This window comes from Fringilla coelebs, assembly GCF_963513975.1.
Source record: "Fringilla coelebs genome assembly, chromosome: 29".
NCBI classification, from domain to species: Eukaryota; Metazoa; Chordata; class Aves; order Passeriformes; family Fringillidae; genus Fringilla; species Fringilla coelebs.
The window spans coordinates 300,808-436,558 of NC_140055.1; the positions used below are offsets into that span (position 1 = coordinate 300,808).

Below are 135,751 nucleotides of genomic sequence, written 5' to 3' on the forward strand. Positions count from 1 at the left end.
AAAATCGGGGGGGAACCGTACGTACCCCAAAGGGCCGCGAGGGTGAGGAGCAGCCGGAGCCAGGCCCCCGCGCCCATCCCGGATCACGGAGCCGCCGCCGCCCCGGGGCTCAGAGCAGGTGCTGGCAGGAAGATCTGCGCCCTCAGGGCTCTCATTTCCTGTTTTGGGGCCGATTGACTCGAACCTGTGACTTTTATCTCCTTCAGTCGGAAATTATTCAAAGCGCGGGGCCGCGCTCCGTGCCCCAGAAATGCCAAAAAGCTGAAGAGAGCAGAAAATCCGTTCGGTTTTTCCGCCAGAACTCCATCGTCCTGCCGAGGGGTCCTCAGACTGCTCTGGAAAAAGAGGGAAGATCCAGTTTTGGAGGAATTTCCTGGATTTTTCCAGCTCTGGAGAGGTGGAAGCCTCAAAGCGATCCCGCCGAAGGACGTGGGTGGCTCCTCGGAGCATCCCAAAATCTGCTCCACCCCCCCGGGGTGGGACCGCCCAGACAGGTGAGAAAAGCCCAAATTTCCCGGGAATATCCCAGCCTGGAGCTCCACGGGATCCACAGGAGGAGAAGGAGAACGAAGGGAGGTCCCCAAAACTCACCTGGGAGAAGCCAAATCCTTGTTCTGGGTGGGTTTGGGTGGATTTGGGATCCCCTGGGGATGGGGAGGGTCCTTCCTGGGGGAAGGGGTGGGAAAGGCCGGAAAAAACCCAGTCGTGGATCTGCTGCTGGAAAATCCTGGCTGGTTTTGGTGGAGGAGCTTCGAAATCCGAGGGGTTTTGCCTTTTTCTCCAAATTTCGCCGCTTTTCCCAATTTTCGGGGCGTGGATGGCGCGGGAATTCCAGGATCCCCGAGGCTGGAGAGGAGCTCCGGGATCCAGCAATCCAAGATCCCACCCTGCTGTTCCTTGGACCCCTCCAGGGATGAAAATTCCGGGATTTTCACCCAAACCCAGCCCCGGGGCTGGATCACATCCCGCCGCTCTCCAGGGAAGCCGAGCTCAGTTTTCCACCAGGTTTTGCTGCCGGGAAATGATTTTTGAATGGCCAAAAAAACCCAAAGCCGCCCAAAAAAACCCCACCGGGAACCTCCGGCGAGGCTCCTCCTTCCTTGCTCAGAAAGCACCTGATAGGTAAAAACCCAAAGCCCTCATTTCTCAAAAATCAGACTTTTACCAAAAAACACAGATGGGGAATGGCAGGATGAAATAATCCAGGAAAAGCAGCAGTGGTTCTCCTGGAAACTTCTGGAATGGGAGCTTGGCAGGATTTGGGGGTGGCAAAGTCGTTGGCTTGGGGGTGTTTGGGGCTATTTTGGGATTTTTGGGGTTTTTTGGGGTGTTTTTAGAGGCACAAATCCCACCTGGAATTCCCACGGCCAGGCTGGATTTCTCCATGGATTTCAACCCCCAGGTCCCAAAAGGAAAATTTTCACCCTGGGAATGGTTCAGAAAAGCCAAAAAATCCCCCCAAAAAACCAATTTTCCCCACCTGGGCTTGGCTGGCATCGGGCAGGAAAAAAATTAATGAAGTGAAATCATCCAGAGAGAAATTCCTCTTGGGAAGCATTTTGGGGAACAAAGAACCAAAAATGGCTGGAAAAAAAATCTCTTTTAAATGGAAATAATGATCCTAAATCCTTTCCTCTCCCCATCAACTCACCCTGGAATTTTCTGGCTGGAATCTCCCCCGAGATCCAGCAGCAGGATCAATAATTATCAATTTCCTGAGGGTTTTTGGACACCCTGGATTTTATAAGTGGAATAAAAGCTCGAGATCTCCACAAGGGAATGGACCAAGACCCCAAAAAGTTATTTCCAAGGGGGAGAAATCACTGGGAAAATCAACTTTGGTGTTAAAATCCCCATCCAGGGTGCAGGAATTGCCCCAGGCCGCTCCTCAGGCGGGGCTGGAATTTCTCTGAATTTTCCAAGGACGTTCCCGTTGACCCTTGGATGATTCCAAGGAATCTTTGCCCAAAGTGGAACCTTTTGGGATTTATGGAGGTGAAATCCCCGATTTTCCCCTTTTTTGGGCTGGGTTGGTGGAGCTGGAATTGTCCCAAACTTTTCCAGGGGTTTTTTTTGGAGGCTGAGGGATCATCTCCGTCATTCCCGAGATTTCCTCCCACCCCGCTGGATCCGTGTCCCTCCGGAGCCAGACCCTCCTCTGGGGGACAAAGGAAGGGATTTTGTCCCCAAAAAGGGGCTGGGAGGGGAAACATCTCCAATCCCTGAGCCCTGGGATGTCCCAGCCCAGGGAAAAATCCAGAAAATCCCGAAATGTTGTGTTCAGAGCGGAATTTAATGTGTGTAGAAACATTTGGGAAACCCAAACCCCATCCCAACCAAAGGAGGATCCCCCAAACCCCAGGGAGCCCCGGGAAGGGCTCAGACCGGGTCTCCCCGCAGGTTTTGGGGTGATTTTGGGGGGGATTTCCGGATTAACGCTCCCGGTGACGCCGCTCCCGAATCTGCCGCCGTTTTCCCGCCCGGAGGATTTCGGGATCCCGGTCCGGGCGTTGGTGCCGCGGTGCTGGAAGGTGCCCAGGTGCCCCAGGTGCCCCTCGGGGGGCTCAGGGCGCGGTGAGCAGGAGGAAGAGGAGGACGAAGGCCAGCAGGGCGCCGGGCGCGGCGCAGGCGGCGCTCGAGGAGGATTCGCCTGGAGGCAGAGCCGGGAGCTCCAGGACGGTCCCCAAATCCCCCCAAACCCACGGCAGGAGGGAAAAGGGATCCCCCACCCCCGGGACCCACCTCGGGACTGGGATCTGCTGCCAGGGATCATTTTGGACCCCCCCGACCCCTCCCGGACGGATTTTTGGGGTTCAGGGACCCCCCAATACCCCATGGGGTCATTTTGGGGGTTCAGGGACCTCCGGAGCCCCTCTGGGCTCGGTTTGGGGTTCAGGGATCCTCCGACACCACAGTGGAGTCAATTTTGGGGTGGAATCTGAAATCAGGACAGAGGAACGGCCTCGAGCTGTGCCAAGGGAGGCTCAGGGTGGGAAATTTGGGGAAATTCCTCCTGGAAAAGGGGAAAAGGCCTTGGAAGGGGCTCAGGGAGGTTTGGGGTGTCCATCCCTGGAGGTGTCCGAGGAAATCCCCCTGGATGAGCAGGTGAGCTCAGCCCCAGGGAGGTTTGGGGTGTCCAACCCTGGAGGTGTCCGAGGAACCCCAGGAGATCCCCTGGATGACCTGGAGGGGTCAGCCCCACACTGGACAGGGTCAGCCCCAGGGAGCTTTGGGGTGTCCATCCCTGGGGGGGTCCAAGGAACCCCAGGAGATCCCCCTGGACGACCCCACGGGGTCATTCCCAGGAAGGTTTGGGGTGTCCATGCCTGGATGTGCTCGAGGAACCCCTGGAGACCCCCTGGACGACCCCACGGGCTCAGCCCCACCTTGCACCGATGACCTCGGAGCTCCTTCCCAGCCCCGACCGTTCTGTGGGGTCGCTCTGGCAGCCCCCAGATCCCCCCCAAACCCCCCTGGGGCCATCCCACGGCCCATCCCATCCCATCCCATCCCATCCCATCCCAGCCCATCCCTGCCCATTTCCACACCTGTCCAGCTGCAGGGCCGCCGGAAGGTCAGCGAGGCGTTGCTGGAGGACGCGGCGTTGCTGACCCTGCAGACGTAGGTCTCCGCCGCGGGGGCCATGGACACCTGCAGGACGGGGCCCGGCCTCACCTGCGGCTGCTGGGGCGGGATCCACTCGTAGGTGACCCCCTGGAGCGCCACCCAGCAGCGCAGGGTGGTGTTGCACACCCGGGGGTCGCCGTGGGTGGTGGCCGTCACGCTGGGCTTGGGGACCAGCTCTGCAGGAGAGGGCGGGGGGCACAAAGGGTCCATGGGGTGTGGGACAGTGCCAAGGGGGGCACAAAGTGTCCATGGGGTGTGGGACAGGGCCCAGGGGGGCACAAAGGGTCCATGGGGTGTGGGACAGTGCCCAGGGTGGCACAAAGTGCCCAGGATGGCACAATGTCCCCCTGGAGCTCTGGGACAGTGCCCAGGATGGCACGATGTCCCCACGAGGCTCTTGGACAACCCCAGGGTCTCACAATGTCCCTGTGGAGCTCTGGGACAATCCCCAGGACGTCACAAGGTCCCCAACACCCCCGTGGAGCTCTGGGACAATGTCCCCACGAGGTTCCTGGACAAGCAGGAACTCACAAAGTCCCCGTGGGGCTCTGGGACAACCCCCAGGACCTCACAAGATCCCCAACACCCCCATGGGGCTCTGGGACAATCCCCAGGATGTCACAAGGTCCCCACCCCGCCGTGGGGCTCTGGGACAATCCCCAGGATGTCACAATGTCCCCACCCCGCCGTGGGGCTGTGGGGCAGTTCCCCAGGATGTCCCAATGTCCCCACCCCGCCGTGGGGCTGTGGGGCCATCCCCAGGATGTCCCAATGTCCCCACCCCGCCGTGGGGCAGTTCCCCAGGATGTCCCAATGTCCCCACCCCGCCGTGGGGCAGTTCCCCAGGATGTCCCAATGTCCCCACCCCGCCGTGGGGCAGTTCCCCAGGATGTCCCAATGTCCCCACCCCGCCGTGGGGCTGTGGGGCCATCCCCAGGATGTCCCAATGTCCCCACCCCCCCGTGGGGCAGTTCCCGCCCCACACTCACCGTAGACCCTCAGCAGGACGCTCTGGACGCTCTCCCTGCCCGCCTCATCCTCCAGGTACCGCAGGAACTCGCCGCCGTCCCCCAGGCGCAGGGGGCTCAGCCGCAGGGCGCCGCCGGCCAGCAGCTGCAGGCGGCCCCGGAATTGGGTCTGGGGGTAGCTGGGCTGCTCCCCCCGCCTCTGGCTGGCGATCCTCAGCTGGTTCCCCCAGCGCCAGTGGAGTTGGGAGTACCCTGAGGGGTCCTGGGGGCTTTGGGGGTTCAGAAGCGCCGCCCCACCCACGGCTCCGGTCACCTCCGAGGGCGGGGGGTCTCGTGCCCGGGCTGCCAAGAAATTGGGGGTGGTGGGGGTGGGCTGCTCGTCCTCGCCCAGGCCTCACCCCGCTCGGAAATCCAGGCGCGTTCAGGACGGAAATGAACATTAAAAATAGAATTCAACCCCGCTGCCCTTCTGGAGCCCCTCGCTTGAAGAGGGGCAGGAGCAGCGTTTCGAATTTTCCCGCCCCAAATTCCTCAGGGGTCAAATTTCCCCCTCACTTCCGTTTTTGGGGACTCATGTGGGGACAGCCCGTCACCCCCCGGGCGTGGTGGCACCTTGTGGGGACAGGGTGGGCTCACCCCACGGTCCCCAGCTGTCCCCAAAGCCGTGTGCCCACCCCAGACCCTCATCCAACCCCGTACCTGGCGCGGCGAGGAGGAGGAAGAGGAGGAAGAGGAGGAGGAGGAGGTTCAGCGCCAGCCCTGGCGCCATTTTGTCACCAACGTCGCCTCACCCAGGGTGGGACAGGGCCAAACCCAGGGTGGGACCCCTCAGGGTGGGACCCCTCAGGGTGGGACCCCCTCAGGGGGCGGCTGCTCCCCAAGGACCCCAAAACCGGGGCTGGGGGGTTCTGGAGGCTGGCGGAGAAACCGCCTGATCAGAGGTTCCTCTTCCGGACCCAAAGCCACAACGCGTGGTGACACCCTTGTGACATGTGACAGAAACAGCCCTTGGGACTGACAGGGACACAGCGCCCCATGGATCCCCCAAATCCCCATGGAGTGACCCCAAAGCCCCTCAAATCCCCTCCACAACACACCCAGACTCCCCAAAACCCCTCAAATCACCCTAAAATCTACCCAGACTCCCCAAAATGCCTCAAAATTCCCCAAATCCATCCAGGACCCCCCCCACTGTCCCCATGGCCAGTGGGACACTGACCCCAAGGGTCACATCCCCCTCACTGTGGGGGACCAGAGTGACCCCAAAGCCCGGGGACAGCTAGGGGGGATTTGGGATCTGATCCAGGAGGAATTTGGGATCTGATCCAGGGGGGATTTGGGATCTGATCCAGGGGGGATTTGGGATCTGATCCAGGGGGGATTTGGGATCTGATCCTGGGGGGATTTGGGATCTGATCCAGGGGGGATTTGGGATCTGATCCTGGAGGGATTTGGGATCTGATCCAGGGGGGATTTGGGATCTGATCCAGGGGGGATTTGGGATCTGATCCAGGGGGGATTTGGGATCTGATCCTGGGGGGATTTGGGATCTGATCCTGGGGGGATTTGGGATCTGATCCTGGAGGGATTTGGGATCTGATCCCAGGGAATGGGGCAGGACAGGAGGGAACGGCCTCGAGCTGTACCAGGGTGGAAATTCGGGATGATTTTTCCATGGAAAAAGGGCTGGGACGCGTCGGGAGGGGCTCAGGGGGGGCTGGATCCCCATCCCGGGATGCATCCGAGGAGTCCCTGGACATTCCACCGGCTGACCCCGGCTGACCCCGGCTGACCCCGGATGGCCACGCCGGCTCGGTCCCCGCTCCGTCCCGGGATCCCCCCGCCCCAGCCCCCGCCCCAGCCCCGCGGGATTTCCGGGGGTCGCCGCTCCGGACCCCGCCGAGGAGGGGCTGCGATTCCCGCCCGGGTCCTCCCCGCCCGGCCACACTCGCCGCCTTTGTCGCCGCTCCCCGCGGCCACCGCCACCCCCGCCGTCCCCGGGCTGGGGACAAACGGCCCTCGGCGTCTTCCCACGGGCGGGGGGCGGCCAACAAAGGGACCCCGCGGCCCCCGCTGCGCCCTGACCCACTTGGGGCCGGCCCGGGGCTGTCCCCGTCCCGCTCCGGGGTCACCGCCGAGAGAGGAGAGACGGGAACGGCGATTGGCGGGCGGCAAATTAACCCCGACATGCAAATGAGGGTGATTAGGATAAATGACAGCGCCCCGCCGGAGGCGTCCCCGCCTGTCCTTCGGGATGCGGAGGGGCTGGAGCTGCTCCAGGGGGGATTTCAGGGAAAATTCTCTTCCTAGGGGGAGTTTTGCGATGGATTTTAGCGAAAATTCTGGATTTTGGGGTGGCTTGGACGGTCCTTTCCAAGCGGGATTTTCCCTGATTCCACGAGATGTCACCCCGGCATTCCCAGCGCCTTTTCCAAAGGGTTTCCCGCCCTTTTCACCAATCCGGAGCTTTTCCCACCCAATCCCGCTCCCACCTGTCCGTCACCACCGACTGCCACGAGCAGAGGAAGCGTTTGGATCACCCCACAAGGCCGGGAAAAACCGGGAATGCCGCAATTCCCGAAATCCCCTCCTGGTGGATGATCCCTATTAACGCCCGGTTAATGATCCCAATTAACGCCCCAGAAGCGACCGCGAGGATTTTTGGGATGAGGGAGAGGAGGCGCCGGCCCTTTCAATCCCAATCCCGAGGAAAATCCCGATCCCGGGGTCACCTCCCCCACTCCATCCCCAACAAAATTCCAGCTCAGAATTCCAATTCCCCCCCAAAATTCCCGCTCCCTCCCTGTGCCCGAGGCTCTAATTAGCCGGTGAATTAAACAACCTCATTATGCAGCTCAGCTGTATTTGTAACACGAAAAATGTTAATAAAAAAGGATTCCCAAATTTCCAAACCCTAAAAAACCCCCACAGAATTCCCACCCCGCCCATCCCGCCTGCCCAACCCCAAATCCATCCCTTCCGGAGCTTTCCATCCCTTCTGGAGCTTTCCATCCCTTCTGGAGCTTTCCATCCCTTCTGGAGCTTTCCATCCCTTCTGGAGTTTTCCATCCCTTCTAGAGCTTTCCATCCCTTCCGGAGTTTTCCATCCCTTCCGGAGTTTTCCATCCCTTCTGGAGCGTTCCATCCCTTCTGGAGTTTTCCATCCCTTCCGGAGTTTTCCATCCCTTCTGGAGTTTTCCATCCCTTCCGGAGTTTTCCATCCCCAAATCTCCGCCCCGAGGCGCAGCCGGGGGTTGAATCTTGGGGGGAAAACCCCGAATTTCCGGATATTTCTGTCCCACGGCTCCCAGCGGCCGCTGCAGCTCCCGGAGCAGAATTCCAGCGGGACGGGAATCAGCGGCCGGCAGGATTTGGGAAGCGTCTGTAACCCCGTTATCCTGCAAGGAAACGGGCGGGATTTGGGGCATTTTGGGGGTTTTTTACTCCAAAACTCCCAGATTTGGGGGTTCCAGCGGTCGGTTTGGGGTCAGACCCCCCCAGATTTGGGATCCTGCCCCCAGCATTCCGGACAAACCTTCCCGGGAATTCTTCCTCATCTCCATCCGCCAGCAGCAGCAGCTCACGAGGAGCAGGGCCAGCCCCTCGGCCAGGGCCACGGCCAGCGGCCTCCAGTGGCTGAAACTCTCAGAAATTTCTGGAAAAGAATCCCAGAGTCCTGGAACCAGGCTGGGATTTGGGGTCCCTTCCCACCCAAACCATCCCAGGATTCCTGGAATCTCTAAAATTGTATTTTTGCCTTATATTGAATAAAAATAATAAGTAATTATAGATTGGAGGCATCAAAATACCTCTATGTTTTATATGTAAACAATTACGGCTTTAAAAATAATAATAAATAGGTATAAATAATAATAAGACTTATTATATCTACAGATAAGTACATATTTTATATAAAATACATGTACATTTTCTACAGATGAATGTCCATTTTTTACAGATAAATAAGTGGGCTATATGAGAAAATAACTATGAGTCTTATGCATAAAAAAGTGTTTTATATGTATAAAAATATCTGCTTTATGTATACATTATATGTGTAAGTATATCTTTTATATACAAATGGATTTAAATATATAAGTATAGATTTTACATAGAATACATACAAAACTTACATATATTGCATACAAAAATTAAACTAGAAATTATATATTTTATGTCTATATACACGTTTTTTACCCGATATTTCCCAAAGTTCCCACGATTTCCCCCATTTCTGTCCCCTAACACCCGCCCTGCTCAGCCCCGGGATCCCCGGACCCGCGGGAAGCTCACCTGGGCAGGTGAGGCGGGCGCGGGCCGCGCTCCAGCCCGCGGGGGTGCTGACGTTGCAGAGGCAGATTTGGGGTTCGGCGCCCTCGGGGACCCTCCGGATCAGCTGGGAGGGGACCCAGGGGATCTGCACCGGGATCTCCTCCAGGATCCCCCCCGGGCTCTCCCCCGTGCTCTCCCCCGGGCTCTGCCCCGGGATCCGCTCCCGGCTCTCCCCCGGGGGATCCCCGGTGCAGCCCCAGCTGTAGGAGACGTTCCCGGGGCTGGAGCAGAGCAGCGCCAGGCGGCACCAGCCCCGACCCCGCTGCAGGAGTTGGGATTTCAGCTGCGGCTGCGGGACGGGCTCTGCGGGGACAGCGGGGTGAGAGGGGACAGGGGGACAGGGACAGGGGGACAGGGGGACAGGGGACAGGGACAGGGGACACAGGGACAGGGGACACAGGGGGACACAGGGACAGGGGGACAGGGACAGGGGGACAGGGACAGGGGGACACAAGGACAGGGGGACAGGGACAGGGGACACAGGGGGACACAGGGACAGGGGGACAGGGGGGCACAGGACAGGGGACACAGGGGGACACAGGGACAGGGGGACAGGGGGGCACAGGACAGGGGGACAGGGACAGGGGGGCACAGGACAGGGGGACAGGGACAGGGGGCACAGGGACAGGAGGACAGGGACAGGGGGACAGGGACAGGGACAGGGGGGCACAGGGACAGGGGGACAGGGGGACACAGGGACAGAGGGACAGGGGACACAGGGACCCAGCTGCTCACCCCACACGGACACTCGGAAGCACCGGGATGAAATCGCTCCCAAGGTCCCGAACTCGGCCCAATAGACCCCGTTATCCTCTCTGTGAACCGGGGAGATGCACAGGGAGAGGTTTTCCCGCTGGAATTTCGCTCTCCCGTGGAATCGACCTCTGACATAGGAGACACTTCCATCCCTGGGGGCTGTCAGGATCAGCAGCCGCGTTCCTGAATCAAATTCCACTTTCCAGTAGATCTCTGCCCAGATCTCTGGGGGTTCCTCCGGCGCCAGGCACAGCGATCCTCCCGCGGTCACAGCGCGGGGCGCTGCCGCATTTTGGCATTCCGAGAATCCTAAACCAGAGTCGGGGAAGTCGCGACTTTCAGCCAAACTCCGCGCCCCAAACTCTACCCGGGAAAGGGAACCGGCCCCTTGTCACGGCCCGGCCCGGCTCGGCTCTGCCTGGGCAGGGGGGGCTGAGAGAAGCGAGGAGAATCCCCCCAAACCCGCAGCCCGCCCCTCTCCATCCCCCCGAGCCCCTCTCGCCGCTCCGGCTGTTCCCCAATTCCCGCATTCCCCGCAATTCCCCAATTCCCCGCAATTCCCGAACTGCCGCAGCCCCCCGGCCCCCCCCGCGCCCCCTCCTCACCTCGGCTCCCGGCCAGGCCCAGCAGCAGCGCCAGCAGCGCGGGGGGACAGCGGCGACCCCCGGGCGGGGACATCTGGGAGCGGAGCGGGGACCCCTCGGGGCTGCGAGAGCCCGGCGGGGACTTCCTCTGCTCCGGCCCCTGCGGCTCCTTCCTCCTCCTCCTCCTCCTCCTCCTCCTCTCCTCCTCCTCCTCCTCCTCTCCTCCTCCTCCTCCTCCTCTCCTCCTCCTCCTCCTCCTCCTCCTCTCCTCCTCCTCCTCCTCCTCCTCCTCCTCCTCCTCCTCCTCTCCTCCTCCTCCTCCTCCTCCTCCTCCTCCTGCTGCCGCGGGGGGGTCGGGTCGCGCTGTCACCCCCGGCCACCCCTGTGGCCCAGGGACGGGGACGGGGACGCGCCGGGGCTGCGGCGCTCTCAGCCCCGCGGCTCGGGGGGATTAATTTGAGCTGTCCCGGCGGGGCGCGGGGCTCGGGGGGGTTTTGCTTTCCCTTTGCAGCGAGCGCCGGCGACACTTGGGGACATCGCGATGGCTCCGCTGTCCCCAGCTCGGGCACGGCAGCAGCAGCACCGGGGGCTTTGGGGAGGAATAGCCGACCCCAAAATGCACTTTCCAACCCCAGAATGCACTTTCCAACCCCAAAATCCTCCCTGTTCCAACCCCAAAATCCTCCCTGTTCCAACCCCAAAATCCTTCCAATTCCAACCCCAAAATCCTCCCTGTTCCAACCCCAAAATCCTTCCAATTCCAACCCCAAAATCCTCCCCGTTCCAACCCCAAATCCTCCCCGTTCCAACCCCAAAATCCTCCTCATTCTCACCCCAAATCCTCCTCGTTCCCACCCCAACTCCCCTTTCCAGCCCCAAAACGTTGTCCTCAAGGTCCCTTCCACCCCAAACCAGTCTGGGTCAGCAGCTCCCAGTTCCTTACTGGGGTAGAGGAACCAGGGTGTTTTTTTAGGATTTTTAATCCATTTTTTAGAACATTTTTGAACACTTTTAGAACCTTTTTCAATCTGCTCCGGCTCACTTCCCCCTCACCCCAGAATTTCACCACGACCATCTGCGTGTGGCCGTCCCAGAATAATCAGGACCGGAGAAGCGCTGTTTCTGTTTCCCAAATTTTCATTTCCCACTTTTGGGGGTGGTTTTGGGGGGGACAGGGGGAGCTGGAGCTGCCCCATTACGGCCAAGCCCCACGCAGCACCTGAGCCACTTGTTCCAGGTGACGCTCGGGGTCCACCGACACCTTTCCACGGGAAACAGAGGGGTTTATGAGCCCCCCAAATTTCCATCTGGGGTGTGAATTGTCCCCCCTTGCTGCTGGGGGTTTGTTCCTTTCATGGAAACCACATGAAAAATGACCCCGCCCTCCACGCAGGCGCTGGAAACCCACAGGGCCCCTTCCTCTTCCTCTTCCTTTTTGTGCAGCTGCATTTTAGGGTGCTGATGCCCCCAAATCCTCTCTGCTTCTGGACATCCATGGACGCGTTTTGGATCCCTCTCCTCCTCACCCTCCTGCTCCTCCACCAAACCGGTGAGTGCCGGGTGCTCCTCGTCCCCTGGGGAGGAGATTTTGGGGTGGTTTGGGGGTTTTTGGGGTCGAGGGGTGGGTGGGAGCACCAGAGCAGCTCCACGGGGTGGATTTGGGTCCAATGTTGGGATCCAGGGCTGGCGTGGAGCTCCTGCTGCCATGGAAACCTGCTGCTGGAGGGCTGGGGTCCATCTCTGTGTCCATCTCTGTGTCCATCTCTGTGTCCATCTGTCTGTCCATCTCTGTGTCCATCTCTGTGTCCATTTCTGTGTCCACCTCTGTGTCCATCTCTGGTGTCCATTTCTGTGTCCATCTCTGTGTCCATCTCTCTGTCCACCTCTGTGTCCATCTCTGTGTCCATCTCTCTGTCCATCTCTCTGTCCATCTCTGTGTCCATCTCTGTGTCCATCTCTGTGTCCACCTCTGGTGTCCATCTTTGTGTCCACCTCTGTGTCCATCTCTCTGTCCACCTCTGGTGTCCATCTCTGCTCCAGATGTTCTCCAGACATCCTGCTCTGCCTCCAGCTCCTGCTCCTCCCCACGTTGCCTCCTGGTTTTTGGAGGTCTCATCCTGCGTTGTTTTCTGGCTGAAAAAAGAGGGAAATTGGGCAAGGTTCAGCCCTTCCCCACTCTGGGGGTGTTTATCATGTGAAACATCCCATGACTCCGTTATTTCTGTCACTTTATCTTCCCCTGCAGCTTTTTCCGTGTCCTCTGTCCATGTCCCAGGGGTGGCTGAGGCTGAGGGAGGCAGAAATTCCGAGCCCGAGCTCGGGGCTGGGCCAGGATCAGTTCCCTGTTAGGAAAACTGGGAAGAAGAACTGCATTCCCAGTATAAATGGGGTGAGGTGGTGAACTGGGAATGGGAAGTTGTGAAAATAACAAAACCAACTCCTTCCTCCTTGAACTGGGGAGCCGAGTCCTGGAGGGTCACTGGAGGGCAGGGCTGGGACCAGAGGGGTCCTGGAGCTTGGCCTGGGCTGCATCCAAAGGGGTGTGGGAGGGTTCTCATCTCTGGAGGGTGAGATCCCACCTGGAATGGGGAGATCCCACCTGGAGTGGGGAGATCCCACCTGGAGTGGGGAGACCCCACCTGGAATGGGGAGACCCCACCAGGTCTGGTGTCCCCAGCACAGGAAGGTCACGGAGCTGTCACAGCCAGCCCACAGTTCCAAGTTCCCTGCCCTGTGTGCTCAGCCTGGAGCAGCCGTGCTGGAGCTGCCCCTGGCAGTGCCCAGGGCCAGGCTGTCCCCAAATCCTCGTTCCCCTTTCCCTCTCAGGTCCCCTCTGGGCTCTGTCCTTGGCACGAGGCTCAGGGGGCTCAGCCTGGGGGTGGCCTCGTGCTCTTCCTTGGCCCAGGGACCCTTCCATGAGCCCCCCATGAGCCCTCAAACACCCCCAGCCATGATGGGCTTCTTCCTCTGGGTTCAGCAATTTCATCCCACCTTGATCCCACCCTGATCCCAGCTTTTCATCCCAACTTCCTTTCCCCTTTTCATCCCACCTCCATCCCACCCCCATCTCACTTTCTCTCCCCATTTTCTCTCCCCAGCGAGCGCCAGTGACCCCAAGGAGGTGTTCGGGGTCCTGGGCGGGTCCGTGACCTTCCACACCCGCAACATGGACAAAAATCCAGCATTCTGGAGTTTTGGGAATGAAGTCATAGTGTCTGTGGCATTTGAGGATCCTCCTCGACCCTTATTTTCAGAAAACAAATTCAAAGCCCGTTTTGCCGTCTCTGAGGGCGGCCGCACGCTCAGAATCTCTGAGCTGAGGATGGAGGATGCCGGGACCTACTCCGTAAAAATTGACGGAAAAACATCCACCTTCACCCTGCGGGTGCTCAGTAGGTGCTGTCAGTGCTGTTTGGGGGGTTTCACACTAAAACAGAGGTTTGTGACACCCCGCTGTCCCCAGGGGAGCTGGCAGAGCCCACGGTGACCTGCGAGGCCCAGAACTGCTCGGACGGGAGCTGCAGCTCCTCCCTGCGCTGCTCCGTGCCCGGTGACGGATTTGGGGACGTCTCCTACACCTGGAGGGGGCAGGATCGGACGTGGGACGGCAGCTCCGTGGTGCTGCTGGTGAACGAAACATCCCCGGATGAGCCGGGGCCGCTGACGTGCACGGCACGGAACCGCGTCAGCAGCAGGAGTGTCACTGTCACCAGCCCCGGGGCGCTCTGCGCAGGTGAGAGCCGGGGACAGGCGGGGAAAGGTGGGGGGGATGATCCCGATCCCCTGGGAGCAGGAAAAGCTGGGATTTGGGGCTGGGATGGGCTGATCCTGATCCCCTGGGAGCAGGAAAAGCTGGGATTTGGGGCTGGGATGGACTGATCCCCTGAGAGCAGGACAAGCTGGGATTTGGGGTTGGGATGGGCTGATCCCCATCCCCTGAGAAACACCACGGGAGGGTTGGGGTTGGGATGGGAATGTTGGGGTTGGGATGGGCTGATCCCACTCCTCTGAGAGCCATGGGAAGGTTGGATTTGGGGTTGCGATGGGCTGATCCTGCTTTCTGTGAGGGCCATGGAAAGGTGGAGGGAAAGGCGGGATGGACTGATCCCGATCCCCTGAGAAAAGCGGGAAGTTTGGGGTTGGGATGGGGTGATCCCGATCCCCTGAGAGCCATGGGAACATTGGGATTTGAGGATGGGATGGGATTTGGGGATGGGTTGGGATGGGATTTGGGGATGGGTTGGGATGGGATGGGATCTTCTGCATCGTCTCCCTTTTCCAGGTACCCACTCCAGCAGCCAGGTTGAGCTTGGGGGCGGGTTCTGGATCATAATTGGGATTTTTATCCTGCTTCCATTGGCTGTCCTCGTGCTCCTCTTGATATACAAAGGTGAGCGTGGAAAAACATCCCTGGAGTCCTGGGGAGCAGGAGGTGGGACCTGGGAGGGGGATGGAGCCACAATGGGGCAGATTTGGGGCAGATTTGGGGTCGATTGGAATGGATTTGGGGTGGATTTGGGGCAGATTTGAAATAGATTTGGGACAGATTTGAAGTGGATTTGGGACAGATTTGAAGTGGATTTGGGGCAGATTTGAAATGGATTTGGGACAGATTTGAAGTGGATTTGGGGCAGATTTGGGGCTGATTTGGGATGGATTGTGGTGGATTTAGGGCAGATTTGGGGCAGATTTGAGGTGGATTTGGGGTGGATTGGGGTGGATTGGGGTGGATTTGAAGTGGATTTGGGGCAGATTTGGGGTTCTGATTCTGTTGCAGCTTCCCCAGGCCGGAGGAAATTCTGGTTCTCCCAGTCCAAGCCTGCGGACACAGGTGGGATTTTGGGGCAGTTCCCTGCCCCTTTTCCTGCTGGGAATGGCCAGGGAATTGCATTTAGGATCAGGGAACCATCCCCGGTGCCGTGGTTTGGGGTCAGAGCTGAAGGACCCCGACCCCTCTGTCCTGGTGGGGAGAGGGAGGGGCTGATCCCGGGGGATGATCCCAGATTCCTGAAATCCCATTTCCCCCCATTTCTGCTGGAAAACTTCATCCCAGACCCCCAGGGGGGAGCTGGGAGCGCAGCCGTGGGATCAGGAGAAAAAAGAGGGAATTCGGGGAAAGAGAAAAGCTGGCAAGAGACATTTGGGGGGGAAAGCCAGGAATTCCACTCGGGGACTCAGGGTCAGCCCAGCCAAGAATTCCAGAATCCCCGAGGCTGGAAAATCCCTCCAGGACCAGATCCAAGCTGTGCCCCATCCCCACGTGCTCACCCAGACCAACACCCAGGAATTGCAGAGGGAAATTTATCCCAAAATGGGATTTTAAAGGATTTAAATCCCCCTTTCCCCCTCTGCTTCATGAGTGACGAGGGGACCACATGAGGGACAAACAAACGGATTTTGTCCTCCAAAGAGCAGCCAGGAATTTGGGATTTCAACCAAAAAAGGGCAGATTTTCCCTGTCCTTGGTGCTGGAAGTTCCTCCCAGCACCAGGGAGGGTGGGACCAGGGGCAATTCCCACCTCAGCAGCTCTGAGGGGCTTCGGGGTGGAGGGTGGACCCAAGCCTGGACTCCCGAGGTTGGGATTCCCTCATTCCCTGCATCCCAAACCCCCAAACCCCCAAATCCCCAAATCCCCAAATCCCCAAATTCCCAAACCCCCAAATCCCCAAATCCCCAAATCCCCAAATTCCCAAATCCCCAAATCCCCAAATCCCCAAATCCCCAAATCCCCAAATTACCAAATTCTGCCTTTTTTCCCCAGCTGTGGGGGCCATAAATGATTACACGACCGTGTACGCCGAGGTGGGCCACAGCCAGCAGGTGGGTCTGGGGTTGGGGACATCCCGGGGACACCATGGGGACACTGTGGGGACACTGTGGGGACACTATAGGGACACCCAGGGGACACCCCGGGGACAGCGGGACAGTCCTCGGCTCCTTTAGGGAATTCCAGCCGGAAGTGCCACAGCTGGAGGTGGCAGGGGACACCCCGGGGACACTGTGGGGACACCCTGGGGACACCCTGGGGACACCTTGGGGACACCCCGGGGACAGCGGGACAGTCCTCGGCTCCTTTTGGGAATTCCAGCCGGAGGTGCCCCAGGGGCGCCCGAACTTGCCCAAAATTCCACGCCCAGCCCCAAAATCCCGGGTTTGGAGGGATCCCAGAGAAACGGGGATTTGGGGTCGGGAGGGAGCTTAAAATGGTCCCGTTTCATGGGGGGGACCCCTCCCACTGTCCCTGGGCCATGGGGGGGACCCTTCCCACTGTCCCCCACTGTCCCTGGGCGCTCCAGCCGGGCCTCGGGGTGGGGACACCCCTCCAGAGGTGGCTCTTTGAGGGGTCTCTGCGTTTGGGGTCTTTAAAAATTGTTAAAATGGTTTAAAATATTTTTTTAGATTTTAAAACTTTAACCTCCTTTCCCCCAGCCCGTCCCTGAGGGACCTAAAGCCAAACCCGCCGAGAGGGGACCCGCCACCACCGTTTATTCCCTGGTCAAGCGTCCGGAGCCGGTGAGCTGGGACCCCCGGAGCTGGGGAGGGGATCCCCGGGCTGGGGATGGGACCCCCGGGCTGGGGATGGAACCCCCGAGGTGGGGATGGGACCCCCGAGGTGGGGATGGCACCCCCGGAGCTGGGGATGGGACCCCCGGGCTGGGGATGGGACCCCCGGGCTGGGGATGGGAGCCCCGAGGTGGGGATGGGAGCCCCGAGGTGGGGATGGGAGCCCCGAGGTGGGGATGGGACCCCCGGGCTGGGACGGGCACTGAGGGTCCCAGAGCCTGGAACCAGACCCCGGATCATCCCCCCGACCCCAGAGCGAGCCCGTGTCCGTCTGTCCTTGCAGGTGGACGGCGGGAAGGCAGGAAGCGCCGCCACGGCCGGCCTGGAGCTGGTCTAGAAGGAGCCGCTTTGAAGAAAAGGATTTAAAAAGATTTAAAGCACCTGGAGCCTGTTTTAGGGGCATAAAACCAGCTTTAAAAAACGTGAAACCGGTTTAAAAACCCAGAAATTTATTTAAAGATGTATTTTGGTGAGTCTGGACCTAGTTTCCAAAAAACAGAAATTTATTAATGATGTATATAGGTGAGCCTGGAGCCAGTTTAAAAAACCAGAAATTTATTTAAAGGTGTATTTTGGTGAGTCTGGAGCCAGTTTAAAAAACCAGAAATTTATTAATGATGTATATAGGTGATCCTGGAGCTAGTTTAAAAAATCAGAAACTTATTTAAAGATGTATATAGGTGAGCCTGGACCTAGTTTAAAAAACCAGAAGTGATTTAAAGATTTATATAGGTGAGTCTGGACCTAGTTTAAAAAACCAGAAGTGGTTTAGAAGAAGCTGAAGCTGCTGTAAGGGGACCTGGAACTGGTTCAGAAGGATCTGGAACTGGTTCAGAAGGATCTGGAACTGGTTCAGAAGGATCTGGAACTGGTTTAAAGCGTCTCCACTGCCCGGACAGACAGACGGACACCACGAGGTGACTCTGGAACAGCCCCAGCATCCCCCGAGATCCTGCCCCGGCCCCGGATCTCAGGGATCTCCCCCTCACGGAATCTCTCCTTCCCCCCCACCTCTGCTGCCTCAGTTTCCCTCTCTGTGGGGTTTGGGGGGTTTTTGGGAATTTTCTCCGTGGTTTTGGAGGGGTTTTTGGGAATTTTCTCTGTGGTTTTGGCAGCCCCGGGGGGTTTGGGCTCCTTTTCCCACCTCTCCCCCCGGGATCCGGCCCCAAACTCTCCCGGGTGGAGGAGGCTCTTCCGGAGGGTTTTCCATGGAATTCGGGAATTCCTGACCTTGGGAATCCCTCCAGGACAGCCCGGGGCCGGTCCTGGTCCCTCAGGGGATTCTTTGGGGGTTCTTTGGGGTCGTGCAGGGAGGGCTCCAGACCAGCCCCTTTTGGGGTGGAAAATGAATTTTTAACATTGCCTCAGCGAACCTTCGGGAACGGTGTTGGTTTGTTTCTTTGTTTCTTTGTTTCTTTGTTTATTTCTGGTCAGTGATTACTTTTGTAAATTACTTTTTTTCTAAACTATTTAAAAAAGTTTTTTCTGATGCATTTTGAGTCGTGTGAAAACTTCAGGGCTGAACAAGCACCAAAAATAACCCCGGGAAGTCAGAGCAGGACGAGGAGCTCGCGCGGTTTCGGCACCTGCTCCCTCTGCCCGCCTCCGGAACTTTCTACATTTCACAGCACCCACCCCCCAAAAAAAACCCTTCAGCCCCACCAATCCCTGCAGGCCGGGGTTTGGGATCGGGGATTTGGGATCTGGGATTATCTGGGATTTGGGATTATCTGGGATTTGGGATTATCTGTGATTTGGGATCTGGGATCTGGATTTGGGATCTGGGATCTGGGATTTAGTATTATCTGGGATCTGGGATTATCTGGGATTATCTGGGATCTGGGATTATCTGGGATTTGGGATCTGGGTTTTGGGGTGGATCTGAGGGAAAATGGGACACAGAGAGCAACTCTGGGGTGTTTGGGATCTGGGTTTGGATTTTGGGTGAGGGATTTGGGCTGCGAGCTGTGGGATGGAAAAATAATTCCCATGGGGTGGAGAGATGATCCACGGGGTGGAGAGATGAATCCGTGGGGAGGAGAAATGAATCCATGGGGTGGAGAGATGATCTGTGGGGTGGAGAGATGGATCCATGGGGTGGAGAGATGGATCCATGGGGAGGAGAAAGAATTCCATGGGGTGGAGAAATGAACCCATGGGATTTCTCCAGGGAATGGAGAGACAATCCTACGGGATGGAAAAATAATTCCATGGGGGAAGGGATGATCCATGGGGTGGACAAACGAATCCATGGGGTGGAAAAATTATTCCATGGGGCAGAGAGATGAATCCATGGGGTGGAGAGATGAATCCATGGGGAGGAGAAAGAATTCCATGGGGCGGAGAAATGAACCCATGGGATTTCTCCAGGGAATGGAGAAATGATTCTGTGGGATGGAAAAATAATTCCATGGGGTGAAGCGATGATCCACGGGATGGAGAGATGAATCCATGGGGTGGAGAGATGGATCCATGGGGAGGAGAAATGATCCATGGGGAGATGATCCATGGGGTTGAGAGATGATCTGTGGGGAGGAGAGATGAATCCATGGGGAGATGATCCATGGGGTGGAGAGATGATCCATGGGGTGGGCAGATGGATCCATGGGGTGGGCAGATGGATCCATGGGGTGGGCAGACGGATCCATGGGGTGGGCAGATGGATCCATGGGGTGGGCAGACGGATCCATGGGGAGGAGAGATGGATCCATGGGGTGGGCAGATGGATCCATGGGGAGGAGGGATGGATCCATGGGGTGGAGAGATGGATCCATGGGGAGGAGAAATGATCCATGGGGAGATGATCCATGGGGTTGAGAGATGATCTGTGGGGAGGAGAGATGAATCCATGGGGAGATGATCCATGGGGTGGGCAGACGGATCCATGGAGTGGGCAGATGGATCCATGGGGAGGAGAGATGGATCCATGGGGTGGGCAGATGGATCCATGGGGAGATGGATCCATGGGGTGGGCAGATGGATCCATGGGGTGGGCAGATGGATCCATGGGGAGATGATCCATGGGGTGGGCAGATGGATCCATGGGGTGGGCAGATGGATCCATGGGTGGGCAGATGGATCCATAGGGAGGAGAGGTGGATCCATGGGGAGATGATCCATGGGGTGGGCAGACGGATCCATGGGGTGGGCAGATGGATCCATGGGGTGGAGAAAGGACCCCCGGGCTGGGTTTTGCCGTTCCTGCCCCGATTTTTGCCGTTCCTCCCCCGATTTCTCCACCTTTGCTCGCCAACCGCCGCTTCCTGCCCTGAAAGGGGAAGGAAGGGCCGGGGAGGGGCAGGATGGGCCCCAGGGGCTTCGGGGGGCTCTGCCTCGCCCTGCTCTGCTCTGGGGCCGGTGAGTGGGGCCGGGGGCTCGGGGTGCGGGGCTGGGGCGAGGATGAGGAGGATGAGGGAGAGGAAGGGGCTGAAGGCAGCTCAGGGAGGCCCTGAGGGCTTTTCCTGGGGTTAAGCTCAGGTTCGGGTTGAGCCTGGCTTTGCTGAGCCTGGTTTGTGTTCCCAGGAGGGTTTTGGGGTCTGCTGAGCTGTCCCACTCCCCAAATCCATCCCAACCCGCATCAGGAGGGGCTTTGGGGCCGTTTTGGGTCGGTTTTGTTGGTTTTCATCTCGGCAGGGCCACGAGTGGGACTCGGATGGTCCTGGGGGGTCCTCCCGCCTCACATCCCGCAATTCCACGCCCCACATGGGGACGTTTTGGGATATTTTGGGGTATTTTGGAATCCCCTGCTGGTGGCACGACCCCAAATCCTCCTGGGTTTTGGAGCAGCCTCGGCTCAGCCCCAGCCCCCATTTTCCACGGTGAAAACCCGACAGATTTGGGGTTTTTGCTGTCGGGGGCGAGGTGTGAGCCCCACAGGATGTGGGGCCGCTGCTCTGCTCGAGCTCGGCCCCCTCGGAGAGCTGCGGGACCTCTTGAGACGGAAAAATCCCCCAGATCATCCAACCCAACCCCAGGCCATCCCAAAACCCCAAAATCCCAAAATCCCCGAAATCCCAAAGTCCCGCCCGGTGTCTGGAGTGCTTCCCAAACCCTCCTGGGGGTTTTGGGGTCGGGGTCATTCCCTGGGGAGCTGTTCCAGACCCCCAAAACCCTCTGGGGGCAGGGAATTTTCCAGATCTCCCCCCAAATCCCAAATCCTGGAACATCTCCGGCCGTTCCTGGGATCCCGTCCCCGCTCCCTCGGAATTCCCGGGGTTTCCTCCGTCTCCTCTTTCCCAAAATTTCCTTTTGGGGCCCTCCTGACCTTTCACCCTCTGGCGATGTCCCCAAACTCTGTCCCACGTCCCCTGAGGGGACACTGGGGGGGAGATTCCCGTTCCCGACGCCCGGATTTGGGGGAGAACGGACAAATCCCAAATCCCAAATGCCAAATCCCAAATCCCACAAATTCCCAGCCCTGGGCTTCCAGGAGGAGGAGCCGGGGAAGGGGGACGGGAACGGGGACGGGGACGTCACCGAGGAGCCCCCGGAGGGGACCCGGGAGCCCCTGGAGCCACCAGGACAGCCCAGCACGGCCCGCGGGGACGGGGACGCGGTGACAGCGGGGCCGAGGGCCACCACGAGCCCTCCCGGGAGCCGCGGGGACCTCGCGGGGACACCGGCGGGGAACCAGAGCCGTGAGTTCCGCGGGAGGGAGGGAGGGAGGGAGGTGGCACTGTCCCCAGGGAGGTGGCATTGTCCCCAGGGAGGTGGCACTGTCCCCAGGGAGGTGGCATTGTCCCCGCATTGTCCCCGGGGATTTGTCACCATCATGGGGAGGTGGCACTGTCCCCAGGGAGGTGGCACTGTCCCCAGGGGATTGTCACCATCCTGGGGAGGTGGCATTGTCACCATCGTGGGGAGGTGGCATTGTCCCCAGGGGATTGGCATTGTCCCCAGGGGATTGGCATTGTCCCCAGGGGATTGTCACCATCATGGGGATATGGCACTGTCCCCAGGGATTGTCACCATCGATGTGACATTGTCCCCAGGGAATTGTCACCATCATGGGGAGGTGGCACTGTCCCCAGGGAGGTGGCATTGTCCCCAGGGATTGTCACCATCATGGGGAGGTGGCATTGTCCCCAGGGGATTGGCACTGTCCCCAGGGGATTGTCACCATTGTGGGGATGTGACATTGTCCCCAGGGGATTGTCACCATCGTGGGGAGGTGGCATTGTCCCCAGGATTTGTCACCATCATGGGGACATTTCATTGCCCAACGGATTTGTCACCAGCATGGGGAGGTGGCACTGTCCCCAGTGATTTGTCACCATCGTGGGGACGTGTCATTGTCCCCAGTGATTTGTCACTGTCATGACGAGGTGACACCACCCCTGGAGGACCCGTCACCCTCTTGAGGGGTGTGTGCCACCCCCTCGGGACTTGTCACCCTCCTGGGGGAGGTGTCACCGCTCTGGGGGAGGTGTCACCGCTCTGGGGGAGGTGTCACCCTCCTGGGGGAGCTGCCACCCCCCCGGAAGGTCCCAAAGTGTCCCTCGGGTCCCCTCTGTCCCCACAGGAGCCGCCCCGGGGGTCCCAGCCCGGTACTGGTCCCCCGCCATCTTCGTGGTGCTGGCCCTGCTCGTGCTCTTCGTCACCTACCACAGGAGCAAGGACAAAGGTCAGAGCAGAACCCCAAAATCCGGGGGCCACGACCCCAAAATAACCAGAAATGCCCCAAAACTTCCAGACATCACAACCCCAAAAGATCCAGAAACCACAACCCCAAAATAATCAGAAATGCCCCAAAACTTCCAGAAATCACAACCCCAAAGCCTCCAGAGGCCACAACCCCAAAAGATCCAGAAATACCCCAAAAGATCCAGAAACCACAACCCCAAAATAATCAGAAATTCAGAAATGCCCCAAAAGATCCAGGGGCCACAACCCCAAAATAATCAGAAATGCCCCCAAAAAATCCAGAAATCGCAACCCCAAAACCTTCAGAGACCACGACCCCAAAATAATCAGAAATGCCCCCAAAAATCCAGAAGTTACAACCCCAAAATAATCAGAAATGCCCCAAAACCTCCAGAGACCACAACCCCAAAAGATCCAGAAGTTACAACCCCAAAATAATCCGAAATGCCCCAAAAGATCCAGAATTCCCCCCCAAACCCCCCAAAGTGCCCCAAAACATCCGTTTTTGGGGGATTCTGACCCCAAACCCCTCCCGCGGTCCCAGCTCAGGGCCGGGGGTTCCCCCGCTCAGATCTGGCTCCAAAACCCCCCAAATTCACCCCAAATTTCCCCCTGACCTCACATTTGGGGTCCCCTCTCCCTTCCCTTCTTTTTTGGGGGGTTTTGGGGGTTTTTTCCTTCAAATTTTTGGGGTTTTGGAGTTTTTTCCTTCAATTTTTTGGGGTTTTGGGGTTTTTTCCCCACTCCAAACCCAAACCCAAACCCGGCCGGTTTTGGGGTTTCCCTAAGGGGATTTGGGGTGGGAAATGGAGATTTTGGGTCTGTTCTGCTCACAGGGATCCGGGAGCGGGCCCCGAGCGGCAGCGACTCCTCGGGTGAGCACTGGGGAACTGGAGGAACTGGGAGCACTGGGATGCTTCGTTTTATTGGGGTGTTTGATTTTATTGGGGTGTTTGATTTTATTGGGGTGTTTTTTAATCGGGATATTTGATTTTAGTGGGGTGTTTTGATTTTACTGGGATATTTCCTTTTATATTTTATTTTTTGGGGGATTTTTTGTTGTATTGGGTTGGTTTTTTTAATCGGGTGTTTGTTTTTATTGGGATGTTTAATTTTTTCCTGGGATATTCAATTTTATTGGGACATTTTGATTCTACTGGGATATTTTCTTTTATATTTTATTTTTTTGGGATATTTCGTTGTATTGGAGTGGGTTTTTTATGGGGGGTTTATTTTTATTCAGATGTTTAATTTTTTTCTGGGATATTCAATTTTATTTTTTCTGGGATATACAATTTTATTTGTATATTTTGATTTCACTGGGATATTTTCTTTTATATATATATATTTTTAATTGGGGGTTTAATTTTATTGGGATATTTAATTTTTTCCGGGATATTCAATTTTATTTTTTCTGGGATATTCAATTTTATTGAGATGTTTTGATTTTACTGGGATATTTTATTTTATATTTTATTTTATTTTATTTTATTTTATTTTATTTTATTTTATTTGGGGTTTAATTTTACTGAGATGTTTTATTTTTTCTGGGATGTTTGTTTTTATTGGGATATTTATTTTTTTCCTGGGATATTCAATTTTATTGGGACGTTTTGATTTTACTGGGATATTTTCTTTTATATTTTATTTTATTTTATTTTATTTTATTTTATTTTATTTTATTTTATTTTATTTTATTTTATTTTTAATTGGGGGTTTAATTTTATTGAGATGTTTTATTTTTTCTGGGGTGTTTCATTTTATTGGGATATTTAATTTTTTTCTGGGGTATTCAATTTTACTGGGACATTTTGATTCTACTGGGATATTTTCTTTTATATTTTATTTTATTTTATTTTATTTTATTTTATTTTATTTTATATTTTATTTTATTTTATTTTATATTATTTTATTTTATTAATTGGGGGCTTAATTTTATTGAGATGTTTTATTTTTTCTGGGGTGTTCCATTTTATTGGGATATTTAATTTTTCCAGGATATTCGATTTTATTGGGACATTTAATTTTTTCCGGATATCCGATTTCATGGGGCTGTTTGGTTATCCCGTCCCTGGCGGTGCCCAGTCCCGGTTTGGGATGTGGGAATTTCCCTTCCCGAGGGATGGGGAGGATCCTGAGGCTCCTCCTGCCCATTCCCTGCAGATTTGGGAGCTCTGGTCCGCGAGCCCGCCCCAAAAATCCCGGAGCACGCCGAGACCCCCCCTGGACCGGCCGGAGCCGACCCAGCCCCCGGTATGCTGGGAAAGGGAAATTCCTGGGAAATGGGAAATTCCTGGGATAAAGGGGAAATTCCTGGGATAAAGGGACAATTCCTGGGAAAAGGGAAAATTCCTGGGGAAAAGGGGGAATTCCTGGGATAAAAGGGGAAATTCCTGGGAAAAGGGAATTCCTGGGAAAAAGGGACAATTCCTGGGAAAAGGGAAATTCCTGGGGAAAAGGGGAAATTCCTGGGAAAAGGGGAAATTCCTGGGAAATGGGAATTCCTGGGATAAAGGGAATTCCCGGGATACAGGGACAATTCCTGGGATAAAGGGGAAATTCCTGGGAAATGGGAAAATTCCTGGGAAATGGGAATTCCTGGAATAAAGGGAAAATTCCTGGGAAAAAGGGAAAATTCCTGGGAAAAGGGAAATTCCTGGGAAAAAGGGAAAATTCCTGGGAAAAAGGGAAATTCTTGGGATAAAGGAAAATTCCTGGGGAAAAGGGACAATTCCTGGGAAAAGGGAATTCCTGGGAAAAGGGAGAATTCCCGGGATAAAGGAACAATTCCTGGGATCAAGGGACAATTCCCGGGATCAAGGGACAATTCCTGGGCCAAAGGGACAATTCCAGCCTCTCCCAATTCCCAATTTTCCCCTCCCCAGCCGGACTCTCCCCCAGGAGGCTCCTGAGGGTCCCAGGGTGGCCCCAGGGGGTCCCAGGCCCCCGAGACCCCCGAGGCCCCCGCGGCGTCCCCTGCACCAGGAGCGGCACAAAAAGTGGGGTTTTACCCCAAAATCCGCGGGGTTTTACCCCAAAATCTGTGGGATTTTACCCCAAATTCCGCGGGATTTTACCCCAAAATCCGTGGGGCTTTACCCCAAAATCCGCGGGGTTTTACCCCAAAAATCCGTGGGGTTTTACCCCAAAATCTGTGGGATTTTACCCCAAAATCCACGGGGTTTTACCCCAAAATCCGCGGGATTTTACCCCAAAAATCCGCGGGGTTTTACCCCAAAATCCACGGGATTTTACCCCCAAAATCCGCGGGGTTTTACCCCAAAATCCACGGGATTTTACCCCAAAAATCCGCGGGATTTTACCCCAAAATCTGTGGGATTTTACCCCAAAATCCGCGGGGTTTTACCCAAAATCTGCGGGATTTCTCCGCCGGGACGCGCGGCCCCCTCTGACGTTTCCCCCGTTTGTTTTGGGGCGGTTCTGGGGGATTTGGGGCTGGGATGAGCACAGAAGGAGTTGGGCACTGACCCCAAACCCTCGGCCCCAAAAATCCCAAAATTTTGGCCCCAGAGATCCCAAAACTTTCGTGGCAAACACCCCAAATCCCTGGGCTCAGAAATCCCAAATCCATGACCCCACAGACCCCAAATCCCTGGCCCCAAATCCCTGGCCCCAAATCCCCCACATACTTGGCCCCATAGACCCCAAATCCTTCACCCCACAGACCCCAAATCCTTCACCCCACAGACCCCAAATCCTTGGCCCCACAGACCCCAAACTCTTTGCCCCCAAAATCCCAAATCCTTGACCTGTAGACCCCAAATCCTTCACCCCACAACCCCCAGATCCTTGGCCCCACAGCCCCCCAGCCGAAATAAATTTTAAAACAAAAAAAAGTCAAAACAGATTTATTTTATTAAAAAAACAAAATTGTACAATTTTAGTTCCTCTATGAAAAAAAAATAAAATAAAATAAAACAAAAAAAAGCCCAAAAAACAACCAAACACCAACGGAAAAAATTCCTACCGCTGCCAGAACGCTCCGACCCGCCGCGAAAATCCGGGAAAACCCCAAGCTTCTCTCTCTTTATATATTAAAAACCATTAATTTGACATTTTACAACTTTCTACACGCATGCACAGAAACCTCGGCTCTGCGGGAGAACAAAATCCAAACCCAACCCCGAAAAGGGAACCGAAGAAAGGGAATTTTCACCTCCCAAAATTCCCACATGGAATTCTGAACTCCCCACCCCTCCCTGGAAGATCCATCCGCTTTTTTTTGCTTTTTTTTCTTTTTTTTTTTTTTCAGGAAAATGCCCCAAAATGGGCTCCCAGCTGAAATTCCCCCCAAAAAATCCCCCCAAAAATTCCCCAAAAAAACCCCAGGGATTTCCTGGAATTCGGGCAGGGGATGGATCCCCCCCCATTCTGCTACTGGTGCTTACTGGGGAAGCCTCCCCTGGCTCCAAACTCCCCCTTTTTAGTGCTTAGGACAAATCTGACCCCAAAACCCGACCCCAAAACGCCTCCCTGGGATGAACCCCGGCCCTTCCGGCCCCACCAGGGTGCGGGGGGACGCTGGAGCGGGGAGGAAGGATAAAAAAAAAAAGGGAATAAAATTCCAAATCCATCCGTGAGGTATTTGTGACCTTAAAAGCAAACCAGGAGGAGGCAGAAATTCCCGTTTTTTGGGAATTCGGAAGGACCTCGGTGGCATCTCCAGGAGCTCCCCAGGGTTACGGATCCAGGGGAAGCCCCACGGAGCCGCCGCTGGAATTTGGGACGTGGATCCCCCAGGAGCAGCAAAACCCACCCAAAAAAAAAACCTCAATTCAACCCTCAGGTGCTCCAAAAACCCCCGGATTTCCGCTCGTTTTTCCTAAAAAATTCAGCAGGGGCGAGGAGGACGCTCCCAAAAACCCGGGGAGCTTTTCCATAGCAGCCACGGATCCCTGGAGATGATTCCGAAATCCTTCCCCCGCCCAGACATTCCCAGACATTCCCTTGGGATTCCCAGCCCAGCCCCGGGCCGGGCTGTGGTTTAAGGCCAGGAGAGGTGTCCGGGAGCACACGGAGAGGAGCGGGAGCTCTGCGGGACACCCCGGCTGCTCCAGGACGCTGGTGAAGAAGGAAGTTGGGAATTCTCGGAATTAGCCCTTGAGTTACGGCTCCGGAGGATCCGGATTTCAGGAAGGAGGAGGAGGAGGAGGAGGAGGAGGAGGAGGAGGAGGAGGAGGAGGGGCTCAGCCACCTCAAGACAGGACGAGTGGTCACGATCCCAGCCAGGCGCCGGAGCCGGCAGCGGCGTTCCCGGTTTTCCCGGCGGCGCCGAGCGGGGGGATCGGGAGGATCCGGGAGGATCCGGAACATTCCCCACCCCGGCCGCTCACACCGAGGTCTCCGACTGCAGTCTCATGATGAACTTGTGCGACTTGGGGTCCACGAACTCCTCGGAGAGCTTGAAGAAGGGGATCCTCTTGGCGGACACCACCAGGCTGAAGTCCTGGCGCTTCAGCACGAAGACGACGCCGTCCTTGAGGCCGTTGGTCACCGGCTCCTCGCTGACCAGCGTCCACTGCTTGGCCAGCCAGCGCTCCTTGTGGTACTGGATGGTGGGGCCGGCCGCCAGGTACCGCTCCAGGAAGGCCTTGGCACAGGGGAGGGACACGGGGGCGTCACCTCCGGGGGGCCCGGCCCAGGGGGTTTTTTTTGGGGGATTTTTGGGGTTTGTCCGGGTTGGGAAAGAGCTCCGAGGTCACCGAGTCAGAGCTGGGGGCAATCCCTGCCTGGTCCCCCAGAATTCCGGGAATTCCTCGGACACCTCCAGAGGAGGCTGCTCCAAACCTCCCTGAGCCTCTTCCAAGGCCTTTCCAGGAGGGGTTTTCCCAAATTTCCCACCCTGAGCTTCCCCTGGCACAGCTCGAGGCTGTTCCTTCTTGTCCTGTCTCCATTTCCTGGGATCAGATCCCAAATTCCCCCTGGATCAGATCCCAAATCTCCCCCTGGATCAGATCCCAAATCCCCCCCTGGATCAGATCCCAAATCCCCCCTGGATCAGATCCCAAATCCCCCCTGGATCAGATCCCAAATCTCTCCTGGCAGACCCCAAATCCCCCCTGGAATCAGATCCCAAATCCCTCTGTGATCAGATCCCAAATCCTCCCTGGATCAGATCCAAATTCCCCCCTGGGATCAGATCCCAAATCCCCCTGGAACAGATCCCAAATCCCCCCCTGGCAGATCCCAAATCCCCCCTGGATCAGATCCCAAATTCCCCCAGGATCAGATCCCAAATCCCCCCTGGATCAGATCCCAAATCCCCCCTGGATCAGATCCCAAATCCCCCTGGATCAGATCCCAAATCCCCCCTGGATCAGATCCCAAATCCCCCCTGGATCAGATCCTAAATCTCTCCTGGCAGACCCCAAATCCCCTGACACATCCGAAATCCCCCCTAGATCCCCTTTTCTCCAGGCTGATCCCCCCCATCTCCCTCAGCATCCTCCACTCCCTCCTCCAGCCGCTCCAGCTCCATTCCCAATCCCCCAGGAGCAGAACCCCCAAATCCCCCCTGGATCCCCCATTTCTCCAGGCTGATCCCCCCCATCTCCCTCAGCATCCTCCACTCCCTCCTCCAGCCGCTCCAGCCCCATTCCCAATCCCCCAGGAGCAGAACCCCGCCCCGCCCCGCTCCATCCCCCCTTTTCCCGACGGGACGATCCCCCCCGGATCCCCGCCGGGGCTGCCCCGCACACCTTGGGGGTCATGTCGTGGGTGATGCAGAACTCCAGGTGCTGCAGGATGCTCTCCATGGTGTGGTAGGGCTGCTGCTTGGTGGTCCTCAGGTACTTCTGCATGGCGCGGGCCATGGAGGCGAAGATGGCCTGGGCGGCCTCGCGCGGGTCCATCACCTCCCGCGGGTTCTTCTGCTCCTCCTCCTGCAGCTGCTTGATGTGCGTGAAGGCCTCCTCCACCGCCACCACCAGCCTGCCGAGAGGGGGGACCCCGGGGTTGGGGTGAGAAATCCATGGATTTGGGACGGGGAACATCGAGGGTTTGGGGTGGGGAACGTCCAGGGTTTGGGGTGGAGACTGCCTTGGATTTGAGATGGAAACCCCCTTGGATTTGGGATGGGAAACGTCGAGGGTTTGGGGTGGGGAACTCTGAGGGTTTGGGAGAGGAAACCCCTTGGGTTTGGGACGGGGAACCTCGAGGGTTTGGGATGAGAAACCTTGAGGATTTGGGATGGGAAACTTCAAGGGTTTGGGGTGGGAAACCTCAAGGATTTGGGAGAGGAAACCCCTTGGGTTTGGGAGAGGAAACCTCGAGGGTTTGGGGTGGGGAACTCTGAGGGTTTGGGGTGGAAAATCCATGGATTTGGGAAAGGAAACCTTGAGGATTTGGGAGAGGAAACCCCTTGCGTTTGGGATGGGGAACCTCGAGGGTTTGGGGTGGGAAACCCTGAGGGTTTGGGGTGGGGAACATCGAGGGTTTGGGGTGGGGAACATCAAGGGTTTGGGGTGGGGAACTCCGAGGGTTTCGGGTGGGGAACATCGAAGGTTTGGGGTGGGAAACCTCGAGGATTTGGGAGAGTAAACCCCTTGGATTTGGGATGGGAAACATCGAGGATTTGGGGTGGGAAACCTCGAGGGTTTGGGAAAGGAAACCCCTTGGATTTGGGATGGGAAACCCAATGGATTTGGGATGGAAATACACGTGGATTTGGGATGGAAAACACCTTGGATTTGGGACAGAAACTCCCTTGGATCTGGGATGGAAAAACCCTTTGAATTTAGGATGGAAACTCCCTTGGATCTGAGATGGGAAACCCTTTGGATTTAGGATGGAAACTCCCTTGGATCTGAGATGGGAAACCCTTTGGATTTAGGATGGGAATCTCCCTGGATCCAGGACGGAAACCTTGGATCCGCTGGGATTCACTCAGACGGACGAAGGAACCCAACCCAACCCGGCCGAAGCCCCACCCAACCACCGCCCCAGGGTCGATCTGGGATCGCCCTCTGGACTCTCCCCATGCAGGGAACCCCCTGGAGGAGCCCCCGGGGCATTCCCGAGGGGGGGATCCGCGGGCCCCTGCGCACCTGGCGCGGCGTTTCCGCACCCGGCGCTCGTGCTCGGCCTCCTCGTAGTAGAACTCGTTGTGGCTGTTGTCGCGCCGCCGCGCCGCCGCCGCGATCACCGCCCGCGACTGCCCCGTCGAGTTGTTGGTGGAGTTCTCTGCGGGGCCGCCCAGACCTGGGTGAGCTCGGAAACGGCGCCCGGAGCTCCCCCAAAAAAATTCCGGAGGGAGGGAGCACACAGAGCTCCCCCCAGAAAAATTCCAGAGAGGGAGGGAGCACACGGAGCTCCCCCAAAAAAATCCTGGAGAGGGAGGAAGAACCCAGAGCTCCCCCCAGAAAAATTCCAAAGGGGAAAGGAGGAAGCACTCGGAGCTCTCCCCAGAATTTTCCGGAGAAGAAGGGAGGAAGCAGCCGGAGGTCCCCCAGAAAATTCCAGAGAGGAATGAAGGAAGAACCTAGAGCTCCCCCCGAAAATAATTCTGGAGACGAAGGGAAGAAGCACCCAGAGCTCCCCCAAAAAAATTCCAGAGAGGGAGGAAGCACCTGGAGCTCCCCCAGAAAAATTCCAGAGAGGAACGAAGGAAGAACCTAGAGCTCCCCCCCAAAAAAAATTCCAGAGAGGAAGGGAGGAAGCATCCGGAGCTCCCCCAAAATAATTCTAGAGAGGGAGGGAGGAAGAACCCGAAGCTCCCCCAAAAAAATCCTGGAGAGGGAGGAAGAACCTGGAGTTCCCCATAAAAAAATTCCGGAGAGGGAGGGAGGAAGCACCTGGAGCTCCCCCAAAAAAATTCCCGAGAGGAAGGGAGGAAACACCTGGAGCTCCCCCAAAAAATCCTGGAGAGGAAGCATGCAGAGCTCCCCCCAAAAAAATTCCAGAGAGGGGCAGGAGGATGGGGAAGGAGAAACGGGAGGAGAAGGAGAGGGGGAAGCCAAGGGGACTCTCACCCTCGCCGAGGGAATAGACCTTAAAGCCGGACATTTTCTTGGAAAGGACGGATTTTGGAAGGTTGAGGAGGGCGGGGTTGTAGACCGGGAAGTCGTGGTAGTAATTCTCCAGGATCCACACGGCCGCTCGCTGGATGCTGCGGGAACACCGGGAACGTGGGGCACGGGCAGGGCGGGGACGCGCGAGGGGGACGCGCACGGAGGGACGGCGGGGCTGGAAGGGAATTCCCGGGATAAAACGTGGCTGCCCCAGTCCTGGAAGTGTCCAAGGTCGGGTGGGAGCCACCTGGGAGGATGGTGGGAGGTGTCCCTGCCTGTGGATCTTTCCAACCCAAACCATTCCGTGATTCCAGCAATTCCCAGAGAAAAGAGCTCCGGGATCACCGAGTCCGAGCTGTGCCCGATCCCACCTCGGTCATCCCGAGGAATCTCCAGGAATTCCTTGGACACCTCCAGGGTCGGGTGGGAGCCACCTGGGAGGATGGTGGGAGGTGTCCCTGCCCATGGATCTGTAAGGTTTTTCCAACCCAAACCATTCCGTGATTCCAGCAATTCCCAGAGAAAAGAGCTCCGGGATCGCCGAGTCCGAGCTGTGCCTGATCCCCCCTGGGTCATCCCGAGGAATCTCCAGGAATTCCTCGGACACCTCCACTCCAACCCTCCCTGAGCCCCTTGCAAGGCCTGGCCGCCCTTTCCAGGAGGGATTTTCCCAAATTTCCCACCCTGGCACAGCTGGAGGCCGTTCTGACCTTGTTAGAGGACACAGCCTCCAGCTGTGTCCGGGAAGGGACAGGCTGGAAATCAGGGAAAAAAAAATTTCACTGAAAGAATAACAAAGCACTGGAAGGCCCTTCCCAGGGAGGCGGTGGAATCACCACACCTGGATGGGGTTAAAACATCTGGATGGGGTTAAAACATCTGGATGGGGTTAAAACATCTGGATGGGCGCTGTGGTCTGGTTGAGGTGTTGGGGCACAGGTTGGACTCGATGATCGCAGAGGTCCCTTCCAACCTCATCCTTCTGGGATTCTGTGATTCTGTGATTGATTCTGGGATTGATTCTGTGATTGATTCTGGGATTGATTCTGTGATTCTGGGATACTGTCATTGATTCTGGGATACTGTCATTGATTCTGGGATTCTGGGATTGATTCTGGGATTCTGGGATTGATTCTGGGATTGATTCTGTGATTCTATGATTGATTCTGGGATTGATTCTGTGATTCTGTGATTGATTCTGTGATTCTGTGATTGATTCTTGGATTCTGTGATTCTATAATTGATTCTGGGATTGATTCTGTGATTGATTCTGTGATTCTATGATTGATTCTGTGATTCTGTGATTGATTCTGGGATTCTGGGATTGATTCTGGGATTGATTCTGGGATTGATTCAGGGATTCTGTGATTGATTGTGATTCTGGGATTGATTCTGTGATTCTGTGATTGATTCTGGGATTCTGTGATTGATTCTGTGATTCTGTGATTGATTCTGTGATTGATTCTGTGATTGATTCTGTGATTCTGTGACCCCCTTCCCCACCCTCAGCTCCCAACCCCCCCCTTGCATGAACCCCAAACCCCCTTAACTCCCCTTTCCTCCAGCCTGCTCCCCCCCCACCCCCTCACAACCCCTCCACACCCCCCACCACCTCCCCACCACCAACCCCCCTTCCCCACCGCGGGGACCTCCGCGGCGCCGTCCCCACCTGAGGTGGCCGACGTTGTAGAAGCGGCTGGCGCCGTCGGCCGAGCGCACGGCCTTGAGCGTGAACTGGGGCTGCAGCTGCCGCAGCTCCAGCAGCACCACGGCCAGGTAGTGCACGAAGAGCAGCGCGTCCAGCAGCGAGACGGCGAACTGCACCACGCCGCGGTAGTCGCGGTCCCGCGAGTCCAGGATGCGCACGCCGTAGAAGAGCCAGTAGGAGACGACCAGCAGGAAGACCAGCACCATCAGCAGGGCGCGGAAGACGAAGACGCGCGGGAAGAAGGCTTTGGGGCGGCGGAAGAACAGCGCCCAGCTGCCCAGCAGGAGGATGAGGAGCTTGAAGGCCACCGAGATGAAGAGCCCCTCGCAGGGCGTGCCGCAGGGCTCCAGCTCCTCCCGCCACAGCAGCTGCGGGAGGAGGAGGAAGGCCAAGGGCGTGAGGAAGGCCAGCAGCGCCAGGGCCGCGCCCAGGGCCGCGCCCAGGTGGCGGGAGCAGTCCAGGTGGGCGCTGTCCTCCATGTCCTTGGTGATGCGCGTGAGGTCATCGTGCGAGATGCTGTGCTCCGACGTGCCCGTCACCACCGTGGTGGTCTCGCCCCAGTTGTCGTCCTGGGGAGGGGACAGGGGACACTTCAAGGGGGGGCTCAGTGTCCCACCTGTCCCAGGTGGCCCCCTCACCTCCAGGACCTCCCACCCAGGTGTCATCCTGAGCAGGGGACATTCTGAGGGGTGGCTCCATGCCCCACCTGTCCCAGGTGACCCCCTCACCTCCAGGACTGACCACCCAGGTGTCATCCTGAGCAGGGGACACTTCAAGGGGTGGCTCTGTCCCCCACCTGTCCCAGGTGACCCCCTCCCCTCCAGGACTGACCACTCAGGTGTCATCCTGAGCAGGGGACATTCTGAGGGGTGGCTCAGTGTCCCACCTGTCCCAGGTGACCCCCAGGACCTCCCACCCAGGTGTCATCCTGAGCAGGGGACACTTCAAGGGGTGGCTCTGTCCCCCACCTGTCCCAGGTGACCCCCTCCCCTCCAGGACCCCCCACCCACCACAGCTCCCGACCAGGAAATGTCACCCTGGGGTGGGTGGGGGGTGACAGGGGACATTCCCCGGGGCGGCCCCAAATCCCTCCAGCCCCAGAGGGACATTCCCAAGCCCCCATCCCCACCTCCACGCCAGGAGCGCTCCCCGGAGCCATCCCCCTCCTCGGGGCGGTGGAACCTCAGCCTGGGCCGGGGCGAGCAGTGATTCCGCCGGGAATTTTGGGAATTTTCCCTCCGGGGCAGCTCTGGCTCCGGCAGGAGCAGCTTCGGGATTTTGGGATGGGGAAGCTCCGGCAGGAGCGGCTTTGGGATGGGGAAGCTCCCGGATTTCCTGGCCAACCCCCCTGGCTGGCCGGGCCAGCAGGAACACGCCCGGCACGCCCCCGCGCCGGGAAGGCTGGGAGCGCTTGGGAATGGCTGGGAATGGCTGGGAATGGCTGGGAATGCTCGGGAATGGCTGGGAATGGCTGGGAATGGCTGGGAATGCTCGGGAATGGCTCCGGACAGGCCCTTCCCTGCTCCAGAAGCCCCTCTCTCCCCACCAGAGAGGTGCCAAAAATCCCGGATTCCTTCCCAGCAAGATTCCTTCCCCCACCCCTGTCCGTGTGTCTTTCCCTCACCCTGGTTTTGGGCACTTGGACATTCCTGGAATTTGGGTTTTTCTTTTTTTTCCCCACAGATTCCTTCCAGAAAAGCAGGAATCTGGGGAAAATCCTCCCTGTTTTTCCACGGATCCCCCGCCCCCGGCAGCGCCCGGGGTGGTGGTCGGTGTCCCGGGGGTGGGATGATCCCGGGGGTCCCTTCCAGCCCCTTCCAGGGCTCCGGGAGCTCTGCTCCAGCGGGCAGAGCGGAGCCCGGGGCGCCCCGGCGGGACGGGAGCCGCATTCCCAGGAAAAGCCGCCGCAGAGGGAACATGAAAAGCGCCGGAGCCGCCGGCGTGGGCGGCCGGGAGGGGATGAAAGGCCGGGATCAGGCTCCGCCGAGACCGGAGGAATTCCAGAACCGGGGAGGCAGCGAGGGGCACCGGCGGCGGGGCAGCCCCCCCGCTCCACCCGGGCGGGAATTGGGGGCAAATCCTCCAGGTTTGGGTCGGTGGGGGTGGGATCGCTCCCAGCGCGGCTCCTCCCGAGGAGGCGCCACCGGAGCCGCGTCTCCCTCCTCTCGTTTTCTCGTTCTCGTTTTCCCGGGACCGGCCCGACCGGCCCGACCGCCCGGCCGGGAGTGGGAAATCCCGCCGGGAAGCTCCGGGATCCGCCCGGGGCCCCGGCCCCGCTCACCCGCTCGTCGCCCCGCGTGGATTCGTTGTCCAGCAGAGGCTCCCCCGGCGCCTGGATCGTCACCGATTTGTCCCCGCGCGTCCCGTCCCGGCTCTTGGAGCGGTGCCGCTCCCGCCGGTCCCTGGGAAAAATGGGGGAAATGGGGAAAATGGGGAAAATGGGGGAAATGGGGAAAAGAGTGGGAAAATGGGGAAAGAGTGGGGAAAAATGGGGGAAAGAGTGGGGAAAATGGGGAAAGAGTGGGGAAAATGGGGGGGAGAGTGGGGAAAATGGGGGAAATGGGGGAAATGGGGGAAAATGGGGGAAAATGGGAGAAAATGGGGGAAAAATGGGGGAAAGAGTGGGGGAAAGAGTGGGGGAAAATGGAGAAAGAGTGGGAAAAATGGGGGAAAATGGGGGGAAATGGGGAAAATGGGGAAAATGGGGAAATGGGGGAAAATGGGGGAAAGAGTGGGGAAAAATGGGGAAAAGAGTGGGGAAAATGGGGGAAATGGGGAAAATGGGGAAAGAGTGGGAAAAATAGTGGGAAAAATTGGGAAAATAGTGGGAAAAATGGGGGAAAGCAGGGAAAAATGGGGAAAGAGTGGGAAAAATGGGAAAAAGAGTGAGGAAAATGGGGAAAGAGTGGGGAAGAACGGGGAAAAGCAGGGAAAAATGGGGGAAAGAGTGGGAAAAATGGGGAAAGAGTGGGAAAAATGGGGGAAGAGTGGGAAAAATGGGGGGAAGAGTGGGAAAAATGGGGGGAAGAGTGGGGAAAATGGGGGAAATGGGGAAAAGAGTGGGGAAAATGGGGGAAAGAGTGGGGAAAATGGGAAAAGCAGGGAAAAATGGGGGAAAGAGTGGGAAAAATGGGGAAAAGAGTGGGAAAATGGGGAAAAGAGTGGGAAAAGCAGGGGAGAAAGTGGGAAAAATGGGGAAAAGAGTGGGAAAAATGAGGAAAAGCAGGGAAAATGGGGAAAAGCAGGGAAAAATGGGGGAAAGAGCAGGAAAAGCAGGGGGAAAAGTGGGAAAAATGGGGAAAAGAGTGGGAAAAATGGGAAAAGAGTGGGAAAAATGGGGAAAGAGCGGGAAAAGCAGGGGAAAACATGGGCAAAGTGGGACTGGGGCATCCACCGGGATGGGGAGGCCCACCAAGGTGGGGAAGGGAAGGGAAGGGAAGGGAAGGGAAGGGAAGGGAAGGGAAGGGAAGGGAAGGGAAGGGAAGGGAAGGGAAGGGAAGGGAAGGGAAGGGAAGGGAAGGGAAGGGAAGGGAAGGGAAGGGAAGGGAAGGGAAGGGAAGGGAAGGGAAGGGAAGGGAAGGCGGCTGCTCACCGGTGCTTGCGGGAGCTGCGGGAATGGCCGGATTTGTAGGAGTAGCCGGAGTACTGCGACTCGTTGTCCATGGCCTCGGAGCGCCGGGCCTGGCGCCGCTCCAGGGCCTGGGGTCTGGGCTTGCCCGGGAGGGCGGCCAGGGCCTCCTTCAGCGGCGGCTTCTTCAGGCCCAGCGGCACCTTCAGGAAGTCGACCGTCACCTTGAGGGGCTCAATCTTGTCACCTTGGGCTGGCCGCGCTCAGGAGAAAAGGACGCGCCCACCTGGGGGGACACGCGGGGAGCGTCACTGGGGATGGCCCAGTACGGCCCAGTATGGCCCAGCATGGCCCAGTACGGCCCAGCATGGCCCAGTACGGCCCAGCGTGGCCCAGTACGGCCCAGTACGGCCCAGCATGGCCCAGTACGGCCCAGTATGGCCCAGCACGGCCCAGCATGGCCCAGTACGGCCCAGTACGGCCCAGTACGGCCCAGCACGGCCCAGCACGGCCCAGCGCGGCCCAGCATGGCCCAGCATGGCCCAGCATGGCCCAGCATGGCCCAGTATGGCCCAGAGCCCCTCCTGTCCCTGCATCCCATTGCCTGGTGGGAAATGGGGCCGGGAAAGGGATTTGGGATGGGCCAGGAGAGGGGATTTGGGATGGGAGAGGGAATTTGGGATGGACCAGGAGAGGGAATTTGGGATGGGCTGGGAGAGGGGATTTGGGATGGGCTGGGAGAGGGGATTTGGGATAAGCAGGAGAGGGGATTTGGGATGGGATGGGAAAGGGGATTTGGGATGGGAAAGGGGATTTGGGATGGGAAAGGGGATTTGGGATGGGCAAGGAGAGGGAATTTGGGATCTGGGCCTGTGTCCCCCCGCTTAGGGAATCTGGAAATGCCGGATTCCGTGGGGATGATCCTGCCAAACCCGCCGCCTCTTCCCGAGGGTTTGGGGGAATCGGACGCCCCGGGGGGCCCCAGCTGCCCCTGGGAGCCATCCCGGGTTTCCATGGGAATCCCATTCCCACCAAACCGACCCCAAACCCCCCGGGCCCCTTTCCCAAGGGGTTTCCATGGGAATCCCATTCCCACCAAACCGACCCCAAACCCCCCGGGCCCCTTTCCCAAGGCCCGGCACAGGGGAAGGGGTCGAGGAGGCGAGGCGGGGGAATTCCTTTGTCCGGAATTCCCGATGATCCCACACGATCGCCATGGAAACCGAGGCCTTTCCCCGCTCCCGCCGTCGCCCGGGAGACGGGAACGGGGCCGGGAGACGCTGGGGGTCCCAGTATGGCCCAGTAATGGCTGGATCCTGTCCCAGTAAGGGCTGGATCCTGTCCCAGTATGTCCCATTAAGGCCCAGATCCTGTCCCAGTCCCCCCAGTAAGGCCTGGATGCCGTCCCAGTCCCCCCAGTAAGGCCCGGGTGCCGTCCCAGTCCCCCCAGTAAGGCCCAGGTGCCATCCCAGTATGTCCCAGTAAGGCCCGGGCACCGTCCCAGTGCCCCCAGTAAGGCCGGGGCGCCGTCCCAGTGCCCCCAGTAAGGCCCGGATGCCATCCCAGTCCCCCCAGTAAGGCCCAGGTGCCATCCCAGTATGTCCCAGTAAGGCTGGGGCGCCGTCCCAGTCCCCCCAGTAAGGCCCGGATGCCATCCCAGTATGTCCCAGTAAGGCCGGGGCGCCGTCCCAGTGCCCCCAGTAAGGCCGGATCCTGTCCCAGTGCCCCCAGTAAGGCCCGGATCCCGTCCCAGTGCCCCCAGCCCCCGGGCTCACTCACCGGGCGGCTCCGGCGGCGGCTCCGTCCCGGCGCTCACCGAGGCCTCTGGAGCGTCCGGAGCCTCCGGAGGGGCCGGCATGGGAGACGGGCCGGGCATGGGGGGCTGCTCACGGCACGGGGGGAACGCCCTGGAGCTGCGGGAGCCGAGCAGCGGGAATTCGGGAGCTCTTCCCAAACTCCCAATTCCCAAATCCCGCCAATTCCCAGAAACCCGCCAATTCCCAAATTCCCCAATCCCAAATCCCACAAATTCCCAAATTCCCAATTCCCAAATCCCGCCAATTCCCAAATTCCTGAATCCCAAATCCTACCAATTCCCAAATCCTGCCAATTCCTAAATCCTGCCGATTCCTAAATCCTGCCAATTCCCAACCCCGCCAATTCCCAAATCCCGCCAATTCCCAAATCCTGCCAATTCCCAAATTCCCCAATCGCCAATCCCGCCAATTCCCAAATTCCTGAATCCCAAATCCCGCCAATTCCCAAATCCCGCCAATTCCCAACCCCGCCAATTCCCAAATTCCTGAATCCCAAATCCCGCGAATCCCCAACCCCGCCAATTCCCAAATTCCTGAATCCCAAATCCCGCCAATTCCCAAATTCCTGAATCCCAAATCCCGCCAATTCCCAACCCCGCCACTTCCCAAATTCCCAATTCCCAAATCCCGCCAATTCCCAAATTCCTGAATCCCAAATCCCGCCGATTCCCAACCCTGCCAATTCCCAACCCCACCAATTCCCAACCCCGCCAATTCCCAACCCCGTTGCTCAGGGATTCCTTGGCAGCGCCACGGAAAAGCCCTCGGACGCCCCACCCCTGGCATCCCAAAATTTTTGGGAATCGTCCTCCTGGATGATCGGCTGGGATAGATTTGGGATTTTTTCCGGGAATCCCTGGGTTTTCCTGAAATCCCAGTGTTTCCAGCTTGGGGTTTTCCAGAATTCCTGGGGTTTTCCGTGAATCCCGGGATTTTCCAGGTGTTCTGGGGTCTCTCGGCCCCGGCCTGCGGACTCAGCCAAAATAAATTCGGGATTTTCCAGGAATCCGCGAGTTTGCCGGGTGTTATCCCCATCCCAGCAGTTTTCCAAAGGGAATTCCAGCAGGAATCCGGGATCCTGGAGCTCCTCGTCCTCTTGCTCCAGCAGGAAAAACAAAAAGGGGATTTTTCTTGGAATCTCTTCCAGCAGAGCCGGTTCCACAGCCCTGGAAAAGTCGGGAATGGATTCGCGGGCTCTGGGAGACGCCGGGAGCCAGAGCCGGATGCAAAAGAGGAGGAGGAAAATTCCCATTTTTTAATCCTGGGATGATCAAAGCTCCCAAAAAACCCCCAGGGCCGGAGAGGCTTCACCATTCCCAAGGTCTTCAAGTCCAGGCTGGAATTTTTCCCGGGATGGGGCTGGGGATCAAAGTCCTGAACCTCAAATCCAACGTTTGGGATTCAAATATTCCCAAAAGAGCGAAAAGAATTAAAAATAAAACATAGATCCAAGCGTTGCCAGATGAGAGAGCTTCTTCCCAACAGCTCCAGAGGGAGAATTCCAAGAGGGAAATCGGCTCCTTCCCGATCCGGGGTTCTGGGAATGCTGGGAATGAGTTTTCCTGGGAAAAATCCCACTTGGAGAGGGAGAATCCGGCGGATGAAGGATCCGGGATTCCCATCCTGGGGGTGAGGATCCCAAAATCCCGGGATTGTCCAGGCCAGGAAAGATCTCCGAGGTCACTGAGTCTGAGCTGGGATGGATCCACATCCGAATTCCAGGGATTCCCTCCGGGGATGGGGATCCAGCCCTCCCTGAGCCCCTCCCGGCGCTTCCCAACCCTTTTTCCATGGAAAAATCATCCCAAATTTCCAGCCCTGGCACAGCTCAAGGCCGTTCACGCTTGTCCAGCCCCATTCCCTGGGATCAGATCCCAAATCCCCCTGGATCAGATCCCAAATCCTCCCTGGATCAGATCCCAAATCCCTCCAGATCAGATCCCAAATCCCTCCAGGATCAGATCCCAAATTCTCCCTGGATCAGATCCCAAATCCCCCCTGGATCCCCCTTTTCTCCAGGCTGAGCCCCCTCAGGATCCCCCGTTCCCTTTTCCGGCTGCTCCAGCCCCGTTCCCATCCCTGGAATTTCCCACGTCCCTTCCCAGCCCCTTTTCCATGAGGATCCAACGGCACCGCAGCACCTGGAGAACCAAACCCCGCAGCTGGAGGATCCTGGAATCCCAAAAGATTCCGGGATTCCGGAATTCCCGCCCCACAGCCCTAAATCCCAAATTCCCGGGAGACGCTCAGGATTCCCTGGAGAAACCCCAGATCCCAACAATCCCAAAGGCGCTTCCAGGTGGCTCCGTGGGGTTTGGGAAATCCAAAAATCCACGGAAATCCATGTCCTCGCTCGGAATTCCGACGAGAAACCCCAAAATCCCGACTGCCGCCCCCAAAGGACGCCTGGATCGCCCGGGACTGGGGGCTCGGATCCGTCAGAACTCCTCTCCAGCAGCTCCCGATCCTTTGGGATCCCCCAATCCTGATCCAGGGATCGAGGAGCGCTGGGACGCTTCCATCCCCATCCCGGGATCCCGCAGCGCTGGAACTCCTCGGGGTCGGGGCGGAATTCCGAGCCGGGAATTCCCAAATCCCTTCCCAGGCCTCTTCCCGGGCATCCCGGCCGGACAATAAATCCATAAAACCTCGGCAGCGCTCGGGAGGCTCATCCCAAATCCCGAATTAAGCCGGATCCGCCACCTCGGGGCTGCTCCCTCCGGCCCCATTGTCTGCCGGCAGCCGGGAAAAACAAGGAATGCTCCCGTGGGATCGCTCCAAGGGCTGGGATGTCCCCAACCCCTCTGGAATACGTGGGGAGGGGACACGGGGTGACCTCGACCCCAAGTCCCGCTCCACCGCCGCCTGTTAATTGTTAATTGTTCATTAATTAAATCATCCGAGCTTCACAAAGCGCCTGGAAAATCCTCGGGATCCCGTCTGACTCCCGGGCCGATCCTCGAATTTCTGGGATGGAGCCGGAGGCTCCTCCGGGAGATCCGAATCATCCCCAAATCTTCTTTTTTTCGTTTTGATTTCTTTCTGTTGTTTTGTTGCGTTTTCACCTCCGCCCGCGGGGGGAAGAGGATCCCAAAGGAAAAAAAAAAAAACAAAAACCATCCCAGGCCGGGCTCCGGGAACTCCCCGGCGGCTCCAGGGCGGCTCCGCCAGGAACCGGCTCGGGATCCGGCCGGGGCTGTCCCGGAGCCGGGGGCACCGGGCACGCCCGGCCCAGGGACCCCCGGGCGGCGGGCAGGGCGTGGGGACAGCGGGGACAGCGGGGGACAGCGGGGGGACACGGGGGACATCCCGGCCCAGGGACCCCCGGACACCGGGAAGGGCTTGGGGACAGAGGGGACATCGGGGGACAGCGGGGGACACGGGGGGACAGCGGGGGACAACGGGGGGACAGCGGGGGGACAGCGGGGGACACGGGGGGACAGCGGGGGGACAGCGGGGGGACAGCGGGGGACACGGGGGGACAGCGGGGGACACGGGGGGACAGCGGGGGACAGCGGGCACATCCCGGCCCAGGGACCCCCGGGACGGCCCCTCCGGGCACTGGGGAGGGGATGGGGACAGGGGGGGACACCCCAGGGACCCCCTCAGGTGACGGGGACACCCCGCAGGTGCTGGGGGGGGACACACGGGGGACACCGGGGGACATCCCGAGGGTGACGGCGACACCGGGGACGTCCCGCAGGTGATGGGGGGGACACAGAGGACGGCGCGCAGGTGGCGGGGACAGCGGGGACACGGCGGGGACACGGCGGGGACACGGCGGGGACGCCCCGCAGATGCCCCGGGATGGGCACAAAGCGCTCCGAGGCCGCCGTGCCAGCGCCGCCGCCGCCGCGGGGCATTCGGGGGTCGCGGGGGTCGCATCGCGCCCCGAGGAGGCTCCAGCGGAGCCCCGCGGCCCCGGCGCGGTCCCCGGGGGGGTTCCCGGGGGGTCCCGGCGCCCCCTCCCCAGCCGGGACCCCCGCGCCGGGCTCGGGGCTGTCGCCGCCGCCGCCAGCCCAGGAAAAGCCGCGGCCGCCGGGGCCCTTCCCGCAGGGAGCGCGGCCCCGGCCCGGCCCCGCTCCCCTCCCAGCCCCGGGGCCGGTTCCGCATCCCGGGATCCCCCCGGGACCGGCCGAGCCCCCCCGGTGCCCCCCACTCACCATCGCCGCCGCACCTTTGTGCGCGTCCCCCCCGCACCCGAACCCCGGCGGCGGCGGCGGCGGCGGCGGCGGCGGCGGAGGAGGAGGAGGCAGAGGAGGAGGAGGAGGAAGAGGAGGAGGAGGAGGAGGCGGAGGAAACCCCGGCTCCCCCCGAGCCCCCCCTCCGCCGGCCCCGGCGCCCCCCCGCCCCCGCGCCCGCCCATTGTCTGCGCTGCGCGCTCCCGGCGCCGCCGCGGGGCCATTGTTTGGGGCGGGGGGACACCCGCGGCCCCCCCAACTCCGGGAACCCCCCCGATATTGGGGACCCCCCTCCCGAACAGCCGGGGACCCCCCCAGGCCGGGGGGATTTGGGGTGAGGATGCGCTTTATTTGGGGGGAGGGGGCGTTTTTTGAGGAGCTCTCCCATTTTTTGGGGAGGGGGCGGCGTTTTTGGGGAAGGATCCCCGGTTTTGGGGGTGCAGTGAGGGTTGAGGCCCCACCTCGTGTCACCCCCGCTCGGTTCTGCCCCGCGTGGGTCCCCAAGGGGTCTCAGCGCCCCAAAACCGCCCCCCCAGGAGCTCTGAACCCCCCAAAATTGCCCCAAGGGGTCTCAGCCCACGGTGGGGGGGGCACAGCCCCGCTGCTCCCACCTTGTTTGGGGTTTGGGGAAGGATTCTGAACCCCATAAACCCCCCCCCAAAAACCGGGGTCCGGGTCTTGCGTCCGGCCGGGCCCCCGCAGGGTTTGGGGTGTCCTGGGGGGGTCTGGGCGAGCCCCCCGCGTTTTGGGGCCACCCCGACCCTCGGCCCCAGCGGTTCCGGGGTGCGCGGGAGAGGCTGGAAGACCCCGGCCCCATCCCTGCGGATATGGGGGGGCACGGACACACCTGGGGACACACCTGGGGACACACCTGGGGACACACCTGGGGACACACCTGGGGACCCCCGGCCTGCAGCAGAGCCGGGGGGGCAGCGATTTTTGGGGGGCTCAGGGCCAGCAGCACCCCCGAGGCAGCAGGGGCCGCTGGGGACACACGGGGGGCTCCAGCAGCTTCATCCCCCCCAGAGGGAGGGACCCCAAATCCCCCCGAGCCCCCCAGGGACCCCCGGGGGTCCCCAAAGCCTGCGGAGCGCGGGGGGGGAGCGGCCGCTGCCCGGAACAGCCGAGCGCTCAATGGGCGAGGGTGGGAACGCGCTGGCCACGCCCCCTGCGGCGCTGGCCAATGGCGTGAGGCGGGGGCAGAGAGCCGCGCTGCCATTGGTGGGATTGAAATGCGTGGTTGGGGCTCAATGGGGAGGAGGGGCCGGGAGGGGAATTGGGGCGGGGGGCGAGGGGAGAGCGGAGAGCGGGATTTGGGGGGCTTGGGGGGATTTGGGGCGAGGGGAGGGCGGAGAGCGGGATTTGGGGGGGTTTGGGGGGGATTTGGGGCGAGGGGAGAGCGGGATTTTGGGGGGATCTTGGGGGGATCTGGGGCGGGGGGAGAGCGGGATTTTGGGGGGATTTGGGGCATTTAGGGCCGGGGGGATTTTGTGGCTGGGGGCTGTGGGGCGCTGGGAAAGCGGTTTTGGGGCTGGGGGCGATGGGGCAGGGGGGTTAGGGGGGAATTAGGGGCGGGGGGCGATGGGGTTATGGGGCAATGGGCTCAGCGCCCCCCACCCCATTACTTCACGCCCTAATGAGCGGAACCACCGGCCCCAGCCCCAACTGCGACCCCAAAACCGGCTCCTGGCGCCCCCATTGTTGTGGGGTCTGTCCCTGGTGACCCCATTGTTGTGGGGTCTGTGCTGGGGGGGTTCCTGGTGACCCCATTGTTGTGGGGTCTGTCCCGGGGGGGTCCGTGGTGACCCCATTGTTGTGGGGTCTGTCCCGGGGGGTCCCTGGGCCGCCCCCGCAGCTGCCCCCGCCCCGCTCCGGGGATGATTTATGGGGTCGGGGGTCGTTCCCCGGGATGATTTATGGGGTCGGGGCTCGTTCCCGGCCAGATGGGGCTGCGGCAGCTGGGAAGGGGCGCTCGGCCCCACCCGGGCCTTTATGGGGCCGCCCCTCCCCTCCGAGGGCTGCGGGAGGGGACGCGGCCCCAGAGGGGTTTGGGGACAATGAGCCCTAAAAGGAATTGGGGACAATGAACCCCAAAGGGGTTTGGGGACAATGAACCCCAAAAGGGGATTGGGGACAACGAACCCCAAAAGGGGTTTGGGGACAACGAACCCCAAAAGGGGATTGGGGACAATGAGCCCCAAAAGGGATTGGGGACAATGAACCCCAAAAGGGGGTTGGGGACATGGCCTTAAAGGGGTTTGGGGACAATGAACCCAAAAGGGGATTGGGGACACGGCCAAAGGGGGAGGGGACAGGGGGGGACAGGGGGCGATGTCCCCAAATTGGGTGGGGTGGCAGGGCCGGCCGTGTCCAGCAGGGGGCGCTGCTGTCCTGGCGGCGGCTGGGGACAGAGGGACAATCACGGGGGACAGAGGGACAGCCCGGGGGGACAGAGGGACAGCCCGGGGGACAGAGGGACAAAAATGGGAATGGGGGAAAATGGGAATGGGGGAAAAATGGGAATGGGGGGAAAAATGGGAATGGGGGGAAATGGGAATGGGGGGGAAATGGGAATGGGGGGGAAATGGGAATGGGGGGGAAATGGGAATGGGGGAAATAGGAACAGGGGGGAAACCTGGGAATTGTGCCGGGCAAGGCCCGGAGGGCCGGGGACAAAGGGCGGGAATTCCCAATCTGTCGGGAATTCTGTCAGGCCGGAATCTCAATGAGAGCCGAGGGTTCCCATTGTGAGGGGGACAATGGGGCCAGATGGGGCCGGGGCCCCAAAGGGGTTTGGGATCTGCCGGGGTGGGGAAACCTGGAAGGGTTTGGGAACGGGGAACCGACCGTAAAGGGGATTGGGAATGGGGACAGGGCCCTAAAGGGATTGGGAACGGGGAACGGACCCTAAAGGGGATTGGGAATGGGGAAAACCGACCCTAAAAAGGTTTGGGAATGGGAAAACCGACCCTAAAGGGATTGGGAATGGGAAAACCGACCCTAAAGGGATTGGGAATGGGGACAGGGCCCTAAAGGGATTGGGAACGGGGACAGGGCCCTAAAGGGGATTGGGAATGGGGAAACCGACCCTAAAGGGGAATGGGAACGGGAAACCGACCCTAAAGGGATTGGGAACGGGGACAGGGCCCTAAAGGGGATTGGGAATGGGGAAAACCGACCCTAAAGGGATTGGGAACGGGGACAGGACCCTAAAAGGGATTGGGAATGGGAAAAACCGACCCTAAAAAGGTTTGGGAATGGGGACAGGACCTTTTCCTTTTCCCCCCAAAAGTGCACAAGGACGCAGTGGATAAGTTGATAATAATAATAATAATAATAAATAATAATAAATAATAATAATTCTCAATAAATAAATTAATTGCATAAATATCCTCACGGCACAGACAGGGGGAGGGTTTGGAGGGGAAAAGGGGGAGCCAGGCCCGGGAATTCCAGCTCCAGTTCCCTGGGAATTCTGCTCCCAGTTCCTCCGGGAATTCCAGCTCCAGTTCCCTGGGAATTCTGCTCCCAGTTCCTCGGGAATTCCAGCTCCAGTTCCCTGGGAATTCTCTCCCAGTTCCTGCGGGAATTCCGGCTCCAACCTTTTGGGATTTGCTGTCCCGGGCTCGGCTCCCCTGGGAATTCTGGCTCCATCCCTCTGGGAATTGCTGCTCCACTTCCTCAGGAGCTGCAGCTCCAAACCCCTGGGAACTGGGGCTCCACCCTCTGGAATCTGCTCCTCCAAACTCCCAGGATTTGCTGCTCCATCCCTTTGGGATTTGCTGCTCCAACCTTTCGGGATTTGCTGCTCCATCCCTTCGGGATTTGCTGCTCCAACCCTTTGGGATTTGCTGCTCCGACCCCTCGGGATTTGCAGTCCCAAATCTCCGGGATTGGCTCCTCCATCCCTCCGGAATTGCCGCTCCAGTTCCTCTGGAATTGCCGCTCCAAAGCCCCGGGAGCAGGGCAAGGGTGGGGGGGGGCACGCGGATGGACGGACGGACGGCAGCAGGGACGGACACACGGACAGATGGACACACGGGACAGTCAGATGTAGCAGATGGCCAGACAGACACACAGACAGACGGACACAGGGACGGACACACGGACGCACGTGTGGACAGACGGACAGGTCAGACGTCCAGGACGTGGTTCAGGTAGGAGATGTAGCAGGTGAACAGGTGGGCACGTGGATGGACACGATGGACAGACAGATGGACAGACGGACACACAGACAGACAGACGGACAGTCAGACATCCAGGACGTGGTTCAGGTAGGGGATGTAGCAGATGGCCAGGCGCAGGATCTCGATCTCAGTTTCATGTCGGGGGGCAGCGTGGGCAGCAGGGACGGACAGACGGACACAGGGACGGACAGACGGACGGTCAGACGTCCAGGACGTGGTTCAGGTAGGAGATGTAGCAGGTGAACAGGTGGACATGTGGATGGACATGATGGACACAGGGACGGACAGACAGACAGTCAGACGTCCAGGACGTGGTTCAGGTAGGAGATGTAGCAGATGGCCAGGCGCAGGATCTCGATCTCAGTTTCGTGTCGCGGGGCAGCGTGGGCAGCAGGGACGGACACGATGGACACACGGACGGACAGACGGACAGACGAACGTGTCACACATCCAGGACGTGGTTCAGGTAGGAGATGTAGCAGATGGCCAGGCGCAGGATCTCGATCTTGGAGAGTTTCTTGTCGGGGGGCAGCGTGGGCAGCAGGGATGGACACGATGGACACACGGGCACACGGACGGACAGACGGACAGACAGACAGTCAGACGTCCAGGACGTGGTTCAGGTAGGAGATGTAGCAGATGGCCAGGCGCAGGATCTCGATCTTGGAGAGTTTCGTGTCGGGGGGCAGCGTGGGCAGCAGGGATGGACACGATGGACAGACAGATGGACACAGGGACGGACAGACAGACGTGTCACACGTCCAGGACGTGGTTCAGGTAGGAGATGTAGCAGATGGCCAGGCGCAGGATCTCGATCTTGGAGAGTTTCTTGTCGGGGGGCAGCGTGGGCAGCAGGGACGGACACGATGGACACACGGGCACACGGACGGACAGACGGACAGACAGACAGTCAGACGTCCAGGACGTGGTTCAGGTAGGAGATGTAGCAGATGGCCAGGCGCAGGATCTCGATCTTGGAGAGTTTCTTGTCGGGGGGCAGCGTGGGCAGCAGGCGCCGCAGCTCGGCGAAGGCCACGTTGAAGGCCTCCACGCGGATGCGCTCCCGCGTCGCGTGCGCCGTCCGGTACTTGGCCGTGGCCCGGCGCCGCCGCCGCCGCTCCTCCCGGCTCAGCGGCTCCTTCCCGGCACCGGCACCGGGGCCCGGGGCGGGCTCGGGGTCGGGCTGGGACGGGGGCACGGCCAGGGCGGGCGGCTCCGAGTTCAGCATCATCGTCAGGGGGAGGGGACGGCGGCAAAGGGAGCGCGGGGACTTGGGGACAGATCCTAAGGGACCCCAGGGGACAGATCCTAAGGGAGCCTGGGGACAGATCCTAAGGGATCCTGGGGACAGATCCTAAGGGATCCTGGGGAATTGGGGACAGATCCTAAGGGAGCCTGGGGACAGATCCTAAGGGACCCAGGGGACAGATCCTAAGGGACCCTGGGGACAGATCCTAAGGGATCCCGGGGACTTGGGGACAGATCCTAAGGGACCCTGGGGAATTGGGGACAGATCCTAAGGGACCCTGGGGACAGATCCTAAGGGATCCCGGGGACAGATCCAAAGGGATCCTGGGGACAGATCCTAAGGGATCCCGGGGACTTGGGGACAGATCCTAAGGGAGCGCGGGGACTTGGGGACAGATCCAAAGGGATCCCGGGACAGATCCAAAGGGACCCCGGGGACAGACCCAAAGAGATCCCAGGGACTTGGGGACAGATCCAAAGGGACCCTGGGGACAATTCCTAAGGGATCCTGGGGACAATTCCTAAGGGATCATGGGGGTTGGGAACAATTCCAAACAGATCCCAGGACTTGAGGACAGCCGCAAAGGGATCCTGAGGACTTGGGGACAGTTCTGAGGTGATCCTGGGGGTTTGGGGACAATTCCAAACTGATCCCAGGGATTTGGGGACACCTCCGGGCGTTTTGGGGTCACCTCAGCAGGGAAGTGCCCGGATTTGGGGCGCCCGTCCCCGGCTCCCAGCCAGGCCCGTGGGGATCCTCCTCCTCCTCCTCCTCATCACATTCCAGCCGGGAATTGGGGCATTTTCCTTGGGAATTCCGAGCTCCGTGAGGAAACTTCCCCAGGGGATGAATCGGCCGGAGGCATAAAAAGGAGAGCGAGTTTTTCCCGGGTTTTTGGGGTTTTTGGGGTCAGGATGCGGCTCCAGAGCCCTCAGGGGTCAAATCCCGACGGGCCTGGAAAGGAAAGATCGGGAATTTCAGCTCCAGGAGGGAAAGGAGCCGGCAGAGGCATCAAATAAAATGATGGAAATGAAATATTAATAATAATTTAAAAAAAGGTAAAAATTTAAACAAGGTGAAACAAGGTACGATCAAATGATGAAATGAGATGAAATGAAATAAATGAAATGAAATGAAATGAAAATAAAATGAAATAAAATAAAATAAAATAAAATAAAATAAAATAAAATGAAATAAAATAAAATAAAATAAAAGTTTAAAATACAATAATAAAAATAAATAAAATAAAATACAATAAAATAAATAAAAAATAAATAACATAAAATAATAAATAATAATAAAATAATAAAGGATTTTCCACAGCTTTTCCCAGTCAAATCCCATCAACTTTGGGGAAACAAACTCAGGGAATTCCAGCTCCCGGAAGGAGAGGGATCCTCCGGGAGGCTCGGGAGTTTTGGGGAGCCGGAGGGGCTCGGGGCACCCGGGGAGCCGGGGCCGCTCCGGAGGCGGCAGGTGGCGGATGCGCGGCGGGGGCGGGGCGGGCTTTGTGTCGCAAATGAGCCCCGTCTGTCCCCGCGGCTGTCCCCTCTGTCCCCCCTGGCTGTCCCTCTGTCCCCCCCTGGCTGTCCCCTCTGTCCCCCTGTCCCGTCTGTCCCCGTCTGTCCCCGCTGGCTCCGCTCCCGGCAGATGGAGCGGCCGCAGCTGCTCCCGGGAATCCGCAGGGAATCCCGAGCGCCGGGAACGGCGAGAGCCCCGCCCCCCGCTCATCGTCCTCATCCTCATCGTCCTCATCCTCATCCTTATCTTCATCATCCTCATCCTTATCTTCATCATCCTCATCCTCATATTCGGCATCTTCATCTTCTTCCTCCTCATCATCTTTATCTCATCTTCATCCTCATCTTCATCCCGATCCTCATTCCCATCCTCATCCTCCTCCTCTTCATCCCCGCTGCCTTCCCTGGAAATCCGGGCGCCTCCAGGGAAAGGGGGAGAAACTTTGGAATGGGAAAAGCGGCTGGGAATGAGCCGGGAATGAGCCGGGAATGAGCCGGGAATGAGCTGGGAATGAGCCGGGAATGCTCCTCTCCTTTCCTTCCTCATCCTCACCTTCGTCCCCATCCCCATTCCCGGCTGCCGCACCGGGAAATCCGGGAATGCCACGGGGAAAACTCTGGGATGGGGAAAGCGGCTGGGAACGGATCCCAAATCCCGCCGGGACAGGGCAGCAACGGCCCCAATCCCGATTTTTGAAAAGGTTGGAATGGTGGGAATTTCCCCCCCCCCCAAAAAAAATTCGGGAAGAGCCGCCCGAGAGCTCCCAAAATCCTGAGAGGGGCGGGGGATTATCCCCACTGACTCTCCCGAAGAAATTCCCGGGAATTTGGATGTTCGGGATCACCCCCGGGAGTCCTCCCGACTCGGCTTCGCTCCGAGACGGGAATTTGGGAATTCGGGGATTTGGGGATTTGGCCCCTTGAGCCGCCCTGTGGATCTGGGATTCCCGGGAATTCGGGGTGGATCCCCCACCTGGATGGGAAGCAGGAGGCTTTTTTGGGAACACTCAAGTTTCATTCCCAGATCCAATCAAACTCCCGGCCTGGGTTATCCCGGAGCTTTTCCTTGGCGTGGAATTCCTGCTCCCAGCGCCTCTCCCTCCCCAGATTTTTCGGGAAATCCGCCCCATTCCTGAATCCAGCCGCTCCAAGGATTCCTGGTCAGCCTCCACCTTTCCCAGCAAAACCCCGGGAATTTTTCCCACCTCCTCCCTCGCCCTTTTCCTGCCATTCCCGACCCGCGGAGTGACGAAATTCCCGACAATTTTCCTTGGAACCAAACGTGTCCAGGACCCCAATTCCAGGCGGGTTCTTTTCCTTTTCCCCGCTCCCAAACCCTCCCAGGAAAAACCCTTTTTCCGAAGGGGTTTGGGAGCCAAACCTGGCAGCGGGACCGAGCCTTTTCCCGGGAATCTGGGGCCGAATTCCCGCCCGGATCCCGGTTTCGGAGCCATTCCCGATCCTTGGAAGAGCCGCCTTACCCCGCGTCCCGCACCATTCCCGGGCTCCGGGGTTTCTCCTCCAGGTATTCCCAGGATTTGGAATCCGCTCCGCTCATCCATCCACGGAGGAAGGAAAAAACTTTCCCTGGATCCTCCCGAGGTCCCGCGACGGATCCGGGATGGGAATCCCGGATCGATCCCGGAATTCCCGGGGCGGCGGCGCCGCTCCGGAGCCTCCAAGGAGGAAATTCGCCGCTCCCCCCAAAATTTCCCAATTTATCCACCCTGGGCCCGACCCCGGGAGCCTCATTGGCCTCTCCCGCTCCCCCTCCCTTTTCCCTCATAAATATGGAAAACCGGGAATTCGGGATTCCATTGGCTGCGCGGGAGCCCCCCGGGAGGGGCGCGCTGGATGCGGGCCGGGAAAAGGCGACAGCTGCTCCCGGTGCTCCTTTCCAGCGGGAATTCGGGCCGGGAAAAGGGGGAAAAGAGCCGGGAGCGGAATTCCCGGTCCGAGAAATTGGGAAAAGGGAGCCTGGAGCGGAATTCCCGGTCCGGGAAATGGGAAAAGGGAGCCTGGAGCGGAATTCCCGGCGGATCCCGAGGCTCTGAAACCCTCGGGTGATCCCTGAGGACGCTGCGGGTCCTTTTGGGATCCATCCCATAAATCCCGCCTGGAAACTTCACCTGCGGTGGAGAGGGAAAAGTGAAAGGGAGGAAACTCGGGAACAGCCCGGGAGAAACCCGGGAATATCCCGGGAAGAGCCGGGAATGCGATCCCGAGTCCAGCCGGGACACAGCGACCTTTGGGGTCGGCTCTGCTCTCGCCCTGCTGGGATTGTCCGGGAAAACCAGAAAAATCGGGAAAATCAGAAAAATCGGGAAAATCAGAAAAATCGGGAAAATCAGAAAAATCGGGAAATGCGCCGCGCATCCAGGGAGATCCCAGCGCCCCCATCCCGCATTTGGGATCCTCCCGGAGCTCCCGACCCGCCGGGATCGTCCCGGGACGGTCTCGGGATCCCTCCCGCGCGTCCCGGGACTTTCGGGTCCCCTGTCCTGTCCCTGTCCCGGCTCTGTCCCGGCTCTGTCCCGTTGTCCCCGCTCTATCCCCGCTCTATCCCCGCTCTATCCCCGCTCTGTCCCGGCTCTGTCCCCGCTCTGTCCCGTTGTCCCCGCTCTGTCCCGGCTCTGTCCCCGCTCTGTCCCCACTCTGACCCCGCTCTGTCCCCGCTCTATCCCCGCTCTGTCCCCACTCTGACCCCGCTCTGTCCCGGCTCTGTCCCGCTCTGTCCCCGCTCTGTCCCCACTCTATCCCCGCTCTGTCCCCGCTCTGTCCCCGCTCTATCCCCGCTCTGTCCCCACTCTGACCCCGCTCTGTCCCCGCTCTGTCCCCGCTCTGTCCCTGCTCTGTCCCCGCTCTGTCCCGGCTCTGTCCCCGCTCTGTCCCGCTCTGTCCCCGTTGTCCCCGCTCGCTGCCATGGCGATGCTGGCGGTGCTGGCGGTGCTGGCCCTGGCTCTGTCCCCGCCGCTGTCGCCAGCTGAGCCCCGCGTGTCGCCGCCCGCGGCTCCGGGGCCGTTCCGGGAGCAGCTGCGAGCGCGGCGGGCGCGGAGCCCGGGCGGGGGGGGCCGGGCTGGGGACGGGGACAGGGACAGGAGAGGGGGACAGGGACAGGAGATGGGGACAGGGACAGGAGAGGGGGACAGGGACAGGAGAGAGGGACAGGGACAGGAGAGAGGGACAGGGACAGGGACAGGGACAGGAGAGGGGGACAGGGACAGGAGAGAGGGACAGGGACAGGGACAGGGACAGGAGAGGGGGACAGGGACAGGAGAGGGGGACAAGGACAGGGACAGGAGATGAGGACGGGGACAGGGACGGGAAAGAGGGACAGACACAGGAGATGAGGACAGGGACAGGAGAGGGGGACAGGGACAGGGAATGGGGACAGGGAATGCGGGGACAGAGGGGGGACAGAGCCTGGAGCGGCTCCCGGCGCAGCCGCATCCCAAATCCCCATCCCAAATCCCCATCCCACACTCCCGAATCCCCTCTCCGCCACCCCGAGGGCATTTTTTGGGATCGTTCCCGGCCCTTCCCGCATCCATCACTCCCCATCCCGAATCCCACATCCCAAATCCACATCCATCACCCCAAATCCCACATTCCCATCCCAAATCCCGCATCCCACATCCATCACCCCGAACCCCACATTCCCGGCCCGAATCCCCTCCCCGCCGCCCCGAGGGGATTTTTTGGGATCGTTCCCGGCGCGGCCGCAGCTGAGGCCGCGGGCTCCGGGCGCGATTCCAGCCGGGAATGAGCCGGGAGCGAGCGGAGCCGGCCCCGCCTGCCAGCGCTTCCCGCCGGGAATTGCGGCCGCCGCTCCAGCCCGGCTGCTCCGGGAACGGGACCGGGCGGATCCCAAAAAGGGCACCCCAAAAGGGATCGGGGCCGCGCGTCCCGGGGCTGGGATCCCCTTCCCGGGAAATTCCCTTGGGACGGTCCCGGCCCAGCTTTGCCTCCTTTTCCCCGCCAGGATTCCCGCCTGGAATTGCCGGGAATGGGGGATTCCACCCCGGGATGCGCTCGGACCCCGAAGATCCCAAAGGTCCCCGGGAGCCGGGAAGGTTCTGCCGGGATTTTGTTCATTCCCAGTCCCGGGAATTCGCCCGTTCCCGGCCCAATATCCCGAATTCCCGCCTCATTATCCCGAATTTCCAGCCCATTATCCCGAATTTCCAGCCCATTATCCCAAATTTGGGCTCCATCCCTCTGTGTCCTTCCCATCCGTCATCCCGAAGCTTTTCCCGATCCGCTCCTCCTTTCCCAGGAGTTATTTGGGATCCAAATCCCATCCCTTTTATCCAATCCCAACCCCAAATTTCCCCCCTTCCCAGCGTTTTTCCCTCTTTTTTTTTTTTTTTTTTTTTTTGGGGGAAAAAACCTGGAGATAAAAAAAGGTTCCTTGGGAATTCCATGGATTTATTTATAATATTTACAAATCCCAGAGAAACCTTTTCCATCGGGACATTCCCAGACCCCTCGGAATTCCTGAAAATTCCCCCAAACCCCCCCCCCCTTCATCCAGATTTTGGGAAAAACTCCACCCTGGGAAACAGGATGGGTCCAGTTGGGAATATTTTGGGAATTTGCCACTCAGGGCACCGGATCCACCCAGAAATTCCAGGAATTTGCCACTCAGGCAAGCAGGAATCCCGGGAATTTTTCACTCAGGGCATCGAATCCAAACGGGAATTTTGGGAATTTCCCACCCAGGGCAGCGGATCCCACCTGAAATCCTGGGAATTCTCCCCCCAGAGCCCCGATCCCACCTGGAATTCTGGATTTCCTGGGAACACCTCCAGCATTCCCAGCTCCGGGGGAATTCCCAAGGCTTTTCCAGGCCCGTTCCAGGGGGTGCTCCCGGGTTTTCCAGGGGGTGTTCCCGGATTTTCCAGGAGGTTTTCCCGGATTTTCCAGGGGGTGTTGCCGGATTTTCCAGGGGGTGCTCCCGGATTTTCCAGAGGGTGCTCCTGGATTTTCCAGGGGTGTTCCCGGATTTCCCAGGAGGTTTTCCTGGATTTTCCAGGGGGTGTTCCCAGATTTTCCAGGGGTGTTCCCAGATTTTCCGGGGGGTGTTCCCGGATTTTCCAGGACACATTCCCAGATTTTCCAGGGTGTTCCTGGATTTTCCAGGGGGTGTTCCCGGGTTTTCCAAGGGGTGTTCCCGGGTTTTCCAGGGGGCATTCCCGGATTTTCCAGGAGGTTTTCCCGGATTTTCCAGGACACATTCCCAGATTTTCCAGGACACATTCCCAGATTTTCCAGGACACATTCCCGGATTTTCCAGGGGGTATTCCCAGATTTTCCAGGAGGTATTCCCGGATTTTCCAGGACACATTCCTGGATTTTCCAGGACACATTCCCGGATTTCCCAGGACACATTCCCGGATTTTCCAGGAGGTATTCCCAGATTTTCCAGAGGGTGTTCCCGGATTTTCCAGGGGTGTTCCCGGATTTTCCAGGAGGTTTTCCTGGATTTTCCAGGAGGTGTTCCCGGATTTTCCAGGGGGTATTCCCGGATTTTCCAGGACACATTCCCGGTTTTTCCAGGACACATTCCCGGATTTTCCAGGGGGTATTCCCGGATTTTCCAGGAGGTATTCCCGGGTTTTCCAGGACACATTCCCGGTTTTTCCAGGGCGTTCCTGGTTCAGTAGCCGGAGGGGCCGGGCGGGGCCGGGGGCCCGAAGAGCAGCGAGGCGCGGGAGTTGATGAGGAAGGTGCAGAGCAGGGACAGGAGCAGCACCAGCACCCCCAGGGCCAGCGTCAGCAGCTGGAAAACGGGATAGAGGGAATTGCGGATTGATTGGGGATTGATTGGGGATTGATTGGGGATTCGGGATAGTGGGAGAGTGGGGATTGATTGGGGATTGGGGATCTTGGGGATTTGGGATCTTGGGAACTGGGAATTTGGGATATTGGGGATTTCGGTATTTGGGATATTTGGGACTGGGGATATTTGGGATATTGGGAATTTGGGATAAACCCAGGGTCCCTCCCTGTTCCCTCCATGCCCCACCCCGTGTCCCTGTCCCATCCTCCTGTCACTCTGTCCCAGCCCTGTCCCTGTGTCCCATCCCTGTGTCCCCTCGGTGTTCTTGTCCTCTCCCTGGGTCTCCTCTCTGTGTCCCTGTCCCCATGTCCCATCCCAGTCCCTGTCCCCTTGTCCCATCCCAGTCCCTGTGTCCCATCCCTGTGTCCCATCCCAGTCCCTATCCCTGTCCCCATGTCCCATCCCTGTCCCCATCCCCATGTCCCTGTCCCTGTGTCCCCTTGGTGTCCCTGTCCCCATCCCCATGTCCCCTCCCTGTGTCCCCTCCGTGTCCCTGTCCCCTCTCTGTGTCTCATCCCTGTGTCCCATTCCAGTCCCTGTCCCTGTCTCCATCCTTGTGTCCCCTCCCCATGTCCCTGTCCCTGTGTGCCCTCCCTGTGTCCCCATGTCCCCTCGGTGTCCCTGTGTCCCATCCCGGTGTCCCTGTGTCCTGTCCCTGTCCCTGTTTACCATCCTTGTGTGCCATCCCTGTGTCCAATCCCCTGTGTCCCCTTGGTGTCCCCTCGGTGTGCCCGTGTCCCCTCCCTGTCCCTGTCCCCTCCCTGTGTCCCTGTGTCCCCTCGGTGTCCCTGTTCCTGTGTCCCCTTGGTGTCCCTGTCCCTGTGTCCTCTCGGTGTCCCTGTCCCCATCCCTGTGTCCCCTCCCTGTCCCTGTGTCCCTGTCCCCATCCCCGTGTCCCCTCAATGTCCCTGTGTCCCGGTGTCCCTGTCCCTGTGTCCCATCCTGGTGTCCCTGTGTCCTGTCCCTGTCCCTGTTTACCATCCTTGTGTGCCATCCCTGTGTCCAATCCCCTGTGTCCCCATGTCCCCTCGGTGTGCCCGTGTCCCATCCCTGTGTCCCCTCCCCGTGTCCCTGTCCCAGTCCCCATCCCGGTGTCCCATCCTGGTGTCCCCTCCCCGTGTCCCCATGTCCCCTCCCTGTCCCTGTCCCTGTGTCCCCTCGGTGTCCCTGTCCCTGTGTCCCCTCGGTGTCCCCATGTCCCCTCCCTGTCCCTGTCCCTGTGTCCCCTCCCTGTCCCTGTCCCTGTGTCCCCTCCCTGTCCCTGTGTCCCCTCAGTGTCCCTGTGTCCCCTCGGTGTCCCCATGTCCCCTCCCTGTCCCTGTCCCTGTGTCCCCCTCGGTGTCCCTGTCCCTGTGTCCCCTCAGTGTCCCTGTGTCCCCGTGTCCCCTCGGTGTCCCTGTGTCCTGTCCCTGTTTACCATCCTTGTGTGCCATCCCTGTGTCCAATCCCCTGTGTCCCCGTGTCCCGTCGGTGTCCCCGTGTCCCGGTGTCCCCTCCCTGTCCCCGTGGTCACCTCCAGCTCCCTGCTGGCCACCAGGAAGATCCGTGCCCGGATGTCCTTCCAGCGGCTCTCGGTCCAGGTGGAGAATTCCCGCGAGTCCCAGCGGCGCAGCTCGAAGGCCGGGGACAGCGCGGGGGACAGACGGACGCCGGAACGGACACAGCCGGGCCGGCGCGAGGAGGCGTTCCCGGCCAGGGGGCCCTGCACCCACCAGTACTCGTACAGCTGGGAAACAGCGGGAATTACAGCGGGAATTACAGCGGGAATTACAGCAGGGAAACAACGGGAATTACAGCGGGAATTACAGCGGGAATTACAGCAGGAAAACGGGAATTACAGCTGGGAAACAACGGGAATTACAGCGGGAATTACAGCGGGAATTACAGAGGGAATTACAGCGGGAAAACGGGAATTACAGCTGGGAAACAACGGGAATTACAGCGGGAATTACAGCGGGAATTACAGAGGGAATTACAGCGGGAATTACAGCGGGAATTACAGCAGGAAAATGGGAATTACAGCGGGAATTACAGCGGGAAAACGGGAATTGTTACAGCAGGAATTAGAGCGGGAAAACGGGAATTACAGCGGGAATTACAGCGGGAATTACAGCGGGAATTACAGCGGGAATTACAGCTGGGAAACAGCGGGAATTACAGCGGGAATTACAGCGGGAATTACAGCGGGAATTACAGCGGGAATTACAGCTGGGAAAGCGGGAATTACAGCGGGAATTACAGCGGGAATTACAGCTGGGAAACAACGGGAATTACAGAGGGAAAAACAGCGGGAATTACAGCTGGGAAACAACGGGAATTACAGCGGGAATTACAGCGGGAAAAACGGGAATTACAGCGGGAATTACAGCTGGGAAACAACGGGAATTACAGCGGGAATTACAGCGGGAAAACGGGAATTACACCGGGAATTACAGCGGGAAAACGGGAATTACAGTGGGAATTACAGCGGGAATTACAGCTGGGAAATGGGAATTACAGCAGGAATTACAGCGGGAATTACAGCGGGAATTACAGCGGGAAAAACAGCGGGAATTACAGCGGGAATTACAGCGGGAAAACGGGAATTACAGTGGGAAAACGGGAATTACAGCGGGAAAACGGGAATTGGTGCACCAGGAAACGGGAATTACAGCGGGAAAACGGGAATTACAGCGGGAATTACAGCTGGGAAAACGGGAATTACAGCGGGAATTACAGCGGGAAAACGGGAATTGTTACACCGGGAACGGCACGGGGAAATGGGAATTACACTGGGAAACGGGAATTGTTACACTGGGAAACGGGAATTACAGCTGGAAAATGGGAATGAGAGCTGACAAAATGGGAATTACAGCTAGGAAAAAAGGGAACTACACACAGAAAAACCCAAATCCCATCCCAAATTTGGGACCACCTCGGGCAGCATTCCCGGCGTTTTCCTGGGATTCTGGCACTGCTCCCAGCTCAGGTTGGCGCTGCATTCCCGGGATTTTCCCGGGATTCTGGCACTGCTCCCTTTATCCCATTATCCCATGATCCCGTTATCCCGGCTCACCTCGGGCAGCGTTCCCGGCGTTTTCCCGGGATTCTGGCCCCATTATCCTGGCTCACCTCGGGCAGCGTTCCCGGTGTTTTCCCGGGATTCTGGCCCCATTATCCCGGCTCACCTCGGGCAGCGTTCCCGGCGTTTTCCCGGGATTCTGGCACTGCTCCCGGCTCAGGTTGACGCTGCATTCCCGGGGTTTTCCCGGGGCTCTGGCCCCATTCCCGTTATCCCAATCCCATGATCCCATGATCCCAATCCCATGATCCCATGATCCCGGCTCACCTCGGGCAGCGTTCCCGGCGTTTTCCCGGGATTCTGGCACTGCTCCCGGCTCAGGTTGACGCTGCATTCCCGGGGTTTTCCCGGGGGTCTGGCCCCATTCCCGTTATCCCAATCCCATAATCCCGTTATCCCGGCTCACCTCGGGCAGCGTTCCCGGCGTTTTCCCGGGATTCTGGCACTGCTCCCGGCTCAGGTTGACGCTGGCCCCGGTCAGGTTGCCCAGCACCGCCTGCAGCAGCTGCGTGGTGTTGGTGGGGCTGGACACGGCCACGTAGTGCTGCGGGAAAGGGCCTGGAAAACCGGGAAAACCGGGAAAACGGGATTGGGAACGGGAATCACGGCCCTGGGGAACAGGAGGAACGGGAATCATGGGTGGGAAATGGGAATTACAGCTGCGGAATGGGAAAAATGGGATTGGGAACGGGAATCACGGCCCTGGGGAACAGGAGGAAGGGGATTGGGAACGGGAATCATGGGTGGGGAATAGGAAAAATGGGATTGGGAATGGGAAAAATGGGATTGGGAATGGGAAAAATGGGATTGGGAATGGGAATTCCAGCTGGGGAATGGGAAGAGTGGGACTGAGAATGGGAATCATGGACCGGGGGAACGGGAGGAGTGGGACTGGGAATGGGAATCACGGGTGGGGAATGGGAAAAATGGGATTGGGAATGGGAAAAATGGGTGGGGAATGGGAAAAATGGGATTGGGAACGGGAAAAATGGGATTGGGAATGGGAATCACGGCAGGGGAATGGGAAAAATGGGATTGGGAATGGGGATCATGGGTGGGGAACAGGAAAAATGGGATTGGGAACAAGAATTATGGCTGGGGAATGGGAGAATGGGATGGGGAACGGGAATCACGGCTCTGGGGAATGGGAAAAATGGGAAAAACGGGAAAAACGGGATGGGGAACGGGAATTACAGCTGGGGAACGGGAAAAATGGGATTGGGAATTGGAATTCTGGCTCTGGGGAATCACAGCTGGGAAAATGGGGATTGGAGAGGGGAAAAATGGGAATCCCAGCCAGGAAAGATGGGAATGACGGCTGGGAAAGACGGGGATCGCAGCTGAGGGGAAGGGGAAGAAGGGGAATTCCAGCCGGGAATGCTGGCGGGAGCGGGGCCCCTCCTCACCCAGGATCCCCTTCTGGTCGGGTTTGATCAGCGCCTGGAACCAGGAGTTGTTGGAGTTGAGCAGGAACCCGTAGAGCAGCCGCGTCACCTGGGGGGAACCCGGAATTCCCTCAGGGAAAAGGGATCCCGGGAAAACCGGGAAAACCGGGAAAACCGGGAAAATCGGGGGTTCTGATTCCAGGGATCCCAGGGAAACTGGGAATTCCAGGGAAATTGGGGATGCCAGGCCGACTGTGCATTCCCACCGCAGCATTCCCAGCACTCTCAGCATTCCCAGCAGGGATTCCCAGCATTCCCAGTGCGAATTCCCAGCATGGATTCCCAGCATTCCCAGCAGGGATTCCCAGCATGGATTCCCAGCATTCCCAGCATGGATTCCCAGGATTCCCAGCATGGATTCCCAGCATTCCCAGCAGGGATTACCAGCATTCCCAGTGGGAATTCCCAGCATTCCCAGCAGGGATTCCCAGGATTCCCAGCATGGATTCCCAGCATTCCCAGCAGGGATTCCCAGCATTCCCAGTGGGAATTCCCAGGATTCCCAGCAGGGATTCCCAGCACTCCCAGCAGGAATTCCCATCAGAAATTCCCCGCAGCATTCCCATCAGGAATTCCCGGAATTCCCCGCAGCATTCCCATCAGGAATTCCCGGGATCCCCCGCAGCATTCCCGGAATCCCCCGCAGCATTCCCGGGATCCCCCGCAGCATTCCCACCGTTCTGGGATCCGCCCGGACGCTCTCGCTGCCGGACTCTCCCCCGGCCAGGGTGAACAGGGCCCGGGCCAGCAGCGTGGCCACCTCGGCCAGGGCCTGCACAACGGGAACAAATCCGGGAATTCTGGGAATCCCAGGAATTCTGGGAATTCCCGGGATCAGCTCCCCCGTCCCAACGCTCCCGGGTCCTTCCCGCCCTCGTTCCCGGCTTTTCCCCCCCTCTCCCATTCCCAAATCCCTCCCAGCTCCTCCCCAACTTTTCCCACCTTTCTCTCCTCTCCAATTCCCATTCCTGCCCGGATCCTGAATCCCAGGAATTCCCTGGACCCCAAATCCCAGGAATCCCAGATCCCAAATCTCAGGAATCCCCGGATCCCAAACCCCAGGAGTCCCCTGGATCCCAAACCCCAGGAATTCCCATCTCCCAAATCCCAGGAATCCTCGGGTCCCCCAAACCCCAGGAGTCCTCTGGATCCCAGGAATCCCCGGATCCCAAATCCCAAGAATCCCTCGGATCCCAAACCCCAGGAATCCCCAGATCTCCCAAATCCCAGGAATCCCCGGATCCCAAATCCCAGATCCTGAATCTCAGGAATTCCCCGGATCCCAAATCCCAGGAATCCCCGGATCCCAAATCCCAGATCCCAAATCCCAGAAATCCACAGATCCCCCAAACCCCAGGAATCCCCGGATCTCGCAAATCCCAGGAATTCCCAGATCCCAAATCCCAAGAATCCCAGGAATCCCCTGGATCCCAAATCCCAGGAATCCCCTGGATCCCAAATCCCAGGAACCCCCCAGATCCCAAGAATCCCAGGAATTCCCAGATCCCAAACCCCAGGAATTCCCAGATCCCAAACCCCAGGAACCCCCAGATCCCAAACCCCAGATCCCAAATCCCAGAAATCCCCGGATCCCCCAAACCCCAGGAATTCCCAGATCCCAAATCCCAAGAATCCCAGGAATCCCCCGGATCCCAAACCCCAGGAACCCCCGAGCCCCAGGAATGCCGGGAATTCCCGGGAATGCCGGGGACCTGGGCGGTGTCGGTGACGAAGTCCAGCTGCTCCTCGGGGCTCATTCCCTCGGGATAGCGCATCCCGATGCTCTCGGCCGTGTCGTAGATGCTCTGGAAGTACCTGGGGAGGAATCCGGGAAAATCCGGGATGGGGCCGGAATTCCAAAGCTGCTGCCCAGGGCTTTCCTGGGATGAACGAGGAGGGCTCGGAATTTGCTCTCCCTGCTCGGAATTCCAGGGATTGTCCGGGCTGCGCTTGGAATTTCAGAGCCCGTTCCACGAGCTGGGATTTGGGGAAAAATTCCCAAAGGATCCAAGGAAAAGACGGGAATTCCAAGGGGTTTTACCAGGGAATGGGAATTCCAGATTCCCAAATTCCCGGAGAGCTGGGATGATCCCGAGGGATTCCAGAGCTGGGATTTGGGATTTCTGGGATTCCCACATTCCCGGGATGATCCTGAGGGACCCCAGAGCTGGGATTTGGGATTTCTGGGATTCCCACATTCTCAGGATGATCCTGAGGGACCCCAGGCTGGGATTTGGGGTTTCTGGCATTCCCACATTCCCGGGATGATCCCAAGGGATCCCAGAGCTGGGATTTGGGGTTTCTGGGGGGATTCCCAAATTCCTGGGATGATCCCGAGGGATCCCAGAGCTGGGATTTGGGGTTTCTGGCATTCCCAAATTCCCGGGATGATCCTGAGGGATCCCAGGCCGGGATTTGGGGTTTCTGGGATTCCCACATTCCCAGGATGATCCTGAGGGATCCCAGAGCTGGGATTTGGGGTTTCTGGCATTCCCACATTCCTGGGATGATCCTGAGGGATCCCAGGCCGTGATTTTTGGTTTCTGGCATTCCCACATTCCCGCTGCAGATCCCAGAACTCCCTGGGAAAGCCGGGCCGGGGTCACGGGGGGTGATCCCAAAAACCCCTGGAAGCGGAGAGGAAGCGGCGGGGAAATAATTCCGTGGAAAATTCCGGAGCAGCCTCCGGAAGCGCAGCTGCGGCTGCGGCGCCTCCGGCCCCCGCCGGGCTCGGGGCCAGGAACCTTCTCCCGAAAAAAGCCGGAATTTCCTCTCGCCTGTCCGAGCAATTCCCTGCCGCTCTTCCGAGCATTCCCGGCGCTCCCGCCGGGCTGGGATTCCCACGGGAAGGGACAAATCCCGCTCCAAATCCCGCATTTTCGGGATGGGAAGGGGCGAATCTGGCTGGAATGCCCGGAATTCCCAAATTTTACCTGTCCCGGAATGCTCGGAATTCCCGGAATTCCCAGATTTTGTACCCGTCCTGGAATTCCTGACATTGCTGGGTTGTACGTGTCCCGCAATTCCCGGAATTCCCAGTTTTACCTGTCCCAGCATTGCCAAGTTTTACCTGTCCTGGAATTCCCAGCATTCCTGGATTTTACCTGTCCCGGGATTCCTTGAATTCCCAGTTTTACCTGTCCCAGCATTCCTGGATTTTACCTGTCCCACCATTCCCAGAATTCCCAGATTTACCTGTCCCAGCATTCCCAGATTTACCTGTCCCAGCATTCCCAGAACTCCCGGAATTCCCCGCTTTACCTGTCCTAGAATTCCTTGAATTCCCAGTTTTACCTGTCCCAGTATTCCCAGGTTTTACCTGTCCCAGAATTCCCAGCATTCCCAGTTTTACCTGTCCCAGAATTCCTGGCATTCCTGGATTTACCTGTCCCTAAATTCCTGGCATTCCCAGTTTTACCTGTCCCGGCATTCCCAAATTTACCTGTCCCAGAATTCCTGGATTTTACCTGTCTTGGAATTCCCAGCATTCCCGGTTTTCCCTGTCCCAGCATTCCCAGTTTTCCCTGTCCCTGAATTCCTGGCATTCCCGGGGTCCATTCCCGGGGTTCATTCCCGGGGTTCATTCCCGGCGTTCCCGGGGTTCATTCCCGGCGTTCCCGGTTTCCGTTCCCGGCGTTGCCATGGTTACCTGTTGCGGAAGGCGGCGCGGTGGTCGCTCAGCACCACCCCCGGGATGCTCCGGGCCCTCAGGAACCGCTGGAATGACGAGGGGGGGAGGGGCTGGGACACCCCCGGCTCCTCCAGGGACACCCCGGAGCCGGAGCCGCTCCTCCGGAGCGCATCCAGGATATTCCGCACCTGGAAAAGCGGGAATGCCGGGAGTGCCGGGAATGCCGGGGCGGGGAGCTGCGATCCTGCTGGAAATCCCGGAGTTTCGCTTGGAATATCCACGGAAAAGGGAATCGGGGATGAGCCCAGGGGGTTCTTCGGGATGGAATTCCCACTGGGAATTTGATAGGGATGGAATTCCCACCGGGAATTGGAACTGGATGGAATTCCCACTGGGAATGTGAACTGGATGGAATTCCCACTGGGAATCCAATGGGGATGGAATTCCAACTGGGAATTGGAACTGGATGGAATTCCAACTGGGAATTGGATGCAGATGGAATTCCCACTGGGAATCCAATGGGGATGGAATTCCCACCGGGAATTGGAACTGGATGGAATTCCAACTGGGAATTGGAACTGGATGGAATTCCAACTGGGAATTGGAACTGGATGGAATTCCCACTGGGAATCCAAATCTGATGGAATTCCCACTGGGAATCCAAATCTGATGGAATTCTCACTGGGAATTTGAGCTGGAAGGAATTTCCACTGGGAATCCAAATCTGATGGAATTCCCACTGGGCATGTGAACTGGCTGGAATTCCCACTGGGAATCCAAATTGGATGGAATTCCCACTGGGAACCCGAATTTGATGGAACTCCCACTGGGAGTTGGAAATCCCCCGAGGGATCCCGGATTTTGCCGGGAATATCCCAGGAATTCTGGCGGGGTTTGGGTTTCTGGGAAAGGCTCCGAGCCTGGGGTGGCTCCCAGGGAATTCCCGGGGTTTTCTGGGATGGGGAGCGCTCCCGGCGTTCCGGCCTCACCTGGGATTCCACGGATTGGTTCCGGCGGGAGACGGGATCCGTGTGCATCCAGAGCACGGAGCTGTTCCGCAGGGACACCTGGAAAACGGCCGGGAATTCCGGGAAAATCAGGGATGGGAATTCCAGGGAAATCAACCAGGGATGGGAATTCCAGGGGAAAACAGGGATGGGAATTCCAGGGAAAAATCAGGGATGGGAATTCCAGGGAAAATCAGACCCAGGGTGGGAATTCCAGGGAAAATCAGACCCAGGGTGGGAATTCCAGGGAAAATCAACCAGGGATGGGAATTCCAGGGAAAAACCCACGTTGGGATGGGAATTGCAGGGAGAACTCAGCCCCAGGGTGGGAATTCCAGGGGAAAATTCCAGCTGGAATGGGAATTTCAGGGAAAAACCAGCCACAAGGTGGGAATTCCGGGGCCCTGGGTGGGAAATCCAGGAAAACCCACATTGGGATGGGAATTCCAGGGAAAACTCAGCCTCAGGGTGGGAATTCCAGAGCCCTGGGTGGGAATTCCAGGAAAAATCACAACTGGGATGGGAAATTCAGGGAAAATCAGAGTTGGACTTGGAATTCCAGGTCAAAAATCAGGGCTGGGATGGGAATTCTGGGGAAAACTCAGCCCCAGGGTGGGAATTTTGGGGTCCTGGGTGGGAATTCCAGGGAAAAAATCAGAGCTGGGATGGGAAATTCAGGGAAAAGTCAGGGCTGGGGTGGAAAATTCAAGGAAAACTCGGGGAATCAAGGGGAAACTCCGGGAATTGCGGGGAAAGGATCCCGGGAACGCTTTCCCAGACCTGGCCCAGCTCCAGGAAGGCGCCGACGTTCTCCAGGCGCACGGGGAACTTCTCCTGCTCCATGTCAAACACCAGGCGCGAGCTGCCGATGTAATCAAAGGTCTCCTGGAACAGGGAAACTCCCGGAATGCCGGGGGGAAAAGGGGAATAAAGGGAAAAAAGGAAAAAGGGGAAATGGGAGAGGGGAAATGGGAATGGGAATGGGGAAAGGGGAAAGGGGAAATGGGAAAGGGGAAAGGAAGGAAAAACCAAGGAATGAAAAAGAAAGAAATGGAAAAAAAAAGAAAATAAAGGGGAAGAAAGGAAAAAGAAAAAGGAAAAGAAACAAAATGGAAAACGCAGGAAAGGAAAGGGAAAGGAAAAGGAAAAGGAAAAGAAAAGGGAAAAAAGTGTAAGAAACCAAATCACAGCCAATCCCACCCAAAAACCCGGGAAAAACCCGATCCCAAGGGCTGGGACTGATCCCAAGGGCTGGGACTGATCCCAAGGATTTGGGGCTGGGATCCCGAGGTGGATCCCAAGGATCTGGGGCTGGATCCCAGGGAATTGCCACTCTCAGACAAAGAAAATATTCCTGGGGAGCTGACCCCAATCCCACCCAAAACCTGGGAAAAACCCATTCCCAAGGGCTGGGACTGATCCCAAGGGCTGGGACTGATCCCAAGGATTTGGGGCTGGATCCCAGGGAATCCCAGGATGGATCCCAGGGAATCCCAGGATGGATCCCAGGGAATCCCAAGATGGATCCCGAGGATCTGGGCCTGGATCTGAGGGAATCCCAAGATGGATCCCAGGGAATCCCAGGATGCATCCCAGGGAATCCCGAGGATCTGGGGCTGGATCCCGGCCTGGATCCCAAGGATCTGGGGCCGGATCCCAGGGAATCCCGAGGGTCTGGGGCTGGATCCCTGGGAATCCCGAGGATATGGGGCCGGATCCCAGGGAATCCCGAGGCTCTGGGTCGGATCCCAGGGAATCCCAAGGATCTGGGGCTGGATCCCAAGGATCTGGGGCGGATCCCAGGGAATCCCAAGGATCTGGAGCTGGATCCCAGGGAATCCCGAGGGTCTGGGGCTGATCCCAGGGAATCCCGAGGATCTGGGGCTGGATCCCAGGGAATCCCGAGGATCTGGGGCTGGATCCCAGGGAATCCCGAGGCTCTGGGGCCGGATCCCAGGGAATCCCGAGGCTCTCACCCCCTGGAAGAAGACGAAGAGGACGTTCCTGGGCAGGCTCTGGGCGCCCGGGGCCGCCTGCAGCGCCTGCGCCGCCGCCAGCAGCGCCACGAAGGAGCCGACGGCCGCCTCGGCGCCCGGCGCCACGTTCCAGAAAAACGAGTGGCTGTCCACCTGGGGAAGGGGGAAAGTTCCAGAAAAATGAGGGGCTGGACACCTGGGAAACAGGGAATGTTCCAGAAAAACCAGGGGCTGAACACCTGGGAAACAGGGAATGTTCCAGAAAAATGAGGGGCTGGACACCTGGGAAATGGGGGAAAATGGGAATGTTCCAGAAAAACGAGTGGCTGTCCACCTGGGAAACAGGGAATGTTCCAGAAAAACCAGGGGCTGAACACCTGGGAAACAGGGAACGTTCCAGAAAAACCAGGGGCTGAACACCTGGGAAACAGGGAATGTTCCAGAAAAATGAGGGGCTGGACACCTGGGAAACAGGGAATGTTCCAGAAAAATGAGGGGCTGGACACCTGGGAAACAGGGAATGTTCCAGAAAAATGAGGGGCTGGACACCTGGGAAACAGGGAATGTTCCAGAAAAACCAGGGGCTGAACACCTGGGAAAGGGAGAAATGGTAATGGGACAGGGAAACAAGGGGCTGAACACCTGGGAAACAGGGAAAAATGGGAATGTTCCAGAAAAACCAGGGGCTGTCCACCTGGGAAAGGGAGAAATGGTAATGGGACAGGGAAACGAGGGGCTGAACACCTGGGAAGCAGAGAATGTTCTGGAAAAATGGGAATCTTCCAGGAAAATGAGGGGCTGAACACCTGGGAAAACACAGGAATGGGACAGGGAACATCCCCAAAACAAACACAACTTTCATGGGATTTTTCACGTGATTTTCCTGAGATTTTTCCTGGGATTTACCCTGACTTCCCCAGGATTTTCCCCGAGATGTTCCCAGGATTTCTCCAGGAATTCCCCCACGATTTCCCAAGGATTTTTCCCAGGGCTTCCCCCATGATTTCCCCAAGATTTTCCCAGAGACGTTCCCAGGATTTCCCCATAATTTCCCCCACGATTTTCCCCAGGATTTTCCCGTATTTTTCCAGGATTTCCGGAGGAATTTACCCATGATTTCCCAAGGATTTTCCCCACAATTTCCCCATGATTTTCCCAGGATCTTCCCCACGATTTCCCAAGGATTTCCCCAGGAATTTACCCAGAATTTTCCCCAGGATTTCTGCACGACTTTCCCAGAGATGCTCCCAGATTTTTCCCACAAGTTTTTCCAGGATTTCCCCAGGATTTCCCCAGGGATTTTCCCACAGATTTCCCCAGGATTTTCCCAAAGATGTTCCTTAGGATTTTCACCACGATTTTCCTAGGATTTCTCCAGGAATTTCCCCACGATTTCCCAAGGATTTTTCCCAGGACTTCCCCCACAATTTTCCCAGATTTTTCCCAGGATTTCTGGAGGAATTTCCCCAGGATTCCCCGGGCACTCACCCTGGTGGCCGCCAGCACCAGCTGCTGCTCGGGCTGCAGCCGCCCCGAGGCGTTGATGGGCTGCAGGGAGCTCCAGACGTTGTAATCCAGCAGGGGGTCACACACGATCTCTGGGAAGGGCAAAACATTCCTGGGGTTGGGAAAAACCAGGAAATCCTGCTAAAACCGGGGAAAATGGGATTTCTCTGGGGGTTTTTATGGAAAAGAAGTGATTCAGGGAGCTGCAGATGCTGGAATCCAGCAGGGGGTCACACACGATCTCTGGGAAGGGCAAAACATTCCTGGGGTTGGGATGGCTCTGGGGAAAACCAGGAGATCCCTCAGGAAAATGGGATTGCTGTGGGAATTCTTATGGAGAAAGCAAAGCCTGGGTGGGATTCAGGGAGCCGGGATTGCCGGGGTTCCCCTGGACTCCCCTGGATTCCCCTGGACTCCCCCTGGGTTTCCCTGGGATCTCGTCACCGTTTTCCCAAAGTTTCCCCAGGATTTTCCTGTCCTGCTCCCAGGATTTCCCCACAACCTTCCCAGGACTGTCCCGGGATTTCCTCAGGGTTTTCCTGTGGTTTCCCTGGGATTCTCCCAGGATTCTCCCAGGATTTCCCCCAGAACTTTCCCAGGATTTCTCCGCGATTTCCCCAGGATCCTCCCGGGATTCCACCAGGATTTTCCCAGGGATTTTCCCAGGATTTCTCTGTGATTCCCCCAGGATGTTCCCGTGATTTTCCTGCGATTCTCCCAGGATTTCCCCAGGATTTGGGGGCTGCTGACCTGGGCTGAGGCTGCAGCCCCATTGCAGCCCCCCACAGCACTGACCTGGGTTGATGCTGAAGGCGCTCTGCAGCCCCATTGCAGCAGCCCCATTGCAGCACTGACCTGGGTTGATGCTGAAGGCGCTCTGCAGCCCCATTGCAGCAGCCCCATTGCAGCCCCACTGCAGCCCCCATGCAGCCCCATTGCAGCACTGACCTGGGTTGATGCTGAAGGCGCTCTGCAGCCCCATTGCAGCAGCCCCATTGCAGCAGCCCCATTGCAGCACTGACCTGGGTTGATGCTGAAGGCGCTCTGCAGCCCCATTGCAGCCCCATTGCAGCCCCATTGCAGCAGCCCCATTGCAGCAGCCCCATTGCAGTCCCAGTGCAGCCCCATTGCAGCCCCATTGCAGCAGCCCCATTGCAGCAGCCCCAGTGCAGCACTGACCTGGGTTGATGCTGAAGGCGCTCTGCAGCCCCATTGCAGCAGCCCCATTGCAGCAGCCCCAGTGCAGCAGCCCCCCACAGCACTGACCTGGGTTGATGCTGAAGGCGCTCTGCAGCGAGCTGCGGCGCATGCAGGTGACGGTGCTGGCTGCGGCGTGCATGTGAGCCTGCAGCTGCATGGCACACAGCGGGAACGGCGGCGCCGAGCCCCCGGCGCCCGGCAGGTTGTGGGCACGGAAACACTGCAAGACAGCACAGAACCTTCCGGAATTTTGAAGTTTTCAGTTGATATTTGGACGAATTTTTATTCCAATTTTTGATGGGTTATGATATAATTTCAAATTATTTTTAATTTTTTTTTTTATTACTTTTTAAGGAATTTTATATGAGGATTTTAGATTTCTTACCCCAGATTTTATGGGGTTTTTCATGGGTTTTTAAGGGGGTGTTTTTCCAGAATTTTTACCGTTTTCGGTGAATTTTTGGATGGAATTTTTGACGGGTTTTTGATGGATTATGATTTATTTCAAAGGATTATTTTTAAAGGATTTTTAAATGAGAACTTTATATTTATTTTCAAGATTTTTATGGTTTTTTTTTTGTAGATTTTTAATGGATTTCTGCCAGAGTTTTTACAGTTTTCAGTGAATTTTTAGGTGTTTTTTAAAATGGGTTATGATTTTTTAAAAAAATGATTCTTAAGAGGTTTTTTCTCAGTATTTTCCAAGGAATTTTAAATGAGGACTTCATACTTATTTTTCTAGATTTTATGGGCTTTTCCTGGATTTTTCCTGTTTTTTTTCCCAGAGTTTTTAATGTTTTCGGTGAATTTTTGGATGGATTTTTAATCCATTTTTTGATGGATTATGATTTATTTTTCAAAGTATTTTTAATGTTTTTTTTAATTATTATTTTTAATAGATTTTTAATGGGATTTATATGGATTGAAATGATTTTTAATGGGATTTTAATGGATTTTACTGGGTTTTAATGAATTTTAATGAACTTTTAATCGGTTTTTAGTGGGATTTTTACGGATTTAAATGATTTTTAATGGGATTTTAATGGATTTTACTGGGTTTTAATGAATTTTAATGAACTTTAATTTGGTTTTTGGTGGGATTTTGCCTCCCTCACCTCTTTGATGAGCTGGGTCTCGTTGGCATCCTGCAGCAGGAAGATGGGGAAGGGGAAATCCTCGTAGGAGAGGCCGGAGCCGCCCGGGTTCCAGACGGAGCCGTTGCAGTGCGCGAACTGCGGGCCGTAGGTGTCGGAATAAACACCTGGAAACGGGGCAAAAATGGGCAAAAATGGCAAAAAAATCAGTGAAAAACAAGGAAAAAACCAGGGCAGGAACTGCGGGCCGTAGGTGTCGGAGTACACCCCTGGAAACGGGGCAAAACCACAGAGAAACGGGCAAAAAAATCAGTGAAAACTGGGCAGGAACTGTGGGGAGTGGGTGTCAGAGTAAACACCTGGAAACGGGGCAAAAACACAGAGAAATGGGCAAAAACATCAGTGAAACCAGGGAAAACAGGGCAGGAACTGCGGGTTGTAGGTGTCGGAGTACACACCTGGAAATGGGGCAAAAACACAGAGAAATGGGCAAAAATGGCAAAAAAAACAAGTGAAAAACAGGGCAGGAACTGCGGGCCGTAGGTGTCGGAATAGACACCTGGAAATGGGGGAAAAACACAGAGAAATGGGCAAAAACAGGGAAAAAACCAGGGCAGGAACTGCGGGCCATAGGTGTCAGAGTACACCCCTGCAAACGGGGCAAAAACACAGAGAAATGGGCAAAAAACAGAGAAAAAAACCAGGGCAGGAACTGTGGGGTGTGGGTGTCTGAATGGACACCTGGAAATGGGAGAAAAACAAAGAGAAATGGGCAAAAATGGCAGAAAATGGCAAAAAACCAGTGAAAACTGGGGCAGGAACTGTGGGGCGTAGGGGTCTGAGTAAACACCTGGAAATGGGGGAAAAATGGGAAAAAATGGGCAAAAACTGGGGAAGAACTGTGGCCTGTGTCTGAGTAAGCACCTGGGAAATGGGGGGAAAATGGGATAAAATAGGGGGAAAATGGGAAAAATTGGAAGAAAGGTGAAAAATGCAAAAAGAACAGTGGAAAAAATGGGATAAAACGGGGGGGGAATGGGAAAAAAGAAGGGGAAAAAAGAGGGAAAGCCCAAGAATAAATGGAAGAAAAATGTGAAGAAATGGGGAAAATGGGAAAAAATGGGGGAAAGTGGGATAAAAACTGGGGAAAAAATGTGAGAAAAATGGGAAGAGACGGAGAGAATTGAGGAAAAAATGGAAGAGAAAAGGGAAAAATGGGGAAGGAATGGGGGAAAAAACGGGGAAAAAATGGGAAAAAAAAGGGGGGAAAACCAGGAAAAAAACTTGAGGGGGAAAAAAGGGGGAAATTGGGAATTCTGCTCACCAAATCCATCGTTGGGACACTTCAGGCCTGGGGAGAATCCCTGGGGAGGGGCGGGAGAGGCAGCGGCCACGGCCAGGCCGGAAATCCGGGAGGTTCCTTTGAGCTGCATCAAAACCTCCCTGGAAAAGGGAAAATGGGGCTGGAATTGGGGGTTTGTTGGGATTGGAATTTATCTGGGATTTATTGGGATTGGAATCTGGGGGTAAAGCCAGGGAATGGAGGGGAAATCCCGGGATTTTTATCTTGGGAGGAGCCAAAATGATGGAAAAGCCAACGGGGCTGGAAATCCTGGAATTTCCCCTCAGGTGCAGCAAAACCTGACTGGAAATGGGGAAAAAGGGCTGGAATTTGGGATTTATCCATGAGGAACTGAAATCTGGGGATAAACCCAGGGAATGAAGGGAAAATCCCGGGATTTTTATCTTGGGAGGGGCCAAAATGATGGAAAAGCCAACAGGGCTGGAAATCCTGGAATTTCCCTTGGAAATCCTGGAATTTCCCCTCAGGTGCAGCAAAACCTCCCTGGAAATGGGGGGAAAAGGCTGGAATTTGGGATTTATCCATGAGGAACTGAAATTCGGGGATAAACCCAGGGAATGAAGGGAAAATCCCTTGGGAAAATCTTGGAAGGGCCTAAAAAGAGAGAAAAATCAACAGGAGAAAATTCCAGGCACGTTTCTCCTGCTTTTCCCAGGGAAAGGAGCCCCAGCTCCATCCCAAGGTTTTTATCCCAGTTTTTTACATCGTGGATCAACATTCCAGGGATTTGGGAGTCCAATCCCACAACAAAAAAGGAAGGAAAATCAAAGTTTAGCAAAGAGAAAATTCCTGCGATCCCAGGAACGGCTCAGGCCTGGAGCAGCACCTGGAGAGGGATCTGATCCCAAAGATCCCACCTGGAAAAGGGATCTGATCCCAAAGATCCCACCTGGAAAAGGGATCTGATCCCAAAGATCCCACCTGGAAAAGGGACCTGATCTCAAAGATCCCACCTGGAAAAGGGATCTGATCCCAAAGATCCCACCTGGAAAAGGGATCTGATCCCAAAGATCCCACCTGGAAAAGGGATCTGATCCCAAAGATCCCACCTGGAGGAAGGAGTTTGATCCCCCATTTCCCACCTGGAGGAGGAGTTTGATCCCAGATTTCCCACATGGAAAGGGGCCCTGTTTCCCCATTTTCCACCTGAAGGAGTTTGATCCCCCATTTCCCACCTGAAGAAGGGGTTTGATCCCAGATTTCCCACCTGGAGGAGGGATCTGATCCCCTTTTCCCACCTGGATAATAGGATCTGATCCCCATTTCCCACCTGGATAATGGGATCTGATCCCCATTCCCCACCTGGATAATGGGATCTGATCCCCATTCCCCACCTGGATGAGGGATTTCATCCCAGATTTCCCACCTGGAGAAGAGGCTCTGATCCCCATTTCCCCCCTGGATAATGGAATTTCACCCCCATTCCCCACCTGGAGAAGAGGCTCTGATCCCCATTCCCCACCTGGATAAGGGATTTCACCCCCATCCCCCACCTGGAGAAGAGGCTCTGATCCCCCATTCCCCACTTGGATAATGGGATTTCACCCCCATTTCCCCCCTGGATAATGGGATTTCACCCCATTTCCCCCCTGGATAATGGGATTTCACCTCCATTTCCCACCTGGATGAGGGATTTCATCCCAGATTTCCCACCTGGAGAAGAGGCTCTGATCCCCATTTCCCACCTGGATAATGGGATTTCACCCCCATTTCCCACCTGGATGAGGGATTTCACCCCCATTCCCACCTGGATGAGGGATTTCACCCCCATTCCCCACCTGGATGAGGGATTTCACCCCCATTCCCCACCTGGAGAAGAGGCTCCCCTCCAGCAGCACCATGTAGGGCGGGTGGGGCCCCTTGGACAGGGCCCACTCCAGGTCCTGCTCCCGCTCCACCACGTGGATCACGCCCGTGTCCCCGCTCAGGGAGGCTGGGGGGAGAGAAAAGGGGATCAGCCCCCCAGAATTCCAGGGATTCCCTGGAAAAACCCCAGGAACAGCAGGGGAAAGGGTTGACTGATTTAGGGAAGAGCTGTGGGGTGGAAATGTGGGATTTGTCCACTCAGAATTCCCAAAATCCTCTGGAAAAGATGGACAGGAGAATGAGGGTTTTAAGGAAGAGCTGTGGGGTGGAAATGCAGGAGTTGTGCCCTCAGAATTCCCAAAATCCTCTGGAAAAGATGGGCAGGGAGCTGAGGGGCTCTGACGCTGCCAGCATCACCGGGAGCCTCCCTCAGGCACCTCCGGCATTCCCAGATTTCCCTGTAATTCCCATCATTCCCATATTTCTGCTCACACTGGCAGCCGATCTGGTGCGTGGCGTTGAGCAGCCCTGACACCCCCAGCATTCCCAACATTCCCAGAATTCCCAGGATTTCCCGTTATGCTCACACTGGCAGCCGATCTGGTGGGTGGCGTTCAGCACCCCCACACCCCCAGCATTCCCAGATTTCCCCAGCATTCCCAGATTTCCCCGTAATTCCCAGGATATCTCACACTGGCAGCCGATCTGGTGCGTGGCGTTGAGCAGCCCTGACACCCCCAGCATTCCCAGATTTCCCTGTAATTCCCGGAATTCCCATCATTCCCTGAATATCTCACACTGGCAGCCGATCTGGTGGGTGGTGTTGAGCAGGCGCACGCCCCCAGCATTCCCAAATTCCCAGAATTCCCGTAATTCCCATATTTCTGCTCACACTGGCAGCCGATCTGGTGCGTGGCGTTGAGCACCCCCACACCCCCAGCATTCCCAACATTCCCAGATTTCCCAGGATTTCCCGTTATTCTCACACTGGCAGCCGATCTGGTGGGTGGCGTTGAGCAGCCCCACGCCCCCAGCATTCCCAGATTTCCCCAACATTCCCAGAATCCCCATCATTCCCACGTTTCTCACACTGGCAGCCGATCTGGTGGGTGGCGTTGAGCAGGCACACGCCCCCAGCATTCCCAGATTCCCCCAGCATTCCCAGATTTCCCTGTAATTCCCAGAATTCCCACGTTTCTCACACTGGCAGCCGATCTGGTGGGTGGCGTTGAGCACCCCCACACCCCCAGCATTCCCAGATTTCCCAGAATTCCCAGGATTTCCCCGTTATGCTCACACTGGCAGCCGATCTGGTGGGTGGCGTTGAGCACCCCCACACCCCCAGCATTCCCAAATTCCCAGATTTCCCCAGCATTCCCAGGTTTCTCACACTGGCAGCCGATCTGGTGCGTGGCGTTCAGCAGGCGCACGCAGGGCGCCGTGCGGTTCAGCGCGATGTAAATCTTCCTGTGCACAGAGTTCCCCTGGCACGGACCTGGAAATGGGAAACAACAGTGTGAGAAACTGGGAATGACTGGGAATGACTGGGAATGACTGGGAATGGGACTGGGAATGACTGGGAATGGGACTGGGAATGACTGGGAATGACTGGGAATGGGACTGGGAATGACTGGGAATGGGACTGGGAATGACTGGGAATGACTGGGAATGACTGGGAATGGAACTGGGAATGGGGCTGGGAAACATGGGATCAAACATTGGGAATGGGGCTGGGAAACAACGGGATCAGGGACTGGGAATGGGGCTGGGAATGACTTCCTGTGCACAGAGTTCCCCTGGCACGGACCTGGGAATGGGACAGGGAAAAATGGGGTGAGGGACTGGGAATGACTGGGATCAGGGACTGGGAATAGGGCCAGGAAAAACCGGGAATGGGGCAGGGAAAGGGGGGCAGAGAGCCCTGGAGACACTGAGGGACACAGGGACCCCAAAAGGGGAATTTGGGGACCCCAAAAGGGCCAACAGGGACCCTAAAAGGGGCATGGAGGGGGACACGGACCCCTCCCCACCCATGAGGGGACCCCAGAAGGGCCCTTGGGGACCCCGAAAGGGACATCGGGGACCCCGAAAGCGCCCCCGGGCGGCCTCGCCCCCTCCCCTCCCCTCGGCACCCCCCAAACCGCCCCTCCCCCGTCCCCCTCAGGCCTCACCCGCCGCCAGCGCGGCCAGGAGCAGCGCGCGGAGCAGCCGCAGGGAGCCGCGGAGCGGGCCCGGGGAGCCGCAGGCGGCGCCCGGGGAGCTCCGGGCGGCTCCCGGGGGATCCCGGCCCGGCCCCGCCGCCATCGCCGCCCGCCGCCGCTCCACTTCCGCGTTCCGGCGGAAGTGAGGCGGAGGAAGCGGTGCCGCTTCCGGGGCGGTCCCGCGGTGCCGACGTGGAGGTTCCGGGCTGCGGCCGGGCCGGGCTGGGACCATGTTGACCAAATTCGAGACGAAATCGGCGCGGGTGAAAGGTGGGGAAGGCCGGGAGGAACCGGGATGAACCGGGAGGAACCGGGAGGAACCGGGAAAAGCCGGGGTTCGGGGAGCGGGGAGGGGGAACTGCCGGGGGAAGGGGGAGTTCCGTCATGGAGGGAGGGCCGGGGGCGGCTGGAGAAGGGAATGGAGGGGCCGGGAGGGATCGGGATGGAGAGGAGGGGAGAGAGGAGGGAGAGAGGAGAAAGGGGATTCGGGAAAGGGGATTCGGGATCCAGGGGGGATCGGGAATCTGATCCAGGGGGGATTTGGGATCTGATCCAGGGGGGATTTGGGATCTGATCCCAGGGGGGATTTGGGATCTGATCCAGGGGAGATTTGGGATCTGATCCGGGGGGGATTTGGGATCTGATCCCAGGAACAGCCTCGAGCTGTGCCAGGGCTGGGAATTTGGGATGATTTTTCCATGGGTTTTCCCAGTTTTCTCCCCACCCTTTTCCTGGGTTTCCCCCAAGCTTTTCCCAGGTTTTTCCCAGATTTATTTCCCACCCTTTTCCCAGGGTCTTCCCCACCTTTTCCCAGGTTTATTTCCCACCATTTTCCCAGGTTTTCCCCAAGGTTTCCCCCAGCTTTTTTCCAGCTTTATTTCCCAGGTTTTTCCCATTTTATCCCCACCTTTTCTCAGGTTTATTTCCCACCCTTTTCCCGAATTTTCCCCAAGGTTTTTCCCAGGTTTATTTCCCACTTTTTTCCCAGGTTTATTCCCCAGATTTCCCCATTTTCCTCTACCTTTTCCCAGGTTTATTTTTCCCAGATTTTCCCCTGGATTTTCCCCGAGGTTCCCCCAGTTTTTCCCCACCTTTTCCCAGATTTATTTTTCCCAGGTTTTTCCCATTTTTCCCCACCCTTTCCCAGGGTTATTTTTCCCAGATTTTCCCTGAGGTTTCCCCAGTTTTCCCCCATGTTCCCCCCTCCCTTTCCCAGGTTTATTTTCCCCAGATTTCCCCAGTTTTTCCCCATTTTCCCCCACCTTTTCCCAGGTTTATTTCCCAGTTTTTCCCCATTTCCCCCCGCCCTTTCCCACGTTTTTTCCCCAGATTTTCCCCATTTTCTCCCCACCTTTTCCCAGGTTTATTCCTCAGATTTTCCCCAAGGTTTTCCCAGTTTTTCCCCATTTCCCCCACCTTTTCCCAGGTTTATTTCCCAGGTTTTCCCCAGTTTTTCCCCATTTTTCCCCCACCTTTTCCCAGGTTTATTCCCCAGTTTTTCCCCATTTTCCCCCACCCTTTCCCAGGTTTATTCCCCAGGTTTTTTCCCCATTTTTTCCCCATTTTCCCCCCACCTTTTCCCACGTTTTTTCCCCAGATTTTCCCCAGGTTTTCCCCATTTCCCCCACTCTTTCCCAGGTTTATTTCCCAGTTTTTTCCCGTTTTCCCAGGGCTGTCGTTCCACCCCAAGCGGCCCTGGGTGCTGAGCAGCCTCCACAACGGCGTCATCCAGCTCTGGGACTACCGCATGTGCACCCTCATCGACAAGTTCGACGAGCACGACGGTCAGAACGGGGCGAAAACAGGAAAAAATGGGCAAAAACGGGGAAAAAACAGGAATTCTGGGGAAAAACGGGAAAAATCCGGGAATTCTGGGGGTCTGGGGTTCCTGGGTTTGGGTCCAAGGGAGAATTCCCAAAGGTTTGGGGTGAGTTCTTTGTGCACCCTCATCGACAAGTTCGACGAGCACGACGGTCAGAACGGGGCCAAAATGGGAAAAAACGGGAAAAAAATGGGAAAAATCCTGAAAAATCCGGGAATTCTGGGGGTTTGGGGCTCCTGGGTTTGGGTCCAGGGGAGAATTCCCAAAGGTTTGGGGTGAGTTCTTTGTGCACCCTCATCGACAAGTTCGACGAGCACGACGGTGAGAATGGGGGAAAAACGGGGGAAATCGGGAAAAAACGGGAAAAAACCGGGAAAAAAACGGGAAAAATCCTGAAAAATCCGGGAATTCTCGGGGTTTGGGGTGCCCCTGTGGGGCTCCTGGGTTTGGTTCCAGGGGGAGAATTCCCAAAGGTTTGGGGCGGGTCCCCTGTGCACCCTCATCGACAAGTTCGACGAGCACGACGGTCAGAACGGGGCGAAATCGGGGGAAATCGGGAAAAAACGGGAATTCTGGGAAAAAACGGGAAAAATCCAGAAAAATCCGGGAATTCTGGGGGTTTGGGGCTCCTGGGTTTGGGTCCAGGGGAGAATTCCCAAAGGTTTGGGGCAGGTCCCTTGTGCACCCTCATCGACAAGTTCGACAAGCACGACGGTCAGAACGGGGCGAAATCGGGGGAAATCGGGAAAAAACGGGGAAAAAACGGGGAAAAAACGGGGAAAAAACGGGGAAAAAACGGGAGTTCTGGGGGTTTGGGGCTCCTGGGTTGGGGTCCAGGGGGAGAATTCCCAAAGGTTTGGGGCAGGTCCCTTGTGCACCCTCATTGACAAGTTCGACGAGCACGACGGTCAGAATGGGGCGAAATCGGGGGAAATCGGGAAAAAACGGGGAAAAAAGGGGAATTCTGGGAAAAATCCGGGAATTCTGGGGGTTTGGGGCTCCTGGGTTTGGGTCCAAGGGAGAATTCCCAAAGGTGTGGGGTGAGTTCTTTGTGCACCCTCATCGACAAGTTCGACGAGCACAACGGTCAGAGCAGGGAGAAAATGGAGAAAAATGGGAAAAATCCGGGAATTCTGGGGAAAAATGGGAAAAATCCGGGAATTCTGGGGGTTTTGGGGTTTTCAGGATCCCTCTGAGCCCGTGGGGTTCCTGGGTTTGGTTCCAGGGGGAGAATTCCCTGAGGTTTGGGGCGGGTCCCGTGTGCTCCCTCAGGGATGGGTTTAAGGAGCATGATGGTGAAAATGGGGGAAAAGAGGAAAAAATGGGAAAACTCCTGGGAAATTTCCAGGGAAAAAAATTGAAAAATTCTGGAAAAAAATCCAGGAGAAAAAAACAGGAGAAATCTGGGAATTCTGGGGGTTTGGGGATCCCTGGAACCCGCCCCGCTGCCGGCTTTGACTGCAGGGATTGGGGGGGAAAAATTCCCAAAAATTGGGGAAAAAAAATCCCAAAAAATCGGGAAAAATTTCCAAAAAATCAGGAAAAATTCCAAAAAATCAGGAAGAATCCCCCAGGCTCAGGGCAGGCCTGCAGAGGGAGCTGGGGCTGTTTGTGTTGCAGGGCCCGTCCGGGGCATCGATTTCCACAAGCAGCAGCCGCTCTTCGTCTCCGGGGGCGATGACTACAAGATCAAGGTCAGCATCCCCAATTTCCTCCTGGGTTTCCACTTTCCCCCCAGTTCTTTTCTTTAGTTTTTTTCTATTTTTCCCTTTTTTCACCCCCATTTTACCCCATTTTTCCCCCATTATTTCCCTAAATTTTTTCTCAATTTTTTCCCATTTTCCCTCCCATTTTCCCTCCCATTTTCCCTCCCATTTTCCCTCCCATTTCCCTCCCATTTCCCTCCCATTTCCCTCCCATTTCTCTCCCATTTTTCCCCATTTTTCCTCCCATCTTCTCTACTTTTCCCCTATTTTTTCCCAATTTTCCCCTTTTTCCCCCCATTTTCTCCCCATTTTTCCCAATTTTCTCCCCACTTTTTTTCTCCATTTTTTCTCCATTTTTTCTCCATTTTTTCTCCATTTTTTCTGCATTTTTTCTGCATTTTTTCTCCATTTTTTCTCCATTTTTTCTCCATTTTTTCTCCATTTTCCCCCCAATTTTCCCCCAATTTTTCCCCATTTTTCCCCCCATTTTTCCCCATTTCCCCCCCCCCCCCCCATTTTTCCCCCCATTTTTCCCTCCACTTTCCCCACATTTTTTTCCATTTTTCCCATTTTTTCCCCATTTTCTTCCATTTTTTCCCCACTCTCTTCTCATTCCCCCCTTTTTCCCCAAAAAACGGGGCCTGGGAAGGGCTGGGATGCAATCCCACCTCGGGATTTGTGGGAATAAAATCCGGGAATTGGGACGGGGGGCCGGGATCGGAGCGGGAAGGAACAGGGAAAAAATCCCGGAAAAAAACCCCCAAAAAACCCCAAAAAATCCCCAAAAAACCCGGGAATTCTGCTGGTGCTGGTGGTTTTGGGAATTCTGGAATTTTCCATGGAATTCCCTGGATGGCAGGTGTGGAATTACAAACTGCGGCGCTGCCTCTTCACCCTGCTGGGGCACCTGGACTACATCCGCACCACCTTCTTCCACCACGTGAGTCAGCCCGGAATTCCGGGAATTCCGGGGATTTCCTGGGAATTCTGGGGGCTCTGGGGATTCTGGAGATCCTGGGAATTTGGGGGTTTTCCTGGGGATTCTGGGATTTTCTGGGGGTTCTGGGGATCCCGGGAATTCTGGGATTTTCCTGGGAATTCCTGGGGATTTCTGAGGATTCTGGGGATTCTGGGAGTCTGGGGTTATCCTGGGGATTTGGGGCTTTTCCTTGGAGTTCTGGGAATGCAGGGTTATCCTGGGAATTCTGGGGATTATCCTGGGAATTCTGGGAATGCAGGGTTATCTTGGGAATGCAGGATTATCCTGGGAATCCTGGGCGTTATCCTGGGAGTTCTGGAGTCCTGGGAATTCTGGGGTTTTCTGGGAATCCAGGGTTATCCTGGGAATTCTGGGAATGCAGGGTTATCCCGGGAATCCGGGATTTCTGCTGGGAATCTCCCCCCCAGGGAATCTCCCGTTGGAATTTTCTCCTGGAATTCTCATTTCCCTGGGAATCTCCCCCAGCGGGAATGCCCTTCCTGGGAATTCCGGGGTTGTTTTTCCAGGGAATCAATTCCCAAAGGTTTTTTTTTCCCTGGGAATTGGGGAATTCCCGGGGCTGGTCTCTCCCCAGCCCCCCCCAATCCCGGATTTTCCCTTTTTCCCAGGAATATCCCTGGATCCTGAGCGCGTCCGACGACCAAACCATCCGCGTCTGGAACTGGCAGTCCCGCACCTGCGTCTGGTGAGCCCCGGAATTCCTGGGAATGCTGGGAATTCCTGGGATAAACCCTTCCCTGGGATCCTGGGAAAGCTGGGATAAACCCTTCCTGGGAATACTGGGATTCCCTGGGACAAACACTTCTCTGGGATCCTGGGATTCCTTGGATTGTGGGATTCCCTGGGATAAACCCTTCCCGGGAATACTGGAATTCTTGGGATTTCCTGGGATAAACCCTTCCCTGGAATCTTGGGGATCCCTGGGATTCCCTGGGATTCTGGGATAAACCCTTCCTTGGGATTCTGGAATTCCTGGGATTCCTGGGATAAACGCCTGGGATTCCCTGGGAATACTGGAATCCTGGGATCCCCTGGGATTTCTGGGATTCCTGGGATAAACCCTTCCATGGAAATCCTGGGAATTCCTGGGATTACTTGGGATAAACCCTTCCCTGGCCTTCCTGGGCTTGTGGGATTCCTGGGATTCCTTGGGATTCTGGGATTCCCTGAGATTGGTCCTTCCCTGGGATTCTGGGATTCCTTGGATTGTGGGGTTCTGGGGTTCCCTGGGAATACTGGGATAAGCCCTTCCCTGGATTCTGGGATAGATCCCCCCTGGGATCCCGGGATGAATCCATCCCTGGGAGGGCCGGGAATGGCCGGGCCCAGGGAATTCCATGAATTCCGTGGATTCCGTGGATTCCCCGTCCCTGGGAAGGGCCCAGGCCAGGCTGGAGCCCCCCGGGATTTTGGGAATGTCGCTGCCCTCGGAATTCCGGGAATCTTTGGGGCCTTTCCCATCCCAAACCCTTCCTGGATCCCCCCTGGGGATAAATCCTGGATCCCGAACTCCCTGGGGAGCCCCAGGACTCCCAGCCCCGCCGGGATCCGGGATTCTGACGGAATTCCCTGCGGGAATTTGGGCTCAGCGTCCTGACAGGGCACAACCACTACGTGATGTGCGCCCAGTTCCACCCCGCCGAGGACCTGGTGGTGTCGGCCAGCCTGGACCAGACCGTCAGGGTGTGGGATATATCCGGTGAGAATCCGGGAAAAACTGGGAAAAAATGGGAATGGGGGTGGGATGGACCAGAGCGTCAGGGTGTGGGATATATCCGGTGAGATTCCAGGGAAAACCGGGAAAAACTGGGATAAAATGAGAATGGGAGTGGGATGGACCAGAGCGTCAGGGTGTGGGACATCTCCGGTGAGATTCCAGGGAAAATCCATGGAAAAACCGGGAAAAAATGGGAATGGGGATGGGGATGGACCAGACCGTCAGTGTGTGGGACATCTCCGGTGAGAATCCATGGAAATCCATGGAAAAACGGGAATGGGAATGGGGATGGACCAGAGTGTCAGGGTGTGGGATATATCCGGTGAGAATCCAGGGAAAAATCCATGGGAAAAATGGGAATGGGAATGGGGATGGACCAGACCGTCAGGGTGTGGGACATATCCGGTGAGAATCCGGGAAAAACTGGGAATATCCAGGGGAAAAATGGGAATGGGGATGGGGATGGACCAGACCGTGAGAGTGTGGGATATATCCGGTGAGATTCCGGGGAAAAATCCGGGAAGATCCAGGGGAAAAATGGGAATGGGGGTGGGATGGACCAGACTTGGGATCTGATCCCAGGGGGGATTTGGGATCTGATCCAGGGGGAGTTTGGGATCTGATCCAGGGAATGGGGCAGGACAAGCGGGAGTGGCCTCGAGCTGTGCCAGGGTGGAAATCTGGGATGATTTTTCCATGGAAAAAGGGCTGGGAAGATCGGGAGGGGCTCAGGCAGGGCTGGATCCCCACCCCTGCCGGGAATCCCTGGGGCTCCCCCTCGGAGCGGGAAAAACGGGGATGGGAAAAACCCTGGGGGTTGCTGGCTCCGGGTGCTGATCCCTTTGGTTTTCCGGGGTTTTTCCTGGATTTTCCCGGGATTTTCCCCTTCCCAGGGCTCCGGAAGAAGAACCTGTCCCCCGGGGCCGTGGAGTCGGACGTGCGCGGCATCACCGGCGTGGATCTGTTCGGCACCACCGACGCCGTGGTCAAACACGTGCTGGAGGTGCCTGGGATTCCCAAAATCCCGGGAAATTCCTGGGAAATTCCTGGGAAATCCCTGGGAAATCCCTGGGAAATCCATGAGAAATCGCTGGGAAATCCCAGCTGGGAATAGGGGGATCCAGGGGGGGTTTGGGATCTGATCCCGGGGGCATTTGGGATCTGATCCAGGGGGGATTTGGGATCTGATCCCAGGGGGGATTTGGGATCTGATCCAGGGGAGATTTGGGATCTGATCCAGGGGGGATTTGGGATCTGATCCTGCGGGGGATTTGGGATCTGATCCAGGGGGACTTTGGGATCTGATCCCAGGGGGGATTTGGGATCTGATCCAGAAGGAATTTGGGATCTGATCCAGGGGGGGATTTGGGATCTGATCCAGGAGGGATTTGGGATCTGATTCAGGGGGGATTTGGGATCTGATCCCAGGGGGAATTTGGGATCTGATCCCAGGGGGGATTTGGGATCTGATCCCAAGGGAGCAAGGACAGGACAAGAGGGAACGGCCCCGAGCTCTGCCAGGGGAGGCTCAGGCTGGGAAATCTGGGAAAATCCCTCCTGGAAAAGGGAAAAACCTTGGGAAAGGCTGGGGTGGCTCCGGGGTGGGATAATCCCGGATATCTGCAAAATTCTTTGGGAATGGTTTGGAATTTCTCAGCTCAGCTGGATTGGGTCCCTTCTCAATCCCTGTCCTGGGAAGGGATTCCAGAAGGATTTTCCCGCTTTTCCTCCCATTCCTGGGGGTTTTTCCCCCATTCCGCTCATTTTCCCTGGATTTTCCCCATTCCTGTCCCTTTTTCCTTGGATTTTCCCCATCTCTTGCCGTTTTCCCCCCGTTCCAGGCCAGTTTTCCCTGGATTTTTCCCCCCTTCCCTGGATTTTTCCCTGGATTTTCCCCATTCCTGTCCCTTTTTCCCTGGATTTTCCCCATCCCTTGCCATTTTCCCCCCGTTCCAGGCCAGTTTTCCCTGGGTTTTTCCCCCTTCCCTGGGTTTTTCCCTGGATTTTCCCCATTCCTGTCCCTTTTTCCCTGGATTTTCCCCATCCCTTGTCATTTTCCCCCCGTTCCAGGCCAGTTTTCTCTGGATTTTTCCCCCTTCCCTGGGTTTTTCCCTGGGTTTTTCCCCCTTCCCTGGGTTTTTCCCTGGTTTTCCCCGTTCCTGTCCCTTTTTCCCGGGATTTTGCCTCATTCCCGCTTTTCCAGGGCCATGACCGGGGGGTGAACTGGGCCGCCTTCCACCCCTCCATGCCCCTGATCGTGTCCGGGGCCGACGACCGCCAGGTGAAGATCTGGAGGATGAACGGTGAGGGAAAACCGGGAAAAAACGGGAAAAAAATGGGAAAAAGCCTCGGGATCCTGGTGGGGACGGGGAAAAGCGGGAATCACCCCCGATCCCAGCGTTTTCCTGCTTTTTCTCCCCAATCCTGGGGAGTTTTTTCCTCCTCATTCCTCTCGTTCTCTAGGGGTTTTATCCCCATTTCTCCCATTTCCCTTTTTTTCCTTCCCCATTCCTCCCTTTTTCCCGGGGTTTTGTCCCATTCCATGAATGTTTTTCCGTTTTCCCTGGATTTTCCTACAAATCCCACAGAACCCAAGCTGTGGCAGGTGGCCATGTGCCGGGCTGGTTTCTCCCTTTCTGGGCCGTTTTTTCCCATTTTCCTGCTGTTTCTCCCCATTCCCCTGGGGCCTCTCCCCATTCCTCTACCATTTCTCCCATTTTTCCAGGTTTTTTCCTCATTCCTCTGGGATTTTTTTCCCTGGATTTTTCCCTAATTCTTCCAGAACCCAAGCTCTGGCAGGTTGCCTTGTGCTGGGCTGGTTTCTCCCTTTCTGGGCTGTTTTTTCCCATTTCCCTGCCGTTTCTCCCCGTTCCCCTGGGGTCCCTCCCCGTTCCCCCGGGGTCCCTCCCCATTCCATGACTTTTCTTTCCCGTTTTCCCTGGATTTCCCCCCGATCCCAGAGTCCAAGGCCTGGGAGGTGGACACGTGCCGGGGCCACTACAACAACGTCTCGTGCGCCGTGTTCCACCCGCGCCAGGAGCTGATCCTCAGCAACTCCGAGGACAAGAGCATCCGGGTCTGGGACATGTCCAAGCGGTCAGTGCCCCTCCCCGGGGCGGGGGGGATCCTTGGGAATCCCGGGAATTCCCGGCATTGCCGCAATTCCGGGATTTTGCCCCTCCCAGGACCGGCGTCCAAACGTTCCGGCGCGACCACGACCGGTTCTGGGTGCTGGCGGCGCATCCCAACCTCAACCTCTTCGCTGCCGGTGAGTCCCGGGGTTCCAGCTGGGAATTCTGGCTGGGAACCCCGGAATTCCGGCTGGGAATCATGGAATTCTGGCTGGGGATCCCGGAATTCCTGCTGGGAATCCCAGAATTCCGGCTGGGCATCCCCGAATTCCGGCTGGGGATCCCCCAATTCTGTCTGTGTGTAATTCCCGCTGTAATTCCGGGTGTTTTCCCCTGGAATTCCCAGTGTAATTCTGGGTGTTTTTCCCTGGAATTCCCAGTGTAATTCCAGCTGTAATTCCAGGTGTTTCCCACTGAATTTCGGGTGTTTTTCCCAGTGTGCTTCCGGGTGTTTTCCCCTGGAATTCCCAGTATAATTCTGGGTGTTTTCCCCTGGAATTCCCAGTATAGTTCCGGGTGTTTTCCCCTGGAATTCCCGGTGTTTTCCCAGTGTGATTCCTGCTGTGATTCCCGGTGTTTTTCCCGGTGTGATTCCCTGTTTTTCCCTGGAATTCCCGGTGTTTTTCCCGCTGTGATTCCCAGTGTTTTCCCTGTAATTCCCGCTGTCATTCCTGCTGCCATTCCCGGTGTTTTTCCTGCTGTCATTCCTGGTGTTTTTCCCTGTTTTTCTTGATGTCATTCCCGCTGTCATTCCCGGTGTTTTTCCCTGTAATTCCCGTTGTTTTTCACGCTGTCATTCCCGGTGTTTTCCCCTGGAATTCTCGCTGTTTTTCCCGCTGCCATTCCTGGTGTTTTTCCTTGTCATTCTGGGTTTTTCCCGCTGTCATTCCCGGTGTTTTCCCGCTGCCATTCCCGCTGTTTTTCCCACTGTCATTCTGGGTTTTTCCCTGGAATTCCCGCTGTTTTTCCCGCTTTCATTCCCGCTGTTTCCCCCAGGGCACGACGGGGGCATGCTGGTGTTCAAGCTGGAGCGGGAGCGGCCGGCGCTGGCCGTGCACGGCAATTCCCTGTTCTACGTCAAGGATCGATTCCTGCGGCAGCTCGACTTCGGCAGCTCCCGCGACGTGGCCGTGATGCAGCTGCGCAGGCACGGCGCGCCCCGCCGCCCAAAACACCCCAAATCCACCCCAAAATCCGCCCCGAAATCCGCCCCGAAATCCAGCCCGAAATGCACCCTGAAATCCACCCTGAAATCCCCTCAAGCATCCCTGAAATCCTCCCCGAAATCCTCCCCGAAATCCATCCTGAAATCCACCCCGCAATCCATCCTGAAATCCACCCCGAAATCCGCCCCGAAATCCGCCCTGAAATCCACCCCAAAATCCACCCTGAAATCCATCCCGAAATGCACCCCAAAATCCATCCCAAAATCCCTGAAATCCACCCTGAAAACCATCCCAAAATCCCTGAAATCCACCCCGAAATCCACCCTGAAATCCCTGAAATCCACCCCGAAATCCATTCCAAAATCCACCCCAAAATCCACCCCGAAATCCCTGAAATCCATCCCAAAATCCTCTCAAAAATCCTTGAAATCCACCCTGAAATCCATCCCAAAATCCTCTCAAAAATCCTTGAAATCCATCCCTGAAGTCCACCCCAAAATGCACCCCAAAATCCCTGAAATCCCCCCCAAAATCCATCCCAAAATCCACCCCAAAATCCCTGAAATCCATCCCAAAATGCACCCTGAAAGCCCCCCAAAAATCCTTGAAATCCACCCCGAAATCCATTCCAAAATCCCTGAAATCCACCCCGAAATCCACCCCAAAATGCACCTCAAAATCCATTTTAAAATCCCTGAAATCCACCCCAAAATTCACCCTGAAATCCCCCCAAAAATCCCTGAAATCCATCCCAAAATCCATCCCAGAAATCCACCCCAAAATGCACCCCAAAATCCACCCCAAAATTCACCCTGAAATCCACCCCAAAATCCATTCCAAAATCCCCAAAATGCACTTCAAAATCCGTTCTGAAATCCCTGAAATCCACCCTGAAATCCACCCCAAAATCCATTCCAAAATCCCCAAAATGCACTTCAAAATCCATTCTGAAATCCCTGAAATCCACCCTGAAATCCACCCTGAAATCTCCCCAAAAATCCCTGGAGTCCACCCCAAAACCCACCCCCAAACCCACCCTCAAATCCCTGAAATCCACCCCAAAATCCACCCCAAAACCTCTCCCGAAACCCCCAAAATCCACCCCAAAAATCCCCAAACCCATCCCAAACATCTCTAAACTCCATCCCAAAATCTCTCCTGAAAACTCATCCTGGAGTTCCCAAAATCCATCCCGAACCAACCCCAGGCTTCCCAAAATCCCCCAAATCCATCCCAAACACCCCCAGCCTTCCCAAATTCCCATTTTTTCCCATTTTTTCCCCGTTTTTTCTTTTCCAGCGGCTCCAAGTTCCCGGTGTTCAGCATGAGCTACAACCCAGCTGAGAACGCCGTGCTGCTCTGCACCGTGAGTCCCAAAATCCCCCAGATTTTGGGGAGAAATCCCCCAAATCCGCGACTCTGGGGGAAAACCCCTCCAATCCCGCTTCACTCCTCGGAAAAATCCCTCAAATTCCACAGATTTGGGGCAGAAAATCCCTCAAATTCCACGGATTTGGGGCAGAAAATCCCTCAAATTCCTGAATTTTTGGGGGGGAAGATCTCTCAAATCCCTGAATTTTTGGGGTGGGAATCCCAATCCCTGAATTTTTGGGGAAAAGTCTCCAAATCCCTGAATTTTTTGGGAAAAGTCTCCAAATCCCTGAATTTTTGGGGTAAAAGTCCCTCAAATCCCTGAATTTTTTGGGAAAAGTCCCTCAAATCCCTGATTTTTGTGGGGGGGAATCCCAATCCCTCAAATTCCACTTTTTTGGGGTGGAGAGGAACCTCTCAAATCCCACATTTATTTTAAAATGGGAAAATCCCTTAAATTCTTCCTTTTCTTGAGGGAAAAATCCCTTAAATTCCTCAGGGTTTTTTGGGGGAAAATCCCTTAAATTTCTCATTTTGTGGGGGGAAAATCCCTTAAATTCCCCGGGTTTTTTTTGAGTAAAATCCCTCAAATCCCTGATTTTTTTGGGGGAGGAATCCCTAAATTTCCCCGTTTTTATCCTGCAGCGAGCCAGCAACCTGGAGAACAGCACCTACGACCTGTACACCATTCCCAAGGACGCAGATTCCCAAAATCCCGACGGTGGGTGTGGCCTGAGCTCCCCAAAATCCCAGGAATTCCCATCCCCACCCCTCCCCTCTTTTTCCCTCCATTTCTCCCCAAAAATCCCCTTTTTTTTTTGTTTTACCCCAAATTTTGAGGTTTTTTTGGCAGCTTTCCCTTGAAAAATTCCAACTTTTCCAGCCCCCCATCCATATTTTATCAGGAATTCTCCTCTCCCTTCCCAAATTTTCCTCCCAGCTGGAGATTTCCTGGCTCTGTCCAACGTTGATGGATCTCAGGCGGATTTTTGGGACGTTTCATCCACAAAAAAAAAACCCTTTAAAAGTGACAATTCCAGGAATTATTTTGTTTTCCCTTCCTGGCAAATTCCACGTGGGTTTTTTTTTTTTGGGAGGGGGAGGAATTTACGATTCCAAGCCTTGATTTAATGGGATGAAAACTCCCAAATTATTGGATTTTTTTTGCCTCCTGGTTTTTAAATCCCAGCTGCTCCCCCTGCCAGGCAGCGCTGATGGATTTGGGGCCTTTTCCAGGGATTTATGGATTCTGTTTGGAGCAGGGAATATTTCCCTGCTGGGGTGGACTTGGAGGGAAAGAACGGGGGAGAAAAAAAAAAAAACCAACCAAAAATCGTTTTTTTGGGAAGTTTTTCCAGCTGGGATATTGGGAAGATCAATCAAATGCCTGGATTTGATGGAGGAGCAGCTGGGGCCCAAAAAAAAAAGAGGGAAAAGGGAAAATTCAGCTGCCAGAGGACAGAGAAGGGCCTGGCCTCGGGAAGGGTTTGGGGGAAAAACCCTCAAATCCCTAAGATTTTGGGAAAAATCCTCCAATTCTGCATTTTTTGGGGGAAAGTCCTGGTTTTTTTGCTCCAAATTCCATTTTTTTTCCCCCTAAATCCTAATTCTGCTTTATTTTTTTGAAAAATCCCTCAGCTGCTGCAGTTTTTGGGAGAAATTCCTCAAATCTTGCAGTTTTGGGAGAAATCCCTCAAATTCCTCATTTCTGGGGGAAAAACCCTCGAGTTCCACATTTTGGGGATTTTCAGGGCCTTTTCTGGCCAAAAACTTTGGATTTTTGTGGAATGTGTGAGGCTGGAGCAGCCTGGGATGGGGGAAGAGATTGGGAGTCCCTTCTGATCCCAAAAATTCCGGGATCCTGGGTTGTGAATCCAGGAGGAATCCGGGTCCCATCCCAAGCTCTGAACCCCATCCCGTCAATCCCATGGATCCCATCCCAATCCCTGAATCCCACTGATCCCCAAAACCCCATGGATCCCATCCCAATCCCATCCCCTAAATCCCATCCTGAGGGATGGATTCCCAGGTTGATCCCGGGTGGATTCCAGGGTTGATCCTGGCTTAATCCCAGGTTTATCCCAGGTGTATCCCGGCCAGATTCCTAGGCTGATCCCAGGTTAATCCCAGGTGGATCCTGGCCAGATTCCCAGGTGAATCCTGGCTGGATTCCTGGGTGGATCCCAGGTTAATCCTGGGTTGATCCCGGCTGAATTCCGGTGTTGATCCCAGGTGGGTCCCAGCCAGATTCCCAGGTTAATCCCAGGTGGATCCTGGCTGGATTCCTGGGTTAATCCCGGGTTTATCCTGGGTTGATCCTGGCTGGATTCCGGGTTTGATCCCAGGTTAATCCCAGGTTGATCCCGGCTGAATTCCGGTGTTGATCCCGGGTGGATCCCAGCCAGATTCCCGGGTTAATCCTGGGTTGATCCCAGCTGGATTCCCAGGTTGATCCCAGGTTGATCCTGGGTTGATCCCAGCTGGATTCCCAGGTTGATCCCAGGTTAATCCTGGGTTGATCCCGGCCGAATTCCCGCATTGATCCCAGTTTTTTTTGGGGTCCCAGCTCCGGAGGGGAAGCGCTCCTCGGGGCTCACGGCCGTGTGGGTGGCGCGGAACCGATTCGCCGTCCTGGACAGGATGCACTCGGTGAGATCCCGGGAAAAACCGGGAAATGGGATAAGGGGGATGGGATCCAGGGGGGCCTGATCCCAAAAAAAGGGCTGGGAAAACCAGGAATGGGCTGGAGCAGCTGGAAAAGGGAATGGAGGATCCCGAGGGAGCTGGGGTGGCTCAGCCTGGAGAAAAGGGGGATCCAGGGGGGATTTGGGATCTGATCCAGGGGGGATTTGGGATCTGATCCAGGGGGGATTTGGGATCTGATCCAGGGGGGATTTGGGATCTGATCCAGGGGGGATTTGGGATCTGATCCCAGGGGGGGATTTGGGATCTGATCCAGGGGGGATTTGGGATCTGATCCAGGGGGGATTTGGGATCTGATCCCAGGGGGGGATTTGGGATCTGATCCAGGGGGGATTTGGGATCTGATCCAGGGGGGATTTGGGATCTGATCCAGGGGGGATTTGGGATCTGATCCAGGGGGGATTTGGGATCTGATCCCAGGGGGGGATTTGGGATCTGATCCAGGGGGGATTTGGGATCTGATCCAGGGGGGATTTGGGATCTGATCCCAGGGAATGGGGCAGGACAAGAGGGAACGGCCTCGAGCTGTGCCAGGGTGGGAAATTTGGGATGATTTTTCCATGGCAAAAGGGTTGGGAAGTGTCGGGAGGGGCTCAGGCAGGGCTGGATCCCCATCCCGGGAGGGATCCAAGGGATTCCCAGGATTTGGGTTGGGTTTGATGTTCCTGGAGGGCTTTTCCAACCTCCAAAATCCTGGAATTCTGGGAAAACCCCGATTCCCAGCCCAGCTCTTTGTGCTCCCTCAAAAAAAGGGGGAAAATCCTGGAAAACCCCAATTCTGCTTCAGCCCAAAGGGCACAAAAACCTCCCCACTTTCCCTAAAAATCCCCAAAATCTGGGAATTGCCCCCAAAATCTGGGAATTCTCTTCCCGGGGGAAGATCCTGATCAAGAACCTGAAGAACGAGATCACCAAGAAGGTTCCGGTTCCCAACTGCGACGAGATTTTCTACGCGGGCACGGGGAACCTGCTCCTCCGGGACTCCGACTCCATCACCCTCTTCGACGTCCAGCAGAAAAGGTGGGAATTTCCCAGGAATTTTCCAGGAATTTTCCAGGATTTTTCCAGGAATTCCTCACCTAAACCCTTGCCTTTTTCTGCTCCAAATTCTGGGTTTTTCACCCTAAACCCTGGGTGGTTTATCACCCTAAATCCTGGGGGTTTTACTCTAAATCCCACTTTTTTCCTCCTAAATCCTGGGGTTTTTCCCCCTAAATCCCACTTTTTTTACCCTCAATCCTTCTTTTCCCACCCCAAATCCTGCTTGTTCTTGTGGAAAGCTGGGAAAGGCTGAAGAAGGGATCTTGCTGGGGTTTTTTGGGATCTGCTGGGGTTTTTTGGGGTCTGCTGGGGTTTTTTGGGGTCTGCTGGGTTCTTTTGGGGTCTGCTGGGTTCTTTTGGGGTCTGCTGGGTTCTTTTGGGGTCTGCTGGGTTTTTTTGGGATCCTAGGGCTGGATTTTGAGCCATTCCCTGATCCCGGATCTGGGATTTTCCCAGGACTTTGGCCTCGGTGAAGATCTCCAAGGTGAAGTACGTGATCTGGTCGGCCGACATGTCCCACGTGGCCCTGCTGGCCAAGCACGGTGAGCTCCGGGGGAAAATCCCTGTCCCCATTCCCGCTCCCATTCCCATCTTCATTCCCATCCCCATCCCCGTCCCCATCCCCGTTCTCATTCCCATTCCTGTAATTCCCGCAATCCTATTATTCCCACTGTTCCTGCCATTCCCCATTCTCGCCGTTCCCGCCATTCCTGCTGTTTCCGTTATTCCCATCGTTCCCGCCATTCTTGCAATTCCCGCTAATCCCGCCGTTGGTTCCCGCTAATCCCGCCGTTGGTTCCCGCTAATCCCGCCGTTGGTTCCCGCCATTCCCGCCGGTTGTTCCCGCTATTCCCACCATTCCCGCTAATCCCACTGTTGGTTCCCGCCATTCCCGCCGTTTGTTCCCGCTATTCCCGCCATTCCCGCCATTGGTTCCCGCTAATCCCGCCGTTGGTTACCGCCATTCCTTCCCGCTATTCCCACCATTCCCGCTAATCCCGCCGTTGGTTCCCGCCATTCCCGCCGTTGGTTCCCACAATTCCCGCCATTCCCGCTAATCCCGCCGTTGGTTCCCGCTAATCCCGCCGTTGGTTCCCGCCATTCCCGCTAATCCCGCCGTTGGTTCCCGCCATTCCCTCCCGCCGTTCCCGTTGTTCCCGCCGTTCCCGCTATTCCCACCATTCCCGCTAATCCCGCCGTTGGTTCCCGCCATTCCCGCTATTCCCACCATTCCCGCTAATCCCGCTGTTGGTTCCCGCCATTCCCGCTATTCCCACCATTCCTGCTAATCCCGCTGTTGGTTCCCGCCATTCCCGCCATTCGTTCCCGTTATTCCCGCCGTTCCCGCTAATCCCGCCGTTGGTTCCCGCCGTTCATTCCCGGCGTTCATTCCCGGTGTTCCCGCCGTTCCCAGCCATCCTGATCTGTAACCGGAAGCTGGAGTCGCTGTGCCAGATCCACGAGAACATCCGGGTCAAGAGCGGCGCCTGGGACGAGAGCGGCGTCTTCATCTACACCACCAGCAACCACATCAAATACGCCGTCACCTCGGGGTCAGCCCGGAATGCGCCCCGGGAATGCTCCCCGGGATGGCTGGGAATGCTCCCCGGGATGGCTGGGAATGCTCACTGGGATAGCCGGGAATTTTCCCTGGGATGTCTGGGATCTCACTGGGATGGTCAGGAATTCCCTGGGATGGTTGGGAGCTCACTGGGATAGTTGGGAATTCTCACTGAGATGGCTGGGAAATCTGCCTGGGATTGCCAGGAACTCTCCCTGGGATGGCCAGGAATTCTGTGCAGGATAGCTGGGAATTCTCACTGGGATGGTTGGGAATTCCCTGGGATGGCGGGGAGCTCATTGGGATGGCCAGGAATTCTCACTGGGATGGCCAGGAATTCTCACTGGGATGGCCGGGAATTCTTCCTGGGATGGCCGGGAATTTTTCCTGGGATGGCCGGGAATTCTCCCTGGGAATGTCCCCCCGGAACTCCCCAGAATGGCCGAGAATTCCCCGGGATGGCTGGGAATTCTCACTGGAAAATGTCCCCCTGGAATTCCCTGGGACGGTCAGGAATTCTGACTGGGCATGTCCCCCGGAGTTCCCCGGGATGGTCAGGAATTCTGGCCGGGAAATGTTCCTCTGGAATTCCCTGGGATGGTCAGGAATTCCCACTGGGAATGTCCCCCTGGAATTCCCCGGGACGGTCAGGAATTCTCACCAGGAATGTCCCCCTGGAATTCCCCGGGACGGTCAGGAATTCCAACCGGGAATGTCCCCCGGAATTCCCCGGGATGGTCAGGAATTCTGACCGGGAATGTCCCCCCGCAATTCCCCGGGACGGTCAGGAATTCCAACCGGGAATGTCCCCCGGAATTCCCCGGGATGGTCAGGAATTCTGACCGGGAATGTCCCCCCGCAATTCCCCGGGACGGTTGGGAATTCTGACCGGGAATGTCCCCCCGGGACGGTCAGGAATTCTGACCGGGATCACCCCCCGGCGCAGGGATCACGGCATCATCCGCACGCTGGACCTGCCCATCTACGTGACGCGGGTGAAGGGCAACAACGTGTACTGCCTGGACCGGGAGTGCCGGCCCCGCGTGCTGACCATCGACCCCACCGAGTTCCGCTTCAAACTCGCCCTCATCAACAGGAAGTACGACGAGGTCAGGAAATGAACCGGGAATGGGGAAAAAGAGGGAAAAGTGGGGGAAAGTGGGGTTGGGAATGGTGGGAAAAACCTGACGTGCTCAGCATCGACCCCACCGAGTTCAAGTTCAAACTCGCCCTCATCAACAGGAAGTACGACGAGGTCAGGAGATGAACTGGGAATGGGGAAAAGTGGGGAAAAGTGGGGGAAAGTTGGGAAAAGTGGAATTGGGGATGGTGAAAAATCATGGGTGAGCCCTGCGTGCTCAGCATCGATCCCACTGAGTTCACGTTCAAACTCGCCCTCATTAACAGGAAGTACGACGAGGTCAGGAAATGAACCGGGAATGGGAAAAAGTGGGGAAAAGTGGGATTAGGAATTGGGGAAAAGTGGGACTGGGAACGAGGGAAAAGTGGGGTTCAGAATGAGGGAAAAGTGGGATTGGGAATGATGGAAAAATGCGGGTGAGCCCCGCGTGCTCAGCATCGACCCCACCGAGTTCAGGTTCAAATTCACGCTCGTCAACAGAGGAAATATGATGAGGTTAGGAAATAAATCTGGAATGGGAAAAGTGGGGGAAATGGCATTGGGAACTGGGGAAAAGTGGGACTGGTAATGAGGGAAAAGTGGGGTTCAGAATGAGGGAAAAGTGGGATTGGGAATGATGGAAAAATGCGGGTGAGCCTCGTGTGCTCTGCGTTGATCCCACTGAGTTCAGGTTCAAACTCGCCCTCATCAACAGAGGAAGTATGATGAGGTTAGGAAATAAATCTGGAATGGGAAAAGTTGGGGAAATGGGATTGGGAACTGGGGAAAAGTGGGACTGGGAATGAGGGAAAAGTGGGGTTCAGAATGAGGGAAAAGTGGGATTGGGAATGATGGAAAAACTGAGTTCAGGTTCAAACTCCACAGGAAGTTTGGTGAGGTCAGGAAATCATTTGGGAATGAGGGAAATGGGATTGGGAATGGGGGAAAAGTGGGACTGGGAGTGAGGGAAATGGGATTGGGAATGGGGGAAAAGTGGAGGATTTCCTGAGGATTTTGAATTTGGGCCTGGAGCATTTGGGAATGGGGGCTGGCAAAGCCTTTCCTGAGGATAGGAAGAGCATTTCCCAGGGATTTTGGGAAGAGCCTTTTCTGAGGAATTTGGGAACAGCCTTTCCCAAGGAATTTGGGAAACAGCCGTTCCTGGGGATTTTGGGAAGAGCCTCTCACGAGGGTTTTGGGAAGAGCCTTTCCTGAGGGATTTTGGGAAGAGCCTTCCCGAGGATTTTGGGAAGAGTCTTTCCTGAGGGATTTTGGGCTCCTGGGCAGGTGCTGCACATGGTGCGGAACGCCAAGCTGGTGGGGCAGTCGATCATCGCGTACCTGCAGCGCAAGGGGTACCCCGAGGTGGCTCTGCACTTCGTCAAGGACGAGAAAACGCGCTTCAGCCTGGCCCTGGAGTGCGGCAACATCGAGGTGACGGCAGCTCTGCGCCTTTTTGGGGCTTTTTGGGGATGTTTTGGGGTGTTTTGGGGAAAACGCGCTTCAGCCTGGCCCTGGAGTGCGGGGACATCGAGGTGATGCAGGCATGGTGCTGCCTCGGGAGATTCCAGGGGATTTTGGGACATTCTGGGATGTTTTCAGCTGTTTTTGGACGTTCTGGGAAGTTTGGGTTTGGATGTTTTGGGATGTTCCCTGGCACAGATTGTCCTGGAAGCAGCCAAGGCCTTGGACAACAAAGGCTGCTGGGGGAGGTGGCTCTGCCGCCATCCCTGCTCCTAATCCCAGAATTCCAGAATCCCCGTTCCTCACTCCCAATCCCTCTAACCCTGGAATTCCCTGGGAACAGATCACCCTGGAGGCAGCCAAGGCTCTGGACGACAGGGGCTGCCAGGGGAGGAGGCTCTGCTGCAATCCCTGCTCCCATTCCTCAGTTCTAACCCCATTCTGATCCCTCAATCCCCATTCCCGATCCCTCTGACACCATTCCCGGTCCCTCTGACCCCATTCCCGGTCCCTCTGACCCCGGAATTCCCTGGGAACAGATCGCCCTGGAGGCAGCCAAGGCTCTGGATGACAGGGGCTGCTGGGGGACGAGGCTCTGCTGCAATCCCTGCTCCCATTCCTCAGTTCTAACCCCATCCCCGATCCCTCTGACCCCATTCCCGATCCCTCTGACCCCATCCCCGATCCCTCTGACCCCATTCCCGGTCCCTCTGACCCCGGAATTCCCTGGGAACAGATCGCCCTGGAGGCAGCCAAGGCTCTGGATGACAGGGGCTGCCAGGGGAGGAGGCTCTGCTGCAATCCCTGCTCCCATTCCTCAGTTCTGACCCCATCCCCGATCCCTCTGACCCCATCCCCGGTCCCTCTGACCCCGGAATTCCCTGGGAACAGATCGCCCTGGAGGCAGCCAAGGCTCTGGACGACAAGGGCTGCTGGGAGAAGCTGGGCGAGGTGGCTCTGCTGCAGGGCAACCACCAGGTGGTGGAGATGTGCTACCAGCGCACCAAGAACTTCGACCGCCTCTCCTTCCTCTACCTCATCACCGGCAACCTCGAGAAGCTGCGCAAGATGATGAAGATCGGTGAGTGCCGGCATTCCCGGCGGGAACGGCGGCCGATTCCCGGTTTTCCTGGGGCTGGGAACGGCGGCCGATTCCCGGTTTTCCTGGGGCTGGGAATGGCGGCCGATTCCCGGTTTCCCTGGGGCTGGGAACGGCGGCTGATTCCCGGTTTTGCTGGGACCAGGAATGGTGGCTGATTCCTGGTTTTCCTGGGGCTGGGAATGGCACCTGATTCCCGGTTCCCCAAGGCCGGGAATGGCGCCTGATTCCCAGTTTCCCTGGGGCCTGGAATGGTAGCTGATTCCCAGTTTTCCTGGGTCTGGGAATGACGGCTGATTCCCAGTTTTCCTGGGGCCAGGAATGGCGGCTGATTCCCGATTTTCCCAGGGCGGGGAATGGCGGCTGATTCCCGGTTTCCCTGGGTCTGTGAATGGCGGCTGATTCCCGTTTTCCCTGGGGCCAGGAACGGCGCCTGATTCCCGGTTTTCCTGGGGCTGGGAATGGCGCCTGATTCCCGGTTTTCCTGGGGCCAGGAATGGTGGCTGATTCCCAGTTTTCCTGGGGCTGGGAATGGCACCTGATTCCCGGTTCCCCAAGGCCGGGAATGGCGCCTGATTCCCGGTTTCCTTGGGTCTGTGAACGGTGGCCGCTTCCCAGTTTTCCTGGGGCTGATTCCCGGTTTCCCCGAGGTCGGGAACGGCAGCTGATTCCCGGTTTTCCTGGGGCCGGGAACAGTGACTGATTCCCGGTTTTCCTGGGGCTGGGAACGGTGGCTGATTCGCGGTTTTCCTGGCCCGGGAACGGCGGCTGATTCCCGGTTTTCCCGGTTTTCCAGCGGAGATCCGGAAGGACATGAGCGGGCACTACCAGAACGCGCTGTACCTGGGGGACGTGGCCGAGAGGGTGCGGATCCTGCGGAACTGCGGCCAGAGTGAGTCATTCCCAAAGGGAATTCCGGGAATTCCGGGCACGGGGAGTCCTTCCCAATGGGAATTCTGCCCTGGGAGCTCAGGAAAGGCTCTTGGATCCCCAAGCACTTCCATTATTCCAGGGGTTATTCCCATTATCCCCATGGTCATTCCCAGTGTTTCCCGTTATTCCAATGGCTATTCCCTGTGTTTTTCCATTATTCCAATAGTTATTCCCAGTATTTCCCGTTATTCCTGTGGCCATTCCCATTATTCCAATGGCTATTCCCAGTGTTTCCCGTTATTCCTGTGGCCATTCCCATTATTCCAGTGGCTATTCCCAGTGTTCCCCATTACTCTCATGGCCATTCCCTTATTCCCGTGGCCATTCCCAGTGTTTCCCGTTATTCCCATGGCCATTCCCAGTGTTTCCCGTTATTCCCGTGGCCATTCCCGGTGTTTCCCATTATTCCCGTGGCCATTCCCAGTGTTTCCCGTTATTCCCATGGCCATTCCCAGTGTTTCCTGTTATTCCTGTGGCCATTCCCAGTGTTTCCCGTTATTCCCGTGGCCAATCCCGTTTTTCCAGAATCCCTGGCGTTCCTGACGGCCGCCACGCACGGGCTGGACGAGGAGGCCGAGAGCCTGCGGGAATCCTTCGATCCCGAGAAGGAAACGGTGGGAACGCCAGGAAAACTCTGGGAATCTGGGAGGGAGGGAGGATGGGGATGGGAGAAATCCTGGGAAACTCCTGGAATTCAAGAAGGGAACAGTGGGATCCAGAGGGGAGAACTTCTGGAAAACTCCAGGAATTTGGGGAGGGAAAAGTGAGATCCAGAGGGGATGGGGCTCCTGGAAAGCTCCAGGAATTTGGGGAGGGAATAGTGAGATCCGGAGGGGATGGGGCTCCTGGGAAACTCCAGGAATTTGGGGAGGGAATAGTGAGATCCAGAGGGGATGGGGCTCCTGGAAAACTCCAGGAATTTGGGGAGGGAATAGTGAGATCTGGAGGGGATGGAGCTCCTGGAAAACTCCAGGAATTTGGGGAGGGAAAAGTGAGATCCAGAGGGGATGAGGCTCCTGGAAAACTCCAGGAATTTGGGGAGGGAATAGTGAGATCCGGAGGGGATGGAGCTCCTGGAAAACTCCAGGAATTTGGGGAGGGAAAAGTGAGATCCAGAGGGGATGGGGCTCCTGGAAAGCTCCAGGAATTTGGGGAGGAGGTGGCGATGGAAAGGCAGCTCCTTGCCGGGGTTTTCCCGACGTTTTCCCGGCGTGTCCCAGATCCCGGCCGTGGATCCCGAGGCGCGGCTGCTGCAGCCGCCGGCCCCGGTGCTGCCCCTGGACACCAACTGGCCCCTGCTGACCGTGTCCAAGGGCTTCTTCGAGGGCTCCATCGCCGGCAAAGGTCGGCATTCCCGGGATTCGGGATGCTGGGAGGGTCCTGAGGTCCAGACAGACCCAGGGAATGTTCTGGGGATGGGGGAAAAGGGGCTGGAAAACTGGGGAAGGGTGTGGGGTGTGAGGCCAAGGGGTGGGAGGGGGTGGGAATGGGATCAGGATTGGGATTGACCCCTGGGAGTGGGATCAGGACTGGGATTGACCCCTGGGAGTGGGATCAGGACAGGGTTTGTCCCCTGGGAGTGGGATCAGGATAGGGATTGACCCCGGGAATGGGATCAGGATTGGGATTGACCCCTGAGAATGGGATCACGACTGGGATTGACCCCTGGGAGTGGGATCAGGATGGGATTGACCCCGGGAATGGGATCAGGATTGGGATTGACCCCTGGGAATGGGATCAGGATGGGGATTGACCCCTGGGAGTGGGATCAGGATTGGGATTGGAATTCCTGGAATTCAGAGGGGGTGTCCAGCTGGGGATGAGCCTCGTAATCCTGGAGCTCTCCCCCACCCTCATAAATCCCGAAATTCCGCAAAATCCCACCCCGAGATGCGACAGCACAGCGTCAGGGTGGGGTTTTCCCCTCGTGGAATTATTTTCCAAGGGTCTTTCCCTGTTTTTTTTAGGGAAAGGGGGAGCCCTGGCTGCTGACATCGACATAGACACCGTGGGCACCGAGGGCTGGGGCGAGGACGCTGAGCTGCAGCTGGATGAAGGTGGGGAAATGCTGGAATTTTCTTTGGGAAAGCTCCATCCCCCCAGGGGATCCCGCTGACATTCCCTGCTCCCTGCAGACGGATTCGTGGATGCCGGGGAAGGATTCGGAGAGGAAGGAACGGGAAAAGGGCAGGAGGAAGGAGGAGGATGGGAGGTGGAAGAAGATTTGGATCTTCCCCCCGAGCTGGTAGGAGAATCCTGGGGCGTCCCCAGCGCTGATCCCTTGGGAATTCGGGAAGCAGGGAATGTTCTGTGGGATCATCCAGCTCGGATTTCAGCTGGAATTCCGGGGTTTTCCCTCAGGACGTCCCCGCCGGCCCTGCAGGAACGGCTGAGGACGGATTCTTCGTGCCCCCCACCAAAGGCACCAGCCCTGCCCAGGTAAAATCCTGGATTTCCTTGGAAAACCAGGAATTCCCTCCTTTTCCCCTTCTGTTTTTGGTTTCTTTCTGGGATTTGTGAGCCCGTTGTGGGCACTCTGCCCATCCCAATCCCACCTGGCTTCCCTTCCCTCTTTCCCAGGTGTGGTGCAACAATTCCCAGCTCCCCGTGGATCACATCCTGGCAGGATCCTTCGAGACAGCCATGAGGGTGAGTTTCCCATGGAATTTTTAATGGGAAAAACGCTTCCTTTCCCCCTTCCTTTGCCTGCTCCACCCTGATTCCTCATTTTTCATCCACCTGGGAACATTCCATCCCCGTTCCCCTGCGGACCCAGAGCGAGGCCTCGGCGCTGCCTTGATCCCGGTTTTCCCCACCCGATCCATGATTTTTTTTTTGGTTTTTGGGGTTTTTTTCCTCCTCAGCTGCTCCACGACCAGGTGGGAGTGACCAACTTCGGGCCCTACAAGCAGCTCTTCCTGCAGACCTTCTCCCGGGGCAGGACGACATTCCAGGCGCTTCCCAGCCTCCCCGCCATGTACGGATTCCCGCACCGCAACTGGTGAGCACCGGGACGCCCCTTTCCCACATTCCTGGGGTGAAATCCTGGATTTACGAGTCTGAGCCGAACACCCAGAATTCCAGGAACTCCTTGGGCAGCTCCAGGGACGGGGAGGAGCCGGAATTCCCGGTTTGTGGGGAGAGCTGGGAATTGTGTGGGGGATGAGAGGGGTTTGGGGCTGAGCTCGGGGCAAATTCCAGGGAATGGCCAGGGCTGGATCCTCAGGGAATGAGGGCCTGGGAAGTGTCCGGGGAATGGGGCTGGAAAAGGGAATTCAGGATCCTGAGGGAGCTGAGGGGGCTCAGCCTGGAGAAAAGGGGGATCCAGGGGGAATTCGGGATCCCAGGGAACGGGGACAGGACAAGAGGGAACTCCTCGAGTTGCACCAGGGCAGGTTTAGGTGCGATATTTGGGGGAATTTTTCCATGGAAAAGCATTGGAAAATTCCATTTCCGTGGAAAAGCACCGGGACAGGTTTAGGCTGGATATTTGCGGGAAGTTTTCCATGGAAAAGCATCGGAAAATTCCATTTTCCACGGAATTTTTCTGTGGAAAAGCACAAGGAGAGTTTAAGCTGGATATTTGGGGGAATGTTTCCATGGAAAAGCATCGGAAAATTCCACTTTCCACAGAATTTTTCCATGGAAAAGCATTGGAAAATTCCATTTTCCACGGAATTTTTCCATGGAAGACCATTGGAAAATTCCATTTTCCATGGAAAAGCATTGGAAAATTCCATTTTCCACGGAATTTTTCCATGGAAAAACATCGGAAAATTCCACTTTCCACGGAATTTTTCCATGGAAAAGCATTAGAAAACTCCATTTTCCATGGAAAAGCATTGGAAAATTCCATTTTCCACGGAATTTTTCCATGGAAGAGCATTGGAAAATTCCATTTTCCATGGAATTTTTCCATGGAAAAGCATTGGAAAATTCCATTTTCCATGGAAAAGCATTGGAAAATTCCATTTTCCATGGAAAAGCATTGGAAAACTCCATTTTCCACTGAATTTTTCCATGGAAAAGCATCGGAAAACTCCATTTTCCGCTGAATTTTTCCACGGAAAAGCACCAGGACAGGTTTAGGCTGGGTATTTGGGGTAATTTTTCCATGGAGAAGCATCGGGAACCATCAGAAGGGCCTCAGGGCAGTGCACCCCCATCCCTGGAGGAATTCCTGGGCCGCTCCGGGAATTCCATCCCGCCCTCACCCCTGAACCCGGGACCTTTCCGGGCGCCAGGAAGGAGGCCGGGCTGAAGAACGCGCTGCCGGCCGTGGGGCTGAAGCTGAACGACCTGATCCAGCGGCTGCAGCTCTGCTACCAGCTGACCACGGCCGGCAAGTTCGAGGAGGCCGTGGAGAAATTCCGGCTGATCCTGCTCAGCGTGCCCCTGCTGGTGGTGGACAACAAGCAGGAGATCGCCGAGGTGAGGGCGGGCGGCGGCCCGGCGGGATCGGGGAGGGGAAAAATGGGGGGATCCTGAGGGGGAAATGGGGGGATTTGTGAGGGGGAAAATGGGGGGATTGGGGAGGGGGAAAATGGGGGGATTGGGGAGGGGGAAAATGGGGGGATTGTGAGGGGAAATGGGGGATTGGGGAGGGGGAAATGGGGGGGATTGGGGAGGGGGAAAATGGGGGGATTGGGGAGGGGGAAAATGGGGGGATTGGGGAGGGGGAAATGGGGGATTTGTGAGGGGGAAAATGGGGGGATTGGGGAGGGGAAAAATGGGGGGATCCTGAGGGGGAAATGTGGGGATCCTGCCCTGAAAAACATGGAATTCATGAGCAGGAAAATGTGGGATTTGTGAGGTGGAAATGGGGGATTCCTGAGGGGGAAATGGGGGGATCCTGCCCTTAAAAACATGGAATTCCTGAGGGGGGAAATGTGGAAATTCCTGAGGGGGAAAATGTGGGGATCCTGGTCTGAAAAACATGGAATTCCTGAGGGGGAAAATGTGGGATTCATGGGGGGGAAAATGTGGGATTCATGGGGGGGAAAAGGTGGGAATTCCTGAAGGGGGAAATGTGGGGATCCTGCCCTGTAAAGCGTGGAATTCCTGAGCAGGGAAATGTGGGGATCCTGCCCTGAAAAACATGGAATTCCTGAGGGGGAAATGTGGGATTCATGAAGGAGGAAAAGGTGGGAATTCCTGAGGGGAAAAAGTGGGAATTCCTGAGGGGGAAAAAGGTGGGAATTTCTGAGGGGAAATGTGGCAGTCCTGCCTTGGAAAACACAAAATTCCTTAGGGAGGAAACGTGGGATTCCTGAGGGAAAAAAGGTGGGAATTCCTGAGGGGAAAAGGTGGGAATTCCTGAGGGGAGGAATATGGGATTCCTGAGGGGGAAACTGTGGGATTCCTGAGGGGGAACAGGTGGGATTCCTGATCCTGGATGTCCCAGGGAAGGGTTTGATCCCGGTTTTGTCCCAAAGGCGCAGCAGCTGGTTGCCATTTGCCGGGAATACATCGTGGGGTTGTCCATGGAGATCGAGAGGAAGAAGCTGCCCAAGGAGACGCTGGAGCAGCAGAAGAGGATCTGTGAGGTGAGGGAGGCCCGGGGCGAAAAACACGGAATTCCGGAGGGGAAACGAGGGGATTCCTGAAAAACATGGAATTCCTGAGCGGGGAAGTGCAGGATTCCCGAGGGGGGAAATGTGGGAATTCCCGAGGGAGAAATGTGGGAATTCCCGATGGGGAAATGAAGGAAATCTGGAGGGAGAAATGAGGGAGATCCTGAGGGAGAAATGTGAGAATTTCTGAGGGGGAAAACATGGAATTCCTGAGGAAGGAAATGAGGGAATTACTGAGGAGAAAGCAAAGAATTCATGAGGGGGAAGTGCAGGATTTCTGAGGGGGGAAATGAGGGAATTACTGAGGGGAAATGTAGGAATTCCCGAGGGGGAAATGTGGGAATTCCCGAGGGGGAAATGTGGGAATTCCCGAGGGGGAAATGAAGGAAATCCAGAGGGAGAAATGAGGGAATTCCTGAGGGAGAAATGTGAGAATTTCTGAGGGGGAAAACACGGAATTCCTGAGGAAGGAAAGGTAGGAATTCCTGAGGGAGGAAATGAGGGAATTACTGAGGGGAAAGCAAAGAATTCCTGAGGGGGAAATGTGGGAATTCCTGAGGGGGAAGTGCAGGATTTCTGAGGGGGGAAATGAGGGAATTACTGAGGGGAAAACACAGAATTCATGAGGGGGAAATGTGGGAATTCGCGAGGGGGAAATGCAGGAAATCCAGAGGGAGAAATGAGGGAATTCCTGAGGTGGAAATGTGAGAATTTCTGAGGGGGAAAACACAGAATTCCTGAGGGGGAAATGTGGGAATTTCTGAGGGGGAAAACACAGAATTCATGAGGGGAAAATGTGGGAATTTTTGAGGGGGAAAACACAGAATTCATGAGGGGAAAATGTGGGAATTTCTGAGGGGGAAACCACAGAATTCCTGAGGGAAAAATGTGGGAATTTCTGAGGGAAAAATGTGGGAATTTCTGAGGGGAAAAACACGGAATTCCTGAGGAGGAAATGTGAGATTCCCGAGGTGGTAAAAACCTCACTGGAAATTTGGAATTCTGCCTTCAGCACAAACACAACGGGGAAAGGAGGGATTCCTTGCCATAATTCCGTTATTTCCAAGGATTTTAACCCTTGCTTTCCCTGGCAGATGGCCGCCTACTTCACGCACTCCAACCTGCAGCCCGTGCACATGATCCTGGTGCTCCGCACCGCCCTCAACCTCTTCTTCAAGCTCAAGAACTTCAAAAGCGCCGCCACCTTCGCCCGGCGCCTGCTCGAGCTCGGCCCCAAGCCCGAGGTGGCCCAGCAGGTGAGACCCCAAAGGGGCCTGTCCCCAAACCCCACACTGTGACCCTTCTTTGGGGTTTTCCTGTCCCCAAACCCCCGCTGTGACCCTTTTTGGGGTGTCCCTGTCCCCAAACCCCTGCCATGACACTTTTGGAGTGTCTGGACTCCATTTTGGGGTATCCCCATCCCCAAACCCCTGCTGTGACTCTTTTTGGGGTGTCCCTGTCCCCAAGCCCCCGCCATGACACTTTTGGAGAGTCTGGACTCCATTTTTGGAGTACTTGGACTCCATTTTGGGGTTTCCCTGTCCCCAAACCCCCACTGTGACCCTTTTTGGGGTGTCCCTGTCCCCAAACCCCCGCCATGACACTTTTGGAGTGTCTGGACTCCAATTTGGGGTGTCCCTGTCCCCAAACCCCTGCTGTGACTCTTTTTGGGGTGTCCCTGTCCCCAAGCCCCCGCCATGACACTTTTGGAGAGTCTGGACTCCATTTTTGGAGTACTTGGACTCCATTTTGGGGTTTCCCTGTCCCCAAACCCCCGCTGCAAGCCATTTTGGGGTGTCCCTGTCCCCAAACCCCCACTGTGACCCCTTTTGGGGTGTCCCTGTCCCCAAACCCCTGCTGTGAGCCATTTTGGAGTGTCTGGACTCCATTTTTGGAGTGCTTGGACTCCATTTTGGGGTGTCCCTGTCCCCAAACCACCGCTGTGACCCCTTTTTGGGGTGTCCCTGTCCCCATACCCCTGCTGTGACCCTTCTTTGGGGTTTTCCTGTCCCCAAACCCCCGCTGTGACCCTTTTTGGGATGTCCCTGTCCCCAAACCCCCACTGTGACCCCTTTTGGGGTGTCCCCGTCCCCAAACCCCTGCTGTGACCCTTTTTGGGGTGCCCCTGTCCCCAAACCCCCGCTGTGACCCCTTTTTGGGGTGTCCCTGTCCCCAAACCCCCGCTGTGACCCATTTTGGGGTGTCCCTGTCCCCAAACCCCCGCTGTGACCCTTTTTGAGGTGTCCCTGTCCCCAAACCCCCACTGTGACCCTTCTTTGGGGTTTTCCTGTCCCCAAACCCCTGCTGTGACCCTTTTTGGGGTGTCCCTGTCCCCAAACCCCCGCCATGACACTTTTGGAGTGTCTGGACTCCATTTTGGGGTGTCCCTGTCCCCAAACCCCCGCTGTGACCCATTTTGGGGTGTCCCTGTCCCCAAACCCCTGCTGTGACCCTTTTTGGAGAGTCTGGACTCCATTTTTGGAGTGCTTGGACTCCATTTTGGGGGTTCCCCATCCCCAAACCCCCGCTGTGACCCTTTTTGAGGTGTCCCTGTCCCCAAACCCCCACTGTGACCCTTCTTTGGGGTTTTCCTGTCCCCAAACCCCTGCTGTGACCCTTTTTGGGGTGTCCCTGTCCCCAAACCCCTGCTGTGACCCTTTTTGGGGTGTCCCTGTCCCCAAGCCCCCGCCATGACACTTTTGGAGAGTCTGGACTCCATGGAGTCTGGACTCCATTTTTTGAGTGCTTGGACTCCATTTTGGGGTGTCCCCATCCCCAAACCCCCGCTGTGACCCCTTTTGAGGTGTCCCTGTCCCCAAACCCCCCTGTGACCCTTTCTTGGGGTGTCCCCAAACCCCCCTGTGACCCCTTTTGGGGTGTCCCTGTCCCCAAACCCCCGCTGTGACCCATTTTGGGGTTTTCCTGTCCCCAAACCCCCTCCATGACACTTTTGGAGTACTTGGACTCCATTTTGGGGTTTTCCTGTTCCCCAAACCCCTGCTGTGACCCCTTTTGGGGTTTTCCTGTCCCCAAACCCCTGCTGTGACCCTTTTTGGGGTGTCCCTGTCCCCAAACCCCCACTGTGACCCCTTTTGGGGTGTCCCCATCCCCAAACCCCCGCTGTGACCCCTTTTTGGGGTGTCCCTGTCCCCAAACCCCCACTGTGACCCCTTTTGGGGTGTCCCCATCCCCAAACCCCCGCTGTGACCCTTTCTTGGGGTGTCCCCAAACCCCGCTGTGACCCCTTTTGGCGCGTCCCCTTTCCCCGCGCCGCCGGCGCTGCCCTTCCCAGACGCGGAAGATCCTGGCGGCGTGCGAGAAGAACCCCGTCGACAGCCACCAGCTCAACTACGACCAGCACAACCCCTTCGACATCTGCGCCGCCTCCTACCGCCCCATCTACCGCGGCAAAGCCGTGGAGAAGTGTCCCCTCAGCGGCGCCTGCTACAGCCCCGAGTTCCGGGGACAGATCTGCCGCGTCACCACGGTGAGGGGGCGCCGCGGGAATCGCGTCCCGGGAGCTGGGCTGGGAAAAGTCGGGGTTTGGAGGCGGTTTGAGGGGTCAGCGCTGTTCTTAGGGGGGACATTTTGTGGTTCCGGAGGGGGTTTGGGGTCTCTCCCACAAGGGAGGCCTGCGGGAGTTGGGCCTGGCTGGTCTGGAGGAGGCTGAGGGGGAATCTCATCCATCCGTGGAAATATCTCCAATATCCATGGAAATATCTTCAATATCCATAGAAATATCTGTGGAAATATTCCCAAAAATCTCTCCTCTGAGGGGGGATTCGAGCTCTGGAGGGGTTTTCCCACAAGGGAGGCCTGCGGGAGTTGGGCCTGGCTGGTCTGGAGCTGGCTGAGGGGGAATCTCATCCATCCATGGAAATATCTTCAATATCCATGGAAATATCGCAAATATCCATGGAAATATCGCAAATATCCATGGAAATATCTCCAAAAATCTCTCCTCTGAGGGGGCATTTGAGCTCTGGAGTGTTTCTCCCACAAGGGAGGCCTGCGGGAGTTGGGCCTGGCTGGTCTGGAGCTGGCTGAGGGGGAATCTTATCCATCTGTGGAAATATCGCAAATATCCATGGAAATATCTCCAATATCCATGGAAATATCTTAAATATCTCCAAAAATCTCTCCTCTGAGGGAGGATTCGAGCTCTGGAGGGTTTTTCCCACAAGGGAGGCCTTGGGAGTTGGGCCTGGCTGGTCTGGAGGAGGCTGAGGGGGAATCTCATCCATCTGTGGAAATATCGCAAATATCCATGGAAATATCGCAAATATCCATGGAAATATCGCAAATATCCATGGAAATATCTTAAATATTCCCAAAAATCTCTCCTCTGAGGGGGCATTCGAGCTCTGGAGTGTTTCTCCCACAAGGGAGGCCTGTGGGAGTTGGGCCTGGCTGGTCTGGAGGAGGCTGAGGGGAAATCTCATCCATCTGTGGAAATATCGCAAATATCCATGGAAATATCGCAAATATCCATGGAAATATCTTAAATATTCCCAAAATTCTCTCCTCTGAGGGGGCATTCAAGCTCTGGAGGGTCTCTCCCACAAGGGAGGCCTGTGGGAGTTGGGCCTGGTTGGTCTGGAGGAGGCTGAGGGGGAAACTTATCCATCTGTGGAAATATCTCCAATATCCATGGAAATATCTCCAATATCCATGGAAATATCTTAAATATCTCCAAAAATCTCTCCTCTGAGGGGCCATTCGAGCTCTGGAGGGTTTCTCCCACAAGGGAGGCCTGTGGGAGTTGGGCCTGGTTGGTCTGGAGGAGGCTGTGGGGGAATCTCATCTATCCGTGGAAATATCTCCAATATCCATGGAAATATCGCAAATATCCATGGAAATATCTTAAATATCCATGGAAATATCTCCAAAAATCTCTCCTCTGAGGGGGCATTTGAGCTCTGGATGGTTTCTCCCACAAGGGAGGCCTGAGGGAGTTGGGCCTGGCTGGTCTGGAGGTGGCTGAGGGGGAATCTCATCCATCCGTGGAAATATCGCAAATATCCATGGAAATTCCTCAAATATCTGTGGAAATATTCCCAAAAATCTCTCCTCTGAGGGGGCATTCAAACTCTGGAGGGTTTCTCCCACAAGGGAGGCCTGTGGGAGTTGGGCCTGGTTGGTCTGGAGGAGACTGAGGGGGAATCTCATCCATCTGTGGAAATATCTCCAATATCCATGGAAATATCGCAATTATCCCCTCAAATTTCCACACAAATCCCTCATATTCTCACCCATATCCCCCAATGGGATCTCAGGATGCTCCCAGAGCTCCCAGCACAGGCTCAGGAGTGACAGCCACAAACCAAATCCCTAAATCCTGAATTTTCACCGCTAAATCCCGAATTTTCACCCCTAAATCCTGAATTTCCACCCCTAAATCCCGAATTTTCGTCCCTAAATCCTCTCTTTGTCCCTGCAGGTGACGGAGATCGGGAAGGACGTGCTGGGGCTGCGCATCAGCCCCCTCCAGTTCCGCTAGGAATTCTCCTGGATAAGGAAATTCCCACTCCCCCATCCCAGCTTTCCCCCCGTCCCTCCCCTTGGCCATTCCCATCCTCTCTTCCCGGTTTTTCCCCACTCTGGAATGCCAGATTGGATTTTTTTTCCCACATTTAGTAGAAATTTTTTTTCCTTGTTCCCAGAGCGGTTTTCCTGTGCTTTTATCCCAGTTTTTTTCCAGAGGGGGAAGGGGGCTTTTCCCAAATCCTGGTTGTGACACAGCCACCTCTGTTCCCCTTAAAATCCTAAAAAATGGCTCAGAAAACCTGGGATTGGCTCTGTAGATCCCGAATCCAGGGAAATCCTGCTCCCTCTGGAAGTGTCTCTGTGTTTGTTGACGCCTTCTGTTGTCGTCATGGCAACCAAATGAGCTCCCCTTGTTAATAAAGTTCGTTAATCACCTGGATTCTCCTGGTTTGCAGCTCAGGACACGCACACACACACAAAAAAATGGAATTTAATCCCTTGGAGAGCTGGGAATTTTCCCGAGGATAGGATCTGCACTCCTGGGATGATTCGGAGCTGGGTGTGTTAATTAGTGGGGTGTAATTAACGCCCCAATTAACCCTGAGGGCTTGTCCTGCATTTCCGGGTGGAGTTTTGTCCTTTGGCACTCCCGGGTTTGGCCCCAGGGCTCGGAAAAGGCTCCGGGATTCCCAAATTTGGGTGGATTCCGATCCCCGAGGGGTGGGAATAACAACGGGGGAGGATGCAGGGATGGAATTCCAGGGATTGTCCTGCTGGGAATGTCCAGGGCACGGAGTGAGGGGCTGGAAGTGTCCAGGGGAGGATGCAGGGATGGAATTCCAGGGATTGTCCTGCTGGGAATGCCCAGGGCATGGAATGAGGGGCTGGAAGTGTCCAGGGAATGGGGCTGGAGCTGCTGGAAAAGGGAACGGAGGATTCTGAGGGGGCTCAGCCTGGAAAAAAGGGGAATTTGGGATCTGATCCAGGGGGAATTTGGGATCTGATCCAGGGGGAATTTGGGATCTGATCCTGGGGGGATTTGGGATCTGATCCTGGGGGGATTTGGGATCTGATCCAGGAGGGATTTGGGATCTGATCTAGGGGGGATTTGGGATCTGATCCAGGGGGAATTTGGGATCTGATCCAGAGGGGAATTTGGGATCTGATCCCAGGGAATGGGGACAGGACAAGAGGGAATGGCCTCGAGCTGTGCCAGGGCTGGAAATCTGGGATGATTTTTCCACGGAAAAAGGGTCGGGAAGCATCGGGAGGGGCTCAGGGAGGGCTGGATCCCCATCCCTGTAGGGAATTCCTGGAATTGGGAGCAGGTAAGGATCGCTTTGGGATTCTTCCTCCCCTCACAGATCCCGGAATCCCTCGGGGTCTTCAACCTTTTATTTATCCATAAAAAAGCAGGTGGGGAAAAAAGGGAATGCGAGCATTCCATCGCTTCCAGCATTCCGTGGGGAATTCCGGGGGGGTGTGGGGTGGAGCCGGAGCCTCTGGATTCAGGGCTTGGGGGATTTGAGGACCAGGGAGTCGTGGCAGGCCACGGCGATGCCCCCGATGAGGTTCAGGAACTCCTGGAAATCCAACTGCCCGTCGCTGTTCATGTCCAGCTTCTTCATCATCCTGTCCACCACGCCCGGGTCCTTCTGGTTCTGGGAAAAAACGGGAATCGGTGCCTGGGGTGAGGGGGGTGGGAGCTCGGGGAATCCTGGAATGGTTTGGGGTGGGAAATCCTCGAACAGCCACGCTCAGGGGTGTTCCTACAATCCCATCCCATCGATCCCATCCCATCGATCCGATCACAGCCCACTGATCCCATCCCAGCTGGTTGATCCCACTGTTCCCACTGATCCCATCCCAGTCCCATGGATCACACTGATCCCATGGATCCCATCCCAATCCCATGGCTCCCATGGATCCCATCCCATTCCTTTGATCCCATGGATCCCATCCCCACCCCGCTCCATGGATCCTATCCCAATCCCATTGATCCCATCCCATGGACCTCATCCCCACCCCATTCCATGGATCCCATCCCAATCCCATGGATCTCATCCCAGTCCCATGGATCCCATGGATCCTATCCCATCCCATCCCATGGATCCCATCCCAGTCCCATGGATCACATTGATCCCATGGATCCCATCCCAGTCCCGTGGCTCCCATCCCAGTCCCGTGGCTCCCATCCCATCAATCCCCTCCCACGCTGTGGATCCCGTGGATCCCCCCACTCCCGGACCTTGGTGAAGGCAGCCAGCTCGGTGTCCATGAAGGCGCGGAATTCCCGCTTGGAGAGGGTGCAGGAGTCGCCCTCGCGGCCGGCGTAGCGCTGGAACACGGCCAGCAGCGACTCGATGCAGCGCTCCGTCTCCGTGGGCTGGGCAGCAGAAATCCCGGGATTGGGGCTCAGGGGAGGGCGGGGGAGCCCCCTCTGCCCGTCCCAGCTGTGCCGGGGCCAATCCCGGATTTTTGGGGAGCAGGGAGAGGCCCCCTGTGCCCGCCCATTCCAGGAGCAATCCCGGTTTTTTGGGATGAGGGGAAGGGCTGGAGGAGCCTCCTCTGCCCATTCCAAGTGTGCCAGGGGGCAATCCCGGTTTTTTTGGGATGAGGGGAAGGGCTGGAGGAGCCTCCTGTGCCCATTCCAGGAGCGGTTCCAGGTTTTTTGGGAGCAGGGAAAGGCCCCTCTTCCCATTCCAGGAGCAATCCTAGTTTCTTGGGGATGAGGTGCTCATTCCAGGTGTGCCAAGGAGCAATCCCGAAGTTTTTGGGAGCAGGGAAGCACCTCCTATGACCATTCCAGCTTTTCCAAGAGCAATCCCGGTTTTTTCGGGATGCGGGAAGGGCTCAGCCGGACCCGTTCCGCCGCATTTTTCCCGGGATTTCGCTCCCTGGCGCAGCGGGACGGGCCCGGAGCGGGAGCGGCCCCTGGAAAATGCCCCGGGGAGGCGGCGGATCCGGCGGTGGGAAGGGCGGGGCTCGATCCGGCCCTCGGCTGCGGCGGATTTTTGGGAGATAATCCCGTTCTTTCCCCGTTTCCCCCCATTTCTCCCCACCCCACCCCGGGTTCTCCCTGTTTTTCACCCATTCCCCCCGTTTTTCTCCATTTTTTCCCTGTTTTCCCCCGGTTTTTTCTTTGTTTTCTCTGCTTTTTTTCCATTTTCCTCCCTGTTTCTGCCCTGGTTTTCCCCCCGTTTTTTCCCTGTTCCCTCCTCCCCCTCCCCTCTGTTTTTTCCCTTTTTCCCCTGTTTTCCCCCATTTTTCCGTTTCTTCCCCCTGTTGTTTCCTCCCCTTAGACAGACCACGCCCTATCCCCTCCCACTCCGATTTTGGGGCATTTTGCAGGAAAACCTCCTTTTCCCTCGCTCGGGATCCATTTCCCCCAGATTCCCGGGAATCCCTCACCATGGCTGGGACCGGCGGCGGCTCCGCTGCGCTTCGGAGTTGTCGGATCAGGAAAAGAGCTCGGGGAAAGTTCGGGAGCCCCGCCCGGGCTGAGTCAGCCCCGGACACGTTGGGCAATTCCCGTTTCCAGCGCAACCGCCCTTCTCCCGCGCCTCTGGAATGTGCCCGGCCCGGTCCGGGGCTTGGCGGGCATTCCCAAATCCTGCTCCATCCCGGTTATCTCCTTGGGATATCCCCGGAGTCGTCCTCGGGGGAGAATCCCAAAAATCTTAACGGAGGAGGTTGGGGGAAAAGGGGGGAAATTTCCTCAAAAATCTTCCGGGAGAGCCTGGAGCAGGAAAAGGAAAAATCCCAAAATGTTCAGGGGGAGGCTAGAGAAGGAAAAATGGAAAAATTCCCTAAAATCTTGTGGGGGAGCCTGGAGCACAGAGGGGTTAAAAACCAGGGATCAGGATGAGTTTTGGGATCCCGGTAATTCCTCCAGGACTCGGGAGATTTTTCCTTTTCCCTCAATTTCCTGCCCCCAAACTCCCGTTTGTCCCGAATATTGGGATTTTCCCCCCATCCGCCTTTCCCAAAGGGAATTTTCCCGGGCTGGGATCTCCCTTTGGCTTTTCCCTCCCCCTCAGAACCCCCTGGTGACATCGTGGCCGGGGGGGGTGAGGTGACATTTCCCTGTGCCAGGGCCAGTCCCGGGGATTTGGGACGTTCCGTTCCCTGAGGCTGCGGGATGGAGACGCCGCCATCTGTGCGGCCACATGGCTGTGCCTGGCATTGCCACCAAGCGCTGGCAGCTGTGTCACCGCCCCTGGCATTGTCACCGAGCTGTGTCACTGCCCCGGCACTGCCACCGAGCCCTGCCGGTGTCCCTGTTCCTGCCCCTGTCCCTGGCATTGTCACCAAGCTGTGTCACTGCCCCTGGCATTGCCACCCAGCCCTGCCAGTGTCACTGTCTCTGTCCCTGGCATTGTCACCAAGCTGTGTCCCTGTCCCTGTCAGTTGGGGACAGTGCGGGGACTGAGCCTTGGGAGAGCCCCTGGCTCTGGAGCAGGATGTGGGTATGGGAAATGGGGATTGGGTGGGATTTGGGATCAGGAGGAGTTTGGGGGCTGAACTGGGAATGTCTGATCCCAACTGGGAATGCCCGATCCCGACTTGGAGTGTCTGATCTGAACTGGGAATGTGTAATCCCAGCTGGGAATGTGTGATCCAAACTGGGAATGTGTGATCCAAACTGGGAATGCCTGATCCCAGCCGGGCCCCCCTCCCAGCCCTCCCAGCCCTGCGGAAGGTGACGCTCGGAGCCGCTGCAGGAATCAGCCGTTTATTCCCATTTTCCATGCGATAAAAAGGAAGGAAAAGGAAAAGGAGGAGAAGGAGAATCCCCCACCCACCACCAGCACCCCGTGGCTCTAAACCCCTGGGCCTGGAGCTGGAGTTCTGCTGGAATCGAGGCTAAAAAGGCGATTTTTTTTTTTCCCCAGCCTTGAGGATTTCCAGGCCCTGAAAATCAGGAATTTTTTGGAGCTTAACGGCAGAAGCCGAGAGCAGCCCCAGCCCCAGGGCTGGGGGAACCTGAAGTGACACCCCAGGGTGCAAAAGAGGACAGAGGGACCCAAGGACTCCAATTAGAGCAGAAAAAGTGATTAAATATGGAGGGACACACCCGTCAGGGAGGTGGAAACTCCACGTCCGGGGGGATCTCCCTTCCTGCTGAGGATTCATTGCAGGGAAAAGCCCCCAGACGCCCCTGGACACCCCGGGATCCTTTTGAGTCCATCACTGCTGGGCCACCACATCCCGAGCTGGTAACGGGGGGCAGAAGTGACCCTCAAAAGGACCTGGAGAGGCTCCAGGGAGGGGCAGATTCCCCTCAGGATGTCTTGGATTCATCCCTGGGGCGGCTCGGGGCCTCCTGCGGGGGCTCCTGGCCCTGCTTGGTGCTCCCTTCCCGAGAAACCTGGGAATTGCCGGATTCCCGGGCGCTCCTCTTGCTGGGCTCCTCCTCAGGAGCCTCCTGGCCCTGCTGGATTCCCTCTCTGCGGGTCTCTGCGGGGTCTCTCCGCTCCGGATCCCGACGCTCCGGGGGGATGCAGCTCTTGGCCTCGCCGTCCTCGCGCTCTCTCCGCTGGCAGCCGGATCCGGGCTCCCGCGGCACCTTCTGGGGCCCCTCACCCTGGGGCTGATCCTGCTCCGCCTCGGGGATCTCGGGGCGCCTCCGGCTCTCCTTGGATTTCACCCGCTCGCCTTTCACGGCCTCCGGCTCGGCGGAATCCCGCAGGGCTCCGTCCTTCACCTCTTTTCCGGATCTTTCCCGGGGCTCATCCAGACCCTCGGGGTTTTCCTGGGGGCATTTGGACGGCGGCGCCTCGGGGCGGCCCCTGCGGTCGCTCGGCGGCCGCGGGGACACGGAGCAGGTCCGGACGCGCACGGGCTGGCCCCGCTGGCCGGGCTGGTGGCACACGATCTCGTAGGTGGCGGCCTTGGGGTCCTCCAGGTTCTGGATCACGTGCACCAAGTAGGCGACGGTCTGAGGCTCCACGGGCTCGGGGAGCAGCTGCACCTCGGGCCGGACATCGGGGTCAGCAGGGCGGTACCGGACCCGGAGGTCACTGACGGGCGCCTCCTGTCCCGGGGGGCAGAGATCGCCGGTGTCCACGTCCAGGGTCTGGTACCGGTACCGGCCCTGCTCCAGCTCCTCCTCCTCTTCTTCCTCCAGGACCTCCAGCCTGATCTCCTCGCGGGCCTCCCTCTGGTCACTGATGGTCACTTCTGCCTCCCTGTCCCGTGCCCGGCGGCTGCGGCGCTCAGAGACCTCCAGATCCCGTTCACGGTCAATTCTCCTCTCCCTCAGGGCCTCTTCCCTCTCTCTGACCCGAGAGATTCTCCTCTCTTCCTCCTCACGCTCACAGGGACGTTCTCTCCTTCTCAGCTCCTCTCGTGGTTCCTGTTCCCGGATCTCACGGCGCACTTTGATGTCAACTTCAGCTGCTGCCACTGAGATCTCTCTTCTCCTGTCATACACTTCTTGTTCTCTCCTTGCATCTATTTCAGCCTCACGGATGTCTCGCTCTCTTCTCTCACGTGTTTCTCTCCGTCCGACTCTGGCCACTTCTTCCTCCCTTTCTCGTGCCCGGCGGTCAGAGACCTCCACCTCCAGCTCCCGTTGCTGATCAATTCTCCTCTCCCTCAGGGCCTCTTCCCTCTCTCTGACCCGGGAGATTCTCCTCTCTGGTTCTGCTTCCTCCTCACGCTCACAGGGACGTTCTCTCCTTCTCAGCTCCTCTCGTGGTTCCCGTTCCCGGATCTCACGGCGCACTTTGACGTCGGCCTCAGCTGCTGCCACTGAGATCTCTCTGTCCCTCTCGTATCTCAGAGTTTCTCTCTGTCTCCTTCCATCATCTTCAATCTCACGAATTTCTCGCTCTTGTCTCTCCTCCCTTTCCCGTGCCCGGCGCTCAGAGACCTCCAGCTCCCGTTCACGATCGATTCTTCTCTCCCTCAGGGGCTCTTCCCCGTCTCTTCTGGGGCAAATTCGTCTTTCTTCTCCACACTCACGGGGACATTCCCTCCTTCTCAGCTCCTCTCGTGGTTCCCGTTCCCGGATCTCACGGCGCACTTTGACGTCAGCTTCTGCTGCTGCCACTGAGATCTCTCTTCTCCTGTCATACACTTCTTGTTCTCTCCTTGCATCTACTTCAGCCTCACGGATGTCTCGCTCTCTTCTCTCCCGTGTCTCTCTCAGGTTTCTGGCAGCCACGTCCTCCCTTTCCCGTGCCCGGCGCTCAGAGACCTCCAGCTCCCGTTGCTGATTAATTCTCCTCTCCCTCAGGGCCTCTTCCCTCTCTCTGACCCGGGAGATTCTCCTCTCTGGTTCTGTTTCCTCCTCACGCTCACAGGGACGTTCTCTCCTTCTCAGCTCCTCACCTCGTTCCCGGATCTCACGGCGCACTTTGACGTCGGCTTCTGCTGCTGCCACTGAGATCTCTCTGTCCCTCTCGTATCTCACTGATTCTCTCTGTCTCCTTCCATCAGCTTCAATCTCACGAATTTCTCGCTCTTGTCTCTCCTCCCTATCCCGTGCCCGGCGCTCAGAGACCTCCAGCTCCCGTTCACGGTCGATTCTCCTCTCCCTCAGGGGCTCTTCCCCATCTCTTCTGGGGCAAATTCTTTCTTCTCCACACTCACGGGGACATTCTCTCCTTCTCAGCTCCTCTCGTGGTTCCCGTTCCCGGATCTCACGGCGCACTTTGACATCGGCTTCTGCTGCTGCCACTGAGATCTCTCTTCTCCTGTCATACACTTCTTGTTCTCTCCTTGCATCTATTTCAGCCTCACGGATGTCTCGCTCTCTTCTCTCCCGTGTCTCTCTCCGTCCGACTCTGGCCTCTTCTTCCTCCCTGTCCCGTGCCCGGCGCTCGGAGACCTCGACCTCCAGCTCCTGTTGTTGATCAATTTTCCTCTCCCTCAGGGCCTCTTCCCTCTCTCTGACCCGGGAGATTCTCCTCTCTGGCTCTGTTTCCTCCTCACGCTCACAGGGACGTTCTCTCCTTCTCAGCTCCTCTCGTGGTTCCCGTTCCCGGATCTCACGGCGCACTTTGACGTCGGCTTCTGCTGCTGCCACTGAGATCTCTCTGTCCCTCTCGTATCTCAGAGTTTCTCTCTGTCTCCTTCCATCAGCTTCAATCTCACGAATTTCTCGCTCTTGTCTCTCCTCCCTATCCTGTGCCCGGCGCTCAGAGACCTCCAGCTCCCGTTCACGGTCGATTCTCCTCTCCCTCAGGGGCTCTTCCCCATCTCTTCTGGGGCAAATTCTTCTTTCTTCTCCACACTCACGGGGACATTCCCTCCTTCTCAGCTCCTCTCGTGGTTCCCGTTCCCGGATCTCACGGCGCACTTTGACATCGGCTTCTGCTGCTGCCACTGAGATCTCTCTTCTCCTGTCATACACTTCTTGTTCTCTCCTTGCATCTATTTCAGCCTCACGGATGTCTCGCTCTCTTCTCTCACGTGTTTCTCTCCGTCCGACTCTGGCCACTTCTTCCTCCCTTTCTCGTGTCCGGCGCTCAGAGCCCTCCAGCTCCAGCTCCCGTTGCTGATCAATTCTCCTCTCCCTCAGGGCCTCTTCCCTCTCTCTGACACGGGAGATTCTCCTCTCTGGCTCTGTTTCCTCCTCACGCTCACAGGGACGTTCCCTCCTTCTCAGCTCCTCTCGTGGTTCCCGTTCCCGGATCTCACGGCGCACTTTGACGTCGGCTTCAGCTGCTGCCACTGAGATCTCTCTGTCCCTTTCGTACCTCACTGATTCTCTCTGTCTCCTTCCACCATCTTCAATCTCACGAATTTCTCGCTCTCGTCTCTCCTCCCTTTCCCGTGCCCGGCGCTCAGAGACCTCCAGCTCCCGTTCACGGTCGATTCTCCTCTCCCTCAGGGGCTCTTCCCCATCTCTTCTGGGGCAAATTCTTTCTTCTCCACACTCACGGGGACATTCTCTCCTTCTCAGCTCCTCTCGTGGTTCCCGTTCCCGGATCTCACGGCGCACTTTGACATCGGCTTCAGCTGCTGCCACTGAGATCTCTCTTCTCCTGTCGTACACTTCTTGTTCTCTCCTTGCATCTATTTCAGCCTCACGGATGTCTCGCTCTCTTCTCTCACGTATTTCTCTCCGTCCAACTCTGGCCACTTCTTCCTCCCTTTCTCGTGTGCGGCGCTCAGAGCCCTCCAGCTCCAGTTGCCGTTCACGATCGATTCTCCTCTCCCTCAGGGCCTCTTCCCTCTCTCTGACCCGGGAAATTCTCCTCTCTGGTTCTGCTTCCTCCTCACGCTCACAGGGACGTTCTCTCCTTCTCAGCTCCTCTCGTGGTTCCCGTTCCCGGATCTCACGGCGCACTTTGACATCGGCTTCTGCTGCTGCCACTGAGATCTCTCTGTCCCTTTCGTACCTCACTGATTCTCTCTGTCTCCTTCCATCATCTTCAATCTCACGAATTTCTCGCTCTTGTCTCTCCCGTGTCTCTCTCAGGTTTCTGGCGGTCACTTCTTCCTCCCTTTCCTGTGCCCGGCGCTCAGAGACCTCCAGCTCCAGTTGCCGTTCACGATCGATTCTCCTCTCCCTCACGGTGTCTTCCCTCTCTCTGACCCGAGAGATTCTCCTCTCTTCCTCCTCACGCTCACAGGGACGTTCTCTCCTTCTCAGCTCCTCTCGTGGTTCCCGTTCCCGGATCTCACGGCGCACTTTGACGTCGGCTTCTGCTGCTGCCACTGAGATCTCTCTTCTCCTGTCGTACACTTCTTGTTCTCTCCTTGCATCTATTTCAGCCTCACGGATGTCTCGCTCTCTTCTCTCCCGTGTCTCTCTCTGTCCAACTCTGGCCACTTCCTCCCTTTCCCGTGTTCGGCGCTCAGAGACCTCCAGCTCCCGTTGCTGATCAATTCTCCTCTCCCTCAGGGCCTCTTCCCTCTCTCTGACCCGGGAAATTCTCCTCTCTGGTTCTGCTTCCTCCTCACGCTCACAGGGACGTTCTCTCCTTCTCAGCTCCTCACCTCGTTCCCGGATCTCCCGGCGCACTTTGACGTCGGCTTCAGCTGCTGCCACTGAGATCTCTCTGTCCCTCTCGTACCTCAGAGTTTCTCTCTGTCTCCTTCCACCATCTTCAATCTCACGAATTTCTCGCTCTCGTCTCTCCCGTGTCTCTCTCAGGATTCTGGCAGCCACGTCTTCCTCCCTTTCCCATGTGCGGCGCTCAGAGCCCTCCAGCTCCTGTTCCTCATCCACCCTCCTCTCTCTCATTCTCCCTTTTCTTCTGGGATCATCTCTTTCTTCCCGCTCCTGCTCCTCCTGGATCTCCCTTTCCCTTTCTGCAGATTCCAGCTCCCGTTCCCGCTGTGCTTTCCGTCCGCAGCCGCGTTCCTCTGGCTCTGCTCTCCCACATTCCCCGAGCTCGATCTCTAACGGTTCCTCCAGGTACGACTGATGTGGCCGCCTGGACTCCGGACATTCCAGCTCAGCCACCCGGCAGCTTCTCCCTTCCAGCTCTCTTTGTTCCAGCTCACGCCGGCGGTGGCGGCTCCTCTCTTCCCGGAGCAATTCGGGTTCCCGTGGCCGATTGTCACCTTCTCCATCTGCTCCTCGTGGCCGCTGGGTTCTTTCATCACGCCCTGGCTCCTGGCGGCTCCACCGGTCCGGCCGTGGTTGGGGTTCTCGGCGTTGCCTGCCTGTCCTCACGTCTGCCAGTTCTTCCTCCCGGTCTCTCCTCTCTCCCTCCCAGAGTCTGTCCGGCTCTGGGGGCTGCCGCCTTCTCCGGCTCTCCCGCTGCTCGCATGGCTCCTGGCTCCGTTCCCGGTATTCCCGAGGGATCAGCTCCCCGCGTGGTTCCCCGTCCTTCCTGCTCCGCGTGCGACGTTCCTGCCGATCCCTCCTCGTTTCCTCTGAGATTTCCACCTCCCTGACCCTGAGGTCTCCTTGCAGCTCAGCTTCGCGATTCCTCTCCCAGGTTTGTCGTTCCTCCTCCTCCTGGAGCTGCCGGCGGCTCCCTCTGCTCCTGAATTCCGGCTCCCGCAGGGATTTTCCGCCGGTCGGGAGCTTTGTTCTCTGCACCAGGAACGGGGCCCTTGGCTGGAACCAGAAGCAGCACTTGGCCACCCGGAACACCAGGAGGAGGAACTCGTTAAAATCGATGTCCCCGTCCCCATCCCACTCCAGGAACTGCAGGATCTTCTCGATGGTCTGGGGGTCGTGTGGCTTCTGCAGGGAAAAAACACGGTGGGGGAAAAAGGGGATTTTTGTCTTCCTGCTCCCTGGGAGAGAAATGCAACAATGGGAAGAGTCGCAGGAATTCTCCTTCCACCTCTCAAAATTGAACTTTTAGGGCTCAGCACCAGCTGTGGCAATTCATTCCCCCAAATCCCCCCTGGATCCCCCTTTTCTCCAGGCTGAGCCCCCCAGCTCCCTCAGGATTCTCCATTCCCTTCCCGGGCACACAGGAACCCAACCTTTGGTGGAACCCTCCCCGTTCCCTTTCCAGAGAGGAATTTGCCGTTCCCGCATCCCAGCCCTTCCCCTCAGCTCTCACCACCAGGGAATCTGCGAATTCCCTCTGGATCAGCTCCCTCATCCTCCTGCGGCTGAGCCCGGAGCCGTCCCCATCTCCCCGGGCGTGCTGCTGGAAGACGCCGACGATGGTGGCGATGCTGTCCAAGAACGGGGACATCCTGCAGATCCGAGCGAGCCTGCCAGGGACAGGAGCAGACCGAGGGCTGGGGGAAACCCTCGGGAAATGGGGAGGAATCCCTGGCTCCGCGCTGGGAACGCATTCCGGGGTTTTAGTGGGATGGGGAGTGGCCTCTGGCCTCGCCACTGACGCGTTTGGGTGACGTTGGAGCGGGAACGGTGACGGGGATGCGGTGACGGGGAGGGACCCGGCGGTGCTGACTCAAGAGATGCCCCCAGATCCTGCCCTGTGGGGTTATCCCATGGAATATTTCCTTGGAATGGACCCTAAGTGGAGCCAGTCCAACTCCTCTGCTGTCCAGAGAGGTCTCCAAGGTCTCCACGGAGCTTCTCCTCTCCAGGTGAACCCCTCCAGCTCTCCCAACCTTCCCCCAGCCCTTGGAGCATCTCCATGGCCTCATTCCAGGACTTCCTGGTGTTCCCAAGATTCATCCCCATGATCCTGGCGAGAGAAGCTTTAACCCAACCCAAGACAAGATCTGGGGCAGAGACCTCAAAAGCTGCGTCTGGAAACCTCCAAAGCCTCCTCCTTCCCTCCTTCCTCCCTTGTGGGATCCCCAGGCCTCCTGTCGGGAACCTCCGTGCCCGATCTGATCCCGTGCCCGATTCCCGCCTCCGGAACGTGCCCGGGCACACGAGCACTCCCTGCCCATGGAGACGCCGGAATTTCCATGGAGAAGGGGCCACCGCTCCAGCTGGGAGCTGACCCCACACCCAAGGAAGTCCCCGGGCTTCTCCCAGATTCCCTTCCCTCAAGCACAACCCAACAATTCCAACGGGGAGAAACCCCTCGATATTCCCCAAAACTGCCGGGAGCGGCTCTCCCGTCCACCGTGAATCCCGGAGGAACACCGAAATTCCCAAGCAGGGGAACATTCCCGGCAAAGGGAGCGTTCCCAAGGGAGCCACTCACCCAAGTCACCGGCGGGATGCAGTGGGATTCCTGGGAAGCCGTGCGGAGCGAGGCGAGGACGGGGCTGCTTTTATAGGGTCCCCGTTGGGGTTGGAGAGGAGCCACCCTCCGTGGACGTTGTCCTGATTCATCCTGGGCCAAGCCCAGTCCCAAACGGGTTATTTGGCTTTATCAACCCTTCCCTATCATTTTCACCCCGAAATAGCAGCGGCTCTTCAGGCCGGTTCCGCCTAATCCTGGAAAATCCTGGCTGTAAAATCCTTTTACGGTCGAGTTTCAGATTTTTTGGGGGAAATCTGGAAGGGCTCCAGAGCGTAAACGGACGAGGGTGGATTTTAATGTAAATATTTGTGTTATGGGTGGGAGTTTATGTCTTTAACGCCTGCAAAACCACATGAAAATAGGAATTAATATTTAAATTAAATTAATTAAATTAATTAAATTAATTAAAGAGAAAATTTAAGTGCTGATGGCAGCAGAGCTCAGGACGAGCAGATCAGGGACAATCAAGATCTTTATGATGCACAGAATTGGTGCCACAATTCCAGAGGGGATTTTTGTCTTTTTTATTTGCATTTCCTTTGGAATTTCACGTCCAAAGTCACTGAGGTTTGGACCAGGCACAGGCAAGAAGATTTCAGCCCTAAAATCTGGGTGAGATTCCCCAAATCCTCCTGATTTTGTCTCGTGGGACAGCCCTGTAGAGTTTTATTCTTATTTTTACTTCTCATGAATGAGTATTTGGCCATGGCAGCCAATATTAAAAAATAAACCCACCACAACCATTTTTAAACAATTAAATGAATTTTAAAATGGATTTTTGAAGGGAATTGTAATCAATTGATGACTTTTCATTGCGAAAAATCACGATGAAACTTCTAATGTTAATTGGACCATTTTAATTTCAACTTGGCTCGATTTTAATTAAAAATAAAAGCGGAACCCTCTGCTGAGAGGTCGATTAATGCCGAATTTCCTCCGGCTGCCCTCGGGCCGTCATTACCTCACAATCTCCGTATTTTTTAATTTAATCTTCGAAGGGCAAATTAATTAACTCTTCCTTTATTCCCCAGGAACTCTCCCAGCACTTGGGGAGGAAATCTGGAAAATTCCAGAGCCCGGATTTGGGGTTTGGAGGGGGCCGAGGTGACGGGGACATCACGGGGGCCACCTCAGAGCAGGAACTCGTCCCGCAGCCTCGCCCGTGGCTCACCCTGGGTGTAGGAGCCCAATTAATTAACGCTGGCTAATTAATAACCTCGGGGACACTCAGCCCAGGGATTTGTCCCCAACGTTCATTTTTGGGCTTTTTTTTTTTTTTTTTTTTTTTTTTTAAACCCGGATTAAATTACCCTGGTGCAAATTAGGCCCCGCCTGGGCGATAATGACACCCTTGGGACGCTGTAATTTTGGGGTGATTATGCAAATGAGGGGGGGTTTGGTGGCCTGTAACTGTCTGGAATCCCCACCCCAGGGGCCGGGGCCGCGCGGGAGCCTCGGGAATCCGCCTTGGAAAAGGTCCCTGGCCTCGGGAGCGCTTTCCTGGGATTTGGTGACATTCCCGGGATGAGGCAACGAGGCTCCAGGCACGTCCTGGCGCTGCTGAACCCCTTTTCCTGCTGGGTTTTCCCCAAAAATGCTGTTCCCGAGGGTCCAGGCATGTCCTGGCAGTGCTGAACCCCTTTTCCTGCTGGGATTTCCCCAAAAATGCTGTTCCCGAGGGTCCAGGCACATCCTGGCGCTGCTGAACCCCTTTTCCTGCTGGGATTTCCCCAAAAATGCTTTTCCTGCAGCTCCAGGCACGTCCTGGCGCTGCTGAACCCCTTTTCCTGCTGGGTTTTCCCCAAAAATGCTTTTCCTGCAGCTCCAGGCACGTCCTGGCAGTGCTTATGGAACTGGGATGGGATTTTTTGGGATTTAAGGTTCCTTTCCATCCCAAGCCATTCCAGAATCCCCTGGACTGGTTTGGATTTTAGGGATCAATCCTTCCCTGGCCCAGGTGTTTCCATAGATTCTCCATCCCTGGGAGAATCCAAGGCTGGGCTGGACCCATCTGGGATAGGGGAAGGTCCCATCCCATGGAATGGGTTTTTTTGGGATTTAAGGTTCCTTTCCATCCCAAACCGTTCCAGAATTCCCTGGGCTGGTTTGGATGGGGTTTTAGGGATCAATCCTTCCCTGGCCCAGGTGATTCCATGGATTCCCCATCCCTGGAAGTGCCCAAGGCCAGGCTGGACCCACCTGGGCCGGTGGAATTTGTCACACCGGGGCTCGGGGTGTGCTGGGACACTTTTCCAGCCGGGATGTGGACGAGCAGTGGGATGAGGTCGGCGGGGCTCATTCCGGGCTGGAGCGCCGGGATCCTCAGCCCGCTCATCCTGTTTGTCCCCGTGCCCATCTGTCACCTGTCCCCAATCAGCGCCATCGGGTCCCCACGCCTCGTCTGAGGTCGGTGACACGCAGGACACGGAGCCCCGGCTGCCACCTCCGACGTCACCTCCGAGACGGCCCCGGGTCCCAGGGCGGCCTCAGCTCTGAATCAGAAATCCCAGGGCAGAAACCGCCCCCAGCCCGCGGGGATCCGGAACTCCACAATTCTGCCGGAATTCCCTGGATCGGGCCCAGAGTGTGGAATTCTGGGATGAGTCCTGGGGGGTCTCAGCTGGGGACACGCCAGGGGAGGGTTGGGAATTCTGGATATCCCACAAGGGAGGGTTGGGAATTCTGGACATCCCACAGGAGAGGGTTGGGAATTCCGGATATCCCACAGGAGAGGGTTGGGAATTCCGGATATCCCACAAGGGAGGGTTGGGAATTCCGGATATCCCACAAGGGAGGGTTGGGAATTCCGGATATCCCACAAGGGAGGGTTGGGAATTCTGGACATCCCACCCAAACCAGCACAGGGGAGGGTTGGGAATTCCGGATGAGGGTTGGGAATTCCAGATATTCCCACCCAAAGCAGCACAGGGGAGGGTTGGGAATTCCGGATATCCCACAAGGGAGGGTTGGGAATTCCGGACATCCCACCCAAACCAGCAGAGGGAATCTTTTATAGGATCGGGAATTCCAGGGGAGACACCCCCGAAACGCCCCTCACCCAATCCCTCCATCTTTATTTGCCTTTTTCTCATTAATGAGGATTTTGTCCGGAATTAATTGCTGGCCCTTCCACGGACACCCCCGGCAGGAATGGGGCAGGAATTGGGCAGGAATTGGGCAGGAATGGGGCAGGAATGGGGCAGGAATGGGGCAGGAATTGGGCAGGAATTGGGCAGGAATGGGGCAGGAATGGGGCAGGAATGGGGCAGGAATGGGGCAGGAATTGGGCAGGAATGGGGCAGGAATTGGGAAGGAATGGGGCAGGAATGGGGCAGGAACGGGGCAGGAATGGGGCAGGAATTGGGCAGGAATGGGGCAGGAATTGGGCAGGAATGGGGCAGGAACGGGGCAGGAATGGGGCAGGAACGGGGCAGGAATGGGGCAGGAATTGGGCAGGAATGGGGCAGGAACTGGGCAGGAAAGGGGCAGGAATGGGGCAGGAATTGGGCAGGAATGGGGCAGGAATGGGGCAGGAATTGGGCAGGAATTGGGCAGGAATGGGGCAGGAATGGGGCAGGAACTGGGCAGGAATTGGGCAGGAATGGGGCAGGAATTGGGCAGGAATGGGGCAGGAATGGGGCAGGAACTGGGCAGGAATTGGGCAGGAATGGGGCAGGAATTGGGCAGGAATGGGGCAGGAATGGGGCAGGAATGGGGCAGGAATGGGGCAGGAATGGGGCAGGAACTGGGCAGGAATTGGGCAGGAATTGGGCAGGAATGGGGCAGGAATTGGGCAGGAATTGGGCAGGAATGGGGCAGGAACGGGGCAGGAATGGGGCAGGAACTGGGCAGGAATTGGGCAGGAACGGGGCAGGAATGGGGCAGGAACGGGGCAGGAATGGGGCAGGAACGGGGCAGGAATGGGGCAGGAATGGGGCAGGAACGGGGCAGGAATTGGGCAGGAATGGGGCAGGAATGGGGCAGGAATGGGGCAGGAATGGGGCAGGAATGGGGCAGGAACGGGGCAGGAATTGGGCAGGAATGGGGCAGGAAAGGCTGTTTTGGTTAATTTGGTGATTTTGGTTATTTTTACCCCGCCAGGGTTGGGGTTCAGGCGGTGCCCGAGCCACGCCCGGGGCTCGGAACGGGTTTGGTGAGAGGGGCGGGGAGGGAGGGGAAGCAAAGGCGGAGGAATGAGGATGCTGGGCCGGGAACCGGGGCTGGGCCGGGGGCTGGAGCGGGGCCAGGGGTGGGAACGGGGCTGGAAACGGGAACCGGGAGTCCCGAGGGAGCTGAGGGGGGGATCCCGGAGAAAAGGGGGGTCCAGGGGGGATTTGGGATCCGCCAGGGGGGATTTGGGATCTGATCCCAGGGAATGGGGACAGGACGAGAGGGAACGGCCTCGAGCTGTGCCCGGGGAGGCTCAGGGTGGGAAATTTGGGAAAATTCCTCCTGGAAAAGGGAAAAGGGCTCGGAAGGGGCTCGGGGAGGGTTGGAGCGGCTGCGCCTGGAGGTGTCCGAGGAATTCCTGGAGATTCCTCGGGATGGCCGAGGGGGGATCGATCCCGGCTTGGGCTCGGTGATCCCGGAGCGCTTTCCCTGGATGATCCCGGGCGTTCCTGGATGATCCTGGAATTCTCCTGGATCCGGCAGCGAGCGGCGAAATCTTCTCCCACAGTGCCACCAAGTGGCTCCGGGAGCGGGACTGGGATCCCCTGGAATGTCCAGGGATTCGGGATTCGGGACGGGGCCACGCGGGGAAACTGAGGCACGCGGAGGGAAAAGGGCCAGAATTCCTCGCGCTGCTCCCACTGGGAGAGCTGGGAGTCCCCTGTATGGCTCAGGAAGGTCGATTCATAGATGATTTTATTTTATTTTATTTTATTTTATTTTATTTTATTTTATTTTATTTTATTTTATTTTATTTTATATTTTTATTTATTTTATTTTATTTTATTTTATTTTTTTATTTTATTTTATTTTAATTTAATTTAATTTAATTTTTGTTACTTTTTATTTCCTTTATTATTGCCTCTTTTATCCCTCTTTTTGAAGGTTTCATCCTTATTACCACTGGTTTTATCCATGCTTTTCCAGCTTTTTTTCACGTTATCCCCCTCCCAGCACTCCTTGGCCGTTTCTCCCCATTTCCTTCCCTCCTCCTCTGCTGAGAGCTGCGGAATTCGCCCCAAATTCCAGCCTTTTTTCACTCTTTTTGCCCAAACCTTCCCATTCTGCAGGGATTTCCATCCCCACATCTCCGTGATTAAATAATTGCAATCAAATCCTTCCTTTTCCCCGAGCAGTGTCCCCAATCCCCACTGAGTGTCAGAAATTCCCCTAATCCCGCTTTTTCCCCATGTTAATGAGGATATTTCCATTTTTCCTGCCGGGATAATTGGATTCCAGGGCTCCCCTCGAATTCTCCGGATTTGAATAATCCCACAATTCAAATCAGGGATTCGCATCCCAGATCCTTCCCTCACTTTGAGACACTTTTAATAAATCCAACAATCGTTAATGATAATTAAGGAGGAATTAATTAAACCCTTTCTGTGCCTTCTGATCCTCAAACTCACAAACATTTTGGATTTTCCTGTTCCCTTTTGGGAACAGGAAATTTTCCCGTGCTCCCTTTTGCTAATCTTCCCATTCCTTGGGATGTTTTAATCCCATTTTTGGGGAATGTTTTAATCCAATTCCTTCGGATGTTTTCATCCAACTCCTCAGGATATTTTCATCCCATTCCTTGGGATGTTTTAATCCCATTCCTTGGGATGTTTTAATCCAAATTTTTGGGATGCTTTCAGCCAGCTCCTCAGGATGTTTTAATCTCATTTTTCAGGATATTTTCATCCCATTCCTTGGGGTATTTTAATTCCATTTTTGGGATGTTTTCACCCAAATCCCCAACTGGAATTCCTTCCATCTTCAGCCTGGATTTCCCAAAAATTAATGGCTCTGCTCTCTTGCTTTAAATCCCGATGATTATTTTTTAATTTGGAGGCGGATGTATCCCAGCAGTCCGGGAAGAGCTGGAATCTCTCCTAATTCCCAGAAAATCGGGCTGGGCCTGGCTGAAGCTGCTGGGGCAGCGAGGAGGGGGCGGCTCCCCCCTGCTGGACCCCGGGGCCGCTGGAATCCCGGCCTGACCAGTTGTCCCAGTGGCCTGCCCGGGCTCCCAGTGCCATTTCTGACAGCGGGACGGGAGCTGGGACAGGCTCTGGCGCTTCCCAAACATTCCCAGCAGTTCCTTCTCCATTCCCTCTGGATTTTGGAGCTCCCAAACGAAGCCTCCAGGCAAAACCCACCTGCCCCGGGGGTCCCGAGGGGTTCTGAGCCTTTGGCAAACTGGGAGCTGCTGGTTTAACTGGAATTCTCCGTGCCTGGAAGAGCCTCCGGGGCTGGGGACTCATCCCGGGAAAACCTGGATTCCAGGCTGGATTCCAGCTCCACAAAATAAATTCAGGAGCAGCCCCAGCCCTGGGGGGCTGCTGGTGGTCCCCAAACTCAGATCCAGCCCAGAATTCCCTAAAAAAAATTCTCATCCATGGGGAAGGAGCTCCTCGAGTTTTATTTCTGAGGAAAATTTGCTTTCCTCAATATTCCCACTATTTTCATGGGGAAAACCATTGAGAAGGAGGATTAAAAATGCAGAGGCAAAACCGTGAATGAATCGAGGCAGACTCTGAGCCTCCTCATTCCTCCGTGGGAAGCGAAAAGGCGGCGGGTGACGAAACAGGACCCCGGCTGCAATTCCCACTGGGATCATTTTCCCATTATTTATTGCGCTTTTCGTTGGGCAATCAAACCCAGACAGCAATTAAGAGATGATTGAAAAGCAGCTTTTTTTTTTTTTTTTAATCTCACCTGAAGCAATTTCCTCTCTTTTTGCCACTCGTGGGAAGCTCAGACTCACCCGAGCCGGGCGGGGACCCCCTTCCTGCATCCCCCTGATCCCAATCCTATTTCTTGCCCCGGAACCAGCTCTGGCAGCGGGAAAGGCAGCGCTCCACGATGCTGGAAGTGCAGGAATTGAGGCGGAACGGGCTCCGGGGGGACGCTTGGCATTTGCTGTCCTTGGCATCTCCGGCGTCCCCGAGTCCCTGGGATGGGGAGGAGCAGGGATCCGTGGAAATCCCGCTTTGGGACACGCAGGGATCCATGGAAATCCCGCTTTGGGAGGCGCAGGGATCCGTGGAAATCCCGATTTGGGACACGCAGGGATCCGTGGAAATCCCGCTTTGGGACATGCAGGGATCCGTGGAAATCCCGCTTTGGGACACACAGGGATCCCCCAGGATCGTGCCCCGGGCCTGGCAGGGCTCATCCGTGCCCAACTCCACCACCTCGAGGGTGCAGGGCTCCACGGGCGGCAGCTCCTGGCCGAGCTGTTCCAGGGTGTCCGGGCAGGTCCCGGCGGTTTTGGTGACTCCCAGCTCCTCCTGGGTCCCGGCGGAGTCGGGGGGACACAGCTCCACGGTCAGGATGGATTTCTGCAGCGGGAACCGCATCACGCACATCCCGGGAGTCTCCAAGGTGAAGGGTTCTCCTCCCGAGCTCTGGATTTGCGCGGGATCCGCGCAGGGCCCGCAGTCCGCGGGGAGGGACGGGCAGGGGACCCCGAGGGACACCTGGGGGGGATCGCAGGGACAGGAGGGACAAACGTCCTGGCAGGGGCAGGGATCCGCCGGGGAGTTCTGCTCCGGGGCCAGCGCGGTGCGGGGATGGCTCTGGGCAGCCTCTCCCCGGCAGGAGCAGGGCGGGCACTGGGAATTCATCTCCCTGAGACGGAGAGCTGCAAGGAAAAGGAACAATTCCACACCCCATCCATGGAAACTCGGGGGAAAATCCCTCACTTTTTCACTTTTCTCTTCAGGCTCCCCAAATCAGCTTTTCTCATCAAAATCAAACAATTCTGACGATTTGCCAGCTTTTTTTTTTGGGGATAGCAATGGATTTGATTCCTGTTTTCAGGTTTATAAATTTCAAGTGACTCCCTTCCCTTTCCCAGTTTTTCTTCCCTTCTCCAGTTTGGTTTTCCCTTTTCCAGTTGTTTGGAATGGATCCTGGATGTCCTGGCAGGATGGGGTTTAATCCCACAGCAGGAATTTTCCAGAACATCCCTGGGAATTCCGGAATTACAGCCAAGCCAGCGCATGGGAAGGATTTTACCCCCTGAAACTTTTACCTCCGAGGAAACTGAGCACCATAACCCCCCCTTTTTCACCTTTCCAGGGAATCTATTCTGGAAAACTCCGGGGATCTGCAGGATCCCAGGGAGACTCACCGGGTCGGGATCGGCAGGGCAGAGGCGGCCGCGTTATCCCGGGATGTTCCTGCTGTGTTCCCGGGCCTCCGGAGCCGCCGAGCCCCGGGCACCGGGAGCTCCCCTCGGCCTCGCTCCGCCTCTGCCCCGCCGGGGATGATTTGCCTAATTATTTTTAATGGAAAACGCCCGTTTCCGTGGCTGGAGCCGGACCTGGAGCTCGGGAATTCACGTGGCCCCGCAGACGCCAGGGAGGAATTTGGGAAATGAGTGGATTCCCGGCCGGCTGGCCAATAATCACCCGGAGGCGGGACGGGTTTTTGGGATGCTCCGACAGCCTCCAGCCCAGCGCCTCGTGAGGACCATTAGGGACAGGATGGGATGTGGGATTTGGGGATTCTTTTATTTTTAGCCACGTCTTCTGACCTTTTTCTGTCCTGTTTTTCCACAGAGCTGCTGGAAACTCTTTGCTCACCGCTCGTCTCGTGATGTTTTCCGTCCGGTCCCGAAGTTCTGACTCAAATCCCGTCGCCGCTGTCGTGACGGTGACGTTGTCCTCGTGTGGGACGAGCGGGCAGGTGACCGGAGGAGTGACCACCACCCTTTTCCCTTCATTTTATCCCAAATCCCCTGAATTCCACCCAGCTGGAAACGCAGAAACCCAAAAACGTGAATCAAATCTGTTCCCTTCCCCTCCAAAAAAAAAAAACCAACATTGGAAAATCCTTGGAATGGTTCAGCTGATAACAGATTTGAGCAAGAAAAGCTCCTTTTGGGGAGTTCCAACAGAAAAACAAAAAAAAAGGAGGAAATTTTTCCTGCAGCCAGCAGCAAACTCCCAACCCAACAAATCCCAAATTTATTTATTTCCAGGAAATAACCAAAACACCCAAATTTGGAGGGAGAAGAGGCAGAACCCCCCTTGGTCTCCTGGTGGAAAACGGCCTCGCCTGTGGTGCGAGTCACTCCCGTCCCTGGCTGTGTCACCGGGTGACTTTGGGCCGGGTGGCAGCGAGCAGAGCAGAATTCCAGAGCCTTTGATGTCTCAGGGGAACTGGTTGGGTCTCTCTTCCCTCTTTTCCAGGCAGGGACGGCTGTTCCGCAGGGAGAAAGCGGCGGCTCCGAGCTGCCGCTGCCGCGTGGAGTTTGTCACCTTCCCGGGCTGGGCGTGACCTCCTGGCACCAGAAACGGGCACAAAAATCATCCCAAAGGCCCCTGAGATCCGAGAGCTCGTCCCTCATCGCCCTGGGTGTCACCTGCTGGAGCTGGGACACGCGGGAGAGGCCCTGGAAGATCCTGGAGATCCTCAAAATGTGAAGATTTCCCTGGAGGGCAACGGCCGAAATCCCGACAAATCAAAGAAATCGAATTTGTGTTAAAAAGAAAAATCAAAGAACTGTGGCCAAAATGACCAGTGGGAGCAGGGCAGTGTCCTGGGGGTGGGCACTGGGGAGGGGAATGTCCAGTCTGGACAGACAGAAAGAGGGACAGGGAGGGGCTGGAGCAGGGCCAGGGCTGGGAACGGGGCTGGGGAAGGGTCTGGAAAATCCTGAGGGAGCTGAGGGGGCTCAGCCTGGAGAAAAGGGGATCCAGGGGGGATTTGGGATCTGCCAGGGAGAATTTGGGATCTGATTCCAGGGAATGGGGACAGAACAAGAGGAAACATCCCCAAGCTGTGCCAGGGGAGGCTCAGGGTGGATATTTGGGAAAATTCCTCCTGGAAAAGGGAAAAGGCCTCGGAAGGGGCTTGGGGCCACCCCTGGAAGTGTCTGAGGAATTCCTGGATCACATCTGGAGCTGTGTCTGGTTTGGGTCCCACAGCTCAAGACCAACCAAGGCCACCCAGATGTTCCAGGGACCTTGAGGAAAAGGTGGATTGGGAGATGCTGAAGGATTTGGGGATGATCCTGGGGCCGCTTTGAGCCGTCCAAAATATTGATGGAGAGGGTCTTCCTGCTGAGAGGTTGAGGGAAAACGGAGCAGATTGTCAGGAATAAAATTCCCAGCAGAAGGAATATTGTGAGAGAGCCAAGCCCCTTCCAGGGTCCCACCCCACCTCCATTCCCCAAACGCTCCAAACCAGCTTTTTTTTGGAGTTTGATCCTGAGGGGGATTGTTTCCAGGCTGTCTCATCTGCATTTCCCAGTCCGTAGGAAATACGTGGATGGGGAATTCCTGGCAGTCATGAGAGCCTCACATCCCACCTCGGCGACATTAAAAATTATAACGTCGAGCGAAGTAATTGAAGGATTGGAGCAGAGCAGGTCTGGATTATTAAATATTTGATTTCCATACCCCTGAGGTGTCTCACTTCCGGAGCCACGGACACCAAAATCCTATAAAAGGATTCCTATTGTCCTGTTCCCCAAGCCATTTTTGGTTTCATTTGGTGCTGGCTGGTGGAGAATTGGGTAAGTCCAGCTCGGTTTCCTGGGAAGTCACCTCGTGGTTGGGTTTTGTTTTTTTCAATTTGGAGCCGTGCAGAAGCAAATTAAAAGACTTAAAAGTGTTTTTGCTTGGGGATGTTGGGGTTGGGATTCCCCCAGATTTTAATTCCATCTTGTCCGGGGTTTATTTGCTGCGGGTTTTGCTCTTTCTCCGTCGAGGAGGACGAAATTCTCTCTCTTCCTCACCGACTTTGCTGCTGTGTTTCACCCAGGGAATTGTTGGAGTTGGGAGAGATCAAAAGGCCAGGCTGGGACTTCAAAGGGAGGAGTGGGAGGGGTGATAAGGAGTGGAGACTCTCAGGCTGCCAGGGAAGGCCGTGCCTGGGAGGAAAAATCAGGGTGGGAAGAGCCAGGCAGATTTTGTGGGAAAAGCAGCGGCGGCAGAGCCTTCCCTTGGGGAGGTGTTCCAGCACGGAGCTGCCACTGGCGTCCTCTGGATGAGGGCAGGGTGTTCTGAGGCCTTTTTGGGTGAAATTAGGGGAGGAATGGGAAAGGTTCATCCCGAACCAAGGGGAGGTGTGGGCAGGTGGAGGCTTCAGACCTTGCAGAGAACCTAAAGGAGCCCAAACAATTTTTGCTTCCTGTTTTGAGAGGAAGCTGCTTGAAAACAGCTACAAATTTGTCTGAGACGCTTTCATGTGGAGTGGCTTCCTCGCCTCACGGCTGTTTTCCCACCTCAGGATTCACTGGAAAAAGGATGATTTAATTCCGTGCGTAGAACGGCCTGGAATGTTTTCACACCTTTTAACTTCTATCCCTTTCCTGCTTCCAGCCTCCCCCCCTTCCCCCCAAGAATGCGTCGCGCCACCGGCTGCCCGCTGAGCCAGATCTGCATCCCCCCTCCCGCCGTCCTGGTGCGGAGCTTCCCGGTGAGATCCAGCCCGGATCCCTGCGGCACCGCCGGCTTCCCGTGCCTCCCTGCCCGCGGCAGCCCCTGCTGCTACCCCGGCACCACCACCTACGTCAGCCTGGGCGGCCTGGCCCCGGCCGCCGGCTGCGCCAAGCCCTGCGGGCTGGCGGCCACCATGTGCGGCCCCCCGTGCGGCCAGGGCCTGGCCGGGGGCAGCTCCCGGTGCAGGAACCCCTGCTGCTGCTGCCGGGTGACCGAGAGCTGCGCCAGGAGCCGCGACTGCTGCCAGGAGCTGGCCACGTGCGCCACAGGCGCGTGCCAGGATCTGTGCCGCCAGGAGGTCACCACGTGTGTCACCACGTGCCAGGATCCGTGTTGTAAGGAGGTCACCAAGTGTGTCACCACGTGTCAGGATCCATGCTGCCAGGAGGTCACCAAGTGTGTCACCACGTGTCAGGATCCGTGTTGTCAGGAGGTCTCCAAGTGTGTCACCACGTGTCAGGATCCGTGTTGTCAAGAGGTCACCAAGTGTGTCACAACATGTCAGGATCCGTGCTGCCAGGAGGTCACCAAGTGTGTCACCACATGTCAAGATCCATGTTGTCAAGAGGTCACCAAATGCACCACCACGTGCCAGGATCCGTGTTGTAAAGATGTCACCAAGTGTGTCACCACGTGCCAAGATCCCTGCTGCCAGGATGTCACCAAGTGTGTCACCACATGTCAGGACCCGTGTTGTAAGGAAGTCACCAAGTGTGTCACCATGTGTCAGGATCCGTGTTGCAAAGAAGTGACCAGGTGCACCACCACATGTGTGGATCCCTGCTGCCAGGAGGTCACCAAGTGTGTCACCACGTGCCAGGATCCCTGCTGCAAGGAGGTGACCACGTGCGTCACCAGGCGTGTGGATCCGTGTTGCAAGGAGGTCACCAAGTGTGTCACCACGTGTGTGGATCCATGTTGTCAGGAGGTCACCAAGTGTGTCACCACGTGTCAGGACCCGTGTTGTCAGGAGGTCACCAAGTGTGTCACAACGTGCCAAGATCCCTGCTGCAAGGAGGTCACCAAGTGTGTCACCACGTGTCAGGATCCATGTTGCCAAGAGGTCACCAAATGCACCACCACGTGTCAGGATCCATGTTGTCAGGAGGTCACCAAGTGTGTCACAACGTGTCAGGATCCCTGTTGTAAGGAGGTGACCACATGCACCACCACATGCCAGGATCCCTGTTGTAAGGAGGTCACCAAGTGTGTCACCACGTGCCAAGATCCCTGCTGCCAGGAGGTGTCCAAGTGTGTCACCACATGTCAGGATCCATGTTGTAAGGAAGTCACCAAGTGTGTCACCACGTGTCAGGATCCCTGTTGCAAGGAAGTGACCACGTGTACCCCGTGTGTGGACCCGTGCTGTCAGGAGGTCTCCAAGTGCGTCACCAGGTGCGTGGACCCGTGCTGTCAGGAGGTCACCAGGTGTGTCACCACCTGTGTGGACCCGTGTGGCAAGAAAGCCCCCAGGGGCCTGACGCCGTGTTACGACCCCTGCTGCAAGAAGGTGACCAAGTGGAGCACCCCGTGGGTGATCCCGTGGTGCAGGAAGGGCGCCAAGTCCAGCGCCAGATGTGGAGACCCCTGCTCCAAGAAGGGCAGCAAGTGCAGCTCCAGATGTGTGGATCCGTGCTACAAGAAGGTGCCCAAGTGCTCCACCCCGTGCCAAGATCCGTGCTGTGTGACCAGGTGTGACCCCAGGTGTGACCCCAGGTGCGTGGACCTGTGCTGCCAGGAGGTCACCAAGTGCAGAACCAGGTGTGTGGATCCCTGCTGCCAGGAGGTCACCAAGTGCGTCACCACGTGCCAGGATCCCTGCGGCAAGGAGGTCACCAAATGTGTCACCAGGTGTGTGGATCCGTGTTGCAAGGAGGTCACCAAGTGCACCACCAGGTGTGTTGATCCATGTTGTCAGGAGGTCACCAAGTGTGTCACCACGTGCCAGGATCCCTGCTGCCAGGAGGTCACCAAGTGCAGAACCAGGTGTGGTGACCCATGCTGCCAGGAGGTCACCAAGTGCATCACCACGTGCCAAGATCCCTGTTGTGGGACCAGATGTGCCACCAGGTGTGTGGATCCCTGCTGTGTGGCCAGATGTGCCACCAGGTGTGTCGATCCCTGCTGCCAGGAGGTCGCCAAATGCGTCACCACGTGCCAAGATCCCTGCTGCCAGGAGGTGACCAAGTGCACCACCAGGTGTGTGGATCCCTGCTGCCAGGAGGTCACCAAGCGCGTCACCACGTGCCAGGACCCCTGCTGTGTCACCAGATGTGCCACCAGATGTGTGGATCCCTGCTGCCAGGGAGTTGCCACATGTGCCACCAGGTGTGTGGATCCGTGTTGCCAGGGGGTGACCAGGTGCCAAGATCCTTGTTGTGTCACCAGATGTGCCACCAGATGTGTTGATCCCTGTTTCCAGGGAGTGTCCACCTGCACCTCCACCTGCCAAAACCCCTGCTGCCAGGGAGCCACCACATGTGCCACCAGGTGTGTGGACCCCTGCTGTCAGGGAGTGACCACCTGCCAAGATTCCTGCTGCCAGGGAGTGACCACCTGCACCTCCACCTGCCAGGGAGTGACCACCTGCCAGGGAATGACCACCTGCCAGGACCCCTGCTGCCAGGGAGTGACCACCTGCACCTCCACCTGCCAGGACCCCTGCTGCCAGGGAGTGACCACCTGCACCTCCACCTGCCAGGGAGTGACCCCCTGCCAGGACCCCTGCTGCCAGGGAGTGACCACCTGCACCTCCACCTGCCAGGGAGTGACCACCTGTCAGGACC

General features: G+C 56.7%; 9 protein-coding genes across 14 annotated transcripts; 3 read left to right on the top strand and 6 right to left on the bottom strand.

Moving 5' to 3' along the window:
• Positions 1-2,347: 2,347 nt before the first annotated feature.
• On the bottom strand, positions 2,348-5,502 carry LOC311163878 (SLAM family member 8-like). 2 transcript variants are annotated; one of them, XM_084223027.1, is made up of 4 exons: positions 5,295-5,502; positions 4,617-4,937; positions 3,549-3,651; positions 2,348-2,650 (listed from the first exon to the last, which is right to left on the bottom strand). In XM_084223027.1, exons 1-4 carry the CDS (start codon positions 5,362-5,364, stop codon positions 2,380-2,382), a joined length of 765 nt encoding a protein of 254 aa, XP_084079153.1. In that variant the 5' UTR covers positions 5,365-5,502; the 3' UTR covers positions 2,348-2,379. The 2 variants fall into 2 exon arrangements, with proteins under 2 accessions (XP_084079153.1, XP_084079154.1); XM_084223028.1 differs by having other exon boundaries at positions 2,424-2,650; positions 3,549-3,803.
• Positions 5,503-7,580: 2,078 nt separating this feature from the next.
• LOC311163797 (uncharacterized protein) lies at positions 7,581-10,422 on the bottom strand. Its single transcript, XM_084222926.1, has 5 exons — positions 10,289-10,422; positions 9,663-9,992; positions 8,889-9,230; positions 8,131-8,250; positions 7,581-7,993 (listed from the first exon to the last, which is right to left on the bottom strand). The coding sequence occupies exons 1-5, from the start codon at positions 10,359-10,361 to the stop codon at positions 7,989-7,991; spliced, it is 870 nt and encodes a 289-aa protein (XP_084079052.1). The 5' UTR covers positions 10,362-10,422; the 3' UTR covers positions 7,581-7,988.
• A 1,294-nt stretch (positions 10,423-11,716) lies between these two features.
• On the top strand, positions 11,717-18,309 carry LOC311163979 (SLAM family member 9-like). Of its 4 annotated transcripts, XR_014616831.1 has the most exons (9): positions 11,717-11,816; positions 13,366-13,659; positions 13,731-14,000; positions 14,550-14,657; positions 15,045-15,098; positions 16,030-16,088; positions 16,698-16,781; positions 17,116-17,915; positions 17,948-18,309. XR_014616831.1 is itself a non-coding variant. In XM_084223200.1 (8 exons), exons 1-8 carry the CDS (start codon positions 11,729-11,731, stop codon positions 17,167-17,169), a joined length of 1,011 nt encoding a protein of 336 aa, XP_084079326.1. In that variant the 5' UTR covers positions 11,717-11,728; the 3' UTR covers positions 17,170-18,309. The 4 variants fall into 4 exon arrangements, 3 of the variants coding, with proteins under 3 accessions (XP_084079326.1, XP_084079327.1, XP_084079328.1); XM_084223200.1 differs by having other exon boundaries at positions 17,116-18,309; XM_084223201.1 differs by having other exon boundaries at positions 15,054-15,098; positions 17,116-18,309.
• A 1,825-nt stretch (positions 18,310-20,134) lies between these two features.
• Positions 20,135-26,692, top strand: LOC311163807 (uncharacterized protein; the record flags this gene model as incomplete). The annotated part of the gene is made up of 5 exons (XM_084222935.1): positions 20,135-20,189; positions 21,248-21,469; positions 22,354-22,455; positions 23,312-24,728; positions 25,361-26,692. The coding sequence occupies 4 exons, from the start codon at positions 20,135-20,137 to the stop codon at positions 23,464-23,466; spliced, it is 534 nt and encodes a 177-aa protein (XP_084079061.1). The 3' UTR covers positions 23,467-24,728; positions 25,361-26,692.
• Positions 26,693-26,880: 188 nt separating this feature from the next.
• On the bottom strand, positions 26,881-42,784 carry VANGL2 (VANGL planar cell polarity protein 2). The gene is made up of 9 exons (XM_084223404.1): positions 42,761-42,784; positions 38,560-38,693; positions 36,805-37,066; positions 35,494-35,614; positions 33,174-33,781; positions 31,466-31,602; positions 30,542-30,677; positions 29,195-29,426; positions 26,881-28,086 (listed from the first exon to the last, which is right to left on the bottom strand). Exons 3-9 carry the CDS (start codon positions 36,873-36,875, stop codon positions 27,826-27,828), a joined length of 1,566 nt encoding a protein of 521 aa, XP_084079530.1. The 5' UTR covers positions 36,876-37,066; positions 38,560-38,693; positions 42,761-42,784; the 3' UTR covers positions 26,881-27,825.
• A 5,091-nt stretch (positions 42,785-47,875) lies between these two features.
• NHLH1 (nescient helix-loop-helix 1) lies at positions 47,876-48,196 on the bottom strand (the record flags this gene model as incomplete). Its single annotated transcript, XM_084222936.1, has 1 exon — positions 47,876-48,196. One exon carries the CDS (start codon positions 48,194-48,196, stop codon positions 47,876-47,878), a length of 321 nt encoding a protein of 106 aa, XP_084079062.1.
• A 7,066-nt stretch (positions 48,197-55,262) lies between these two features.
• NCSTN (nicastrin) lies at positions 55,263-75,990 on the bottom strand. 2 transcript variants are annotated; one of them, XM_084223179.1, is made up of 17 exons: positions 75,837-75,990; positions 75,056-75,160; positions 73,669-73,792; positions 71,821-71,939; positions 70,518-70,663; positions 69,469-69,622; positions 68,185-68,294; positions 66,697-66,849; positions 65,501-65,605; positions 64,703-64,780; positions 63,732-63,901; positions 61,795-61,897; positions 60,759-60,854; positions 60,044-60,131; positions 59,044-59,195; positions 57,090-57,302; positions 55,263-55,516 (listed from the first exon to the last, which is right to left on the bottom strand). In XM_084223179.1, exons 1-17 carry the CDS (start codon positions 75,967-75,969, stop codon positions 55,394-55,396), a joined length of 2,172 nt encoding a protein of 723 aa, XP_084079305.1. In that variant the 5' UTR covers positions 75,970-75,990; the 3' UTR covers positions 55,263-55,393. The 2 variants fall into 2 exon arrangements, with proteins under 2 accessions (XP_084079305.1, XP_084079306.1); XM_084223180.1 differs by lacking the exons at positions 75,056-75,160; positions 75,837-75,990 and adding an exon at positions 74,158-74,234.
• A 47-nt stretch (positions 75,991-76,037) lies between these two features.
• On the top strand, positions 76,038-109,191 carry COPA (COPI coat complex subunit alpha). Its single transcript, XM_084223020.1, has 33 exons — positions 76,038-76,136; positions 77,537-77,650; positions 79,309-79,382; positions 80,254-80,334; positions 81,003-81,079; positions 81,984-82,093; positions 83,005-83,114; positions 84,315-84,414; positions 85,072-85,207; positions 85,297-85,379; positions 86,239-86,389; positions 87,708-87,774; positions 88,425-88,500; positions 90,346-90,428; positions 91,363-91,502; positions 91,980-92,065; positions 92,938-93,076; positions 94,031-94,193; positions 95,492-95,638; positions 96,560-96,749; positions 97,564-97,659; positions 98,226-98,314; positions 98,921-99,044; positions 99,668-99,757; positions 99,836-99,945; positions 100,062-100,139; positions 100,281-100,349; positions 100,565-100,701; positions 101,945-102,131; positions 103,136-103,246; positions 104,368-104,529; positions 106,566-106,760; positions 108,714-109,191. Exons 1-33 carry the CDS (start codon positions 76,097-76,099, stop codon positions 108,771-108,773), a joined length of 3,675 nt encoding a protein of 1,224 aa, XP_084079146.1. The 5' UTR covers positions 76,038-76,096; the 3' UTR covers positions 108,774-109,191.
• Positions 109,192-110,145: 954 nt separating this feature from the next.
• S100A11 (S100 calcium binding protein A11) lies at positions 110,146-112,259 on the bottom strand. The gene is made up of 3 exons (XM_084223304.1): positions 112,172-112,259; positions 111,009-111,146; positions 110,146-110,421 (listed from the first exon to the last, which is right to left on the bottom strand). The coding sequence occupies exons 1-3, from the start codon at positions 112,172-112,174 to the stop codon at positions 110,269-110,271; spliced, it is 294 nt and encodes a 97-aa protein (XP_084079430.1). The 5' UTR covers positions 112,175-112,259; the 3' UTR covers positions 110,146-110,268.
• Between the last annotated feature and the right edge of the window lie 23,492 nt (positions 112,260-135,751).

Excerpts from the sequence above, each read along its gene's own strand:
- LOC311163878 (XM_084223027.1), bottom strand. The coding sequence starts at position 5,364 with ATGGCGCCAGGGCTGGCGCTGAACCTCCTCCTCCTCCTCTTCCTCCTC. Across the intron at positions 4,938-5,294 it reads CCTCCTCCTCGCCGCGCCAG|CCCGGGCACGAGACCCCCCG; the intron begins GTACGGGGTTGG and ends ATTTCTTGGCAG. Across the intron at positions 3,652-4,616 it reads CGTCCTGCTGAGGGTCTACG|GTGTCCATGGCCCCCGCGGC; the intron begins GTGAGTGTGGGG and ends CCCGTCCTGCAG.
- LOC311163797 (XM_084222926.1), bottom strand. The coding sequence starts at position 10,361 with ATGTCCCCGCCCGGGGGTCGCCGCTGTCCCCCCGCGCTGCTGGCGCTG. Across the intron at positions 9,993-10,288 it reads GGGCCTGGCCGGGAGCCGAG|GATTCTCGGAATGCCAAAAT; the intron begins GTGAGGAGGGGG and ends ACTCTGGTTTAG. Across the intron at positions 9,231-9,662 it reads CTTCCGAGTGTCCGTGTGGG|AGCCCGTCCCGCAGCCGCAG; the intron begins GTGAGCAGCTGG and ends CTGTCCCCGCAG.
- LOC311163979 (XM_084223200.1), top strand. The coding sequence starts at position 11,729 with ATGCCCCCAAATCCTCTCTGCTTCTGGACATCCATGGACGCGTTTTGG. Across the intron at positions 13,660-13,730 it reads CTTCACCCTGCGGGTGCTCA|GGGAGCTGGCAGAGCCCACG; the intron begins GTAGGTGCTGTC and ends CGCTGTCCCCAG. Across the intron at positions 16,782-17,115 it reads TGGTCAAGCGTCCGGAGCCG|GTGGACGGCGGGAAGGCAGG; the intron begins GTGAGCTGGGAC and ends CTGTCCTTGCAG.
- VANGL2 (XM_084223404.1), bottom strand. The coding sequence starts at position 36,875 with ATGGACAACGAGTCGCAGTACTCCGGCTACTCCTACAAATCCGGCCAT. Across the intron at positions 30,678-31,465 it reads GGTCTATTCCCTCGGCGAGG|AGAACTCCACCAACAACTCG; the intron begins GTGAGAGTCCCC and ends GCGGCCCCGCAG. Across the intron at positions 29,427-30,541 it reads GTGCGGAAACGCCGCGCCAG|GCTGGTGGTGGCGGTGGAGG; the intron begins GTGCGCAGGGGC and ends CCCTCTCGGCAG.
- NCSTN (XM_084223179.1), bottom strand. The coding sequence starts at position 75,969 with ATGGCGGCGGGGCCGGGCCGGGATCCCCCGGGAGCCGCCCGGAGCTCC. Across the intron at positions 65,606-66,696 it reads TCTTCGTCTTCTTCCAGGGG|GAGACCTTTGATTACATCGG; the intron begins GTGAGAGCCTCG and ends TCCCTGTTCCAG. Across the intron at positions 59,196-60,043 it reads CGACCAGAAGGGGATCCTGG|GCCCTTTCCCGCAGCACTAC; the intron begins GTGAGGAGGGGC and ends CCGGTTTTCCAG.
- COPA (XM_084223020.1), top strand. The coding sequence starts at position 76,097 with ATGTTGACCAAATTCGAGACGAAATCGGCGCGGGTGAAAG. Across the intron at positions 79,383-80,253 it reads GCGATGACTACAAGATCAAG|GTGTGGAATTACAAACTGCG; the intron begins GTCAGCATCCCC and ends CCTGGATGGCAG. Across the intron at positions 91,503-91,979 it reads TTCGACGTCCAGCAGAAAAG|GACTTTGGCCTCGGTGAAGA; the intron begins GTGGGAATTTCC and ends GGATTTTCCCAG.
- S100A11 (XM_084223304.1), bottom strand. Across the intron at positions 110,422-111,008 it reads AGCTGGCTGCCTTCACCAAG|AACCAGAAGGACCCGGGCGT; the intron begins GTCCGGGAGTGG and ends GTTTTTTCCCAG.